Below are 144,179 nucleotides of genomic sequence, written 5' to 3'. Positions count from 1 at the left end.
CCTACTGTGCCACAAAGAACGCGCACATTCCTTCACATGCAAAGAAACACCACGAAGATGCACTGCGCGAAGAGCTGCATCGAAAGACTAGGAAAAAGGGCGCGACGTGCTCGTTACATTGATCTCCACGCTGCGATACCTACTGTGCCACAAGGAACGCGCATATCCCTACACATGCAAAGAAACACCACGAAGGTGCACTGCGCGAAGAGCGGCATCGAAAGACTAGGAAAAAGGGCGGGAGCATGCTCGTTACATTGATCTCCACGCTGCGATACCTACTGTGCCACACGGAACGCGCATATTCCTTCACATGCAAAGAGACACCACGAAGGTGCACTGCGCGAAGAGCGGCATCGAAAGACTAGGAAAAAGGGCGCGACGTGCTCGTTACATTGATCTCCACGCTGCGATACCTACTGTGCCACAAGAACGCGCATATTCCTTCACATGCAAAGAGACACCACGAAGGTGCACTGCGCGAAGAGCGGCATCGAAAGACTAGGAAAAAGGGCGGGAGCATGCTCGTTACATTGATCTCCAAGCAGCGATACCTACTGTGCCACAAAGAACGCGCACATTCCTTCACATGCAAAGAAACACCACGAAGATGCACTGCGCGAAGAGCTGCATCGAAAGACTAGGAAAAAGGGCGGGAGCATGCTCGTTACATTGATCTCCAAGCAGCGATACCTACTGTGCCACAAAGAACGCGCATATCCCTACACATGCAAAGAAACACCACGAAGGTGCACTGCGCGAAGAGCGGCATCGAAAGACTAGGAAAAAGGGCGGGAGCATGCTCGTTACATTGATCTCCAAGCAGCGATACCTACTGTGCCACAAAGAACGCGCACATTCCTTCACATGCAAAGAAACACCACGAAGATGCACTGCGCGAAGAGCTGCATCGAAAGACTAGGAAAAAGGGCGCGACGTGCTCGTTACATTGATCTCCACGCTGCGATACCCACTGTGCCACACGGAACGCGCATATCCCTACACATGCAAAGAAACACCACGAAGATGCACTGCACGAAGAGCGGCATTGAAAGACTAGGAAAAAGGGCGGGAGCATGCTCGTTACATTGATCTCCAAGCAGCGATACCTACTGTGCCACAAGGAACGCGCATATCCCTACACATGCAAAGAAACACCACGAAGGTGCACTGCGCGAAGAGCTGCATCGAAAGACTAGGAAAAAGGGCGCGACGTGCTCGTTACATTGATCTCCACGCTGCGATACCCACTGTGCCACACGGAACGCGCATATCCCTACACATGCAAAGAAACACCACGAAGATGCACTGCACGAAGAGCGGCATCGAAAGACTAGGAAAAAGGGCGGGAGCATGCTCGTTACATTGATCTCCACGCTGCGATACCTACTGTGCCACACGGAACGCGCATATTCCTTCACATGCAAAGAAACACCACGAAGATGCACTGCACGAAGAGCGGCATCGAAAGACTAGGAAAAAGGGCGGGAGCATGCTCGTTACATTGATCTCCACGCTGCGATACCTACTGTGCCACAAGGAACGCGCATATTCCTTCACATGCAAAGAAACACCACGAAGATGCACTGCGCGAAGAGCTGCATCGAAAGACTAGGAAAAAGGGCGCGAGCGTGCTCGTTACATTGATCTCCACGCTGCGATACCTACTGTGCCACACGGAACGCGCATATCCCTACACATGCAAAGAAACACCACGAAGATGCACTGCACGAAGAGCGGCATCGAAAGACTAGGAAAAAGGGCGGGAGCATGCTCGTTACATTGATCTCCACGCTGCGATACCTACTGTGCCACAAGGAACGCGCATATTCCTTCACATGCAAAGAAACACCACGAAGATGCACTGCGCGAAGAGCTGCATCGAAAGACTAGGAAAAAGGGCGCGAGCGTGCTCGTTACATTGATCTCCACGCTGCGATACCTACTGTGCCACAAGGAACGCGCATATCCCTACACATGCAAAGAAACACCACGAAGGGGCACTGCGCGAAGAGCTGCATCGAAAGACTAGGAAAAAGGGCGCGACGTGCTCGTTACATTGATCTCCACGCTGCGATACCCACTGTGCCACACGGAACGCGCATATCCCTACACATGCAAAGAAACACCACGAAGATGCACTGCACGAAGAGCGGCATCGAAAGACTAGGAAAAAGGGCGGGAGCATGCTCGTTACATTGATCTCCAAGCAGCGATACCTACTGTGCCACAAAGAACGCGCACATTCCTTCACATGCAAAGAAACACCACGAAGATGCACTGCGCGAAGAGCTGCATCGAAAGACTAGGAATAAGGGCGCGACGTGCTCGTTACATTGATCTCCACGCTGCGATACCTACTGTGCCACAAGGAACGCGCATATCCCTACACATGCAAAGAAACACCACGAAGGTGCACTGCGCGAAGAGCGGCATCGAAAGACTAGGAAAAAGGGCGGGAGCATGCTCGTTACATTGATCTCCACGCTGCGATACCTACTGTGCCACACGGAACGCGCATATTCCTTCACATGCAAAGAGACACCACGAAGGTGCACTGCGCGAAGAGCGGCATCGAAAGACTAGGAAAAAGGGCGCGAGCGTGCTCGTTACATTGATCTCCACGCTGCGATACCTACTGTGCCACAAGGAACGCGCATATTCCTTCACATGCAAAGAGACACCACGAAGGTGCACTGCGCGAAGAGCGGCATCGAAAGACTAGGAAAAAGGGCGGGAGCATGCTCGTTACATTGATCTCCAAGCAGCGATACCTACTGTGCCACAAAGAACGCGCACATTCCTTCACATGCAAAGAAACACCACGAAGATGCACTGCGCGAAGAGCTGCATCGAAAGACTAGGAAAAAGGGCGGGAGCATGCTCGTTACATTGATCTCCAAGCAGCGATACCTACTGTGCCACAAAGAACGCGCATATCCCTACACATGCAAAGAAACACCACGAAGGTGCACTGCGCGAAGAGCGGCATCGAAAGACTAGGAAAAAGGGCGGGAGCATGCTCGTTACATTGATCTCCAAGCAGCGATACCTACTGTGCCACAAAGAACGCGCACATTCCTTCACATGCAAAGAAACACCACGAAGATGCACTGCGCGAAGAGCTGCATCGAAAGACTAGGAAAAAGGGCGCGAGCGTGCTCGTTACATTGATCTCCACGCTGCGATACCTACTGTGCCACAAGGAACGCGCATATCCCTACACATGCAAAGAAACACCACGAAGGTGCACTGCGCGAAGAGCTGCATCGAAAGACTAGGAAAAAAGGCGCGACGTGCTCGTTACATTGATCTCCACGCTGCGATACCCACTGTGCCACACGGAACGCGCATATCCCTACACATGCAAAGAAACACCACGAAGATGCACTGCACGAAGAGCGGCATCGAAAGACTAGGAAAAAGGGCGGGAGCATGCTCTTTACATTGATCTCCAAGCAGCGATACCTACTGTGCCACAAAGAACGCGCACATTCCTTCACATGCAAAGAAACACCACGAAGATGCACTGCGCGAAGAGCTGCATCGAAAGACTAGGAAAAAGGGCGCGACGTGCTCGTTACATTGATCACCACGCTGCGATACCTACTGTGCCACAAGGAACGCGCATATCCCTACACATGCAAAGAAACACCACGAAGGTGCACTGCGCGAAGAGCGGCATCGAAAGACTAGGAAAAAGGGCGGGAGCATGCTCGTTACATTGATCTCCAAGCAGCGATACCTACTGTGCCACAAAGAACGCGCACATTCCTTCACATGCAAAGAAACACCACGAAGATGCACTGCGCGAAGAGCTGCATCGAAAGACTAGGAAAAAGGGCGCCACGTGCTCGTTACATTGATCTCCACGCTGCGATACCCACTGTGCCACACGGAACGCGCATATCCCTACACATGCAAAGAAACACCACGAAGATGCACTGCACGAAGAGCGGCATCGAAAGACTAGGAAAAAGGGCGGGAGCATGCTCGTTACATTGATCTCCAAGCAGCGATACCTACTGTGCCACAAGGAACGCGCATATCCCTACACATGCAAAGAAACACCACGAAGGTGCACTGCGCGAAGAGCTGCATCGAAAGACTAGGAAAAAGGGCGCGACGTGCTCGTTACATTGATCTCCACGCTGCGATACCCACTGTGCCACACGGAACGCGCATATCCCTACACATGCAAAGAAACACCACGAAGATGCACTGCACGAAGAGCGGCATCGAAAGACTAGGAAAAAGGGCGGGAGCATGCTCGTTACATTGATCTCCACGCTGCGATACCTACTGTGCCACACGGAACGCGCATATTCCTTCACATGCAAAGAAACACCACGAAGATGCACTGCACGAAGAGCGGCATCGAAAGACTAGGAAAAAGGGCGGGAGCATGCTCGTTACATTGATCTCCACGCTGCGATACCTACTGTGCCACAAGGAACGCGCATATTCCTTCACATGCAAAGAAACACCACGAAGATGCACTGCGCGAAGAGCTGCATCGAAAGACTAGGAAAAAGGGCGCGAGCGTGCTCGTTACATTGATCTCCACGCTGCGATACCTACTGTGCCACACGGAACGCGCATATCCCTACACATGCAAAGAAACACCACGAAGATGCACTGCACGAAGAGCGGCATCGAAAGACTAGGAAAAAGGGCGGGAGCATGCTCGTTACATTGATCTCCACGCTGCGATACCTACTGTGCCACAAGGAACGCGCATATTCCTTCACATGCAAAGAAACACCACGAAGATGCACTGCGCGAAGAGCTGCATCGAAAGACTAGGAAAAAGGGCGCGAGCGTGCTCGTTACATTGATCTCCACGCTGCGATACCTACTGTGCCACAAGGAACGCGCATATCCCTACACATGCAAAGAAACACCACGAAGGGGCACTGCGCGAAGAGCTGCATCGAAAGACTAGGAAAAAGGGCGCGACGTGCTCGTTACATTGATCTCCACGCTGCGATACCCACTGTGCCACACGGAGCGCGCATATCCCAACACATGCAAAGAAACACCACGAAGATGCACTGCACGAAGAGCGGCATCGAAAGACTAGGAAAAAGGGCGGGAGCATGCTCGTTACATTGATCTCCACGCTGCGATACCTACTGTGCCACACGGAACGCGCATATTCCTTCACATGCAAAGAGACACCACGAAGGTGCACTGCGCGAAGAGCGGCATCGAAAGACTAGGAAAAAGGGCGCGAGCGTGCTCGTTACATTGATCTCCACGCTGCGATACCTACTGTGCCACAAGGAACGCGCATATTCCTTCACATGCAAAGAGACACCACGAAGGTGCACTGCGCGAAGAGCGGCATCGAAAGACTAGGAAAAGGGACGCGACGTGCTCGTTACATTGATCTCCACGCTGCGATACCCACTGTGCCACACGGAACGCGCACATCCCTACACATGCAAAGAAACACCACGAAGATGCACTGCACGAAGAGCGGCATCGAAAGACTAGGAAAAAGGGCGGGAGCATGCTCGTTACATTGATCTCCAAGCAGCGATACCTACTGTGCCACAAAGAACGCGCACATTCCTTCACATGCAAAGAAACACCACGAAGATGCACTGCGCGAAGAGCTGCATCGAAAGACTAGGAAAAAGGGCGGGAGCATGCTCGTTACATTGATCTCCAAGCAGCGATACCTACTGTGCCACAAAGAACGCGCATATCCCTACACATGCAAAGAAACACCACGAAGGTGCACTGCGCGAAGAGCGGCATCGAAAGACTAGGAAAAAGGGCGCGAGCGTGCTCGTTACATTGATCTCCACGCTGCGATACCCACTGTGCCACACGGAACGCGCATATCCCTACACATGCAAAGAAACACCACGAAGGTGCACTGCGCGAAGAGCGGCATCGAAAGACTAGGAAAAAGGGCGGGAGCATGCTCGTTACATTGATCTCCAAGCAGCGATACCTACTGTGCCACAAAGAACGCGCACATTCCTTCACATGCAAAGAAACACCACGAAGATGCACTGCGCGAAGAGCGGCATCGAAAGACTAGGAAAAAGGGCGCGAGCGTGCTCGTTACATTGATCTCCACGCTGCGATACCTACTGTGCCACAAGGAACGCGCATATCCCTACACATGCAAAGAAACACCACGAAGGTGCACTGCGCGAAGAGCTGCATCGAAAGACTAGGAAAAAGGGCGCGACGTGCTCGTTACATTGATCTCCACGCTGCGATACCCACTGTGCCACACGGAACGCGCATATCCCTACACATGCAAAGAAACACCACGAAGATGCACTGCACGAAGAGCGGCATCGAAAGACTAGGAAAAAGGGCGCGAGCGTGCTCGTTACATTGATCTCCACGCTGCGATACCTACTGTGCCACAAGGAACGCGCATATCCCTACACATGCAAAGAAACACCACGAAGGTGCACTGCGCGAAGAGCTGCATCGAAAGACTAGGAAAAAGGGCGCGAGCGTGCTCGTTAAATTGATCTCCACGCTGCGATACCTACTGTGCCACAAGGAACGCGCATATTCCTTCACATGCAAAGAAACACCACGAAGATGCACTGCGCGAAGAGCTGCATCGAAAGACTAGGAAAAAGGGCGCGAGCGTGCTCGTTACATTGATCTCCACGCTGCGATACCTACTGTGCCACAAGGAACGCGCATATCCCTACACATGCAAAGAAACACCACGAAGGTGCACTGCGCGAAGAGCTGCATCGAAAGACTAGGAAAAAGGGCGCGACGTGCTCGTTACATTGATCTCACGCTGCGATACCCACTGTGCCACACGGAACGCGCATATCCCTACACATGCAAAGAAACACCACGAAGATGCACTGCACGAAGAGCGGCATCGAAAGACTAGGAAAAAGGGCGGGAGCATGCTCGTTACATTGATCTCCAAGCAGCGATACCTACTGTGCCACAAAGAACGCGCACATTCCTTCACATGCAAAGAAACACCACGAAGATGCACTGCGCGAAGAGCTGCATCGAAAGACTAGGAAAAAGGGCGCGACGTGCTCGTTACATTGATCTCCACGCTGCGATACCCACTGTGCCACACGGAACGCGCATATCCCTACACATGCAAAGAAACACCACGAAGATGCACTGCGCGAAGAGCTGCATCGAAAGACTAGGAAAAAGGGCGCGACGTGCTCGTTACATTGATCTCCACGCTGCGATACCTATTGTGCCACACGGAACGCGCATATCCCTACACATGCAAAGAAACACCACGAAGATGCACTGCGCGAAGAGCTGCATCGAAAGACTAGGAAAAAGGGCGTGACGTGCTCGTTACATTGATCTCCAAGCAGCGATACCTACTGTGCCACAAAGAACGCGCATATTCCTTCACATGCAAAGAGACACCACGAAGATGCACTGCGCGAAGAGCTGCATCGAAAGACTAGGAAAAAGGGCGTGACGTGCTCGTTACATTGATCTCCACGCTGCGATACCTATTGTGCCACACGGAACGCGTATCCCTACACATGCAAAGAAACACCACGAAGATGCACTGCGCGAAGAGCGGCATCGAAAGACTAGGAAAAAGGGCGGGAGCATGCTCGTTACATTGATCTCCAAGCAGCGATACCTAGTGTGCCACAAAGAACGCGCATATTCCTTCACATGCAAAGAGACACCACGAAGATGCACTGCGCGAAGAGCGGCATCGAAACACTAGGAAAAAGGGCGGGAGCATGCTCGTTACATTGATCTCCACGCAGCGATACCTACTGTGCCACACGGAACGCGCATATCCCTACACATGTAAAGAGAAACCACTGAGATGCACTGCGCGAAGAGCGGCATCGAAAGACTAGGAAAAAGGGCGGGAGCGTGCTCGTTACATTGATCTCCACGCTGCGATACCCACTGTGCCACACGGAACGCGCATATCCCTACACATGCAAAGAAACACCACAAAGATGCACTGCGCGAAGAGCTGCATCGAAAGACTAGGAAAAAGGGCGTGACGTGCTCGCTACATTGATCTCCACGCTGCGATACCCACTGTGCCACACGGAACGCGCATATCCCTACACATGCAAAGAACCACCATGAAGATGCACTGCGCGAAGGGCTGCATCGAAAGACCAGGAAAAAGGGCGTGACGTGCTCGTTACATTTATCTCCACGCTGCGATACCTATTGTGCCGCAAGGAACGTGCATATTCCTTCACATGCAAAGAGACACCACGAAGATGCACTGCGCGAAGAGCGGCATCGAAAGACTAGGAAAAAGGTCGGGAGCATGCTCGTTACATTGATCTCCACGCAGCGATACCTACACTGTAAACAAAAGTTAGCCGACATTGGGGTTTTTCCGGCTCATGAGCTTTGAAGAATACCTTGCACCAGAAAATTACTCTGGCATGAGGCAGTAAAATGCGTTACATTACATCGTTTTACTACCATCTCTGAGAAACGTAGTAAAAGGATGTCATGAGCCGGCTTTACAACGCACAGAGTTTTAGATCACGTGACCAAAAACCATCTATTGAGAGTTTAAAACCACGTGATCTGGAACCAACCTGAAGATCACGTGATTAAATACTACCACTTTACTCCCCAAGGTAAAGCTCCGCCCAATCCAGTTAAGCCTACGCTCGGCGACAGGCACGGCCGCGGCAGGAATGGCAAAGATCGATGCCGTGGCCATCCACCAGCGGAACGGCAGAACGTTGGAAACTTGGAACGTATGTACTACATACGTCGCGTAAGAGGTCTCTCAAGTGGACGCGGCTTCCTGCCGGCGCGCCGCCCGTTGCACGACCGACGAGCCAATCGACTGCATTGCGTCAGTGCGAACTCATCGAAAAATAATGTTCCGATTCCGCTCTGCACGGTGTTTGATCCGCACCGATGGCACCGGCTGTTGGAATCTCAGCGCGGCCACCAGCTGTTGGAACCTCAGTGCTGACGCCCGTTATTGCAACTGGGTCGCAAGCCCCAAGGGTAGCGTTGGCCTGGCGGCCTGGGGCACACTGGAAGCATCCGAAGGTCCCAGCAAAGCATGAGGCGACTGCTAACAGAACAACTTGTTTCTTCTAGCATCGCAAAGAGCGGGCGGTCAGGTCGACCGAAGTAGAGAGACGGGAGACCACGTTACTCAACAGCAGAAATCGGAGCCTCTCTCCTGGCGTCCGGGGGCAGCTGCTCTTATACTCTTGGCGTCGCGGGCAAGAAGGAAGGTCACGAGATGACACCACGTGACAGCGGCGACGGACGGACTGAGAGACACGTTGGGACAAGGAGGTGACGCATCAGCCGGGCCGGCGCCGGTCCGACCTCCTCGCTTCACACTGGGGGAGCTCCTCTCCCCGGCTGCCGCGCTTTGACAAGCGTGGGCACACACACACACACGCACACACAAAGACACGTGGCACTGAACATGCCGGGACGCGCTCGGCGGGGATGCGTCGCGGCCGCTCCGAACGGGCCAAAATGTCCGCCGCTTTGAACGAAGCCCCGGCGTCCGTTGAATTCGCGCCGGCTACACCGCGCGTCATAGGCGAAACGTTACAACGGCGAACCGGCGTGGCCATGCTCACATTCAGCGACAAAAATCGCCTCAAGAATCGTTCCTGGACCGCTCCTCTCTACGGCAGGTAAATATCTTGCCGTTCGCGAGGGATACCGCCATCGGCCGGCAGCCTACAAACGGCGAGTTGTCGCGTCTGCTGCTCCGGCCGGAAGCAAGCGTGTCGGTCAAAGTTCATTGCCAAGCACAAGCCCACTTTTTCATGCTTCTACGAGCGAGAAAACGACTGTCTCTTGTCTACTTTGAAGCTGTGAACGGAATCGTCACGACCCACTGTAGCACAAGATAAACAAAACGTTTGTTAGTTGTAGTGACAGTCAATGGAAAGCCTCACGCACTAGAAATAGATGCGATCATGTCGAGCGGTCTCACCAATTCAAGGTGAGGGCACATAATCTCGTAAACACGACAGCTAGCGCTGTAGGGAGCGTGTATACGAGCGGTGATCATGAATTTGTGCTCAGTAGGCGTCAAAGAAGCCCGTAGGCCATCCACCACTGCAAGCAAACGGAGCTGCACAGACGGCGCGCTGATGGGCTCGTGTTCGCCAACTAAAGCGGGAGACACACGGTCTGATCCGGCGTCCGACGCGCATGAACGGCAGCCGGAATCGAGGTGTTTTGCCGTGCCGAAGCGCCGGATCGGACGTCCGGCGTGCGACAAACCGGGCAAATTTTCATCGTCCGATGTGTCTGACAACCGCACTCTCCGCACCGTCGTTTGGCCGCAGCTAATGTGACGTTCTCAATTTCATTCTCTATGCGTTCTCTGACGTTCCCTCCACGGAGGCGGCGCTGGCAGGCCGGTTTCTCGCCGTCTTTTTTTCTTTTTCCCCTTGCCTGCTGCACTTTGTTGCCGACACGAAATAGTTACCAGTTCAATAAAGTTATCTCAAACATGTGCTTATTATGCAAAACAGCGCCTAGTACACTAGCACTAAGCTACCGTCGAAATCGGGGGCCTTTCCGCGGACAAACAGCACACACCGATCTCTGCACCGACCGTCCGAGCGAGGCTGCTCGCTTCGCTTGCACGTTTGCCCTTCGCAACGACTGCGTCGAGTAAACCAATTGTATTTGATTACGGGCTACCTAAGTGCACAGCGTTAACTGTTTTGGCAAAAATAAGCCCTCTTCATCGAGATCGGGCTGGATCAAGCGCCGTCGGCCGCAGCGTCCGCCTAGCTTTGCCTGCCGGCCGTATCGCTGGCTGTTACCGGAGCCGTCAGTGGACAACGCGCCGTCTTGAAGTGTTCTGTCACTTGCAGGGGCATAATTTTATTGACAGTGTTCACGTAAAGCGAAGCAGTGTTGTGCAGAGTTTTTATATTGCGTTTCTCGACGTGAACCTGAACTTAAGCGGGGGGGGGGGGGGGGGGGCGCTGGATCTGGGCGGAGCTTACGCGCCGCTCGACCGTTCGGATACACGCACGTTGGATCGGACGCCGAATCGTACCGTGTGTCCCCTGCTTAAAGCTCGCTCATGGTTCGGCGTTAGTCCCTGTATATTCTTTATAAATACGGAAGCCTACCTAGGCACTGTAAACCCAACAATTGGGGCCTAAATGCCTGCCCTCCTCCCAGCTACAGTTTCGTTTGAGCGACAAAGTCTGATTTCGAAGGCCGTGCTTTTGCAAGCTGTATGCGACTGAAGTGGTTGCGAATCTTGAAGGCGACATCCGTTTCGTTATTTTTTTATATATACTACAATACATTTTCTTAAACTTCGTATAAAAAAGTGCATATTTATACAAAGTTAACACTTTTGGACCCAAGAAATTTGTTAAAGTGTCCCTACCGATTCTTGTTAGGAAAAAACACGTAATTTTCTCATTTACGACACATTTTTCTAAAAACCGCAGAGTGGCGCCACTGCAGTATTTGTTTGGTCGACATACCACGTCGGTTGTCGTGAATGCACATTACAGTAGGGCGGTATTTGAGATATTTTAGAAGTGCCTAGACAAAATGTGCTCCTTGTCATGTGCAGTAACCATCGCAAACCCTCCGGACTCGTGTAACGCCGTTAGTTCGCCGTGTGTTTCGTGCGATCTACCAGTGTCGACAGCGAGTGTCTTACTACAGCGCCCGTCCGAGCTGCCTTTGTTCTGCCGAGCTGCCTGCCCGCGCTCCCATGAAAAGTCTGGTACTGGAGCTTCGAATTGTAGTGTATGGAAGGCTGTTGAAGGTTGTGCTTTTGTGGAGCTGGAGTTCATCGGAAGTTCTACAGTGCTTGCGCCAGAAAGACGTCGGTGCCTCGGTACCTTTGAGACGAAGGAGCGTTGGCCAAGTCTTTTTGAAAGGTAAGCAAGTTTGGCCCTTGCGCGCATTCTTGAACTTATGATTTACGTAATGAACGTTGTGTAATTAGCTAGAGCAAAGCGCTTTCTGATCGTAGGTTGGCCGTCTTGCTGTGCACATTTAGCAAGCAGTTTCACGAAGGCTTCCTCTGATGCTACAGTAAGTGTACTTTATTTATTTATTTAGTACATACTGCAGACCCTTTTCAGGGTCCAAGCAGGACAGGCATATATTCTTAAAACTCAAAAGATACAGAACACAATAAAAAGAAATATACATAAAAATAAGGAGACAAATATTGCAAACTATTAAGATGTCATAACATGGTTCCAATCGGATATTGTCCGCGGAAAAAAGGAATATTTAAAACAGTCAGTTTTCGCAAAATACGGTGTCAATGAGTGAATGTGATGATGTCGGGTATAACGTGTGGTTAGAGGGGATATGTACTGTGAAGGATCCAAAGCAAACTTATGGTTAAGTAAAGAATAAAGAAATTCAAGGCGATATTTTCCTCTTCGCGTTTCAAGTGTTTCAATATTGTTAGCCGCCATGAGGTCAGTGGGGGAGTCGGTGATTTTAAATTTGGAATAGATAAACCTAACAGCTTTTCTTTGAACCCTTTCTAATTTATCTATGTTAAGTTTAGTGAATGGGTCCCAAACAACCGAAGCATACTCGAGCTTTGGCCTGATGTAAGTGTTATACGTTAGAAGTTTTATGTGAGAAGGTGAATTTCTTAGTTTATGCCTCAGAAAACACAGCTTTTTAAATGCAGAGGAGCATATGTTATCTATATGTGAGTTCCAGGAAAGACGGCTTGTGATTGTTACACCTAGATATTTGTAGCTATTAACCTGCTTTAGTGTTGATGATCCGAGTGTATACACGTGGTTAATTGGGTTCTTTTTATGTGTTATTTGCATCGAAACTGTTTTTTCAGTGTTAAGAACCATGGAAAACTCGCTGCACCAATCAAGAACATTTCGAAGACACTGGTCAAGTTCGTTTTGATCGTTAGTACACGTAATTTGACGGAAAACGACACAATCATCAGCAAACAAGCGAATATGAGTTCCTGGAGTAACCACATTAACAATATCATTTATATAAATCTGAAAAAGCAAAGGCCCCAAGACGCTTCCTTGGGGCACCCCAGAGGTGACTGGGAGACAACTGGAGCTGCACCCATCGACTGAAACAAATTGCATTCTATTCGTGAGGTAATCTTGAATCCACGATATTAAAATGTCTGGAAGATTAATGTTTTTTAGTTTTTGAATCAGTTTTTCGTGGTGAACTTTATCAAATGCTTTGCTGAAATCCATAAATATGGTGTCTATTTGACCATTCATATCCAGTGTTTTAGCAAAGGTGTGTACTATTGTAACTAATTGTGTTATTGTAGAATAGCCCTTTCTAAACCCATGCTGAAAGTCGCTTAATATGGAGTGTTCTTCAAGAAATTTGTTAATATGTTTAGCAATAATATGTTCGAGCATTTTACAGCATGCGGAAGTTAAAGAAATAGGACGGTAATTTTGTAGTAATGTGCAGTCACCTTTTTTAAAGATGGGAACAACTCGAGCAGTCTTCCATTCAACCGGAAGTTTTGATGACAGCAGAGATTTTTTAAACAACACAAAAAGAAACTTCGCAATTATTTCGGCATAGCGTCGCAAAAATACATTGGGTAAATTATCAGGACCAGAAGAAGCTTTAGGTTTCAGTTCTAAAAGCAAAGCAAATACACCAGGGAGGCTAACAAAGTCAACCTCCGATACAGGAAAATTTGATGCGCTTTGTACAGTTTGTACACCTTCTTCAGAAAATACGCTGTGAAAAAAATAATTAAAATGGCGTGCAATGTCAATCGGATCAGTCAAAGTATCTCCCTCCGCTGTTATTTTTGAGATATGTTTCTTGCTGTCACTCAGGAAGTTCCAAAATTTACTTGGGTCATTTTTAACAAAACTGGGTAATGTTGTGTTAAAGTAGAAGTCTTTTGACTCACGAACCGCACGTTCAAGATTATTTTTGAGCGTTTCAATCTGACTTAACTGGTGGTTTTTTTTCTTAGATCTTTTTAGTTTTCGCTTCAGTTGAATAATCTTCCGCGTCATCCAAGGTGTGCGTTTGTGAACTTTTTTGCGTTTATTCGGAACAAAGGCATTTAGACAATATTGACACATTTCGACGAATCGCTCCCACAGCTTGCAGACATCGTCATTATCATCGAAGCTCGATAAACAAGTTTCCATATGATCAATCACTGCGGCATCATCAGCCCTAGAATAATCCTTGAAACAACGTACGTGACTGGCTTTTTTGTTGTGGTAAGGGGACTTAACTAAATCTATCGATACGCTTACGAGGTGATGGTCTGAAATGCCTGTTTCGACCGATACAGTATGCATAGAATATTGACGGCTAGCAAAAACTAAGTCTAGTATAGAGGAAGATGAACCTTGTACACGAGTAGGTTGATTTACAATTTGAGCTAAATCATGAGTAAGCATGACATCAAACAGAACGTCTGCATCGCTCCCAGACTTAGCACCGCCTTGTAAGCGGTACCAGCACACATCTGGCAGATTGAAGTCACCTATTAACAGTATTTTCTTATTTTGGAAATGAGACAGGTGATGTTGTAGCTTAATAAGATAGTCGGGTGCGGCATCTGGTGGCCTGTAGCAACCATACAGGATGAAAGAATGACCCCAGCAAGAAATTTTTATGCAAAGGCATTCAAGGTCAGGAACATCATATACAAGGTCGCATTCTACAGAGTCTTTTAAGAGAATGGCTACGCCACCACCCCTTGAGGTCCTGTCCTTGCGAACAACTTTATAATGAGGAGGAAATACCAGGTCATCTGCTAAGTCCTCATGTAACCAAGTTTCCGTCAGGACTGATATGTGTGGGTCGAACTCCAGCAGTTTAAGTTCAAGCGAGTCTTTCTTGTTTGCAACGCTGCGTGCGTTAATGTTAACTATTCTCAAGCTTTTTATACTAGATTGGCCCGTGTTACTATGGCAAGACAAGCTATCTGTCTTAGTGAAGAAGGAAGCTGAGGTAAATGAACCACTCACTTTATCGGTGAGCGGTTTCGCAACTGCGTACAACTTCGCGTCACGGGCCGACTTGCGCCGATCCCGTCGTTTTTTTGAACCCTCACTTTATCATTTTTTTCGCAGTCCCAAACGTAAGGAATATTATTGATATATAACTTATCAAACACCAAGGAAACCCTTTCTTTTTTATCTCGGTTCGGCTTCGCGCTATCCCATAGTTTCTTTCTTAGTTCACGAACGTTCTTTGAAAAATCTTCGCCAATTGAATAATCTTTTCCCTTTAGTTTCTTTCCGTTCTTGAGTATCACAGTTTTATGCCTACTGTCTAAAAGCTTTAGGATTACAGGACGTGTTTTGTCAATTGCCGGCTTACCTAACCTATGTATCCGCTCAATAGGGATAGGGTCGAGTCCTAAAATATCATGAAAAATATCTTTGTTTACGGTTTCTTCAAGCGATTCATTTGTTTCCTCTTCAGTTTCTGGGATGCCATATATGATCAGATTTGACCTCCTACAATAATTTTCAAGATGCTCAAGCCTTGCTTCAAGCCTTTCAATCGTTGTACTCATACAACTAACCTGTTCTTGGCAGGACGTTACTCGGCTCTCAAGCCTGGACAGGGCATCTAATTTGTTCTCTATGTTCAGTAATCTGTTCTCTTTCATATCTTTTATGTCGACTGCAATATCATTAAGTTGTTGTAAAATTCGGGTCATGTCAGGGCCTGGGTTCGATTCAATGTCTCCGGCTAACAATAATAATTTCCTCAGACACAATGTGAAAACCTGTAGCAAGCAACAAAGCCGAGGGCACGGCAGCACCAACAGGAATAGGTCACTAGAACGAAAACATTTTCCATACTTTTTGCTCACCTGCACAAGGAAGACAAACGGATTAGTGCTCCTCATTCTGTCGATGCTGCCATGCCCAGTGGTTGCAAAACGAGCATGAATCCCATTTATAGCTTGAGTGCACTGTGATGCCCCCTGCAGTCCAGGTTCCTGGCAATCAGAACGTGTTGCCGAAGAATGATGATACGGATGCCAAGATTCCAATGCTGGTGGGCGTATTTCTTGATCGACGTCTTGATGCGTTGAAAGATGGACATGCGCAGAGAGGTTCAGCACGCTGATGTCCGGACAGCCAACGTTGAAACACCCAAGAAGGCCACACAGCTGCACAAGGAAGACAAACGGATTAGTGCTCCTCATTCTGTCGATGCTGCCATGCCCAGTGGTTGCAAAACGAGCATGAATCCCATTTATAGCTTGAGTGCACTGTGATGCCCCCTGCAGTCCAGGTTCCTGGCAATCAGAACGTGTTGCCGAAGAATGATGATACGGATGCCAAGATTCCAATGCTGGTGGGCGTATTTCTTGATCGACGTCTTGATGCGTTGAAAGATGGACATGCGCAGAGAGGTTCAGCACGCTGATGTCCGGACAGCCAACGTTGAAACACCCAAGAAGGCCACACAGCTGCACAAGGAAGACAAACGGATTAGTGCTCCTCATTCTGTCGATGCTGCCATGCCCAGTGGTTGCAAAACGAGCATGAATCCCATTTATAGCTTGAGTGCACTGTGATGCCCCCTGCAGTCCAGGTTCCTGGCAATCAGAACGTGTTGCCGAAGAATGATGATACGGATGCCAAGATTCCAATGCTGGTGGGCGTATTTCTTGATCGACGTCTTGATGCGTTGAAAGATGGACATGCGCAGAGAGGTTCAGCACGCTGATGTCCGGACAGCCAACGTTGAAACACCCAAGAAGGCCACACAGCTGCACAAGGAAGACAAACGGATTAGTGCTCCTCATTCTGTCGATGCTGCCATGCCCAGACACAGGTTTTACAGCAGACTTGCATTCTGCTGTAAAATATATGCTACCCGCCTTGATTGCTATGCCTGAATGGGCACACAGTTATGAAAACACTGATAGTTGCTGTTCGTTCGGTAGTTTTCTGGCAAGAAGTTATTCGTTATATATGCATTCCCGCAAGTACAGTACATGTGTAATGTATCCGTCGATGTATCATGGGCTTTGCGCGTTGGCACACGATTCCTATGTTTGACGCTTAAGCGGATAGAAGCTTGTATGAAGATTTTTGTATGTATACAGTTTGGTTTGGAGGACCACGTCGCGAGAACCTGTGTATTGTTTATGTTCTTGAGTGTCTTCGCGTATTTGTCTTCTATGTTGCAAACCCGACATAGGCCGATATTACAGTAACGAAGTTTATATTTAATCGAGACATTTCAGACACCGGTCTTGAAGAAAGACATAGACCAACCAATTCTTACGAACGGGATGCCAGCTCTTGCAATCGTAGGTTATACGGCAGTGCGTAATAAAGTAAGGACTACGATTTTATAGCGATACTTACCCCTCGATTCTATACCACTCTTGTCGGCCACCGCAAACGGCCGGCTGTTCCAGTACGTAGCACGGGCCGGGGCGGCGGTCAGACCACTAACGAATAACGAAAAGAAATAGCATCGCTACAAAATCGTGATCTAGCTTTCAGAATGCTTTTCATGTGCTCAATATTTTTGTTTAATCCAATGCGCCACGTTTTACTGCATATATGAGTTTTGTTTTTGATTGTCCTGGTAGCCTGTTGTTGCTGATTTCTTTCCTTCCTGAAACTTCACTTGTTACAAAATATCAGTGTAACCTCCGTAGATATAACAAAGAGCCATTTGTGCAAGCAGGCGCGAATTCATGCAGCTTGCTGTGTGAGGCTCTTTGCAATTTCACATGACACTGGTAAATCACAAATTCCCAGGTTCACAGCGCAATAAATTAAACATTTCTTACTTTTGAAGGCTATGCAGATTCTGGAGGCATCCCTACATCGAGCAGGAACCTGCTGCACTGCTGGAAGCTGGACAGCACGACAATAAAGCACGTGATCTGTGTGCTTTCTCAAAGGTGCGTACAAAACTGGCGCTGCCTTTCGAGTTGTAGGATACATTTGTGTTATATGCAATCATTTTACTGTATTGCCATTTTCAGGATTTCTAGTGGCTGATCGTGAATTTTATGTTTTGGTGGAGTGCCCTCAGTTTAATGAATTTACCTAAAGTAGCCTCCTCTGAGTTAAATATAATTGGGCGCTTGAGTAATTATGCCTTATATACTCCATATAGACTATATTAATCTAGCCAAAATGCCTTTTTAAGAACAATGAATTCAGGTTTCGTGCCTTGAATAATGTGCTCTAGAGTGTCTAGAAAAATGCGTTGTACCACCTAAAGACATGGTTTACGCAAAAAGTGCCTTAAGCAATGCTTTCGCACAAACGTTGTATCATCAAGAGTTTCAGAGAAGCCTGTGCGGTCGGTATGAAACATGACAAAGACAGACATAGACCAACCAAATACAACATTAAAAGCAATACATTTTGGCTTCCATATGGAAGCCTTGTTCACAATAAGGCTAAAAAAAGTGGAAGTGCATATTTAATTAAGTATGTTTTAGCATAAGATGGGCGTGGGCTCCTTGGTTTCAGATAAACGTGTGTCCTATTGATTGCATCTCCAGGGAATCTGGGTACAGGCATGGCTTCCAATTTCTTTCCTGGCCGATTATGCTAGACACTATCCAGTCACTATTGTGTTTAGTCATTGCGGCATGCTCTGCCAAAGCATTTGATGCCACTCTTTTCTCATCCACATCGTTCTGATGTTGGCGTAGCCATTGCTTAAAGTTGCCCATTGCTCTAATGTAGATAGTATTCATATACACATGTTATTTTTCATAGGTCAGAATTCATGTCAGTAAAATTTTTGATACGGTTTGTTACTGGGATGGCTACCTCGTTGGTTTAACATGGCTTGTCACTGGGATTGCTCTCTTGTTTGTTTAGCTTCTTGTCGGGTTCATATGGATTTGATTTTGTGCACAATGAGATGTTACACACACACCTTGCATATACATGAAAAAAAAGTTTACAACAGAGATATATATAGAGATAACATATATGCATGGGCATATATATGTGTCCAATAAAATACTCGAGCCTCATTTCTCCCTAAAGAAAAAGAAGTTATTTCTCCTCGAGGGCATGACTGCTTGCAATAATGAACCTCCAAGAAAAGGTTTTCTCTAATCCGTATTTTTGATATCTAAATGCTTATGTGGCATGTACAAACTGCTTGCATCAATTTCTCATTGGGATGAGTGGTCTAAATTTTAATTTTGAGTAATAATTGCAATAAAAAACTCATTTCACCTGTCTTCTAATGACTTTAAAATTCTATGCTTCTACCTTGCCAAACCTTTTATGAAATTAGTTTGATGAGGCCCAATATACAGGGCTTTCTAAATTGAAGGTATCAGTATCTAATAAAGACTGTGCTAACTAAGAAAATGCTGCTTGTGTATGTGGTTTATTCATTTCTCAGACAAAAGCTTTACACCCAAGTGCAATCAGTAAATCGAAAACAATTGAGTCTTGTTCAATAGTTCTCGAGCACTTGTGCGTCACTATAGTCGGATACAAATTTAGAAAAAAGGAGAGGCCCCGCCCAGGTGAATGAAGCGCGACGTCCGATTGCCTCCGCAACTAAAATAATCCCGCTCAAAAAATCGTGCTTAGGAAACGCACAATTCTCAGTATAAATAAAGACTTTGATGACTGGTTTAGTAGAGCTCTCATGTGCTACAGCACATGCCAGATCGCCGCAGAAAAATAACCCCGTGCCTTCCACAACGCTGCCCGTCGTCTGCTCTTTAGCTTCATTGCAAGTGGCAAAAGTAGAAAGAGCAACTCTGCATGGGATTTGTGCTTGTTTACATGTACACGGCACATTTACTACTCCTGTTCCGAGCTTCAAATGAATCAGTTGCTACTGAACAAGTACTTATATAAAAAAATGCATTTATCGCAACCATTACAAACCAAAGATGCTCAGTGTCAGCGAAAGCACCGTGTTAAAGGTGAGGAGGGAGGTCAAAGCTTTGCATATTTCGGGTGGCAAACTATCGACGCCCTCGCGAAAACGCCCACAAAATGTGGAGAAAAAAAGAAGCAGCATGAAGTAGGACACGTGTGCGCTGAGGTCGTGTGCACGATTTCTTTCACCACGAGATACCGACGATCGAGAAGATCACTGAGTTCTCGAAGCGTATATTGTGTTATGTTTGTGCCCTGGGATTTGCCTGCCGGAAGGCCAGTGCTATGGTTTGTCAACTGTGAAGGCAGCATTGATCCCCGCATGGTGCCTGCCTGCTTCGGACACGACTACGTGCACGGCTCGAGTTTCCTCGCGGCTGCACGGCGTCCACGATGGAAGCAGCCACCGGATCACAGACTGCTATTCGGCCCCTCCCCGTCCCGGCAGCAATGCAACCCCCCCCCCCTCGTTTGTTCGGCGGCGCCCGCACCACAAACGACTCCCGCTGTGTTTGGGACAGTTTCTAAAGGAGGGCTGTGTTTCGACCCGATGCCTTGCAGTTGGTTCCCTTTGTCCTATGCGGGCCATAAAACTTGCCCGGCGCACCATTCTGACCGACCGCCAAATCATCCTGACGCCGCAGTGCGGTTCAAGGAAGCGCCGGCCACCGAGAGCGGCGTTAGGACCCCGGAGGCTGCCCGGACCCTTTCTCTCACGACCTTGTTTCGTCCTTGGGGACTGTCTGGGAGATCTTTGGACTGAGGGGTGTTATTTAAGCAGCTTGCAGCTGCTCTGTTCGTCTCTGTCCTGATAACGACGACAACATGTAAACATTGTATAAAGAATTATTCGCAGAGAAAACTCTCCTCGTCTCTGACTCCGCGTGAAGCGAGGTCCAGACCTCCTGCCAGCCATACATACCTCGGCAAACGCAACAATGGATCTCCCATCACTGAAGCGGTGTACTGCGTGTCAAGCACAGCAGCCAAGCATTCTCCCGTGACCTCTCAAATAAATAAGCGGTTCATTTGATGACATATTCCTTCTAATGGAAGCCCAATTCTGAAAAAGCAACGTCCTGCACAGATCATGCTCAATATAAGCGTTGGCATGGAAACGTGCTGAAATGCCGGAAAATCTGAATGCAAATGCAGTTACAGTGAAAGCTCGTTAATTCGAATTTATGGATAATTCGAACTGTACGATTTGGTCCGGCCAAGCTCCACAGTAGTCTATGTATAAAAAAGTCCGTTAATTCGAACGCGAGAAGGTTCCCTCACGGATAATTCGAACTACGCTCGCCTGGCACACGGCCAGAGAAGCGCGCCTACTGCCTACACACAAGGCTGTATTACCTCCGAAACGTAGAGAACGGCGAGAGAAGGCAAAATCGGCAAAAAATCTAACCGACGCGGGGTCAGCCAGAAGGCAGCAGCGGCTGCCGCCTCTCCGTTCTACGTAACCTCCGAGACTTCTTGCCCATTGCGAATCTCGGAGGCTTTGCAAATCTTGTACAGCTGCTGATGTTGTGCGGAGATGGCACGGCAAGCTCCAAAACACAGCGAATCAAGCACGTCGCAGCTGCGCTTGCAATCAAAAACCAACGAATCAGGGCCTTCGCCACCTTCACATGTTCAGCATCTTTGTCTCGGCAGTCTTCATCGGTTGTGCACCTCTGTTTTCAGCTTAGGAGGTATCGGCCATCGCGATTCATTGTAATGGTGTTAAGCCTCGGCTAACGTTCGTTTCGGTGGACATCGGTGGTGTGGCACAGTCGGACCCAGAGCTTCGACTTGAAGATGGCGTGTGCCCGCGGCACACGGCATCACTTTCTGACACGCCAAATTTCTGACATGCCCTACTGCTTCCAAATCGCAGTGTGCTGTTGCCCTCCTTCACTTTCGTTAGTTCGAACTTTCGTTAATTCGAACTGAAGCGGCTTCCCCTTGAGGTTCGAATTAACGAGCTTTTACTGTATTAACTCTGAATAACTATGTGGGGCCCGAAATGCTCATTCGGGCAGCCACTGTCCAGCTTCACACGAAAAAGCAGTAGTCAACGTGAATGAAATTGGCAGCCACTCTTAGCAGCCTGCACGCCAAAGCACGTTGTGCTTTGCGTGCAGTTGTGCTGCCCCTACTGTTTTTTCCAGCCCGTTAAGATGAATAATGCCAATGTCAGGAGGCCCAAAATACTCAATTGGACAGCCACCTGTGATGAATAACAGTCATCAGGGCACGCTTCAAAGGCACCTTTAGCAGTCTGCACACCAAAGCGCAGTCAACCCGTCGCCACTGTTGGTGAAATGGCAGCAATCAATGCGAGAATGACAGCCGCTGTTGGCAGCTTGCATGCAAACACACATTCATGTAGTGGCATTATTTATTTTGGTTACCTGGCCCAGGCAAGCAGTGCGAATAAGAGAACTATTATCAAACATCATTAGCTTAGTTAGGCCCAATATACCCAGGCGAGTAGCTATGAATAGCAGTATTCAAGGGCACGCTTAAAAGGCACCATTAGCAGTTTGCACGTCAAATCACAGTCATACCGCAGCCATTGTATTTGTTTATCTGACCGGGCAAGTAACACCAATGTAAGCACAATTATTCACCCTGAATAGCTCTGCTGGCATTGTGCTAAAAAATGCTGAGTGAAGTTCAATGTGTTTTATTGAGGCAATTATTTAATTTACAAGCCATCGGCATGTCGATCAACGGCCAGGTTCAGACAATGTCATTTGTGAAGTAATAAATGGTGAAAGTTGCAAAAGCTCTCAGTGCACTGCTTTGCTGGGCTCCATTCACTGAAGAATGTCTTTGCAACGGCGAAAGCGTCAGACAGAAATCACACCCCACTTCACATTGTTATTCGTGCTGAAAATTTTCGCCATCATATGTGATAGGCAGCGAAACCGTTTGTTTACTAAGACTGAATGCATGAAAAATGCAACAGCATAGCAAGGTGTTTCATAATATGCAGCCTTTCATGTGCACTTCTGGCTAGCTACCAGATGCACTGACGCATAAACATGAACAGAGGTAAGAGGCAAAGTTACTGTGCAGCCTACATGACGCTTTTAAGAAAATTTATCTCTCAACCTTTCTGTTTTGATAGGCGATCAAAATTTGTTTTGAGCAAGTTGGTTAATCACATTGCAGCAACAACACAAGAAACAAGGACAGAAAACGCAGCAAGTAGGCAGATTGAGAAGACGAGGTAGACCAGTGAGAAAGGTTTTAATGAGATGGAAGAGGCCAGTCCAGCAGTGTACAGGAGTTATGCTTTGAATGAGATTGGCTAATGAAAATGTGTAAGGACTTTGCTGAAAGAAAACTATCAAAAACAAATGCTAATATAAAATAAAAGGACAAATACGAGTAAGTGCAAACACACATGGAAGCAGGAACGCTGGCAACACAACTTATGCGTGACTGTGCCACAGCACGCATTCTACAGCTTGCGTGCGCGGTGAGCACTGGTGGAAAGAAATCAATCGACAGTGCTATACACAACGCTCGAACACCGCCGTTAGACGCTCGGCAATCTCACTGTTGACAACGATCACTCACGCTAAGTTGACGGCGACAAATCTTTGCATTGGAGGCTTCTTTGTCAAATATTTTCTGTTGAGACGCTCGTAGGTTTGTTTCACGCGCGCACACTTTTCTAATTTCTCCTCAGAATGGTTTTGCTCCCTCACTTTACCCCGTCCGACGAAAAATGCAGCGACACGGTACACGAACTCACCCGCTGCTGACAGCAGGCACCAGACTTTGGCAAACTTTTCTTGTCCTAACTTCACTCAGGAGCGAAATAAAAAAGAAATGAAACAAACAGGCAGGATGTGTGTTTGCAGCAGTCACCGAGGCATCCTGTTTTTAGGCAAAGCGTAGCGCAGCATCAGCGATGCTCGCTGCAATGTTTCTTCGCCGGATCACAGCTTAGAATAAACGCACGCGGCAAGGATGCCGCATTGTAAGCTCACAGTAATATTTCCGGCATGATAGACAATGACAAACAGTTTGGGAATTCACTGTGACAAGGCATTGACATGCACAGCTGACGCAACTTGGCCCAGTTCGAAGCCCGGGTGGCCATCTTCTCCGACGGCAGGCCACCGGCCATCCGGCGCATGACGTCAGTCCAGAGTGCGCACCCATTAGTGGATGCTCGTGTGCATCTGCCTCGGAGGAGTAAACGCCCCTGTTTTTCTAAAGTTGTATCTGACTATAATCAAGCACAGCTTGACCCTTAGCCTAATACTAAATCAGGCTTGAAGCTTTCAATGTGTGCTAATCGCTAGAACAGCACCAGATTTCATTCTGTGCCAAGGGGTGGAACGCATTTGCTTAGAGCTAGGCAGATGAATGTCTTTCTTTCGCATTGAAGTCTACTCTTAGGTGAAAGTACACAGCTCAGCACAATGCATGTATGGTATACGTAATAGTACTTTGTTCTTTAAACCGTATCAACAAGAAGCAGCTACTTCCGTTTTTGCAAACCTTACCTTATTTCCTAACCTTTCCTTGATCAATAGTGTAGAAAATTAATCTGTGCTTGTTCGGTTGTTTCACAGGTAGACATCAACGACGGTGTATATGTTGAAAAGGGCCTGCTGAAGAGGCTGCGCCTGGATGCTAACAACTCGGGCTTTCAGTTCGCGGGGGGCCTCCTTAAGGCTCCTTTTACAAAAGAAGAGGTTGAAGGGAGGCGCTACACATGGATGCGCAGCGATTGTTTGTGACAGCGTCACTGCTGGCAGGCCTGGCCTGCCTTTTCGCTTCGTTCTGGGTCTTCCACGTTATCTACTCGAAAAAGGCCCACAGGATTTTGACATTTATTGAGCACTGCTTTCTGGATTTTTGCTACACAAAGCCGCAGGTGAAAGCATTGGATTTACTCAATTTTTACAAGAACTATTGCTAGGCAAAAAAATTTTCAGATGCATATCCTCAAGAAAGTTTCTGTAAAAATTATTTTGCCTAACAAAAGCACTCGTGGGTTCTGTGGCTGGCAGGTTGCCCAAGCCATGTAGCACAGTACTTGCTTTAAAGGGACACGAAAGAGAAAATTTATTTGAGCTTTATTAAATCATTCTTCTACAACACCGAAAAACAACTCCCACCATAAGAATTGGCTTGATAAGCCAGATAACTTGCAAAAACGAAAACTGGTGTCGCCACCGCGACCTTATAGTTCCTGCACCAGCTCGCTGGGATATGGAATTTGACGGTGTCTGTTCGGGTCTAGCTAATGTTCTACTGGCCAATATTGATGAATTCTGTTGTAAAGGTGTCAAAGAATATACTTAGTTGAAGTATGACTCCACACTGATGTGCGGGCACTGCATAAAACTTGAAAAATGAAAGTTAGATCTTCATTTTCTCATGTATTAATCCGCTTATTGCCACAATGTTCATGAATACAGTTCTGAAAGATTCTTTTATCAGTCTAAAATGATTTACTGTTTCTCTTTAGTATCTCTGTAATGGACCTTCAGCAGCAAAATGTGTGTTAGTATGCCACAGGTATTCTCAGCGGGGGCAAAAGCACCAGCAGCATGCTGAATCATTCTGTACCAAGTGATAACTTGAAGGATGTCCTGTGCCACTAAGGTTAGGCCAACGTGGCTCTGTGTTAATCACCACAAGTGTATTAGGCAAAACCTAATGGCCCCGAAATTGGTAATTCAGGGGGGAGTTGAATTAGCTATATTTATTTCTTTATTTTTTCTTTATCATGGACTTCTCACTATACACTTTGTCACAACGCATTCACTTTAAAGTAACTGTGGAGAATAATGTGGTTTGGTATTCAGACATGCCTTCTGTGTGTAAACAGTGTTAGATGAGCAATACAAAGATACACCATAGATGCTGACTGGCAACATGAAAGGGTTTGAGGGCAGCTACAAATATACATCCTTGTAGTCGTACGTATAGCACTATGTTCAATTTGTCACACAAGCATATGGCATCCATCACAACTGCATGCCTAGAAACAGACGAGGGCAACACACTCAATTCCCTTTTAGTCTATCTAAGAAGCACTACAATTTTTAGGCAACGAAATTGAAATCTGGCTTGTACCCATAAGTACTGCAATACAGTTGTGCAACATGTTCCTCTTGTGTGGGAAAAGGGCTGCATATGTTTTCTTTGAGCACAAGGGGGAGTGGTATCAGTTAGAGCCCCTCCATCCACGCGCCACTGCCGCTTTCTGAAGTAGCGGCAACCTTTGTTGTGCGCCGCCTTTTCCTCTCACACCAAATCCGGTTCCAGCATTTCCGGTTTAAAAGTTTCCGGTGCCTGGAGTTGTGCTGCGGGAATTTCCGCTTTTACTGCCGATGGTCAGACGCCCACGCGGACTTAGCAGAGCTGTGGGAGTCACCATGAGAAGAATGCAAAGGCGACAAGCTGTTATATTCCGCTGAAGTAGTAATTCGCGGTCGCTGTTTTCTAAATGCACGAAAAACGGCAGTAGTCTCCAAGCGCCCAGGCACTACATTCCACTGTACATTGTCTCTCGTGGCACAACTCGTCGCAGGTTGACACGAAACAGCGAACACGATCAGATCGCTGATTACAATAGGCGGTGGTACTTGGATGGAATCGCATTCACAGTTTAAACCGCAGCTGGTGCAATTAAAGCCTCTCCATCGACGCGAAAGTAAACAACGTTAAGAAAAACATAGTGTTACTTCACTCGGAACAGGAAGCTGCAGCTACGCAAGTTCCGCTTGACACCGGAAGCTAAGGGGGTGAGTGGCAGAGGAGCGTGGAGGAAGAGGGTAAGTTGGCGGTACTTAACCTGGTCGGCGGAAACGTGTATGGAGGGGCTTTAGTATCAGTTAATGGCTGTTTTCACATATATGTTTTGTCATGTGTATTAGCAATCACCACTTTCCTTATCTGAGTGAGGTCATTTTTTAGAAAGTTTGAAAGTTTATAGAACATGTTGCTCATGGTTGTTGCAGTTTTCTTCCTAACTATCCATTCATTGCACTGTGCACCCATGTCTTGGGCAACTAGCTGTTTGAAGGTCAGTATGCTATCGATGGGTCTAATGATAATCTCTAGTGCCCTCTCATTTGCTTGTTGCAATACTGAAGAGTTAGATTTTGTATATTGTGTCACTTGTTTATTTTCACTGTACTTTAGTTTCACTACATCTTGAATGTGTTGTGATAGTTTTTCTTTTGCAATGAAAGATATGGTGGACAGTTGCCGACACTAATGTGATAGTATGAATGCTTGCTGTGTTTATCACGATTGTTTCATTTCGTGGGGCACTAATGGTCATTAGCAGCAGATGCTAGCTGCCCTTAAGAGCAATGTTTTTATGTTGCATAGTATTGTTCATGATCCATTGAATGCACTGCACGCACATGTTGTGGACAACTGCCTGTTTGAAGAAATTGTCTGCATATTCAGTGAGTCTAATGTGAACATCTCTACTACTGACTTAGCTTCACTACATCTTGAATGTGTTGTGATAGTTTTTATTTTGCCGTGACAGATGTGGTGGGCAGTTGCCGGCACTAATGTGGTAGTACGAATGCTTGCTGTATTTACCACATGGTTGTTTCATTTCGTCTGAGGCACTAGTGGCCGTTAGCAGCAGATGTCATTTGGCCTTATGTGCAATACAGTGAAAGCTCATTTATTCGAACTTCATTAATTTGAATTTATGGATAATTCGAACTGTACGATTTGGTCCGGCCAAGCTCCACAGAAGTCTATGTATAAAAAAGTCCGTTAATTCGAACACGAGAAGGTTCCCTCACGGATAATTCGAACTACGCTCGCCTGGCACACGGCCAGAGAAACGCGCCTACTGCCTACACACAAGGCTGTATTGCCTCCAAAACGGAGAGAACGGCGAGAGAAGGCGAAATCGGAAAAAAATCTAACCGACGCGGTGTCAACCAGAAGGCAGCGGCGGCCGCCGCCTCTACGTTCTACGTAACATCCGAGACTTCTTGCCCGTTGCAAATCTCGGAGGTTTTGCAAATCTTTTACAGCTGCTAATGTTGTGCGGAGATGGCACGGAAAGCGCCAAAACACAGCGAATCAAGTACGTCACAGCTGCGCTTGCAATCACGAACCAATGAATCAGGGCCTTCGCCACCTTCACATGTTCAGCGTCTGTCTCGGCAGTCTTCATCGGTTGTGCACCTCTGTTTTCAGTTTAGGAGGTATCGGCCGTCGCGATTCATTGTGATGGTGTTAAGCCTCGGCTAACGTTCGTTTCGGTGGACGTCGGTGGTGTGGCACAGTCGGACCCAGAGCTTCGACTTGAAGATGGCGTGTGCCCGCGGCACACGCCATCACTTTCTGACTCGCCAAATTTCTGACATGCCCTACTGCTTCCAAATCGCAGTGTACTGTTGCTCTCCTTCACTTTCGTTAGTTCGAACTTTCGTTAATTCGAACTGAAGCGACTTCCCCTTGCGGTTCGAATTAACGAGCTTTTACTGTATTTTTATGTTGCATAGTTTTGTCCATAATCATCCATTGAATGCACTGCAGACCCATGTTCTGGACAACTGCCTGTTTGAAGGAATGATCTGCATATTCAGTGTGTCTAATGTAAACATCTCTAGTACTGCCTGTGTATTTGTGAGTTAGATTTTGTATTGTGTGTCATTTTGTTTTCACAGTGCTTTAATTTCACTACATTGTGAATGCGTTGATAGTTTTCCTCTTGCAGTGAGAGATATGGTGGGTAGTGGCCGGCACTAATGTAATAGTACGAATGCTTGCTGTATTTACCACATGGTTGTTTCATTTTGTCTGGCGCAGTAATGGCCATTAGCAGCAGATGCCATTTGGCCTTAAGTGCAATATTTTTATGTTGCATAGTTGTGTTCATACTAATCCATTGAATGCACTGCACACCCATGTTCTGGACAACTGCCAGTTTGAAGGAATGACCTGCATATTCAGTGGGTTTAGTGTGAACGTCTCTAGTACTGACTGTATATTTATCAGTTAGATTTTATATTCTATGTTGCTTGTTTTCACTGTACTTTAGTGGGATTGCACATTGAATGTGTTGTGATGTATTTTATTTTCCTATGAGAGATCTAATGGGCAGTTACCAGCCCCCAGTCTGTGTGTTAGTACAAATATTTATTATGCTTATCACAGCATTTTATAAGGCTATAGTTTTGTGATGATTAACTCATGCCTGACTTTTTTATGAGAAACATGTCAGAACTAATAAACAATCACTCATGCTTGGGATCCATGAAATCATCTTTGTAATCTATCAATTGTCTTCGAAATATCAGGCCCAAGAAACTCCAGAACGGGCTTGAAAAATTACTCTCGGAAAGAACCGAGAAAACCTGATGAACAAGGTAAAAAAATACTCCGAGATCAGCTCCAACAAACCACAGAATGGGCTTGAAAAATTACTCTCAGGTAGAGCTACGAAACCTTGATAACGAGGTAAGAAAATACCCCGACATGAGTACCAACAAACTCGAGAATAGGCCTAAAATAACTCCCAGGTATAGCCTAGAAAACTGGATGAATGACGTAAAAAAGTAATCCCACATCACCTCCAACAAACTCCAGAATGAGCTTGAAAAATTACTACCAGATAAAGCTGTGAAAAGATAATGAAAGAGGTAAAAAAATACTCCCACATCAGACCCAAGAAACTCGCGAATGGGCTTGAAAAATAACTCTCAGGAATAGCCGCTAGAACTTCGTGATGGCAGTAAAAATATAGTACCACTATGGTCCCCAAAAACCTACCCAGAGATTAAAAAATTACTCTCGTTTCTACATACAAAAACCTTGGTCAGCATGGTAGTAAATTTTTACCTCGACTGGTACGTAGTAAAAAAAACCAAGAAACGGGAATGCGATACAGGACGAGCGGTTTACTCCCGTTTCGCGTTATTTTTGTTTAGTGTGTACTGTGCCACACGGAACGCGCATATCCCTACACATGCAAAGAAACACCACGAAGATGCACTGCGCGAAGAGCTGCATCGAAAGACTAGGAAAAAGGGCGTGACGTGCTCGTTACATTGATCTCCACGCTGCGATACCTATTGTGCCACAAGGAACGTGCATATTCCTACACATGCAAAGAGACACCACGAAGATGCACTGCGCGAAGAGCGGCATCGAAAGACTAGGAAAAAGGGCGCGAGCGTGCTCGTTAAATTGATCTCCACGCTGCGATACCCACTGTGCCACACGGAACGCGCATATCCCTACACATGCAAAGAAACACCACGAAGATGCACTGCGCGAAGGGCTGCATCGAAAGACCAGGAAAATGGGCGTGACGTGCTCGTTACATTGATCTCCACGCTGCGATACCTATTGTGCCACAAGGAACGTGCATATTCCTTCACATGCAAAGAGACACCACGAAGATGCACTGCGCGAAGAGCGGCATCGAAAGACTAGGAAAAAGGTCGGGAGCATGCTCGTTACATTGATCTCCACGCAGCGATACCTACTGTGCCACACGGAACGCGCATATCCCTACACATGCAAAGAAACACCACGAAGATGCACTGCGCGAAGAGCTGCATCGAAAGACTAGGAAAAAGGGCGTGACGTGCTCGTTACATTGATCTCCACGCTGCGATACCTATTGTGCCACAAGGAACGTGCATATTCCTACACATGCAAAGAGACACCACGAAGATGCACTGCGCGAAGAGCGGCATCGAAAGACTAGGAAAAAGGGCGCGAGCGTGCTCGTTACATTGATCTCCACGCTGCGATACCCACTGTGCTACACGGAACGCGCATATCCCTACACATGCAAAGAAACACCACGAAGATGCACTGCGCGAAGGGCTGCATCGAAAGACCAGGAAAATGGGCGTGACGTGCTCGTTACATTGATCTCCACGCTGCGATACCTATTGTGCCACAAGGAACGTGCATATTCCTTCACATGCAAAGAGACACCACGAAGATGCACTGCGCGAAGAGCGGCATCGAAAGACTAGGAAAAAGGTCGGGAGCATGCTCGTTACATTGATCTCCACGCAGCGATACCTACTGTGCCACACGGAACGCGCATATCCCTACACATGCAAAGAAACACCACGAAGATGCACTGCACGAAGAGCTCCATCGAAAGACTAGGAAAAAGGGCGTGACGTGCTCGTTACATTGATCTCCACGCTGCGATACCTATTGTGCCACAAGGAACGTGCATATTCCTTCACATGCAAAGAGACACCACGAAGATGCACTGCGCGAAGAGCGGCATCGAAACACTAGGAAAAAGGGTGGGAGCATGCTCGTTACATTGATCTCCACGCAGCGATACCTACTGTGCCACACGGAACGCGCATATCCCTATACATGCAAAGAAACGGCACGAAGATGCACTGCGCGAAGAGCTGCATCGAAAGACTAGGAAAAAGGGCGCGGGCGTGCTCGTTACATTGACCTCCACGCTGCGACACTTACTGTGCCACACGGAACGTGCATATCCCTACACATTCAAAGAGACACCACGAAGATGCACTGCGTGAAGAATTGCATTGAAAGACTAGGAAAAAGGGCGCGAGCGTGCTCGTTACATTGACCTCCATGCTGCGACACCTATTGTGCCACAAGGAACGTGCATATTCCTACACATGCAAAGAGACACCACGAAGATGCACTGCGCGAAGAGCGGCATTGAAAGACTGGGAAAAAGGGCGCGGGCGAGCTCGTTACATTGATCGCCACGCTGCCATACCTACTGTGCCACACGGAACGCGCATATTCCTACACATGCAAAGAGACACCACGAAGATGCACTGCGCGAAGAGCTGCATTGAAAGACTGGGAAAAAGGGCGCGGGCGTGCTCGTTACATTGATCTCCAAGCTGCCATTCCTACTGTGCCACACGGAACGCGCACATCCCTACGCATGCAAAGAGACACCGCGAAGATGCACTGCGCGAAGAGCGAAATCGGAAGACTGGGAAAAAGGGCGCGGGCGTGCTCGTTACGTTGATCACCACGCTGCCATACCTACTGTGCCACACGGAACGCACATATCCCTACACATGCAAAGAGACGCCACGAAGATGCACTGCGCGAAGAGCTGCATTGAAAGACTACGAAAAAGGGCGCGAGCGTGCTCGTTACATTGATCTCCAAGCTTCCATACCTACTGTGCCACACGGAACGCGCATATCCCTACACATGCAAAGAGACACCACGAAGACGCACTGCGCGAAGAGCTGCATTGAAAGACTAGAAAAAAGGGCGCGGGCGTGCTCGTTACATTGATCACCACGCTGGCATACCTACTGTGCCACACGGAACGCGCATATCCCTACACATGCAAAGAGACGCCACGAAGATGCACTGCCCGAAGAGCGAAATCCTAATACTGGGAAAAAGGGCGCGGGCGTGCTCGTTACATAGATCACCAAACTGCCATACCTACTGTGCCACACGGAACGCGCATATCCCTACACATGCAAAGAGACACCACGAAGACGCACTGCGCGAAGAGCTGCATTGAAAGACTAGGAAAAAGGGCGCGGGCGTGCTCGTTACATTGATCTCCAAGCTGCCATACCTACTGTGCCACACGGAACGCGCATATCCCTACACATGCAAAGAGACGCCACGAAGATCCACTGCGCGAAGAGCGAAATCGGAAGACTGGGAAAAAGGGCGCGAGCATCCTCGTTACATTGATCTCCACGCTGCCATACCTACTGTGTCACACGGAACGCGCATATCCCTACACATGCTAAGAGACGCCACGAAGATGCACTGCGCGAAGAGCTGCATTGAAAGACTAGGAAAAAGGGCGCGGGCGTGCTCGTTACATTGATCTCCAAACTGCCATACCTACTGTGCCACGCGGAACGCGCATATCCCTACACATGCAAAGAGACACCACGAAGATGCACTGCCCGAAGAGCGAAATCGGAAGACTGGGAAAAAGGGCGCGGGCGTGCTCGTTACATTGATCTCGAAGCTGCCATACCTACTGTGCCACACGGAACGCGCATATCCCTGCGCATGCAAAGAGACGCCACGAAGATCCACTGCGCGAAGAGCTTCATTGAAAGACTAGGAAAAAGGGCGCGGGCGTGCTCGTTACATTGATCTCCAAGCTGCCATACCTACTGTGCCACACGGAACGCGCATATCCCTACACATGCAAAGAGACACCACGAAGACGCACTGCGCGAAGAGCTGCATTGAAAGACTAGGAAAAAGGGCGCGGGCGTGCTCGTTACATTGATCTCCAAGCTGCCATACCTACTGTGCCACACGGAACGCGCATATCCCTACACATGCAAAGAGACACCACGAAGATGCACTGCGCGAAGAGCTGCATTGAAAGACTAGGAAAAAAATTACCGACGATTACGTTACTTCCTAATGCGAAATTTGAGCGCAGCAAATAAGTTGTTTCACCTTTTCGATAGATTGAGGCAAAGAAATCGAGCAACACATGTATCGCGAATGGTAGAGTCTTCTCTGCGACGGCGATGAGCTTCTGCTTCAGCCTCGCTTACTGCTGGTTGCTCACGACGGCGGCGATGAGCCTCCGCTTCGGCGGTGCGAACGGCAGGGTCTTCTCGGCGGCGGCGATGAGCTTCTGCTTCAGCCTCGCTTACTGCTGGTTGCTCTCGACGGCGGCGATGAGCCTCCGCTTCGGCGGTGCGAACTGCAGCGTCTTCTCGGCGGCGGCGATGAGCTTCTGCTTCAACCTCGCTTACTGCTGGTTGCTCTCGACGGCGGCGATGAGCCTCCGCTTCGGCGGCGCGAACGGCAGGGTCTTCTCGGCGGCGGCGCTTAGCCTCTGCTTCGGCGACGCGTACTCCTGGATCATCTCGACGGCGGCGACGGTAAGCTTCTGCTTCGGCGGCACGCACCTCTGGATTCTGACGGCGACGGCGCTGGGCCTCTGCTCTGGCAGCTCGTTTAGCAGCAGCAGCAGCAGCAGCAGCAGCAGCAGCAGCAGCAGCAGCAGCAGCAGCAGACGGAGGACTTCCATCGGTCGTCTCGCTCATGGCTCAGAAAGAACTGGCAGATAATTTCGCAGTGGCGAACGGCAGCGGCAATTTCGGCTCAGGCGGTGCACATATACAGATCCGCCGCCACCGATCTGGCTCTCTGATTGCCACCGCACGGGGCGAACGGCAGCGGCAATTTCGGCTCGGGCGCTGCACATATACAGATCCGCCGCCACCGATCTGGCTCTCTGATTGCCACCGCACAGGGGTTGCATTGGAGGAGGAGCGAAGAAAGGAATTAAGTTCGAGCCGGCGCTTTGACAACCGGAGACTCGCAGGAAGAGGGGGGAGGGGGGCGGCGTGTACACCCAGCGGCAAACGATGGGGGCAGAAGCGCGCGCAGCAAGCGGACAACACGATAAAGGGAGGAGGGAAGAGATAGCAGCGACTGACTGATGCCGCTGACGCCGATAGTGAGTCAACCCCAGCTGCGGAGTTGGTTTCAGGGACAACGCCGCCGATGCCGACACAAACAATATGATACCCTCGCTTCCGCAGCGCTAAGAACCAGGTCTAGCCGTGGGAAGGTGGTCACGTATTCGTCGACGTGCCGGGGCCTACGTGAAATAACCGGCGCGTCGGCAACTGAAGAGCACCCTATCCGCCACACAAGAACAGGGGGGGGGGGGGGCGGGGACCCTTTCCTCCTCTTTCTTCATGGCGGCGACGGTGTTCTATGCAGTCACATTATCTTGACTCTCTAGCGGCGTCAGCGGAATCCAGCGCTATCAGTCGGTCGCTGCTAGCGCTGGGGGGATGAAAGGGGGGCGGAGCTGGTTACGAGGCCGACGACAACGCCGACGACGACGCGAAACCCAGGAACGGACGCCAAAGAGCAGCGCTCTAAAATGGCGCGGGCGTGCTCATTACACTGATCTCCAAGCTGCCATACCTACTGTGCCACACGGAACGCGCATATTCCTACACATGCAAAGAGACTGCACAAAGATGCACAGCAAGCAGAGCGGCATCGAAAGACTAAGAAAAAGGGCGCGAGCGCGCTCGTTACGTTGATCTCCACGCAGCGATACCTACTGTGCCACACGGAACGCACATATTCGTACACGTGCAATGATACACCACGAAGATGCAGGGCGCGCAGAGCTGCATCGAAAGACTAGGAAAAAGGGCGTGAGCGTGCTCGTTACATTGATCTCCACGCTGCGATACCTACTGTGCCACACGGAACGCGGAAATTCGTACACATGCAATGAGACACCACGAAGATGCACAGCGCGCAGAGCGGAATCGAAAGACTAGGAAAAACGGCGCGAGCGTGCTCGTTGAATTGATCGCCACGCTGCGATACCCAGTGTGCCACACGGAACGCGCATATTCCAACACATGCAAAGAGACTGCACAAAGATGCACAGCAAGCAGAGCGGCATCGAAAGACTAAGAAAAAGGGCCCGAGCGCGCTCGTTACGTTGATCTCCACGCAGCGATACCTACTGTGCCACACGGAACGCACATATTCGTACACATGCAATGAGACTCCACGAAGATGCAGGGCGCGCAGAGCTGCATCGAAAGACTAGGAAAAAATTAGAGGACGCTTAAGCTTCGCCTTCAAGAGTGGAACGCGACAGCGTTCCCATCGACCCGCCAAGGGCTGCAAGACCCGCCAAGGGGTGTAGGCTACGGCGTAGCGAATACGCGCCTCGCATCAGACGCGGTGAGCGTCGAGCAACGCAGCGTTCGGCGCGGCAACGAAATTTACGCCTGAGAAAGCGACGCAGCCTGAGCCTTAGAAACAGCTCGTTTCTAAGGCAACAGCGCATTCACTAGAGGCGGTTTTGTACCGCTTTGAAGCATCGAACTCGTGGCTGAGTGGTAGCGTCTCCGTCTCACACTCCGGAGACCCTGGTTCGATTCCCACCCAGCCCATCTTGCAAGTAGTTTTTTATTCATGAAGTGCCTGCTGGTATTTATCCCTCACGGCCAACGCCACCGACGCCGACACCGAGGACACCGGCTTTTCCGCGACACGAGCTCCTTAACGCTATCGCGTTAAAAGGGCGTGAGCGTGCTCGTTACATTGATCTCCACGCTGCGATACCTACTGTGCCACACGGAACGCGGATATTCGTACACATGCAATGAGACACCATGAAGATGCACAGCGCGCAGAGCTGCATCGAAAGACTAGGAAAAACGGCGCGAGCGTGCTCGTTGTATTGATCTCCACGCTGCGATACCTAGTGTGCCACACGGAACGCGCATATTCCAACACATGCAAAGAGGCACCACGAAGATGCACAGCGCGCAGAGTGGCAGCGAAAGAGCAGGAAAACGGCGGCGAGCGCGCTCGTTACATTGATCTCCGCGCTGCCACACCCGCTGTGCCACAGGGAAAGGCCATGTTCCTGCCTATGCAAAATGATGCCACGAAGATCCACAGCAAGAACCGCAACGTCGAAACACTATAGCCGAAAAAACAGGAGCGCGTACGTTACATTGATCTCCACGCTGCGACACCTACTGTGCGACATGGAACGCGCATATTCCTACACAAGCCAAGAGACACCACGGCGATGCACAGCGATCAGAGAGGCAGCGAAAGAGCAGGAAAACGCCCGCGAGCGTGCTCGTTTCATTGAGCTCCACGCTGCGACACCTATTGTGCCACACGGAACGCGCATATTCGTTCACATGCAAACAGACACCACGAAGATGCAAAGCGCGCAGAGCGGCATCGAAAGACTAGGAAAAAGGGTGCGAGCGTGCTCGTTACATTGATCTCCACGCTGCGATACCCACTGTGCCACATGGAACGCGCATATCCCTACACATGCAAAGAGTCACCACGGCGATTCACAGTGATCAGAGAGGCATCGAAAGAGTGGGAAAACGAGCGGGAGCGCGTTCATTACATTGATCTCCACGCTGCTACAGCTGCAGTACCACAGGTAAAGGGCATAATCCTACCTATGCAAAAAGACGCCATGAACATGCAAAGCAAGGAGCGCAACGTCGAAACACTAGCGGAAAGAGCAGGAGTGCGGTCTTTACATTGATCTCGACGGTGCTACACCTGCTGGGCCACATGGAACGCGCATATTCCTACACATGAAAAGACACACGACGGCAATGCACAGCGATCAGAGAGGCATCGAAAGAATAGGAAAAAGTGCATTAGCGTGCTCGTTACATTGATCTCGACGCTGCTGATCTCCTCTAGATGTAGATAACCTACCAGACTATCCATCTGATCAAATGAAGGTTATGTTTCAGCTCGTGAAAGAGGTGCACTCTTGTATGCTGCAAACCTCAAAAGGTAAGGCTGAAATAACTGTGGACATAAAAACCATTAAAAATGGTCAAAAAACATCGAATCATGGTTAGCTGGCATGCACAAGAGGCTGGATGAACTCGAGGAGAGGGACACGAAATTTCACAGCATTTGTCAAGAACTTTCATGCTTAAAGAAATCAATTGATGAGCAGCGCAATCGAAATGATTTCCTGCAGTCTCGATTTGATGAAGCTGAAGATAGATCACGCCGTGATAACTTAATCTTTCGGTGTATATCAGATGCTATGGAGTCCTGGGCAGATACCGAATCTAAGCTATTGGTAGCATTGTTTGAGGTCGTCGACTCGTGCTCTGGTACTTTAATCCAGCGTGCACACCGCCTGGACATTTTTTCACATGATAATTGTCGTCTTGTCATAGCGAGATTCACTGAATCAAAAATGAAAGCAAAGATACTCTCCTTCCGTAATGAATTCAGATCAAAAGGCATCACTATCTGTGAAGATTTCTCGCCTGCAACACGCTTGGCTCGAAAAAAACTGTTTGAATTCGGTAGCACCCACGCTGGCCCTCGCTCTTTTAAACTGCGATACAACAAGATTTGCTTCAATAACAGAAGCTTTATGTATAACGCAATCACCGGTACTGTCGACGAGGTCGTGACACGTAGCGAACATGGTGTGCAGGGGACAGTGACCGGTGACACTGCCAATGGGATTGTCACACGTGGCGAAGCCAGTGGATTACATACCGAGGCTGCATCGCAGCTTGTATCATAGGGAATCGCGAGGGGCAGTGGGAAGTTATCTAATGTGTCAGTCCTTTATACCAACCTCAGAAGCGTTCTTAACAAACACACTAACTTATCTTCAGTCATTGATACATGTACACCTCCCGTTATTGCACGATCAGGATCATGCATGATCATGCGATCATGCGTGAAATCATGCGTGATTACGATCACGCATTATTTAAACTGGTGCTCGCATGTAGCTAACATCATATCATCGGCTAACAAAACCTTGGGATTTCTGAAACGCGAACTCCGCAACGCTCCTCAACAAGTAAAACTACTAGCATATAAAACACTGGTTAGGCCAAAACTCGAATACGCATCACCCATATGGCATCCTCACCAGATTTACCTCAGCAACGCATTAGAATCCATACAGAACCGCGCAGTAAGATACATTCACTCGACATACTCATATGATATCAGCGTATCCCCATTAAAAGTAGAGTCTGGTTTGGACACACTAGCGCACTGTCGCCGTATCGCGGGCTTATCATTATTCCATAAATTCTTCACCAGCTCGCTTCGACAGCCACCCTACATTCTACCACCTTCACGCATATCGCTGCGCACAGGCCACCCACTAAATGTTGCTCGCCCTAGCGCGCGCACTGTCACCTGCTCGTCATGATTTTTTCATCGTACAGCTAAAGACTGGAACGGTCTTGCCCACCACGTCGCTGCCATCACCACCTCATCTGCCTTCGTGGATGAAGTAACGAGTATTCTGTCTTTAAGATAAGATAGTGGGCAACCTCCTGTATTTTTGTACCACCCACCCCTTATGTAATACCCCGCAAGGGGTCCTTAAGGTGATAAAATGAAAATGAAAAATGAAAACAGAAACCTGCCTCCCAATACACGTGTCTGATTTTGAAATCTTTCACGACGCTAATCTTTACTCGATATATCGTTCCGATGGGACGGCGAAACGTGGGGTTGCTGTTCTGCTTGCCATTTCAAAAGATATTCCTTCTACATGCATTCAAATCTGCAGCGAGTTGGAGCTAGTTTTCGCTTTGGTAGTCCTCGATCATCTGAAAACAATCGTTGGTGTATGCTACCGCCCTCCATCCTATTCGTCCACATTTACTAACGAACTTCGTGATGTTTAAACTCGGTTCGCATACGCTATCATACATCACCACTCTTTATACACGGAGACTTTAACTTTCCAGGTATCTTGTGGACTGCTCATCCACCTTATTCATCGCCGCCCTTGTCCCAAGCTAAAGAATTCTTAGATCTATGTACATTGTTTTCGCTAACACAGTTGGTAACGCAACCCACTAGGACTGTAACATATACTCCAAATACTCTAGATTTAATCCTAACCACAAATCCAGAGCTAGCTACAGATCTAACATATCTGCCAGGTATCAGTGATCCTCTTCTGCTCAATTTCGTCATTAATACGCCACGTCCTAAAATGAATAAAATAAAGAAAAACATCCTAGATTTGCCGCTATTAATAATGAACTATCTATATTTATAGATCATTTTCTTTTTAATTTCGATACCCGCTCTGTCGAAAAAAATTGGCTACTGTTCAAAGCGAAGGTACACCAACTATCAGGCAAATATATTCTTAAGCGCGTCGTCACCTCTAACCCTCAAGCACCCTGGTAGGATTCATACATCAGGCGACAACCTAACAAAAAGAAACGTTTGTTCCGTCTTGCCAAACTTTCACCTTCTATTGAGCGATAGTCGACATACAAGACTTCTTCCGACACATACGTAAGAACCCTGAAACTTGCAAAAAACAGTTTCTTGTCTTCTACTTTAGCATCTATATTGAAAACAAATGTTAAAAAATTCTGGCGCATTATACACCCTGCACAGGACCCTTTAATTACATTGCAAGATACCTCCGGCAACATAATCACAAATAACCTTTGTGCTACCATACTGAATAGAACATTCACTGAAAGCTTTTCCTCAAGCATGACAGTTGATCTTCCAATATGCCGCATCACAGATTTTCCATTATGTCACCAATAACTATTGATGCTCCTGGCATTGCTAAATTAATCGAGTCTTTGAAGCACGATTCATCTCCGTGGTGTGATGAAATTAGTTGTAAATTCCTAAAAAGTACCTGCGCTTATAGTTTAATTATACTAACAAAACTGTCCCAGCAGTCGCTCGATTCATCAAGCCTCCCTAACGACTGGAAAATCAGGAAGGTAGTCCCACTTCACAAATCCGATAATAAGCACTTGCCTCAATATTATCGTCGCATTTCACTGACTAGCACATGCTGCAAATTACTAGAACATATAATCTTTAAACACATCGCCACCTTTCTTGATAATAACTGTTTTTTTTTCTTCTGCGCAAAAGGGTTTCCGTCAAACATACTCCTGCGAAACGCAGTTACTCTCATTCACTGATAAATTGCATTGCATTCTTGACCAGCCATCTTGCGCCGATGGCATCTTTTTAGATTTCGCGAAAGCTTTTGACAAAGTATGCCATCAATTGTTGCTTTATAAATTCGGTCATCTTAATCTTGATCCACATGTCTTTAGATGGATTCAATCTTTCCTTCTCAACCACTGGCAGTTTGTTTTCACTAATGGCACAACCTCGCCGCATACTAACGTGCTATCTGGTGTACCACAAGGATCCGTCCTCGGACCCCTTCTATTTTTAATTTATATTATTGACCTTCCGTCTACCCTATCTTCTGCCAGCCACCTTTTTGCTGACGAATGTGTAATTTTCCGTGAAATACGTAACCTGAACGACAATAATACTCTCCAGACCGATCTTAATTTGGTCTATAGCTGGTGTAAAATTTGGAAAATGGAATTAAATACTAACAAATGTAAGTTCATGCATGTTTCTCGCTGCTCTAACAATCCCCCTTCTTCTTATTGTCTTAATGGCATTCCTCGTGATTCCGTCGCATCATATAAACATCTAAGCGTACATATATCACAAAACTTAATATGGAATGCCCATACTGAATACGTTACCAATAACGCTAATCGCATGTTAGGGTATTTACGTCGCAACTTCTCTGATACTCCTTCGTCCTTAAAACTCCTACTTTATAAACCACTAACACGACCTAAACATGAATACGCGTCATCTATATGGGACCCTGGACATGAAAATCTTATATATTCTGTTGAACTTGTACAAAATAACTCTGTTCGCTTCATTTTTTCAAATTACAACCGTACTGCAAGTATCACAGCCATGAAAACTAACCTTTCGCTCCCGTCTTTAAAAACTCGTCGGAAAATCAGTCGCCTCACTGTATTCCACAAGGTATATCATCACGTCACGCTACATGACGATCTTATTTCCCCACCGGAATACATCTACCATCGCACTGATCATCGGCACAAGGTTGGCATCCAAAGTGCCAAACTGAAGCTTGTTTTCAGTCATACCTGCCCCAGACATCTGTAGAATGGAACCGCCTCCCTCCCGATATTGCAGCCATTGAGGATAATCAACGATTCCGTGATGCACTACCAACCTTTGTTTGTTTTGGAGAATGTTGAAATTAGGTTCTAACAAAATTCACTGTATTGTATTTCTTGTCTTTGTAACCAATATTACCTACTCCCCTCTGTAATGCCTTTGGCCCTGAGGGTATAATAAATAAATAAATGAATAAATATTAAATAAATAAATAAATATTCGTAACCATGCAAAGAGGCACCACGAAGATGCACAGCGCGTGCAGCGGCATCGAAAGACTAGGAAAAAGGAATCGAGCGCGCTCGTTTTATTGATCTCCACACTGCGACACCTATTATGCCACATGGAACGCGCATTGTCCTTCACATGCAAATACACACCACGAAGATGCGCAGCGCACAGAGAGTCATCGCAAGACTAGGGAAAAGGGCGCGAGAGCGCTCGTTACATTGATCTCCACGCTGCGACAGCTGCTGTGCCACACGGAACGCGCATATTCGTAACAATGCAAAGAGACACCACGAAGATGCACAGCGCGCACAGCGGCGTCGAAAGACTATGAAAAAGGGCGCGAGCATGCTCGTTATATTGATCTCCACGCTGCGACACCTACTGTGCCACATGGAACGCGCATATTCCCACACATGCAAAGAGACACCACGGCGATGCACAGTGCTCAGAGAGGCATCGAAAGAGTAGGAAAACGGGCGCGAGCGCGCTCGTTACATTGATCTCCTCGCTAATGCACCTGCTGTGCCACTGGAAAAGGGCATATTCCTATACATGTAAAAAGACTCAACGAAAATACAGAGCGATCATTACAGCGGCGTCGAAACACTAACGGAAAGAGGGCGTGCGTGGTTTTTAGATTGATCTCGACGGTGTGACAACCGCAGTGCCCCAGGGTAAGCGCATATTCCTACACATGCAAAGAGACTCAACGAAAATGCACAGCGATTACAGTGGCATCCGAACACTTACGGAAAGAGCGTGAGCGTGCTGTTTAAATTTAATATGACGGTGCGACAGCTGGTGTGCGACAGGGAAACTGCATATTGATACACATACAAAGAGACCTCACTAGCATGCGCAGTGAGCACCGCAGTGTCGAAACACTAACGGAAAGGGCACGGTGCATAAATTGTTCTCGGCAGGGCATCTCAGTAGGCACATATCGGTAGCGCGCTTGGGAAGCTTCTGCAGCCCATTTGGTAAATATTACATGCCTAAAAAGTTCTTTGATTTATTCGCAGTAGATGTATTTTGGTGATCGTGATACGTAACTCAATATAGAACGATTTATAAACGGTTGTGACATTGTTGTTCCATAATCTCACGTGTGCATGCGACCGTGAACTCGGCTAGGCAAACTATATATACAGGCGTTCTGACGACCTCGAACTGCACTTAAAACGAGGAACGGTCACAATAATGGTGGAAGTATTGGCTTCTCTCACCCGAAGGGCGCCGAGGCGCGGAGTATTTCCATCCTGTGCTGCGTCGAAAGGCCAAGTCGTCACGAGCGAACATGCTGCACTGTCTATACACATGCGCATATTGACACGTGTACTTATCTTTATCGGACGACCACGTTTGGCCGCCTAACAAATGTTATCGTGCAGCGCAGGACGCGCCTGCATGTAAAATAAGTTTCTGGAATGTTATCGATGGTTCCGTCCACTGTCTTTCACCGCAACTTGTGTAATCTGATTGCATGTATGCGCGACGCGAATAGTGTAGAACTTTGTGGAAGACACGTGGGTCCCATCGGTTAATCTGGAACATTCGACGGCTGATCTATAAAAGCCGACGCGCTTGACCCGCTGATCAGATTTTCGACGATCGCCGAGCGTGTTCGCCGCTATCGTTGTGCTATAAGTGTAGCCTGTTTTGTGGGCACAGGTTCGCCCAATAAAAGTTAGTTTTGTCGTTCACAGTATTGCTACTGTGTTTATCAACGTCACGACCACGTGACAATGTATACCCCGAAAGCTTTCACTCCCGAACGGATCGCAAGGCTGCGCTAGCGGGTCCTTTGTGACACAGGGCCCATACCGCAACCTTCAATAATAATAACGTCCACGATGCGCTCGCTTTGATCGCACAAGGGGGGCATCTCAGTAGATACATATCGGCAGTGCGCTTCGGAAGCATTGCGAATTCCTTTTAACGTGATCATGGACCTTCTTGAAACAGAACAGCGTGGTATTCACAGGGACAGCAGGGAGAAACGACACGGTCGAGCGCTGACTTGCAACTGACGTTTATTGCTTGGAACGAAGCATATATAACCGCTCCAAACAACAGAAGAAACCAAAAAAAACTATGCATATAATCCAAATCATTCCTTCACGCTGCACTGAACAGGGGAGATACCTGTAATCATATCTGTAAGCTAACAGAGTATGAGTGAAAATAGCTTTCTCGGCGCCAGATAAGGTTGGGAAGATGTGCAAAATGGTTAACAATGAATTCGTTCCAAGAGAGTGCAACATTAAACATGAAAATCAATTCGTCTATTTAAAAGAGGGCGTTGCCTACGCCAATCCGTTGTCATGTAGCAGGCTTTATCTCGGTCAAACCGGGAGATGCCGCAAAGAACGCCTGAAGGAGCGCAACAACAATGTGCATAATTAAGTAAAAGGGCATCTGGGCATCCACTGTAGAGACTGCGACACTAGGGCCTGCCACCCTGACTTCGCTAGAACACAAATTTTAAGTAAACATAGTAACCAACTAACCCGAGAAATCATCAAACCAGCGCACATCGCCTGTTCAAAAGTCTCATGCGTCAGTAGCCCCTCCCTATCCATTACGTCCAAAGAACTAGCAAGTTTAGGGGGGTAAATATGATCATTACAGGTATCTCCCCTGTTCAGTGCAGCGTGTAGAAATGATTGTGAATATATGTATGGTTTTTTTTTTGTTTCTTCTGTTGGTTGGAGTGGTTGTATATGCTTCGTTCCAAGCAATAAATGTCAGTTGCAAGTCAGCGCTCGTCCGTGTCGTTTCTCCCTGCTGTCCCCGTGAATACCGCGCTGTTCGGTTTCAAGTATGTCTTACCAACTCGCCCAAACGTCTCGTTTAGCATGGATCTACATCATGAGCACTTTCGCACTATTGTGAAGAGTACAAGCACTCTGTTGTGAAGGAGTAAAATCTCTCTGTTAGGAGTACAAGCACTCTGTTTGAGGGATTAGAAGCACTCAGTCTGTGGGAGTACTATTACCCTGGGGTTGCGAGTACTAGCAGTCTGCGGAAGAGTACTAGCACTCCCTGGCTTTGGAGTAATAAAACTGTCATGGGGAGTTATTCTACTTTCTTACGAAGGGGGTTGATCAACTCTCGAATAGGGAGGGAAATATGGGACAAGCAGGTACTCCTTTGTTTTTGTCTTTGTTTTTCGAGTGTTCGCACCCATTTACCACGTACCCTGTCTCCGATCCCCACTGACACATGTCCGCGTCAAACTGGTTCTTCGAAGAGCGCCGCATAAGAACACCATGCCCCATAACGGGTTCTGAAAGTGGTCCGACAATTAGTTTCGAACCATGTTGCTTCAGCGCAACAGCCCGACGCGCTCCGCATTGGACATGCGACCATTATTTACGAACGGCTTTACCAAGGTTGCCGGGAAGATGGTTAGAGACATAGATAAGAAGGTTAGCCCCCAAAAAGCGCGTAAAGTGCCCTAATAATTTCAGTAAAACTTCTGTAGTGACGAATCTGTACATGTCCAGTAAAACAGAGTAGCGCAAACCAGGACGACCACAAAATGACAGGAACACACACAGAAGCGCTTCTGCGTGTGTCCCTCTACATTTGTGCTCGTCCAGGTTTGCGCTATTCTCTTTTACTGTACCCTAAGAATGCCAGTCGTAATAATATTTATATACAATCGGCAGGCTCCCAGTATGCCGCACCAGCTAACTGATGCAGTATCCAGAGTGACACTGGGCCCCTTATACTAAAAACACTAGGTTCACTTGCACTGTATAGTGGGCCTTAGTGGCACAGTATTTTTCAGTTGGGTAGGCAACCATATTTGCGGTTTGGTAGGCTTCGCACCATGTGCACTGTCTGGCTGCTGATCACGAGTTCGCGGGATCAAATCGCGGCAACGGTGGCCGCATTTTTATGTAGGCGAAATGGGAAAACATCCGTGTACTTAGATTTAAGTGGGAGTTAAAGAACGCCAGGTTGTCGAAATTTCCGGAGTCCTCCACTACGGCGTGCCTCATAATCAGAAAGTAGTTTTGGCACGTAAAACCCCGTAATGTTTGTTTAATGTGCACTGCCTGGGACATGGCCATAGTGTAATACGGTGGTGATAACACCATCGTCCGAAACACAATTAGTGCACTTTAGCGAACTTTCTTTCTCCAATTTTTGGCACTTCAAAGTGGGGGTGCAGGACTTAAACAGGACGCGGCTTGCTTGAGTAAATACGGTAGCTGCTCTCAAGTATTCCGTATGTTTACAAAATCTCGCTAAGTAAGCGTATGTGGTGTACTATCTCCAGGCGGCAATGACCGACGAATGCGGCAACGACAGCAGTTTCTGTTACATTTAGGGTGGTTCTGTTGAGCGAAGTAAAGAACTTTCACTGCAGTAATGGCGAGGAATCGCAACGGCAGCGCCATTCCAGCAGAAAACAACCTCGTCGCCAGCATCTCAAGTGCTACATGTATACGCAGTAGCATCACCTATCGGTAGCTGTCTAGGTTGTCATTTAGCGAGAGCACCTAGTCTAGGATACTATAAACAGGTGTATTAGTTTCATTGCGAAACAATTACCACTAGTGAATAATTGAGTTCACATAATAACCCGGCAGAAAAAAATTATAACTCATTGTAGGTTTTTATAAGGTGGCGACGGAAAACACGGACAGCTTTGGCAACGAAAATAATTTTATTCAGGTTCCGCCTTCAAGTGCCTACGTTGATGTAATACCTTGGATGCTGCCTGCTGTCTTCATTGATCAATACTCATAGCCACCCCAGGAGTCCCTGACGTTGCAATTTCGACTTCCTCCGTGCTCAGTGGTTGTGCGCTGTTCGAGACATCCAGACGCACCACGGTTGCGTCCATGGTACTCGAGAGGCTCACTACCGTGCTGTCAGAGAATTTCATCGCGAGCATGCCTTCGTCACCAGACACGTCCGTGGCCTCATCCGAGCTAACATGGCTTCTTCCTCCATCGCCACCAGCTGCTACACCAGATGCATTGGCCGGCTCCGATGCCGCCACGGCGGTTTCTGTTTCGAGCATTGAGTATTCGTGGTCATGGATCTCGCTCGTTGTGTTCAGCGTACCGGCTTCCGGAACCAAGCTATGCTCAGGCGCACTGGAACTATTCGAGTTCCCTACAGCCTCGTCCGAGCGCACAGTTCCAATAGCCTTCGATGCGGCGCAAGTTGGGTTCGCCATTTCCATCGGGACTGTACTTCCAGCAGAGGACCCCTTGACTACGTTTCTCACGGGGGCTGTAGCCGCCGGTGTCTTCGCGGTAAGACTCCTCCTTGTCAGGCTTGTCGCAGCCACCGGTATTTTTGCGGAGAGCTGCTTCGTATCCTTCCGTGCCAATATGACAGTGCCAATGATGAGGACTACCATGAACGCAATGACCGCCGCACCCACGAGGAGGAGTAAGATGGGCCTGCAGATTGACGAGTGGTATTGATTAGCCCTTTTATGAGAAAATCTGTTGCTTAGGAAAGCAACTGCTGCTGTCCTGTTACAAGATTCATCTTTATATATGTATGCAGTATAACGCGAAGGTTGTAGGTTAAGTCCCCGATGGCAACAAGTTATGACCTCGTCCACTTTCGTTTCCATTGTCTTCATCATTTTCTATACTTTACTTACATTGCCAGCCAACTACCAACTACCCCTATGCCTCCCTTGAATTGATCGCCGGTTGACTTTACATTGACGCGAGTATATATATATATATATATATATATATATATATATATATATATATATATATATATATATATATATATATATATATATATATAGCGAAGAAAAAGAGTACGACGCACGTTCAATAAGCACAGTATATGTGACTGACATAGGCTGGTCCACCAGCCGAAACGGCAGTCAGTATGCTATGCTTATTGAACGTATGTCGTACTGTTTTTCTTCACTTTACTACAGTGGCCAGCGTGATTTCCTCAGCCATAAATAAACACACACACACACACACACATATATAAATATATATATATATATATATATATATATATATATATATATATATATATATATCATAAGAAGCCACCAAACACTGACACTAAGGACAACATAGGATAGGGTAATTATTTCAGCTTGTTCACTGAAATAAAGCAACGATAAACTAATGGAAGTGAAAGTTTATGAGAAAGCAACTTGCCGCAGGTAGGGAATGATCCCACAACCTTTGCATTACACGTGCGATGTTCTGCCAATTGAGCTACCGCGGCACGGTTTCCCCATCCACTTTCTTGGGTATTTATGTTTCCTAATAGAACCCTGGGAGTGTTAGCCAGCACCGCCCCTCACAGACCTTGGCGGTGGATGCGAAACCTCCCTTCGGCCGTAGGCGTCGTGAGAACGTGATCTTTTTGGGTGAAGGCATCCAGTCAATGAGCCGCACATGCTACCTGAAGGCATCAATGCTGCCCGATTCGAGACCCTCGTTATGTAATAAACTAACGGAGGTTAAGGTCCCAATTTTATTAGTCCTATAAGAAGCCAACAATGCCACCAAGGACACATAGAGGAAATTACTTCTGCTTAATAAATGAAATAAAGAAATGATAAATTAATAGAGATGAAAGCGAAGTCACCACGATTGAACACCATTGTAACTTGGATATTCTTAAATTGCATAAGCTTTCCCTGAATTGCCTGTGGTATAAAATATTTTTCTTATTCATAGTAATAGCATTTGACATGGTTGGCAGGCTTCGCCGATGACGTAAATTGTAGTTCCGGTTAGAATTGCATTTACAAGAACTTGATAAAAAGATGGATTCCGCTAAGCCAAATTTTGCCTTCAGTTCGCCTACTTCGGGCGAACCAAAGTGTACATCATTGCTCCGCTTATCCGGCATTTTCGTTCAGGCGACTTCCGTTTATTTGGAGTCAACTGTAGTTCACGTTAAGTTAAAATCGCGTAATTTTCCCTAGGCTTTCTCGTGGAGCATGCGCGCACAGCATGGTTATAATAGCTGTGTCGTTTCTTCCACGGGAGCAACTGAACGTGGTACATTAATAGCATCCTATACTTTCAGCACCCATCACCTTCCCTTGGTCGCGAATCTTATCAAGGAGGGCAACAGAATCGTGCTTACAGACTGAATCGTAACTACAACAGTCGGCCGAGAGTGCTTTGTTGGCAGCTGCTCGAGCCGCCAGGGTGGCCCAATGAGTGGCTACGGCGTTGCGCTGTCGAGGTCGACGTCGGGGGCTATAATCCCGGTGAACCACAATCCCCCAGAGGCGAAATGCAAGAAAGCTCGAGTATAAAGCAGTATGGCTTGGCAGCACGCTAGGGAACGTCGTCTAAATTATACAAGAGCCTCCCCTAACCCCCCCCTAACCCCCCCTTCCCACCACACACACACACACACACACACACACACACACACACACACACACACACACACACACACACACACACGCACTATATGGCGTGCCTCGTGATCAGGCCATGCTCACAAGAAGTAAAACTCAATGTCAATTTGCAGCTGCTCAAAGCAGGATAGGTTAAGTAGGGTAGTAAAGTAGTTGATCAAAGCTACTGCGCTTGTTTGTTGCATTTATTTGTTGCGGCTACCAGCGGCTAATTTCGTCCACGTTGATTGCTCGTTACATTATTATCTGCATTTCAGGTAAACATGTAAATTAATTTCCACTATGCTTTCTGTAGCGTCATTTCGTGTGTTATCATATGGATGTGGTTAAAATACATGGAGTCTCTCATATTCCCTTGTGTGATTGCGATACTGTCCAATAAAGAATCGCACACTGGCACTACTACTAAACGACATGCGTCATAATCAACAGTGTAAGTGTATTTGTGCCTACTTCAGTGTCTAAAAGGTAAGTAATATTATATTACCGCCGTATTTCACGAACCGAGTATATTATACGCCTGCAAGTACTCATTGCAGCGTCATATTCTCTGACACCCCGCAATACTGTTCCCTTGGATCAGCACTCATACTATTGATAAAACATACCACGAGTTATTCTACGCAGTACTTAACGTGCGCAGCTCACCTCTTTATTTCTCTTAACCTTAACTGGATGTCAATGTTCGGCGTTTGCTGTCTAAAACGTATTGCATGACCTCTTCTTTCCACACAACTCCAATCATTGTCTAATTCAGTTTTGCTGTGCTATTGTCGATTTGCGTTAGCACGGTTATTCTTGTTACCGTGAATGCTTTTTCCTCTTCTTCTGTTACTACGGCAACATTCACGGCTGCTCTGGAGTGCTTCCAGAAGATAAAGACTCAGGCAGCGAATGGACTCGCGCAACTTGCCACGCTTGCTCTTTGTGGCATTCTTGCCCTGTAGCTTAGCAATTGCAGAATGCATCACTTAAATAGTGTTATGCAAAACTATGTCGGTATTGCTTTGTACCTGGTTTCATAATTTCTTCCACTACGAGTTCCGACTTACATTCAGTTATCATCAGATTCACTTTATTCATTTATCTTGAGATCTACTTAGGATGCGTGTCTCCTTAGATTGATTCACAACGCCGTCAAGCCGTCGCGACTTGCTCCTCTGTAAAAATATAATAGGCTATTTGTCCTGCAATGCGGAATATAGGACGATTAGTCATCCTTACCAGTCAGCAAGTGCTTAAACAACAGCAATGTCAGAGCACTTTTGTCCATCACTCGTCCGAAAAAGGGCATGTTATTCCTTAATTGTATTCGGCCTTTATTACTAAAGGAAGGGTAGTTAATCATACTCAGTAGTCTAATATCCAGCACGGAGGTGCTCGACGCGAGCATTTATGGTTCAAACTCCGGATCAGAAAACTTCACCGCAACAAAGCTTTCGCATTGGCGTATTGTACAGGAGCAGTTGCAAAAGTGGTAATGCGTTGCTGGGAAGCACAAATTCTCAGAATTCAAGTCTACACTACTCGAATATTGTGCCCATGTAAGACAGAACAACACACCAAAGGCTCCTATGGCGTCCGCCCTAATAGGTCTAACGGTGGTTTAGCTCGACAGACAGCAACAACAAGTCGCACAAAGCGCCACCGTAATCAAAAACATTGCAGGCCATTTCACTGTCGTGCTTAGCGCATTCGGGAGATATGCTGCGAAAGCATCTGGGGAGAATTTTCGGGTCTTTTTATCAGTGCTCGGTAATTTTGTACTAAACACGAGAGCTACCATTTGATGCCTATCTTGCACTTCTCTACAGGAAGCCGTTCTCTGAACGTTCTTCGTATGTGGTGGAGCGATGCGCGAAGTTAAAAAGAGATTTTATAGTCTCTTCTAGCACAACCGAACACTCAGAGGCATGTTGGTACCGGTGGAGTGCTGTAAGCTGCCTTCAAGAGACTGCGCTACGGCCAAATTGAGATCAGCTTCCAGTCCCTAGGTTTACACCATACTGACCATTGTATAACGACCGCAAAACCATACAGCATACATGGTTATACCTCCAGTTCTCGTGCAGAGTCTTCGTCATAATGCCCCAGAGACTGCTAGCAACGCGAGCGTTGAGGCGGAGGCCAAACATTGGCCACACACAAAAACTCATTCGCCACCCCAAAAATACTGTTGGCCAAAGTACACCTGCTGTTTTTGTGCGTTGAACAAGCTGGCCAGGATGTACAATTGGATTGGTATTATACGCCATCTCCACGAATACTATATTATAAAGAGAGAACGCGTGTCGTCGGTAAGCCTGAAAAAGAGAGAGCTTGCATATCCTAATATTTTTGCTAGGCAATTGTGTATAGAAGCAGTACGAGCTTATCTTTCTTCTGAATCATGAGCTTCACTTTCTACAGAAGGAGTTTACGAGCAAAGAGACAATGGCTCCTAGTTCAGAGCTTCTTTGAGACTGCTTCCTGACCTGTGTAACCTGTCCTAGCACTGATTTTTTAAGGGTCCCTCACTAGGTCTGACTTTTTTGAGCTGGTAAGGGCATAGCATGCAATGCGCGACAACCATCTTGCCTGCGCGACTGGCCGCTCGAGGCCCTTTGCGTGTATTCGCGGGCTACTTTCATGCTCGCAAAAACACTGCTCCCAAAAAACGTATTGAGCAACGGAAAGCTCTATCGGGAGTTTTTCATGTTACTCTACAATTTTCTCATTGACACTTTTCATCTAATTATAATATTTGAGAAGTTCATTGAATTAGGTGGAACGAAAAAGAATAACAGAGAGTTTTAGATTTGGCGGACGCAAGCGTTGGAGCCCGCTAGCGCTTGGGACCACGGTACTGCACACGCGTAGACCGGTCTGCGCATGCGCAATACCGTGGCACCAAGCGCTAGCAGGCCCCAATGCTTCCGTCCCCCACATCTAAAACTCCCTAATAATCCGAGTATCTTCAAGCGGCGGCAAAAAACATTACCTTCGTTCCGTCAGCTACGTCACATTCGCGTATATTTAAACTCTGACTGAAGTTAGCTGGGGTACCCTGTATAACAGAACGCTGCGAGTAGCGTAGCTGGTGCAGAAAATGTGTAGCACGCGGCAAATTGGAAGCACAGGGAAGTGCGGCGTGACGGCTTCGCTAATTGGGAGGTCGCGAGAGGCAGCGCATGGGTGACGCGAGTGCGCGATTCAGTGCAGTCGCCGCATACAGACCTCTGCTCATACAGCGCTTTGCTTCCATACAGACGACTCGAGCTACAACGGCGACATATCGTAGCCATCGTCGCCGCTCAACCCGTCTTGCGCTGCAATACGCTTTTGTTCTCGCGCATTCGTTCGACCAGTGACGAGAGCGGCCCTTCATCGCGGGGACGTAGTGCCACGGGCTTCTGTGGCCACAACACCCAAGGGAGCGCCACATCGAGCCTTACTCGTATCTGCTCGCTATTTCCTCTTGCAGGAGCAGCGATCCCCGACACACATGCTGGTACCGCGGACTGATCTCACCAGCTGACACCGCGGAAGAGCGTAGTGCTCCCCACCTCGCACCGTCATTGCCCCCCTCCGAAGCGCAGATCACGCACCCGGCTGCAGCTGCCGTGGCCGCCATCAACTCAGCGCATGCGCAGGCCGTTCCCCCCCCCCCCTTGTCCGCTGCTTTCCGCCTCATGTATTTACTGTAGCCTCCTCCTCCGTTGTCCTCGTTGGACTGTCTTCGCTTTTGCAGGGGGCGCGAGGTTACTTTTTTCGCCACCCGCCGCACTCCGCGTTCCCTCTTTAATACTTCGCTCCGCTTGTTCGCTTGGTTAGGGCGCAAACATGGTCAATCCGGCCGGCCGTGCTGCCCCCGTCCGCCTGCGTGTGGGTGGCTCTATAGTCGAGACAGACGAGCGGTCCCAACTTTGCAATCCGCACGCCTGCTCGTCTCTCATTGGCTGGTCTGAAGCGGACGGCGTCGGGCGTCATCACGGCAAACATGGTGCTTGCTCGAAGTGAAGCGAGGACGCGAGGCCTAAGCTACAGCCGCGTCAGAAACAGTATATTTTTATCTTTTTTGTGATTTTTACTAGAGTTATCTGGCATCCACGGAAATCGCCATCGAATGAAGCCAGCCGGTGTAGCCTTCCAGGCCTCATCAGTACGTGCAATCGCCGACAGAAACAGACGGAGCTCAGGAACTGTGTGATGTGTTTACGAGAGCGGCCGGAAGAAATATTTGAAGCAGTCGACTTCGTGCTTTTTTTTTTGTGCCATGCTTCACGTGTGCGTCGCACACGGGAAGTCCATCACCTAAACGTGCATGCAAGCAGGACACATGTTCAGAGCGTGGCGAAATAGTGTCCGATCGGTGCATCCAGCGTACGCGATTGGTATCTGTTCTGCGCAAGCGGTTCGTTCCCGCGAAGTGGTGAACGCCAGTCCTTCGCAACTTTCAGAAGTAATGATACGAGCAATAGCGGTAAGTTTTTATTGCCTCGTTATCGGTGCAATTCCGCGTGTGCTTTACTGCGTGTGAGCCGTTTCGCCGGCTGCGATGCGCCGTGGTGACCACGACGTTCGAGCTTTGTTCTTGCTGTTATGAAATGTGTTCGCGAGATACAAATTGTGATACATATGTGCTGTGTGTCGCAGCGTTACTGGGTGTAGAAGTGCTCGTTCTATGCGATGGGCGTGTCCTCACAAGTGAACTGTGCAAAAGTGTTGCCGATCGCGTTTTCATATGTAGTACCCTTATAGATAAGCCCTATGACACCGGCCTTTTCTGCTTCCTGAATGTATCGTTCGTTTCAGAAGTTGTTACTGCTGTTAGGAATGGCCGTACGGGTTGACAACGTGCCAGCTATTTCAGCCCACTGCACGTGTTCCAATCCAACCGGACGGGGCGCACTTCAGAGAACTGCGAATAACCGGCAGCCACGTGGTGCGGGATCAGCTCAGGCATGTGCTATCCAGCGTGCCACCCGGGACGGAGCAGAGTTCTACGAAGCCCCTCTGACGTCGGCTCCGGACATTTACACCTGTGTGTGTGTGTGCGGCACTCAAACCTGTGCAATAAGTATATGTGAGCCTGCCTCCTCCAAAAGGGTGAGTCATCTTCAATGACGTCGAACTATGACGTCGAGCGGAGAGGATATAAGTAGCGATTGTCGGCTGCTAGTGCGTCCTCATCGTAGTGAGCTGGGTGCTCGTTGTCATGCTAGAAATGTACTCGTGAACGGTGCGCTCGTAAGCTGTTTGCTGTATGTTAGTCTTGCGGGCTCCATATGGGAGTCACGCTAGACTGTCGATGTATCTCTTGTCTAAAATGTAAATAATGTAAATAAATCCTGCTCTCATAAGTCCCGATGAAGAGTCAAGCTCCTTCTTACAGCTACGACTGCCAAATCTTACATCTGAATGGCAACAGTGAGATCGGCCTACAGCTCGTAGATCGTCCGACAACTCTAAGAAATGGTGGCAGAGGCGAGATCGTCTGACGAATCTAATAACTGAATGGCAGCAGTGAGATCGGCCTACGGCTCCTAGATCAGCATACGGCTCCTAAATCGGCCTACGACTCAGGAGACAGCATCGGCAGCTGACGGACATTTGGACATGGTGACCCACCGGCATCCTGATCAAGTTGGAGGCAACTTGGGATTGACCACCTCTTGCAACTAACTGGATACGGCGGAGAAGGACTGGTGATATGGTGCTCCTTCAGTGGGTGAGCGTTTGGTTTTGGCTGTAAGATTTACCAGGCTTCAATTTCTCTGCGTGTCTGGATTTGATTCGCTGGGGATCTCATACTTGCATTTTGATTTGCGTGGGTATCGCAACAAGTATTGTGTGACAGCAGAGCCAAAGCTTAAAGTAGCGACCATGGTCCTAATGTGTTCGATGAGGGCTTACCTGTTGTGGTTGTGTGAAGGGCTCGAGGTAGACGTAGAGAAGGACTTGATGGAAGCAGAAATTCGGAAAACTATTTTCGCAAGTTGCAATGATTTGAAATTAATTGAACACTTAGGTAAAGGAATTCTAAGCAAAAGACAGGAACAGCAATCAATTAAGCAGGAACGCCAAGAGCGCGAGCGAAAACGCCAAGAGCGTGAGCAAAAACGGCAAGAGGTTGAAAAAGAAATGGCAGCAGTGAAGAAACAGATACAGGATTTGCAGCAGTTAAACGCACGAGGAGAACAGCGGCTTAAGAAATCTGTAGGCTGGAAGCAGCGAAAGTGGGAAGTAGATAGCAGATTTTGCTCGAAAGCCGAGGAAAGTAGTAGTACCTGTGAGAGTAGCAGCGCGTTCATAGGTGAACTCGAAGTGCTAGCAGCTAAGGAAGCCTTAGTGGCAGCAGAGGCCGCTAAAGGCCAGAGTGAGAGCGACGAGGTGCTGTGCCTACAGAGGACTGTAGAGACAGCTAGGGCAGCTGCGAACAAATTGGCTCAGTTACCGCGCGTGTGCGTCGCATCTCTTGGTAGCAAGGTCGTTAGCGAGGTACAGAATGCTACGGACTTGATAGACGTGAGCACCCATGTCGAGTCAGATCTCCGTGCCGAAGAGAAGTGCCAGCTGGGCGATTCAGTTGAGAGTAGTTCTCGGGATGGCGAGCTCCGTAGCTCACGAGAGAACAACTGCATTGTTCAGGGATCGGTGCGGCTCTCCGCGCGTCTAGGTAGCCAAGAGATTAATGATTTAATTAGGAATCATTCGGACTGTGCGTGTGAGACAGCGCTCGAGACCGACGGGCTGTGTGTCGATACACAGCGTCAGCTGGACAATGCAGTAGAGGGCAGTTCACAAGAGTGCGAGTTGCATAGCTCGAGTAAAGCCTGCTGCATTGAGCCAGAGTCGGTTAAGCTGTCCGCCAGTCGAGGCAAGAATAGAGTCGCTTTAAGTGATAAGTCAGACTGTGCGGTCAAGAGACCGATCCAGGCCGATGAGAAGTGTAACGGCCAGCACGAGGCGCGAGAAGGCGACATGAAGAAGTATTCAAAGAGAAAGCGCCGCAGAAAGAAGCGCCGTAAGGATCGCAAGGCGGTGGCTAAAGCAGCAAAGCCAGAAGGCGACATGAAGGAGACTTTAAAGAGAAAGCGCCATTTAAAGCAAGCAGCCATTTTTGTGTGACATTTGATTGAGCCACAGCAGAGGACAGTGGTCAGTCTCGAAGATGAACTTCGCTCCGTACAAGTAACACGACAACTTCTGGGCGGCCCAAACTAAACAAGCGCATTCCTTCTCTGAAGCGCTGTAGGCTTCCTCTCTTCCATTTAGTTTACGGCTGGCATAGAGGATAGGATGCTCCTCGTTATCGTCGCCGACCTGACTATGTACCACGCCCATAACTCAGTCGCTTGCGTCGTATTGAACTATGAATTCGTTTGTGTAGTTTCGCACACGAAGCACAGGACGAGAAACCAATAGCGTTTTCAAACTTTGTAAAGTGTTCTCTTTGTCCGTATTCCAGTGTATGCTACTTTGTGCTTCCTTTCGGAGGGCGTCCGTTAATTGACTTGCCATTTGCGAGTAATTCGGAATGTACCGTTGATTGTATCCAACAAGTCCCAAAAATGAACGACGATCTGTTTTTGTGCGCGGCTGAGAAAATTCTCCAATCGTAGCTATTTTCAGCTCTGCCGGCCGTCTCATGTCCTGGCCGACAACATGGCCCAGATAAGTAACCTGCGAACACCCAGGCCTACACTTTTCCGCTTTCATCGTTAAGCCGGCTTCCCTCCACCGTGAGAACAGCTGTTTCAGGTGCGATACGTGCTGTTCCCAGCTGCCCGAAAAAATTGCTACATTATCAAGATATGACAAGGCGAACTCCTGCAAGTCTTTTAGGACAATATCCATTAACTTAGAGAGGCTAAATGGCGCGTTGTTCAGTGCGAAGCTGAGTGCGAGAGGGCGAAAACTGCCTACAGGTGAGATTAATGCGGCATAGCGGCTGGCACACACTGAAAGGGGAACTTGCCAATACCCCCGCACGAGATCTATAGTTGAAATTTATTTAGCAGCGCTAACTCTTTCAATTCGTTCCTCAATGTTGGGTATCGGGTACAGCTGATCCGTAGTGATGGCATTTAACTTCCTGTAGTCAACACATGGACGAGGGTTCTTGTTAGGGGTTTCTACCAGTATTAGCGGTGACGTGTAGTCACTCTCAGCGGGCTCAATAACTCCCAACTCTAGCATGCGCTGCATTTCTGCCTCCATAATTTCTCTCTGTCTTGGAGACACCCTGTAAGGCTTTGATCTTACGGGTTCGGTTGATATCAGCTCATTTCATGCATTAATAATTCGGTTCTACCTGGCCGATCGCTGAATCTGTCGATATATTCCCCTAACACCCCTTTTAGCTCATCTAGCTGCTTAGGTCTTAAAGCGTGCAAGCTTACCGAGTGTTCTACTACTTCTTCTAGGCCGATTTCAGAGTTGGAGGTCGCCCTATACTCCTTAAACTTGGTACTAGTGCCACGCTGCTCTAAGATGGTATAGTTAACGACCCCGCTCCGCTCTACATACGGCTTCATCAAATTGCAGTGGTATATCCTCACCTCCTTCCTACGACCGGGCATTTTCAGAGCACAGTTAGTGTCTGAAAGTATGTGCAACACTTTAACGGGCCTGTCCCAGTGAACTTCAAGCTTGTTCATTCTTGAAGGTTTGAGGATCATTACACGGTCTCCGGCGTTAAACGTACGAAGCCTCGCATTCTTGTAATAGAATTTGGCGTTCTTTTGAGCAACTCCCATGTTCTTTCCGACTAGTTCTTGGGTTGCGCTTAGCCGTTCCAGTAGATTTAGCGCGTATTCAACCACTGTATGACTCTCACCTCTTTCCTCCCACATCTCTCTTAACATTCGTAGTGCAGAACGGAGTGTCCTCCCATACACTGCTTCTGCTGGCGAGAACCCTGTCGCTTCATGTGGAACCGTTCGCAGAGCAAACAAAGTTGCCAGCAGACAGTTCTCCCAGTCCTCCTTATGCTCGTAACATAGCACACACAAAACTCGCTTAAGCACAGAATGCCACCTCTCTACACTGTTTGACTGAGGGTGATAGACGGAACTGTGTATTAACTTTACCCCGCGCTTTTGCAAGAATGTGGAAGTCAGTGCGCTCGTGGATACTGACCCTTGATCCGCTTGAATTTCGGCTGGAAACCCAACTCATGCAAACACTGTCAAAAGCGTGTCTACTACTTGGGTGGAGCTGAGCTCTCTCAGAGGGATTGCTTCTGGACACTTTGTAGCTGGACACAGCATAGTAAACAAATACCTGTAACCTGATTTTGGTTTTGGTAGAGGCCCTACCGTTTCTATCACAAGTCGTCTGAAAGGCTCTGTTATTAAGGGCACTACCTTTAGTGGAGCTTTCCATGTCTGTCCTGGTTTTCCCGAGCGCTGGCAGGCGTCGCATTACCTTACAAAGTTTTCTACGGCTTTGAAACAGCCAGGCCAGTAGTATTTCATAAGCAATCTTTCCTTGGATTTTTTATGCCTAGGTGGCCGGACCGCCTATTTCCATGACAGATACTCAAAAGGTTCTCCCTATACTTAGTAGGTACCACTAACTGATCTAGACTCCTACCCTTTCGATCTCTGTAGTGCCGATACAACAATCCTCCTCTCTCATGTATCGTCACGTTGCGTCTAGCAATGCCTTCTTTAGCTGTGTGATGCGATTTGGCTAAGCTGTCATCATTCTTATGCTCCGCTGCCAGTGACTCTACATCCACACTTAAGAGCTGATCAAAGTTCTCTGAGGCCGGTGGTAATAACGACCCTGTGTCGCTTGCGAGTGCATCAGCGGGCTCTTCCTGCACGGGTGAACATTGACCCCCTAGCGATACGATCTCATTGAGCTGGTCAGCTGGCAGGCTTTCCTCAACAGTTTTTTTATCACTCGAGCCTAGCTCGGATTCGGTTATTGGCGTTATCTCCTTTGCTACTTCCGCTGGAGGAGCTTATGCATTTTCCGCCGAAAGCGACGCGAATTTACGAGCCTGGCCTCGCGTCAATGCCTGTACTACGCCATCTCCCAGTTTAAGCCCTTTTTCACGCAGTAACTGATTTGAACGATTCGAAAAAATGTATGGGTACTGCAGTGACAAAAATTTGGAAACTGCAGCCTCGGTCTCTAGTTCCCCGAATGGTTTCACTGATTTTGACTTTGGCCATGGGCAGACGAGATATGCTGTGTTCTTCTACAACCTGTTTGATCCATGCTGCTTCTCGGGTGAAGTCATCTACCGTCACGTAAGACGGATGGACAATGTCCATCGTGGCGGCACTGTCTCTTAACACTCCGCATGGTTGGCCATTAACTTGCAGGTCGTGAAGATATGGGCTCAAAAGTTCCATATTCTCGTATTTTGCCTCTACGTAGAAAAAAACTACACTGGGCTTACCGCAGTTTACAGCTATATGTCCCAGTTTGCGGCATCTATAACAGCGGATTGGTCTAAAAAATTCGAATTTTCTTTTCTGCTCTTTAGGTAGTGTTTCCCCGTTTGATTTCTCCTCGCTCTTTTCTGAGGGCTTTTCCTCCACGTCTACAGGCTCCGGTCGTCTAGTCTGCGAACCCTTTTTGAACGGAAATGGTTTCCGTGGTCCATTTCGACTGTCCCAATTACCGTCCTCGGCGTTCAGTTTTCTACGCGTTGCCTACTCTTCGGCTAATTCCGCCGCCCTTTCCACAGTGTTTACATTTCCTCTGTCTTGCACCCACAGCTTAACAGATTGTGCGATGCTTCTGTAAAGGTGCTCTAGACAAATTGTCAATAATCATGTCTCTGCTCTCGTACGCTTCCGCGCTTTTCAGCCACTCGACTAGGTTGGCCTTTAAGCCGTATGCAAACTACAGATACCCCTCACTATCTTTCTTGCCTGTGCTTCTAAGCCTTTGCCGAAAAGCTGGAACTGAAAGGCAGTAGTTCTTCAAGAGACTAGCCTTAACTTTCGCATAATCATATGCATCCTGTGCACTGAGTCTGGCGATTACTTCTGCTGCCTTACACGGCAACATAGCCAGCAACCGCTGTGGCCATGTGCTCGGACCGAAGTTCATCTTCTCGCAAGTCCTTTCAAAATTGCTTAGGAACAAGCCTATGTCGGTCCCGACCTCCAATGGCTTTAATAGCCTGCCCATGGGGTATAATTCTGCATCACTTGATCGTCCCAGAGCTCCTTCGCTTGAGACAACTCCAAACGTTTGCTTTCAACTTCAAGTTGCATTTTTCTTAACTCACGTTCCTCTCTCTCTCGGTCCCGTTCTTCTCTCTCCTGTTCTCTTTTTTTCAGAAGTTCCAACCCCATTTCAATTTCTTTCTCACTGACCTGTTCGGAAATTACTTGCAGTAATTTCGATTTTAGCATTTCCTTGCGTACATCTAGGCCCAGTTTCTCGCCAACAATGAACAATTCGTCTCGTAGCAGTGTCCTTAACTCCATCTAGCTAAGAAAACACAACCTAGCTAACACTCAACAATCTAGCTTCCGTACTGTTCTAAACAGAACAACCACAAAATCAAGCCTAGAGAGTCAAAGCAAGAACCAAGCACTCGCCGCAGACACAGCACTACGTCGCAATATTCTTCTCACCGCTTTCAGCCTGTTGTCCGGATTGGGACTCAATCCCATCGCTCAATCCAATCCCATCAGTAGACGTTCTCGCGGGCACACTCTCCCGCTCGCGGCCGACCCGGGTAGGCGGTGTCGTGTTGCGCACTAAGCCTCCATCGTCGAGCTCATTCAGTTACAAGGGCGACGAGGCTAGAGCGTAACGGTGGCGTTCTTTGAAAGTTGACGCCACCGTCGTCGCAATTGGCTGGCACCACTTGCACCTCAGCTGGGCCGTTCTTAACAGTGTGTCTGCACGTTGGGGGGGGGGGGGGGGTATTGAAATTGCTGCTCTAGATAGCTGGCTATCAGACGCTCTAACATACAGGCATCCGCCTATTTTTGTTTAGATGCCAAGTTACCATTATATTATTATTATTATTGTTAATATTATTATTATTATTTTTACCATCTTCACTACGACCACATTGATTGTGTTGAAGCCAGTGTGACGCATATAGCAAAATATTTCTGGAGCTTTGTGCGCTCTCACTAAAAAGAGCGCCAAGGATGTACGTCTTCTTAATGAAAATGGTGATGTCTCAAACGCTGCTGATACTTTTGCAGAAAATTTCTGTTTGCTATATGGCGTGAAATATGCTTCAACTAACCTTCCCAGTCTGGCATGGTGTGTTCGCTATCGGACAATTAAAACCTTGTTTTCAAGTGTATAAAGTGCCTTAAACATTTTCTTTCTTGTGGTGCTGATGGTATTTTTCCGCAGAGCTTAACCTACTGAGAAGCTGTCTACACAATTGTGCACAGAAGGGTAATGCATCAATAGTAAAAGCACTGATGAAGCTAATAGTATTTAAAATATGTTTCATACATCTTGAAACGCTTATTATTAGAACTGCGCTGTCAGTGCATCTTTCGCATCAGAAGTTTATGAGAACTTTATACCCATAAAGTATCGGAATTGAAATTCATGCGCTCCGTAGATTCCGTGGACTCAGCGAGATGCCGCGACGAGCCCACTCGCCATGAGAATTCCCTTGAAACTTTGTGCTCGGATGGGGTTCCCAGAGTTATGTGACTTCCGCTGCATAGCTGTGGCCTCAAAATCTAGCCCGAGTTCGCAATGTGCACGCTGAAATGTCTTTTTGAGCGCAAAAATACATTCTAGACGAAATCCAGAATGATTTCCGGCGCTGGGGGTTGTTTTGGTCGGCGGTGCATGGACAGCACGAAAAAGTGTCGGAGAGGAATTGAAGCCCCATAAGCCCCCCCCCCCCCACCCCCGCACTCCCCTCCCCCCTCCTATGGGCGCGCCCCTGATCCAGAGAAGTCATTGGAGCACAACCAACTATGAAGAGCGGAAGAATGGTGTAACATAAAGTCTGAACAAGGCGCTCGCCAGCAAGTTAGTGGTTGACGTCGAACACAACATTTGTGATGCCGTCCTTCCGTACGTAACGTTAGCTTACAACACAGCAGTGCAAGAAGCAACAGAGATAGCGCCATTCAAGATGCTTTACGCAAGAATCTCGACGAGGACGCTTGACGCCAAGCTGCCGCACGTCACCGATGAAGAGATTCGCGAATTCGCCGCATACCCGTAGCACACCGAAGAAGCATGCCTGCGCATAGAGCATCAGCAAAGGACGCACTGCCCACACTACAATATTCGAAGACTCTGCGTGGAATACCAGACCATGCTTGGGTTTTGACCCCGATAGCCCGATGAAAACTAAGCGAGAAAAGTTTGCGACGATTTTTCGGACCGTGTAAGTCATCCGATGCATTGGTGCAGTGGAACATGAGTTCTTGCCAGACGGAATTACGCAATCATAGCGGTAGCGCTCGCGACCCGAAGTAGTCAATGTTGTGCGCCTTAGGCCCTTTTGCAAGCGCTAACCTACTCTCAGGCTTTCTGCATCTGTTTGTTTGTTTGTTGTTTCTCCATACTACATGTGTTCTTTTTTTTTATTGTGATAGCAATTGTATGGACCCTCCAAGCGAATTCTTGCCGTCAGCGTCGCCACGAGCGTCCGGGTGTATATATAATACATGCTATATACCGCGCCATGCCACATGAGACGCGCACCATGCTATCACTAAGGTTGCTTTTAAAAGTTCTTGCATGGTTGTCAAAATTACAGGATCTTTCAGAAGGGCAGCCCACAAAGAAATGTAATAAAGGAAAACACTGACAGCGCGTGTCTTTTATCTGAAATCTTCTCAGACTGAAATATTAAATGTGCGAAACAGTAACACAGCTCAAACCCGAAAATTATATAAATTTAATAATGAGGCTCTGCACTATCTCGGTATCCGCCCTGGAAAGAGGTTTGAATTCTGCCCGATACAGGAAAGCGTGGTAAAGCCGCTAAAAAGGACGTCAGTTTTAATTAATAAGCATAAATAAAATTGCCCAAAGGCAGGATTCAAACAAAGGACCCTCAGCACAACATCCTGTTTTTATTTAGCTTACGTTTGCTTCACCTGATGCTGCCACTACAGCCACGAGTCTTACAGGGGTGTAAGGTGTTACACGGGCACTTGCAACGGCCGTTAACGCAAACGGCAGTTGAACGCCGTAACGGCAGTGGGAACGAAACGGTGGTGGCAGCGCTCACACGGCACTTTCCATGCTCAGTCGGTTCACTTCCGTTTCGACGATTGATCACGTCACTCTTGAACTTTTTACCTCGCCAACTCTAAAAAAAATTTGTTTCTCCAATTATTTTCTGCGCTACATGCTGTACAATGTGTTTGTTTAACTATTTGCAAAAGTTGTTTGCAAAACTAGCGAAGAAGCTCAATTAGCCGATCCAATCCGATCCATGGCGTTGCAATATGGCTGCGTTTTTTGTGGTTTCAATGTGGTGAAGCGTCCCATTTCACGTTTCATCGCTTGTACTAACCGCAGCTTCACTGTGCATATACTTTTTTCTTTCGTACCGCGAGTGGCCGTCTGCGCGATTCAGCAGGTGCAGTGTTGAACGTGGTACGACTTTGCGACGCGCACCCCAGAACAGCCGCGGAATGGCGGTTAGCTGGCGACCTTATGATTGCGACCGTGATTGTCCACCCAATTTGCTTCTCCTGGTTGCGCACTACGAGCAAAGCGCTTTTGCGCCGGCGCGCTCACCTGCAGCGCGGACACGTTGCTGCTGGGGGCTGCCATCTTGTCTACTGCACGACGAAACGCACGGAAGCGGCGGCGCAACGGAGACCGGCGAGCTCCGTTGATTTCAATCGCCGTTGCATTTCCAACGGCGCTCGCGCTGCCGTGTAACTCCGCCTAACGGCCGTTAAGGCCAACTGCCGTTTTCCTTAACGGCCGTTAAAGTGCCCGTGTAACAGGGGTCGGTGTAACAGGGACCAGGAAGTCGAAAGCTTCTATGAAGACGTGGAATCGGCGATGGGTAGAGTGAAAACTAAATACACTATACTAATGGGTGACTTTAATGCCAATGTAGGCAAAAAGCAGGCTGGAGACAAGGCAGTGGCGGAATATGGCATAGGCACTAGGAATATCAGGGGGGAGTTATTGGTAGAGTTTGCGGAACAGAATAATATGAGGATAATGAATACCTTCTTCCGCAAGAGGGATAGCCGAAAGTGGACGTGGAGGAGCCCGAATGGTGAGACTAGAAATGAAATAGACTTCATACTCTGCGCTAACCCTGGCATCATAAAAGATGTGGACGTGCTCGGCAAAGTGCGCTGCAGTGACCACAGGATGGTAAGAACTCGAATTAGCCTAGACATGAGAAGGGAACGGAAGAAACTGGTACATAAGAAGCCGATCAATGAGTTAGCGGTAAGAGGGAAAATAGAGCAATTCCAGATCAAGCTACAGAACAGGTATTCGGCTTTAACTCAGGAAGAGGACCTTAGTGTTGAAGCAATGAACGACAATCTTGTGGACATCATTAATGAGTGTGCAATGGAAGTCGGTGGTAACTCCGTTAGGCAGGATACCAGTAAACTATCGCAGGAGACGAAAGATCTGAACAAGAAACGCCAATGTATGAAAGCCTCTAACCCTACAGCTAGAATAGAACTGGCAGAACTCTCGAAGTTAATCAACAAGCGTAAGACAGCTGACATAAGGAAGTATAATATGGATAGAATTGAACATTCTCTCAGGAATGGAGGAAGCCTAAAAACAGTGAAGAAGAAACTAGGAATTGGCAAGAATCAGATGTATGCGTTAAGAGACAAAGCCGGCAATATCATTACTAATATGGATGAGATAGTACAAGTGGCTGAGGAGTTCTATAGAGATTTGTTCAGTACCAGTGCCACCCACGACGATAATGGAAGAGAAAATAGTCTAGAGGAATTCGAAATCCCACAGGTAACGCAGGAAGAAGTAAAGAAAGCCTTGGGAGATATGCAAAGGGGGAAGGCAGCTGGGGAGGATCAGGTAACAGCAGATTTGTTGAAGGATGGTGGGCAGATTGTTCTAGAGAAACTGGCCACCCTGTATACGCATGCCTCATGACTTGGACCGTACCCGAATCTTGGAAAAATGCTAACATAATCCTAATCCATAAGAAAGGGGACGCCAAAGACTTGAAAAATTATAGACCAATCAGCTTACTGTCCGTTGCCTACAAACTATTTACTAAGGTAATCGCAAATAGAATCAGGAACACCTTAGACTTCTGTCAAGCAAAGGACCAGGCAGGATTCCGTAAAGGCTACTCAACAATAGATCATATTCACACTATCAATCAGGTGATAGAGAAATGTGCGGAATATAACCAACCCTTATATATAGCTTTCATTAATTACGAGAAAGCATTTGATTCTGTCGAAACCTCAGCAGTCATGGAGGCATTACGGAATCAGGGTGTAGACGAGCCATATGTAAAAATGCTGAAAAATATCTATAGCGGCTCCACAGCCACCATAGTCCTCCATAACGAAAGCAACAAAATCCCAATAAAGAAAGGCGTCAGGCAGGGAGATACGATCTCTCCAATGCTATTCACAGCGTGTTTACAGGAGGTATTCAGAGACCTGGATTGGGAAGAAATGGGGATAAAAGTTAATGGAGAATACCTTAGTAACTTGCGATTCGCTGATGATATTGCCTTGCTTAGTAACTCAGGGGACCAACTGCAATGCATGCTCACTGACCTGGAGAGGCAAAGCAGAAGAGTGGGTCTAAAAATTAATCTGCAGAAAACAAAAGTAATGTTTAACAGTCTCGGAAGAGAAAAGCAGTTCACAATAGGCAGCGAGGCACTGGAAGTCGTAAGGGAATACATCTACTTAGGGCAGGTAGTGACTGCGGATCCGGGTCATGAGACAGAAATAATCAGAAGAATAAGAATGGGCTGGGGTGCGTTTGGCAGGCATTCTCAGATCATGAACAGCAGGTTGCCATTATCCCTCAAGAGAAAAGTGTATAATAGCTGTGTCTTACCAGTACTCACCTACGGGGCAGAAACCTGGAGGCTTACGAAAAGGGTTCTACTCAAATTGATGACGACGCAACGAGCTATGGAAAGAAGAATGATAGGTGTAACGTTAAGGGATAAGAAAAGAGCAGATTGGGTGAGGGAACAAACGCGAGTTAATGACATCTTAGTTGAAATCAAGAAAAAGAAATGGGCATGGGCAGGACATGTAATGAGGAGGGAAGATAACCGATGGTCATTAAGGGTTACGGACTGGATTCCAAGGGAAGGGAAGCGTAGCAGGGGACGGCAGAAAGTTAGGTGGGCGGATGAGATTAAGAAGTTTGCAGGGACGGCATGGCCACAATTAGTACATGACCGGGGTTGTTGGAGAAATATGGGAGAGGCCTTTGCCCTGCAGTGGGCGTAACCAGGCTGATGATGATGATGATGTAACAGGGGTATTAGATTTCATGCAATATTTTAACATGCTGCTATCGCAGTCATTGTTTCGCCCTTCTGCGAAGCTGTTATTTTACTCTCGTGCTTGTAGCATCGGTACGGTGCTTTCTAAGAGGCGGGCATTCACACTTGTACCTATCTTTTCTCGGGGACTGCAATTCACCCGCTAACAACTTACAGTTATCGCTCAGTGCAAGACGCGCGTTCATGATATGGAACTTACTCGACTGCAGTCGATCATTCTATCTGTTATGTTCTCGCGGAACCTTGCGTAATCAGATTGTATTTGCGACGCGAATCCTGTGGCAATTTCTGGGAGGCACGCGAGCGCGAGCGATTACCCTGGAACCTTCGACGAGTCATGTATGAAAGCCAATGCGCTGGACCTGTACATGAGGTTTTCGACGATCGCTGACTTACTCGGCGCTATCATTGTGCTTGACTTCTTTTTTTTTGGGGGGGGGGGGAATAGTAAATAAAGAGTTACTTTTAAAGAGGCCAATAAATAAAGAGCCCAATAAGCAGTTACATTCATTATTTACACTTTTCTCTACTGTGTACTTCACCGCCACTTCTACGTGATAGAATACCTCCATAACTTGTAATGAGACTAGAAGGCTTTTGCAAGACATGTCCCGGGGATAAGCCGCTGCAGAAGTTACATTCGAACAGCGGACTGATTGAAAAATGGAGAAGATATTAAACTTCAAAAAACTTGCATGACATTTTACGCAATGCCTCACGACTTCAAGGTAACCAGAAAGTTGGAAGTTATGCCAGCATTGTACTAATCGATAAAAATGGAGACGGTAAGGAACGAAATAATTATGTGTCTGATGATATACTTTCCGTATTGTATTAGTCACCAAGATAATTTTCAACATGATCAGAGAAACACTTCACTTTATTCAACTAGGCGAACTGGTTCGTTTAAGTAATGTATTCTTCAATGGAGGGCCACAGGGGTTATGGGAAGACGCTGAGAGAAGCCTTCGTCCTGATAGCACACATTAACCCATTAAAGACCAGCGTGACCATATGGTCACGGTTGCCTGCACAGTGGATTTCAATTATTTAAGATTAACAAAATGGCACCAAAATGGCCTTTGACGTGCAGTTTGACAGATTAGAGTTCCCTTTATGGATACCAAGTGGCAGCAGCTGTCAGTCGTTTTGTGGGAGCCCCTCGCAAAGGCGGGAATAAGTGTTGCTCTGGGAGTAGCGTTGCAATACATTGCTCCAAGGGGTAAGCATGTTTTTTTTTTCACTACTTCTTTGGGCAAAAGTCAGATATACTTACCTCCGTATTGTTCTTTGAATATGTGATCTTCGATGAGCATTTGTGAAAGATTAATGTTTGATTTATCCGTGAACGAGCGTGTTATCTTACGCGTTGCCATATGGTCACGCTGGGCCTTTAGGCTACCTAACTTTTTATTTTTTCTTAAACTGCATTCTCATCTCTTGCACGGCTGCTTGCGCGTTCTCGCAGTGGTTATTTCTTATTTTATTGTCTGAATAGGTTGATATTGGAAGAAATAGCGAAGATAGTCGGAGAGGAAGATGACGAAGTGTCAGTGATTTATATCGAGCCGCCAGAGCCTCGATATAAATGCGCGGAAAGCCTATCCACTTCGGGAATAATGTATGGTGCCTAAATGCCAAGAACAGATTCCTTGAAAACTTCAAAATGTATAAGGCAAGCAGGGGATCGCGGAACATAAGAAATATATGAAAAGGACTTCGGAAAAGCAGCGGCGCCACTTCTTCAAATGGTGGAAGAACTCGCAGCAGAGACGCACGACTTTCTTTTCTTTTTCTATTTTGATAATTTATTCACAAGCATGCAGCTACTCAGGCATCTCAAGGCACAGGGCTACGAAGGCACGGGCACACTGAAGCAGAACCGTGTTCCCAAAGAGTGCCCTATCGCTCGACCACAGTTCTTCAAGCGCCAACCTAGCGGGCACGATGAGCCCGTGTTGAGCGACAATGGGATTATTGTTGTCCGCTGGATAGACAATTCTGTAGTAACGATCGTAAGCACCATTCACGGCGTAGAGGCAATGTCATCTGCAGACAGCTACCCTCGTGTTGAGAGGAAGTGAATCAAGGTGGGCCATCCAAACACTGCTGCTCAGCACAAGCTTTATAGGAGGTACAGACCAGATGGATGCAAATGTAGGCGCCTATAGGAATGCAATCCGTGGCAAAAAGTTGTGGTGGCTGATTTTCACTTGACTTTGTGATGTATCTATCAGCAACGCTTGGGCCCTAATTCGTAGCACAGGGTTCAACGTCACGCAGGTGGAATTCCGCAAGCAAATTGCACAAAGCTACCTGATGCGATGGGACAATAAGCCTAGATGACCTGGTCAACGCAGAATCCCAAAGACTGGTGATGTCCTGAATGGTACGCGGTATGACCAAGTGGCCCTCTTTGTTGCACCAATACCTAATGGCAAGAGGTGGAGGTGTGCATGAGATAATTGCAACAGGGTGGTACGCACACAATTCACAACGTATGATGTCGGCATGTGTATTCCATGATTTAAGCCATATAACACTAAACAAGCGCTCGACTATTCGCTATGTATGTTTTTTGTGATGTTTTATGGCTTGACATAGATGTTTTTAACTTCGCGTATTTTGCTGTAGCGTAAGGGCCCAGTGGGACCATATGGTCACGGGCTATATTTTGAAAACTAATTAGGCAAGAGTAAACATTTCCTGCACGTGAATTATTAGTATAAAGGTAACGTAATATATTAGATTTATTTTAAGATAGCAAGAAAAAAAAGAAACTGGTCCCTAATGGCTTAAAGAAATTGACTGATGATGATGGTACTACACAATCTGCGGCATCGGCCAACGAGGACGGTTAGAACAAGTAGTGGGGGTCTGTTCCCCCTGTTCCTCTATATAAAACCTTAGCGTCTTAATAAGTAAATATAATATTAGTGCAAAGCAGCGCAACGGAGCATTAGGAAACATACGACAGGAAAGCCAACACAAGAAATTGCTTTCTCATTCAGGTTGCCTTCCCTTTCATGCTGTCTCCACATCGTTCTTTCACACCGCTACTATTTTAGTTGGAGCAAACAAATATATCTGGTAAATACGTAGGTCGGATGGATCAATTCAGAATCATGCACTGCAATTTCGCTAATATATGTGTGCAGTGTCCCTGGCATATCTTTTTTTTTTATATTTGACCTGGGACGAGTCCCATCTATAAAGCGAATTTTTCCAAGATTCGTCAATCCGGACGGTAGCGGAAAGGCAGAATGAGAGAAACTGCCCCATTTATCCTTACGAGCAGGTGAACGAGAAGAAAGGTAACCGGGCGAGCTGATTTTCTTTAGTCATAACCACATGAACTCAAGAAAAGCATGCGGGACATGATTTGTTGTTTTTACACCAAAATATATAAAGACTGAAGCCAGAGGAAATCATAGTGAATGAATATTGTGAAAAATATTTGCCGCCAGTGGGAGCAGAGCCAATGTCCTCTGTACGAGACGCACGATGCTCTAACCTGTAACTGAGCTACAGCGAGGGCTGTGTTATTCATGTCGACAACACAGACTTATCTTCTCCCCAAACAATATTGGTCACCTCTTTTGCTTTAATTTCCTTTCTTTAAAGCTGCGGCCAGTGTACTTTGGGATCACGAATGACATGCGTGTTATAAGCGTGACAGGAAAGTAGCAAGCGCCGAGATTTGCACGGAAATGCGAGAAAGAAAGATCACGATTAATGTTCACGAGCAAGAAACGCCCCGAAATGTTTAATCCTTCATGATAATGAACATACCACCCTAATGAAGATCGGGATTTCTTCGCATCCCCTCTGAGATGTGGTGGCGACGTCACCTAGCCTGTTTCAGCATTAATCAGCGCCACTCATACCCATGCGCGCGGATGTGGCACATCCTTTTTGACCGCAGGCACTACATAATACGTAAACTTTAGCAGCAGGCAGCTGGACAATAAACTTGCGCTTCCTGAAAGCTTCGAAGCTACCGAAGTTGAGACCCTGGCTGTGTAATTACCGAGAAGATAGAGAACCGAGGGAGCTAATTTTTTTTATTCAGTACCATATGAATTCAACGTATAATGAAGTTGAGAAACACACAGCGAAAATTATTTGTGATGTTTAATTAAAAAAAAAGATATAGCACGCCACAAATAAATCAACGGTGGAAGCAAGAACATTTTTATGGCATGGACAGGCTTACTTTTTCGGGTTCCTCTCTTCAGTGACCGGTATAGCGGCGATAATGTCGGATACTAGAGCGGACCCCTGAACCTGAAAAGAGAGGATCGTTATGTTGCGCTAATTGCAGCTACGCAAGGCAAGACACTCAATGAGGCAAACGTCTATTAGAAGGCTTAGTGTTCATTGGGGACTTGGTGGCTGTTGTGAAGTTTGTGTTTGTCAGTGGTCGCTGTGATGTAAGAATGTTCTCTTTGGGTTGCTAAAAGGGCGGATCACCACAAGCATCGCCCAGGCAGCGCAAGAACCACGAATGGTAAATTTGCAGCCAACATATTTGAACGCATTACGTAGATTGGCTATACATGCTCGTCTGTTTAAAAACAATGTCATTCTTATTAAGGAGTAACCCCTTCCCCCCTTTACCGCATCGGGTATCCTAGCCTTTTTCGGTAGCCGATACCGAAGGTTGGGGAGCCTAAAATTGTGAGCCGTGGCCGTAGTTGTGCGCAGTCTAAAAATGTGGGCCAATTGCGTGCGTGTATGTTGTCTGAAAATGTAAGCCAATATTGAAGATAATGCAGTTTTTTTTTTTAATTACGCAGCCTCACTTTTTTCCTACTCCGCTCACGCGAGCCAGTCTATGCTGAACGGAGTGGTTACGAGCTAGTTTCGGTAAAACCAACTCCCACGGTGCGTGGCATCTGCATAGTGTATACTACAGCAAAATATGACAACATACAATGTTAGTTGCCAAAATTGACCTATTTTCCAGCTTTCGCCTCTCGCGTTTGGTAATGCGAAACCATCGTAGGTGCTAACTACGCTGAATGATCTAGTAATATCAGAATGTCATAACGAAACTTTCCGTTCCGTGTTTCGTTGCGAGTGAGCGAAGACGGCTCAGTCTTGTTTCAACACGGAAGACAAAAAAAAACACATAACTGTTAAAGTAGTGGTTATTACCGGATCTGAATAATTACAGGGAAATAAAATAAATGTATTTTGTAAAACGATCGACGGTGCTGCTAAGCTGCACGGAAATAATACCTTCTTCAGAACACGCGTAACTAGTGGTTGAAAATGAGTTAAGCACATTCAATGCTAGAAGCTACATGAAGCGATGCTTTAGTTAGAACGAGACCGGTGAAATTCTTGAGGAAAGTTAGAGGGAGTCCTTTCACCTGCTACTCTTCTGTGCGACAGAAAGGGAAAGATGAGAACAAGAGAGGTAGGGTAGTGATGATTATTACGACAAGACTGTGTACGCGCTCTTGTCCGAATGGGCCAGCCTTGAATCTGACAGATCCTTCACGGTTGCCTCCGTTGGCATGTCCTGCCAGGGGTCCAGGAATGTATATACTTTTTCTGAGCGGCCGGTTGTTAGTTGGCGCCAAAGAAAATGTTTGTGAACAAGGGTCCCGAGTCCATATTCACAAAATATCCTTGCGCTAGCATTCTGCGTAAAAGAAACTTTCACGCACTCCTGATGCTTTACCAATCCTGGACATCGTATCGGCAAAGGTGGTCAGCCAATGGCAAAAAAAAAACTTACAAAGTTAAGTATTATTGCGCAACTTAAAACACACGGACGTAAGAGAAGAACACACGCACCAAGCGCGAACTTTCTATGAAATTTATTGTGCCACTGAATCGGTTTATATATACTGCTTCACATATAGAAACCGATTCAGTCGCCCAATAAATATAGCTCAAAGTTTGCGCTTGGTGTGAGTTTTTCTTCTCTTACGTCCATGTATTTTTGTTGCTTAATAATCCTTGAGTAATGGTTTACCAACTTGCCCGGATTGCTGCTCTCACTTACAAGCTAAACGTTTTGTGAATTCATCCCCAGGACTGTATTTAGCAGGAACACCGACGAGCGGCCAAAATTGAATTTAGGGGCGACCGGCACGGCTCTAACACTTATGAGACTGTCATTTTGTTTTCCAACGGGAAGACTTCTTCTCAGTGTGCAATACAAATCTACAAATTGCTGTTTGAGGTGCAACAGTGGAATGCGAGCCGTCGTCTTCCCCTTCGAATAGCGGTGCACAACCATTCAACACCGAGGCAAAATTATAAGCACTCTACCCGTAGCGCTCGCAAATTTTCACCAGTGGGAGCTTTCAAGGGGGGACGCAGCCACATATGTGAATGTTCATGTGAAATGCCTTTGTTTGCACTATTTTCACTTGCACGCTGCAAGCTCCCCTTTTCTCTCCCATTTCTTCAGAAAACGTCACCACCAAAAAAGCAGGTCATACCGTCTGGTATAACGCTCGCAACAACACGGGATAGTAGGCAATGAGAGCTTCTATTTAAAAGTAAGGTTGCGGAAACGCATTTGAGAAGCCATATGTTATTTCTATTGCACCTACTTCTACGATTAGATGCACCACACAAATAGGAAGCGCTTTTTTTTTTCAGTCATTGTATAGAAGTCTCCTCCTACCAACAATAACAAAAAATATGATGGTGGCAAATTTCAAACGCTTACGAGTGCATTACTAAGTCATACCCTGGATGTGACACATTCAAAACCGTAGGAATAGGGCTGCTACTTCTAGTTCAAGGAAGAGTGAAGTGTATTTACAAATCAGGTAGCATTGTTGGTTAAAGGGCTTGAGCGCAGGAGAGCACGAGGATAGAATAAGGCACATTCGACGCACAGGCGTAATTGTGCCACGAGCGCAGATATCAAATCGGTGAAAAGTCTCAGAAAAAGTGGCTATCCTGCATCGAAAACTGTTTACTTTTGTTTTCAGTTTGACTGCGGAGAGAAAAAAGTCGTAACATTCCGGTTCATATCCGCTTCGAGTAAAAACAAAGTTTTTTTTTCGGTTTGAGGCTTTCAGTTCAGTTTCGATTTGATACCCTGATTGCGACAAACCGAGCACGCTGTCAAATACTGCCGGAATAATTAAAGCAGCAAAACACGCGCACACGCCACGCCCACACATTTCCCTTTTTCATTCATTTATTTATTCGTTTCACATATCCTCAAACGCCAAGGCATTATAGAGGGGAGTGGGGCACATGCGAACAACAATAATGATTACTGCAAGTTTATATAAGGCAAGTGACATGTGCTAGGGAGCTTTTCACTAAGAACTCAAACAACAAGAATTCTGTGACATAAAAATTACATAACCCTAGCGACATCTGAACTGCACAAAAGGAAAATATGGCACGACAGCGATTGCGCAAATCAGCGCATGTGGCCACGTTCACAGTTGGAAAAAAGCAAACAAGATGAGGCGGAAAGTTTTGCTGTGTTCGATTGACACGATATCATCAGTAAGGTTGTTCCAGTCGTTCCTTCTATGTGGAAGAAATGAATATAAAAACCTGCTTGTGCGACAAAAAGAGCCTGTTACTTTAACATCATCATCAGCCTCGTTATGCCCACTGAAGGCCAAAGGCCTCTCCCATATTTCTCCAACTACCTAGGTCATGTACTAATTGTGGCCATGTTGTCCCTGCAAACTTCTTAATCTCATCCACCCACCTAACTTTCTGCCGCCCCCTGGTAGGCTTTCCTTCTCTTGGAATCCAGTCCGTAACCCTTATTGACAATCGGTTATCTTCCCTCCTCATTACATGTCCTGCCCATGCCCATTTCTTTTTCTTGATTTGAACTAAGATGTCATTAACTCGCGCTTGTTCCCTCACCCAATCTGCTCTTTTCTTATCCCTCAACGTTACACCTATCATTCATCTTTCCATAGTTCGTTGCGTCATCCTCAATTTAAGAACCCATTTCGTAAGCCTCCAGGTTTCTGCCCCGTACGTGAGTACTGGTAAGACACAGCTGTTATACACTTTTCTCTTGGGGGATAATGGCAACCTGCTGTTCATGATCTGAGAATGCCTGCCAAACGCACCCCAGTTCTTTCTTATTCTTCTGATTATTTCATTCTCATGGTCCGGATCCGCAGTCACTACCTGTCCTAAGTAGATGTACTCCCTTACGAATTCCAGTGCCTCGCTACCTATCGTAAACTGCTGTTCTTCTCCTAAACTGTTAAACATTACTTTAGTTTTCTGCAGATTAATCATTAGATCCACCCTTCTGCTTTGCCTCTCCAGGTCAGTGAACATGCATTGCAGTTGGTTCCCTGAGTCACTAAGCAAGGCAATATCATCAGTGAATCGCAAGTTACTAAGGTATTCTCCCTTAACTCTTATCCCCAATTCTTCCCAATCCAGGTCTCTGAATACCTCCTGTAAACACGCTGTGAATACCATTGGAGAGATGGTATCTCTTTTGCCTGTTGCCTTTCTTTATTTCGATTTTGTTGTTTCTTTATGGAGGACTACGGTGGCTGTGGAGCCGCTATAGATATCTTTCAGTATTTTCTCATACGGCTCGTCCACGCCGTGATTCCGTAAAGCTTCCATGACTGCTGAGGTTTCGACTAAATCAAACACTTTCTCGTAATCAATGAAAGCTATATATAAGGGTTCGTTATATTCCGCACATTTCTCTATCACCTGATTAGTAGTGTGAATATGGTCTATTGTTGACTAGCCTTTACGGAATCCTGCCTGCTCCTATGTTTGACGGAAGCCTAAGGGGTTCTTGGCTCTATTTGCAATTACCTTAGTGAATACTTTGTAGGCAACGGACAGTAAGCTAATCGGTCTATAATTTTTCGAGTCTTTGGCGTACCCTTTCTTATGAATTAGGATTATGTTAGCGTTCTTCGAAGATTCCGATGCGCTCGAAGTCATGAGGCATTGCGTGTACAGGGTGGCCAGTTTCTCTAGAACGATCTGCCCACCATCATTCAACAAATCTGCTGTTACCTGATCATCCCCAGCTGCCTTCCCCCTTTGCATAGCTCTCAAGGCTTTCTTTACTTCTTCCGGCATTACTTGTGGGATTTGAAATTCCTCTAGACTATTATCTCTTTCATTATGGTCGCGGGTGCCACTTTATGGGTGCCACTTGTGTTACTATATGACGGTGGTCAACCCGAGATGAAAGATAAGTAGGTGCTAGATAGTGCTCACTGTTAAGGATAGGATGATGAAATACTCTCTGCGCAGCGATAAAGATGATAGACACAAGTGGCTTTTCATAAATGTTGTGCTAGAAGTACAATCATAGTTTGAATGAATGAAACGAGTGGAATTATTTTGTACTATTTCAAGCGAATTAACAAGAGTAGCATTGTGTGGTTCACAAATAGCAGCGGCGTATTCCAACTTAGATCGAACTTGTGTTTTATACAATACTGATGAAGGGAACTTGCTAATGTTTCGCCGCAAGTAGCCTAACATACAATTTGCGTTATTGATTGTGGTGTCGATGTGACATCTCCACGATATGTGAGATGATATAGTTACACATAAATAACGGTAGCATTAAACTGTTCAAGCTGGATGTGGTTAAGGATATATGCAGGAATACACACGTCGCGTGATATAACTGTCATCAGCTTGTATTTCTTGGGGTTTAGTTCCACGAGCCACTTTTTACACCAAACGGCGATGCTATTTAGATCAGTCTGCATAATTTCCTGGTCCTTATCATTACGAATCTCAGAATGCAATAAACAGACATCGGCGTAGAGGTGAATTGAAGATGACACACAATCGGGCGAGTCTGTAATCCGGATATATTAGAAAAAGTAATGGACATAAAGCAAAGCCTTGCGGAACTCCTTATGCTACGTTAATTCAGAGTGAATCATGACCGTTGACAGAAACATATCGTCGGCGATTGATTAGGAAGTATTCAAGCCAGGTAAGTACATTACGGTCAAGGTTTAAAGAGGGAAGTTTTCGCGTAGGCAGTACATGAGTAACCTTATCAAAAGCCTTCGAAAAGTCAAGAAAGACGCAATCGATTCTGGAATTCTTGACTAGTATAGAGTGCAAGCGGTGAGTGAAAAGAACTGTGTCTTGCAAGAAAGCGAAAGCCTGAAGCCGTGTGATGCCGTGTGATGACGTAAAGGAAGAATTTGATTTCAAAAGGTTAAAGATATGACTGTACAATACGTCCTACATCAGTTTGCAAGGGATACTTATTAGCGAAATGGGTCAATAAATTAATGGCGTATGTTTGTTGCCTGATTTATGAACAGGAACCACCCTGCGAATCTTCCAGTCAAAAGAAGGATACCATGATCAAGCGACTGCTCTAAGAGCTTAGCCAAAAGGTGGGCAATGTTTAGTCTGTATTAGAAATTTATAGTTACTGTCAGTTCCACAAGACGAAGAAAGGCTTAGCGAGTCGATTAAGTGTACTATTCTAGAGTGCTCGAACATGATAGCAGACATGAAAGGATTATCATGATGTGACATATATTTAACACAATCGACACGAAGAAAGTCGGCGGCTCTTCCTGCCCGCCTCAGGCTTAGCTGATCGACGCGCGCCGTGCACTTGCGCGAGCCGCAGTGTTTTGTGAACGGAAAAACGTTTAAATTGCCACTGGATATAAGTTGCCACCGGAATATAGCAGCAGGTTCCTCATAAAAAACAATGGAGTGCCTCTGGATGAGCCAACTTTTCCGAGTACTCTCCGAATTGTTAAAAAAATATGGGGTTTAACGTACCGAAACCACTTATGAGGCAAGCCGTTGGGGAGGACTCCGAAAATTTCGACCGCCTGGAGTTATTTAACGTGCACCTATATCTAAATTCACCGGTGTTCTCGCATTTCGTCCCCATCCAAATGCGGCCGCGCGGCCTAGATTCCATCCCACGACCTCGTTCTCCGAATGGTTGCTACGACGCTTGTTTCATAAATGTTTCATATGGTACCCTCTGCTGTAACCGAACAGAGTGTACTATATGTTCAGCGGAGTGCAAGCAATGTCGCACCGCAGCTGATCGACCTGCAGTACGGTTCTTGAGATTGTCAAATTCCGCCATATTGCCAAATGTGCCATCTTCTCTGCTCTGATTGGCCCACAGGGTTGCTTCAGCCTGTCTGATTTGCTAAAAGTGTCGTCATTTCGAAATACAGCGGAACCTACAGAATAGTGTAACTATGTAGTGATGATGAAAAAGAGTGCAGCAAAATCGTGAATGACGAAACCAAACATTTATTGGGAAAACCTGTCCCCACAAAAGCAAGTGACACTTGAAACACAACGATAGCGGTGTGCACATTTGGCAATCGCAGAACTCTGATCTGCGGGTCCAGCACGTTGGTTTTGTAGATGAGCCGTCCAGCACGTTGGTTTTCTAGATGAGCCGTCGAAAGTACCAGCATAATCGCTGGTACCCGGGTGCTTTACAGAGAGTACAATGCAATTCATCTGGTGCATGCAATGAGATGACACCAGGTTTGGTGACAACAAACGATGGACAAAACAGCGATAACATGCGAGAAACTTCAGATAGAGGAAGGCCCGTCTTCTGCTGAGCGATAATACTTCAATGCTGATTGGCTAGTAAATAACATTCACCAAATATATATACAAACAATCCTTTTGCGCGTTTCAATAGTATGCTCCAACATTCATCAGGCTCGAGCCTTGCTGGTCGGCAGCATGCCGGTCTGTTGAGGTTCAATGTTAGTTAGTACCTTCGACAAACCAAAACGCAATCGCTCGCCGCGTGCTTGGGCATGCGCTGCAGCAAGAATCCTTTAATTTTGTACGCTATTTTGAGTGCTATATTGGCATCCTTCTCCAGCTGTCAGCATAGCACGCACTTGGCATCAGGCTGACAACAAAGCCACGGCACTCCAATACAGGCGGTAAGCGTGCACTCAAGACAAACTGCGTGCATTGCGGTTGTGGTCTGCTTCTTTGCATCAGTGCCCGCAGCCCCCGACCACAAATGGCTATAAATTGGGGTCTTCAGTTTTCGGGGCTCGCTGGCGTGACTTGTTTTGCTTTGTCGGCCGTTGCTAGGCGCCTGTCTTTGAGGAGAAACCGGCGAGGAACACCTAGCTCTTCTTATGTGTCTTGAATGGACGAGTTCTTGTATAAATGCATCGAAATGGAGAAATTTATTTTCTAGGCAACCACTGCTCTAAAGTTGGTGGACTTTATTGTGCTTAAAAAATAAATAGGTAAAATCAAGTTATTACTTTAGAGGAATCTTTCATTTAGATTGCTAATCTTCTTCAACAAGTGTTGGAAAAAGCAACATTGAATAAACTCCAGTATCGTGTTTACAACCCTGTAAATCAGCAATAGAATAGTATTTCATAACTTTGTAAACCTAAACCTTACTCACTATGAAATCGGACAAGAATAATGTACTTAATTGTTCTCCTAGTTCGTTGGTAAGAATACTGCAAACGTTCTAACAACTTCACGTCAGCTGTGCATTTATATATCAAGTTTGTCGTATTTAAATTTTCTAACAGATGTAGCTTGCAGAACTCCGATGTCTATTTTTGATGCAGAGTAAGCAACTTGTAAACCTCGTTCGTCAACATTTTCAGACGTCACTTTTGGTAAGTTAAGTAAAGAAACTCAGAGTCGTAAATAAATATCGTTAAAGAGCAAGCTGAAATAATTTTTGTTCTCAAATGTAACAAATTTCACTGAAATCGGTCCAGCAGTTGTCCAACAAAAGCATTCCCTAATTATGCCTGTATCTGAGAAGGGAAAGTGGATTTTCCGTGAGCTAAAGCATGATCTTTGAGGCTAATCCTCATTTCGCGGTCGAACTAGCGATTAACGCTTCTCCAAAGCATGCTTCAGTGCAGAACGCCGTCGCCGATCCAATCGCACCAAGATCACGTCCCGCCTATCAGAAAAATGCTAGCCAATCAGAACGACAGGTTACGAGAAGCAAAGGAACAGGAGTTGACGCTGCTCTCGCTAGTAAATAACCGAGCAGCTTTCTTAAAGAAAGGTGCCGGCATAGCCGGTCGTGTGGTTGCCTGCAAACACGTTTGCTGGAATTTCGTGAATTTATTCCTTGCACGAAGTGAAGTCAGCAGACCTTTATCTGAGCAAGAAAGTCTACTGTGTTCTTATAGTTTATATCCAACAGAATTTGTATAACTCAATCGTGCGTGTGCGTTTGAAGTGCCGGTAGGTTCCGAATAGGCATTTTTAGTTGAATTCTGTTTTCTCAGTACTCCTGCGTAGAGAAAACTAACGTGACCAGTCAACCCCTTAGAAAGTTGATTTGGCTGCGAGTCAGAAGGCAGTTTATCTCGCTTTATATATATGTAGCGATACTGCGTGTTTGTCAGCGCGTCCGATTTCGTGCACTCCGTACACTGGCGCTCACCTTGTTTCCTTCCGCCCTTTGTTGTTTGCGCCAAAGCAATCACATTTATGGTCTACTCAGCCGTACAGTAGACGCTACTGCAGCCAAGATTTTTTTTGTGTGGAAGCTCGTCATCAAATCAAATCAAATCAAATCAATTTATATTCATCTCAAGGATGAGGGCAGGCTCGGGATAAAAGTGACATCAGTCACTTGAGGGGAATCCGAGCCTCCCTGATACATGGAATGCATTGAGGACTGACGAACAAAATTCGTTCATAGCAAGAAGGGGTTAATATTTACAAGTCATAATACACATAGATTCACCATGAATTGAAAATATACATATACAGATTCCTTTACGGTTAAATTATACAGTATAATACATGAAGACAAATTCCAATATACACTGAAAGTATAGTTAGTGATAAACAATATTGCGTTGATTTCATGATAAAAGTGCTTCCCTAATAACACGTATGCCACATTCTTCAATTATTATCTTTTTTATTTAATTTCTTTAATAAAACAGGAACAGTGAAGCGAAGCATTTTTGTCGACCAAAGTGTGTTCTGCACAATGGAATGATCCAGTGTTGCTGGTGACGAGTAGGGTATGGGATAGTGTATCGTTCAAGTTGAAAAATATACAAAAAAGCTCGATTGCTATTGAGCACGGATATTTTATATATTATCGCTAGGTATTACTCGTAAAGCTGATGAATTGGGATAATCTTAAACCGCCTAAATAATTCACCCGTATGTGCATAGTAGTCAACATTAGCAATGTGCCTAATCGCTTTTTTCTGTAGTTTGTATAGTCTATTAATGTTCGTTGCTGTTGTACTTCCCCATACCAAGAAACAATAACTGACATGCGGTAAAAACAAGCTGTTATAAAGTGTTATCTTAACGGAAAGTGGAAGCAAGGAACGCAGTCGTGCAAGTATACCTACACATTTGGAAATATTAGTTATTAGCTTATTAATTTGTGGTTCCCATGACATTATACAATTAAAAACACTGCTAAAGTTTTAACCGTCTCTACGATTTCAATCGTCGCGCTACCTAAGCGTAAGGCATTGCGTGGAGAAGTAAGCTGCATCCGCGAGTGAAAAATAACAGCTTTTGTTTTTGATGCGTTAATGACTCATTAATTTTGCTCACTCCATGCATATAGGTTCTCTAATGTAGTGTTGATAAGTGTAGTCAATGCACCCATATTGTTACCGGTGAAGAAAATGCTAGTGTCATCGGCATAGATTATATATCTAAATTTATCATTAATTTTTACAACGTCGTTTGTATAAGTTAAAAAGCAGCGGCCCTAAAATGCTTCCTTGTGGTACCCCAGTGATTATCGGCTGAAGAGAAGAGCAGTAATTGTTCATTTTTACACACTGCGATCGGCACTTAAGGTATGATTTCAAGAGTGAAAGTGGGATGCCACGAATACCATACATTTCTAGTTTTTCAATTAAAGTGTAGTGACAGAGACGATCAAAGGCCCTGGAAAAATCTATTAAGATTCCAATGCAGAGTTTCCTATCTTCAAAAGATTTTAGAATTATTTCTTTTTGGGCTAGCAAAGCAGTCTCAGTCGACCTGCCCTTCATGAAACCGTATTGCGATTTTGTTATTATGTGAAATTTGGTGCAAAAGTTTATAACTCTTCTAAAAATAATTTTTTGAAAGCCTTTTGAAAATATCGGTAATATGGAGATGGGTCGGTAGTTCCCAAGGTCATTTTTGTCTCCTTTTTTATGTAGCATAGTGACAACATACGTTTGCATTTGTTTTGGAAAACAGCTTGTCGATAAAGACAGGTTATAAATGTGAAGTGAGCACACAAGCTATAATATGGATTACATGCTTGATCGGAGATATCTGAAAACCGTCTATACCACGTGCGCTGGTGTTCTTTAGCGTAGAGAACGTTAAGACTATTTCCTAATCGTCGGTTGGTGCGAAGAAGATGCTGTTCGTTTCTGTAGCCTGTGCACGAGTTACCGTTGGCTGTAATTGTTGCGTTGGCTGTACAACGTTTATGAGAAAGTTGTTAAATTTTCCAGCAAGCCCTAGATCTTTAACAATGCGGCAATCCATTTCTATTTCTGTAATTCCTGGGCAAATAGGGGTCCTGTGCAGTAACGTATTAAGCTTCCTCCAGATGTTTGCACTCCCACTGCAGAAGTCTGGATCGAATTGTTGACTTAAATAATTTCTTTTTTCTTTCCTAATAAACGCATTTACTTTATTTCGGAATTCTTTAAATGTTTTAAGGTCTGGTATGTCTCTAGTTCTTAAAAACCTACTAAAGAGTTTCGTTTTCCTTTTGATCATATTTAAACATTCATAATTTATCCATGGTTTTCGATTTTTACGGCATTCTTTTACAACCTTTTCTTTGAAATGCTTCAAATAAATTTGTTTAAGGAAAGCTATGAATGTCTCGTAGGCTGAATCTGCAATTAATGAAAGGTAGACTGTACTCCAATCTGTTTGGGAAAGACTTGTGCTAAAAGCAGCCGAGGTAAGAGGCATGATGTCTTGAACTGTTCTAGTCGGTAACTCCGTCGGCTCTTTGGTAGTACTGTCTGTAAAAAGATAAAGTGCTAGGTGGTCGCTTATATCGCAGTACAATACACCTGACTCCACGTTATCTTTGTTTATGTTGGTAATAAAAACATCAATTAATGTTGCTGAATTTGGTGTGATACGTGTGGGGGTCTCTGTTATTATCTCGTAACCATTTGACACAACCATAGCCACAAACTCAGTTACGACGGGACAAAACTTTAGCACACTGATGTTGATGTCGCCACCAGGAATTAGTCTTAAATTGTTGTCGTTTACGTAATTGAATAATTGTTCAAGAACACTGGTGAAATTATTTACAGATGAATCAGGTGGTCTGTATATGACAGAGTAAACGTAATTACGTGACGTTAGAGTTAAGCATTCAATGTCGGAAATAATAAAAGAAAATTCTGATACTATTCGAGAGTCTGTGTCGTTCTTTACTAAAACAGAAAGTCCACCCCCTTTTTCATTCGTATGGTTGAGGAAGCAAGTGTTATAACTATCGTGCCTGTAAACCTGGTCTTCTAGATTATATCAAGTTTCCGTAATCATTATGATGTCAAAAGTAAAAGAAAAGGTGTTAAGAAAAGCAGGTAGTTCATCTTCCTTGTGTCGTGCTGAACGAATGTTTAGATGAAAGCAGCACAGTTTGTCGCGAAAGCGACTCGCTACAAGATTATTAACGTCACGAGATGATATCGCCATGGCGAAAGAAAAGATGCGCCACAACAGCGCACAGCGATTCTAAGCAATCTTTTCAATGTCACATGCTTCACGAATGTGCAGAACACGCGAGTTTTCATCTTTCCGTGCAAGAATACGCCCATCATTCGTCCACACAAACTTCCAGTTTGCGGTTTTCTTTTTAGCTATTGCCATGCCAAGAAGTTGCCTTAAAACTGGGCATAAGTGTTCATTGATGAACACAGGCTTGTTAGAGGAGTGGCCAAGATCCTTTGTCGAAATGCGCGTTTTCTTTCCTTTTTGAAGCGCCGAATCGCGTTTGGAGCGGCTCTAGAATTGGACTACTATGTTCGGGTTTGAAGTGGAAATTTTGGGACGTACACGGCGACACTTTTCAACATCATCTTTCGAGATCGGAACATTTAACAGGGTGCCAATCTTATGAAGGGTATTAGGAAGGTCCTCATCAGCAAGTTTAGGTATTCCCTTAATTTCAAGGTTACATTTGCGAGAACATTGTTCTGAGGCAGTGATCCTCTGATCCTGTTGAGACATTTGTTTCCTCAAAGCTTCGCACTCAGCTAGCTTTTCATTGATGCTCCTTAGAGACTTGTCCCTCTCAAGATCAACGTTTCCTCCCTTTAATTTTTCGACTTCCTCATTCAAAAAGCTCACACTGTTTTTAGGTCTCTTATTTCCTTCCGTAGTTCTCTCTCAATTGCAGATTTCTTTTCTCATCTCTTCTCGAAACGTTGCTAATTCGCGCATATTCACAACACCAAATTATCACTTTGGCAGCAGAGAGGCAGCAATTGAATTATACTTGTGTAGTAACAAAATGATTGCTAACCTGCAATAACCGAAAACAGGCGTGTGAGGAACGAACGTTCGCTGCCCTCGTTGCTGCCAAGTGAGGTTCAGGGCTCCAATGCAGCAGGTTTTATAGGAAGGCTCCCCTGGTGGTGCCTTGCGTCGGTAGTGTCCCTGCTTCGTCAGGCAGTGTTCGTGCCTCGGCACGTGTCGATGCGTCGATTTGCCTGTCGATACGTGTGGTGCAGTCAGCAATCGCAGCGGTACGGTCAGTAGACCACGTGTAGGTGCGGCGATTTTTGCCAGCACGCCGTCAACTGCAATAACCGAAAACAAGCATGTGAGAAACGAACTTTCGCTGCCCTCAGTGCTGCCAAGTGAGCTTCAGGGCTCCAATGCAGCAGGGTTTATAGGAAGGTTCCTCTTGTGGTGCTTTGCATCGCTAGTGTCCCTGCTTCGTCAGGCAGTGTTCGTGCCTCGGCACGTGTCGATGCGTCGATTTGCCTCTCGATACGTGTGGTGCAGTCAGCAATCGTGGCGGTACAGTCAGTAGACCACGTGTAGGTGCGTCAATTTTCGCCAGCGCGCCGTCTTCTGCAATAACCGCAAACAGGCGTGTGAGGAACGAACGTTTAATGCCCTCCCTGCTGCCAAGTGTGGTTCAGGGCTCCAATGCAGCAGGTTTTATAGGAAGGCTCCCCTGGTGGTGCCTTGCGTCGGTAGTGTCCCGGCTTCGTCAGGCAGTGTTCGTGCCTCGGCACGCGTCGATGCGTCGATTTGCCTGTCGATACGTGTGGTGCAGTCAGCAACCGTGGCGGTACAGTCAGTAGACCACGTGTAGGTGCGGCGATTTTTGCCAGCACGCCGTCAACTGCAATAACCGAAAACAGGCATGTGAGGAACGAACTTTCGCTGCCCTCGAAGCTGCTGCCAAGTGAGCTTCAGGGCTCCAATGCAGCAGGTTTTATAGGAAGGTTTCCCTGGCGGTGCCTTGCGTCGGTAGTGTCCCTGCTTCGTCAGGCAGTGTTCGTGCCTCGGCACGTGTCGATGCGTCGATTTGCCTCTCGATACGTGTGGTGCAGTCAGCAATCGTGGCGGTACAGTCAGTAGACCACGTGTTGGTGCGTCGATTTTTGCCAGGGCGCCGTCAAATGCAATAACCGCAAACAGGCGTGTGAGGAACGAACGTTTAATGCCCTTCCTCCTGCCAAGTGTGGTTCAGGGCTCCAATGCAGCAGGTTTTATAGGAACGCTCCCCTGGTGGTGCCTTGCGTCGGTAGTGTCCCTGCTTCGTCAGGCAGTGTTCTTGCCTCGGCACGTGTCGATGCGTCGATTCGCCTCTAGATACGTGGGGTGCAGTCAGCAATCGTGGCGGTACAGTCAGTAGACCACGTGTTGGTGCGTCGATTTTTGCCAGGGCGCCGTCAAATGCAATAACCGAAAACAGGCGTGTGAGGAACGAACTTTCGCTGCCCTCGGTGCTGCCAAGTGAGGTTCAGGGCTCCAATGCAGCAGGTTTTATAGGAAGGTTCCCCTGGTGGTGCTTTGCATCGGTAGCGTCCCTGCTTCTTCAGGCAGTGTTCGTGCCTCGGCACGTGTCGATGCGTCGATTTGCCTCTAGATACGTGTGGTGCAGACAGCAATCGTGGCGGTACAGTCAGTAGACCACGTGTTGGTGCGTCAGTTTTTGCCAGCCCGCCGTCAACTGCAATAGCCGAAAACAGGAGTGTGAGGAACGAACTTCCGCTGCCCTCGCTGCTGCCAAGTGAGGTTCAGGGCTCCAATGCAGCAGGTTTTATAGGAAGGTTCCCCTGGTGGTGCTTTGCATCAGTAGTGTCCCTGCTTCGTCAGGCAGTGTTCGTGCCTCGGCACGTGTCGATGCGTCGATTTGCCTCTAGATACGTGTGGTGCAGACAGCAATCGTGGTGGTACAGTCAATAGACCACGTGTTGGTGCGTCAGTTTTTGCCAGCCCGCCGTCAACTGCAATAGCCGAAAACAGGAGTGTGAGGAACGAACTTCCGCTGCCCTCGCTGCTGCCAAGTGAGGTTCAGGGCTCCAATGCAGCAGGTTTTATAGGAAGGTTCCCTTGTGGCGCTTTGCATCGGTAGTGTCCCTGCTTCGTCAGGCAGTGTTCGTGCATCGGCACATGTCGATGCGTCGATTTGCCTTTAGATACGTGTGGTGCAGTCAGCAATCGTGGCGGTACAGTCAGTAGACCACGTGTTGGTGCGTCGATTTTTGCCAGCGCGCCGTCAACTCCAATAACCGAAAACAGGCGTGTGAGGAACGAACTTTCGCTGCCCTCGCTGCTGCCAAGTGAGGTTCAGGGCTCCAATGCAGCAGGTTTTATAGGAAGGTTCCCTTGTGGCGCTTTGCATCGGTAGTGTCCCTGCTTCGCGAGGCAGTGTTCGTGCCTCGGCACGTCTCGATGCGTCGGGTTGCCTCTCGATACGTGTGGTGCAGTCAGCAATCGTGAGGGTACAGTCAGTAGACCACGTGTTGGTGCGTCGATTTTGCCAGCGCGCCGTCAACTGCAATAACCGAAAACAGGCGTGTGAGGAACGAAATTTCGCTGCCCTCGCTGCTGCCAAGTGAGGTTCAGGGCTCCAATGCAGCAGGGTTTATAGGGAGGTTCCTCTTGTGGTGCTTTGCATCGCTAGTGTCCCTGCTTCGTCAGGCAGTGTTCGTGCCTCGGCACGTCTCGATGCGTCGGGTTGCCTCTCGATACGTGTGGTGCAGTCAGCAATCGTGAGGGTACAGTCAGTAGACAACGTGTTGGTGCGTCGATTTTCGCCAGCGCGCCGTCAACTCCAATAACCGAAAACAGGCGTGTGAGGAACGAACTTTCGCTGCCCTCGCTGCTGCCAAGTGAGGTTCAGGGCTCCAATGCAGCAGGTTTTATAGGAAGGTTCCCCTGGTGGTGTTTGCATCAGTAGTGTCCCTGCATCGCCAGGCAGTGTTCGTGCCTCGGCACGTGTCGATGCGTCGATTTGCCTCTAGATACGTGTGGTGCAGTCAGCAATCGTGGCGGTACAGTCAGTAGACCACGTGTTGTTGCGTCGATTTTTGCCAGCGCGCCGTCAACTGCAATAACCGAAAACAGGCGTGTGAGGAACGAACTTTCGCTGCCCTCGCTGCTGCCAAGTCATGGTGCTTGACAATGCAACAGAGTGCGTTCGGTTGTCCTGTATGGAGCTTTTTGTCCACGCGCACTGTTACAATATCCGCGAGTTGAGAACAAAGTGAGCAGGCGAGCTTCGGTGTGCCCGCAGCGCAACTCATTGGTGGGCGGCAACGAGGCATTCATTCCCGCAAAACGTGGACTCCGCCGTCTCTTGTCGGCCCGGATGTGCGTGGAAGTAAGGGTGTACCCTCCGCTGCCTTGTACCACGATGGCACGAGGTTGGCATCGCTCTTTCGGGGAACATTTCCGTTGTGTGACGCTTTCCTAATCGCTCGCGTTTTTTTTTTCCATCAAGTGTGCCTGTAAGTATTATTCTAACTGTCCTTGTTAACTTTGCTAACGCCACGTGTTGCTTCTCTACAAATTCAGAAAATATCAGCAACGTGTTCAGCACCAGCGGCTGCATTTCTCTAATTCCAAGTTCGTCGTTGTGCTGCCATCGATATAATCATAATTAGCACATAAAGGACACATCTTCCAAAAACAATCTTCCAAAAAAGTCGCGCTCCGCCTTTTGAATAGCCATGAACCAACTCGACCAAATCAAAGTTTTACTAACAGCCAACACCGGGTGCTTAACGTTGTATAAGGCTACGGAAAGAGGAAAACAGTTTTTGACAAATGTGAATGCAGCAGAGCTGTCGTTTTAGCACATTATTTTTTACTACACATAAAGTCATCGTAAGAAGTGTCCAGGTGTTTTTTTTTAGCTTTCTGCAGCATTATTCTTGGAATAACAAAGAGCTTGCGGGTACTATCATCGTGATTTTTATTTCTATTTAAACGGTCTGCGCTGCACCGGAGTTGAACTGAAAAGAACCCGTATGATAGAAAAGCTGCAGCCGCATATGTGTCAGCGGAGAACAGCAATCAAGACCAACTCCAAATTTGCATAATTGCAGAGATAGTTACTTATCACTATTTATTTACACTTTCCTTGTTAGACTAAAATAGGGCAATTGGATCATAACCAGCCGGAGTTAAACTATGCGTATGTGATATGTTTTTGTTCATGCCACTTGGCGATGGTATCTTTTTCGTCCAGCATGCAGACGAAATTGTGCCATAAATTCAGTATACGCAAGCTATAAGCAATTTATGATGGCAAACTGTGACAACATGCGTGTGATCTGTGAACTGAAACAAAGTCTATATAGTTAGTTGAGGCTGAGGGCATTAATGCGATGGCAGAGAGCGAGTTTTGAAGCTACAGCGCGGAACGCCACTGACTCGTCCACGGGGTCAACACTGGCTTGCCTATTACACGACTGAAGTTGCTCTAAGTTAGCCGGCAAAGGGATGGACCAATACTATCTTGTACTGCAGTTTATGGCAACGTCGGGCGGTCTTCCTGCCGGTATCTGCCCATATGAAGCCGCGTTTGGCCCAGTGTTGATATGCTCTAATTATGTCTGTCTTGTGTTGCATGTATTCGTAAAGCAATTTGCTAGAGCGATGGCTGTAAACGAGAAGAATGAAGCAATTTTTTTTAATGGAGATCACAACCTGGCTTTGCGTTACTATACTGTGCCTGTACTAGCAGTTTTCGTTTCGCATTCTCTGTCTATTAGCTCTATTCGGCAGAAATAGAAGTGAACCTTTTTCGCTTTTTCTTTTTCGACGTGTATTGCTGCGCCTCCTCGCCAGGATATTCAAGAAACTGCAATAGTTGGCCCAGCATGTAGCAGTGCTTCCGCGAATACGTTCGTGAACGAAATCACAATATGCACAAGCAAGTGAACGAAAGGAACGTGCGAGGCAGCCAGTATACACAGTGACGGTGCTCACAGTGGCACGATTGGACGAGGATGCTGGCGGGCGGCTGGAGGACGTCGCCGGCGAACCCGCAGGCTTGTACACCGTCACCGAGGGTGGCGCTGTGGCCGACTCCGGCTGCGCGTCCTTGCTCTTGCCGCCAACCTCGGGCTGGGACATGGCGACTCGTCACGCGCCGTCCACCCGGTAACTGTGCCAGGGTTTCATGGGTGGAGCAACGTTTAAAAATCAGCGCCAACATGCTGCGGCACAATTTCATGGGCGTAGCACGACTGAAAAACACCGAAATGAAAGTAAATCGACGCAATTTTACTCTCGTGAAGTAAGCAGGAATAATACCACAGATACAGTGCGCTTGAACAGTGAAGAAAAATTGTTTATTGCCTCTAAAAACTCAACCAGCCGTGGTAAAGAACGTTTGTCAACCAGTGACACGTTGCCGTGAACAATCGTCCACGGAAAGAAATTGCACTTGAAGGGTCCAAGAGTGTGCCTAAGCGTGTGCAGGCCAGCGGAAGATTGGCAATGCAGCTTATGCTTGGTGACTGACTGCGGTCTAACGTCGGCCAATGGTGACTACTCTGTGCCCACTACTGTGGGCAGCTTAGCCAACGTTGTGCTTTGCGTTACCGGACAAGGTATTTAATCGGTCGAAGTGGTCTCCAAGATTAGCCCTAGGAGAGTTAAGCAGGGCCGATCTAGGCGGCGGACCTACGTCCTTCTAACCGCAGGCGTGCCGTTGTACTTCAGCAGGTGACTGGCAAATAAACCCTCGTAGATCACCAAAAGGCATCGACACTGACGGGCTCTCGCCTTGCAATGAAGGGAAAGAGCAAGCGCATATTTTAGTCATCGTCATCAGCATATTTTTACGTTTATTGCGTGAGAAATGCCTCTCCCAGCGATATCCAATAACACCTGTCTTGCGCTAGTTGATTACACTTTCGCCTGCGAATTTCCTCTGCAAACGGGAATCAGCTAAGGCAAGTAAGAAGTAATTGCATAACACCTCTCCAAGCGCTATCGAATTAGGCTTTTTGAATTCGAACTTGTCAAGTTCCGCCATGCCCATCAGGGGGCACGGCGGAAGCACCGAGACGATGCGTCTGAAGAATCCCTTCGTGTTTATTGTGCAGGCCGTCCTTTTCACTTCTTCACCTGCACCGGCCGAGGAACTGAACACCGACAATCTACCTAATGCTACTACAACTGCGCATCAAGTTACCGGGTTTGACACGTCGTTTCACTGTGCCGACGATTGTCTATGGAGCCTGCGTGGTTGGAGAGCTACGCCAGACGTTCACGTGATACCAACGTCATCGGCGTCTCCTACATGTGTGTACTTAAGAGACTGCACTGCACGGCTCACTACCAGTGGGGGCGGCGGAAGCACCGAGACGATGGGTTTCAAGGATCCTTTAATGTTTATTGTGCAGGCCCTCCCTTTCACTTCTTCACCTCTACCGGCCGAGGAACTGAACACCGACAATCTACCTAATGCTACTACAACTGCGCATCAAGTTACCGGGTTTGACACATCGTTTCACTGTGCCGACGATTGTCTATGGAGCCTGCGTGGTTGGAGAGCTACGCCAGACGTTCACGTGATACCAACGTCATCTGCGTCTCCTACATGTGTCTACTTAAGAGACTGCACTGCACGGCTCACTACCAGTGGGGACGGCGGAAGCACCGAGACGATGCGTTTCAAGGATCCCTTATTGTTTATTGTGCAGGCCGTCCCTTTCACTTCTTCACCTCTACCGGCCGAGGAACTGAACACCGACAATCTACCTAATGCGACTACAACTGCGCATCAAGTTACCGGGTTTGACACATCGTTTCACTGTGCCGACGATTGTCTATGGAGCCTGCGTGGTTGGAGAGCTACGCCAGACGTTCACGTGATACCAACGTCATCTGCGTCTCCTACATGTGTGTACTTAAAAGACTGCACTGCACGGATCACGACCAGTGGGGACGGCGGAAGCACCGAGACGATGCGTCTCAAGAATCCCTTCTTGCTTATTGTGCAGGCTGTCCTTTTCAATTCTTGACCTCTACCGGCCGAGGAACTGAACACAGACAATCTACCTAATGCTACTACGACTGCGCATCAAGTTGCCGGGTTTGACACATCGTTTCACGGTGCCGACGATTGTCTATGGACCCTGTGCGGTTGGAGCGCTACGCCAGACGTTCACGTGATACCAACGTCATCTACGTCTCCTACATGTGTGTACTTAAGGGACTGCACTGCACGGATCACGACCAGTGGGCATGGCGGAAGCACCGAGACGATGCGTCTCAAGAATCCCGTCTTGTTTATTGTGCAGGCCGTCTCTTTCACTTCTTCACCTGTACCAGCCGAGGAACTGAACACCGACAATCTACCTAATGCTACTACACTGCGCATCGAGTTGCCGGGTTTGACACATCGTTTCACGGTCCCGACGATTGTCTATGGACCCTGTGCGGTTAGAGAGCTACGCCAGACGTTCACGTGATACCAACGTCATCTACGTCTCCTACATAAGTGTACTTAAGAGACTGCACTGCACGGATCACGACCAGTGGGGACGGCGGAAGCACCGAGACGATGCGTCTCAAGAATCCCTTCTTGCTTATTGTGCAGGCCGTCCTTTTCAATTCTTCACCTCTACCGGCCGAGGAACTGAACACAGACAATCTACCTAACGCTACTACGACTGCGCATCAAGTTGCCGGGTTGGACACATCGTTTCATCTTGCCGATGATTGTCTAGGGAGCCTGTGCGGTTGGAGAGCTACGCCAGACGTTCACGTGATACCAACGTCATCTACGTCTCCTACATGTGTGTACTTAAGGGACTGCACTGCACGGATCACGACCAGTGGGCATGGCGGAAGCACCGAGACGATGCGTCTCAAGAATCCCGTCTTGTTTATTGTGCAGGCCGTCTCTTTCACTTCTTCACCTGTACCAGCCGAGGAACTGAACACCGACAATCTACCTAATGCTACTACACTGCGCATCAAGTTGCTGGGTTTGACACATCGTTTCACGGTGCCGACGATTGTCTATGGAGCCTGTGCGGTTAGAGAGCTACGCCAGACGTTCACGTGATACCAACGTCATCTACGTCTCCTACACGTGTGTACTTAAGAGACTGCACTGCACGGATCACGACCAGTGGGGACGGCGGAAGCACCGAGACGATGCGTCTCAAGAATCCCTTCTTGCTTATTGTGCAGGCCGTCCTATTCAATTCTTCACCTCTACCGGCCGAGGAACTGAACACAGACAATCTACCTAATGCTACTACGACTGCGCATCAAGTTGCCGGGTTTGACACATCGTTTCACGGTGCCGACGATTGTCTATGGAGCCTGTGTGGTTAGAGAGCTACGCGAGACGTTCACGTGATACCAACGTCATCTACGTCTCCTACATGTGTGTACTTGAGGGACTGCACTGCAGGGATCACGACCAGTGGGCATGGCGGAAGCACCGAGACGATGCGTCTCAAGAATCCCGTCTTGTTTATTGTGCAGGCTGTCTCTTTCACTTCTTCACCTGTACCAGCCGAGGAACTGAACACCGACAATCTACCTAATGCTACTACACTGCGCTTCCAGTTGCTGGGTTTGACACATCGTTTCATGGTGCCGACGATTGTCTATGGAGCCTGCGCGGCTGGAGAGCTACGCCAGACGTTCACGTGATACTAACGTCATCTACGTCTCCTACATGTGTGTACTTAAGAGACTGCACTGCACGGCTCACTACCAGTGGGGACGGCGGAAGCACCGAGACGATGCGTCTCAAGAATCCCTTCTTGCTTATTGTGCAGGCCGTCCTTTTCAATTCTTCACCTCTACCGGCCGAGGAACTGAACACAGACAATCTACCTAATGCTACTACGACTGCGCATCAAGTTGCCGGGTTGGACACATCGTTTCACCTTGCCGATGATTGTCTAGGGAGCCTGTGCGGTTGGAGAGCTACGCCAGACGTTCACGTGATACCAACGTCATCTACGTCTCCTACATGTGTGTACTTAAGGGACTGCACTGCACGGATCACGGCCAGTGGGCATGGCGGAAGCACCGAGACGATGCGTCTCAAGAATCCCGTCTTGTTTATTGTGCAGGCTGTCTCTTTCACTTCTTCACCTGTACCGGCCGAGGAAGTGAACACCGACAATCTACCTAATGCTACTACACTGCGCTTCCACTTGCTGGGTTTGACACATCGTTTCACGGTGCCGACGATTGTCTATGGAGCCTGTGCAGTTGGAGAGCTACGTCAGACGTTCACGTGATACCAACGTCATCTACGTCTCCTACATGTGTGTACTTAAAGGACTGCACTGCACGGATCACGACCAGTGGGCATGGCGGAAGCACCGAGACGATGCGTCTCAAGAATCCCGTCTTGTTTATTGTGCAGGCTGTCTCTTTCACTTCTTCACCTGTACCGGCCGAGGAAGTGAACACCGACAATCTACCTAATGCTACTACACTGCGCTTCCAGTTGCTGGGTTTGACACATCGTTTCACGGTGCCGACGATTGTCTATGGAGCCTGTGCAGTTGGAGAGCTACGTCAGACGTTCACGTGATACCAACGTCATCTACGTCTCCTACATGTGTGTACTTAAAGGACTGCACTGCACGGATCACGACCAGTGGGCATGGCGGAAGCACCGAGACGATGCGTCTCAAGAATCCCGTCTTGTTTATTGTGCAGGCTGTCTCTTTCACTTCTTCACCTGTACCGGCCGAGGAAGTGAACACCGACAATCTACCTAATGCTACTACACTGCGCTTCCACTTGCTGGGTTTGACACATCGTTTCACGGTGCCGACGATTGTCTATGGAGCCTGTGCAGTTGGAGAGCTACGTCAGACGTTCACGTGATACCAACGTCATCTACGTCTCCTACATGTGTGTACTTAAAGGACTGCACTGCACGGATCACGACCAGTGGGCATGGCGGAAGCACCGAGACGATGCGTCTCAAGAATCCCGTCTTGTTTATTGTGCAGGCTGTCTCTTTCACTTCTTCACCTGTACCGGCCGAGGAAGTGAACACCGACAACCTACCTAATGCTACTACACTGCGCTTCCAGTTGCTGGGTTTGACACATCGTTTCACCTTGCCGACGATTGTCTATGGAGCCTGCGTGGTTGGAGAGCTACGCCAGACGTTCACGTGATACCAACGTCATCTACGTCTCCTACATGTGTGTACTTAAGGGACTGCACTGCCCGGATCACGACCAGTGGGCACGGCGGAAGCGCCGATACGATGCGTCTCAAGAATCCCGTCTTGTTTATTGTGCAGGCTGTCTCTTTCACTTCTTCACCTGTACCGGCCGAGGAAGTGAACACCGACAATCTACCTAATGCTACTACGACTGCGCATCAAGTTGCCGGGTTTACACATCGTTTCACGGTGCCGACGATTGTCTATGGAGCCTGTGCAGTTGGAGAGCTACGTCAGACGTTCACGTGATACCAACGTCATCTACGTCTCCTACATGTGTGTACTTAAAGGACTGCACTGCACGGATCACGACCTGTGGGCACGGTGGAAGCACCGAGACGATGCGTCTCAAGAATCCCTTCTTTATTGTGTAGGGGATGCAAGACCATTTGGTTCATTCTTACCGAAGCAACAACGTATGCCTCTTGCTTCTGCCGTGCCCACGGTCCATTCTTGATCTTACATTGATGATGTATCACTTTTTTCTTAATTTGTTACCGTGTTGTGGAGACATTGAGTCTAATCCTGGTCCTTCTACTGAAGACATTCTTAAAATCATACGCGACGACATACGAGACCTCAAGCAAACGACGAACAGTAAACTTAAAGAGTCTACCGACAAACTGTACGCCATTGACAGGAAATTGGATAACACAGCTTCAACCGTTACCAAATACACGAGTAAAACTGATGCCTTGCAAGAACCAGTTCACGGCTTACTTTTGAAGATTGACGACCTACAAGCAAGGCAAAACTAGTTGGTTATACTTCCCTGGTGCGTCCTCTACTTGAATATGGGGATGTCGTTTGGGGCCCGCACACTAAGACTGATACAGTTAGGCTGGAAAATGTACAAAAAAAGGGCCCTCAGCTTTATTTTTAATGCCTATCTGATCTCCGTTCAAGGTATGGTCTTCCAACACTGGAGGAACGCCGTAAGCTACACCGTCTGAAGATGCTTTACACGATAGTCAACGGCCAAACAAAAATGAATTTTGACAAATACTTGCAGTTTAACACGTGTAGAAGTACCCGCGGAAAGCACGAACTTACCCTTATTGTACCCCAGGCTAGAACTATCGCTTATCAATTTTCATTTTCTCCTAGAACGATAAGAGAATGGAGCAGGCTTCCACAAGAGGTAACGAACAAGCGTATTGCCAACCCTTCCTTATCGGCTATTTCTCAGCTGTTAGCAAGGCACGCAATTCCTTTCGTACCGAATTTTTATTCAACTCGTGTCATTAGTTTTAGAGCTATTGTTCTGCGCAGTAGCGTACAAGTATGATCTCTGTTGCACTGTGTGTGAGCTTGCTGAGTTCGAATTTTATTTTGACATTTTCATTGCTTGTACTCTATCCCTTTTTATTTTCCATGTACCACTCCTGCTTTGGCTGCCAAAACGCAGCTGGCAGTATTTTGAAATAAGTAACTAAACTAATTAAATAAACAATTGCCGATTTCATCGCCCACGTAATAATCAGCAGACCACGACTGCGCTTCCCTTCCTTTGGCACCCATTTTGTAACTCTAAGGGTGAACCAGTTATCTGTCCTACGTATTACATGGCTTCTTGTCCTACGCATTGTACAGCTGTCCCTTTTACCGCCGCACTTGCGATACTTGTAATTTAGCAGTTGCGAATACGCGCTCGTGATCTACAGGAGTTCAAAAGAAAAGCCGTGAAAAGTAATATAAGTGCAAATGTAGAGGCAATATATGGGTCCAAACTATGACCTGTTTTTACTTGATGAAAATTTCTATTGTTATCTTTGCTACTGTTGTCGCTACGATATTTTTTCCCTGATAATGTGCGTGATACTGTAAACTTTCTCATCGTATTTTTCTCTTCCTTTTGCGCGACAATTTCTTTTCTCTTCGATACACAGGCCGTAATACTACTCGTGTTTAACATAACAACGACGTGCGCGATGCGCTCGCTCTGAAAGCAAAAGCGGGCATCCCAGCAATCGGCAGCGCGTTTCGGAAGTTGTTGCAGCCAATTTCGTGAATGCTACATGCTGTTGCGACGCCGTTTCTCCCACCTCGGACCGACGTCACTGTTGGGTAGCGTGGCGTTGTAGGTTGGCTGCAAGCGTCCGGTAGAGTATGGCGACCAGGCAACGACCAGACGACTTGTAGGGCGGAACTGGCACTGTTTCTTCAAATGTCGGTGAAGGATAAGAAGAGAATGAATGATTTGAAAAGTAATTGCGGAGCCCTTAAATAGGTCCACTAAAATTGTAGGCACTATCTTCACGTGACGTCACGTGACCGAGTCCCCCTCGGTGCTCTTCGGCTGCTCCCACTTTCCTCGGCGATGCATCCCTGTTGTTGCTTTGCGGCTGCTCCTTCTCTGCTGGGCGAGATTGCACGTGCCCGTTCTTGCTTTGCGGCTGCTTCCACTTTCCTCGGCGACGTTGGTCCGCGCAAAAGGGTCTCCCGTAGAGTCGGGCAGTTCGCGGAAGGGGTTTTCCCGCACAACAAGGAAAACATACAACAGGGGCACAACAGGGGCCTGTATGCACTGCGGGGCGTCCGCCAGAACGGCGATCACTCGAGAGAACCATAACAAATTAGGGATCCATCCTCCGTTTCGATGAGGCATGGTGGTTGAGCATCCTTTTTGCTCGGGGTCTTACACGCTAACCGTAAGAACGCCTGAAAACTTCTCTGATTTGTCCGCTGTAGATGTGCTTTGCTGATCGCGATGCGTAACTCGATATAGAACGATTTCTAAACGGCTCTGGCCTCGTAGTTCCGCAATCACTTGGTTCCGAAATCACGTAGTTGCACAATTCGGCCAGGCAAAAACTATACAGCCGACTCTGAATCGCGTTAAAAATAATAATATCTTGCACGATGCGGTCGCTTCGAGTCAGTTTTAGTCAACTTCATATATCCCAAACGCTTGAAAATATGTTTGAATTATCCGAGAAATAGGGGCTTTGCTGATCGCAACAGGTGACATGACATAGTATTCCTCAATGGTTCTAACATCGTGGTTTCGGTGTCACCCGCACGCATGCGGCAACGAACGCGGCTAGATATACGATACATTGTCGGCGAACTTGAACAATATTTAACGTAGTGTGGAAAAAACAGAAAAACAAAAAACTTTCAGTGCTTACCTGCAATTTCCTAGTCGCGTATTGACGAGGATACACCGAACAGCTCACGATCCCGGCTGCCTGTCTCACGCAACGGAGAAGTCATTCCTTACGAAGTGGAACTCATACTGAATCCGCCTTATCTCGAAATAAATCGGGACTGTGCTTCCTTAAGTGGGTTCTGTCGAGCGTTTGAGAAAATGATGGCTATGCGGTGCGCGCTCGCCAGCTCCCCGCCCCGCATACGACAGCAAGACTTGTTCACAGCAGCGTATGCTACTCGCGGACTATGTTATTTCACCAATCCCTAGGGCTAGTTCAAGGCCCCTTTAATTGCGCGCCGCGAGGCATATCTACAAAAAATGGCAATGGGCGTCACGTGAATTAACGCCCTGTTTGAGGCAGGTACTGCAGCAATGAGTTCGCGCACTTGACTGTTTGGACCGGAATAAGTCATACGAGACATTCGGCTTTAGTTTGGATTCCAAAAGCATCTTCTGCCTAATGTCCTCACTGCCGCGGGACAGCCACATAAGTTGACGTACGATAATGACAAATCGCTTTACCTAATAAAAATATTCAGTATAATTCTTTTATTTTTTTTACCTTGCGACATAAATTGCAATTGCGAAATTGAAGACAATATATAGTTTGTGTTTGCTTGAAAGAATGCCCAATACTGGCACCACTTCCGAGGCACTCGTCCCGAAAATATGGCCAAAATTGCATTCGCGTTTCTGTTTAGATCGCCCTGAATTGATTGTCGTACGCTTATGGCAAAATTTTAAGCTGAAAGAACACCAAGGTACTTTGTAGCCTATTTATGGCCGGGGTGTTTCAATGGAGCTGCTAGTCTTGTGAATTCGCTAGTGAGTTTCAATTTTGTAATTACAGTAGATGCTCTCAGCAAATATTGATAAATGTTATTGGTAATTATTTTTAAAAGGTAATTTCTGATACCGGTTACTGGCGTTTCTTCAAGAATTCCACCTGATAATGTGCCGCACAGCTAGCTGATGGGGCGGATTTCAAAAATACAGAGATCAGTTCGAACAAAGAAGGTAAAACGCCATCATAATTTTTGTCATGACACATTATCGTGCGGAGTAGCGCCTTATGCTGCAGGTACACCTATCCTTACGGTAAATCCGAACTGTTGCAAAGCATAAGATTACAGAACGAACGTGCAGGTGATATAGCAGCGTACACAACTTTGTTAACCGGAACATCTAAACCAATGCAGAAAATCACACTAATCCCACTCATTGTGGGTATCGTTGTATACGCGAACATTTTATGGGTTAGCCATGCAGAATGGCGAACTAGGACGAGACGCACTGCAGACTGGAGCGATCAACGCCTTCCTCAGCCACCACGGCGTACCTCGCAGAGAAAGCGGAATTCGGAGCGAAAACCTTTGGATTGCCACGTTGTACGACGTGCTGTTAGGCCGCTCATCTCTCGAACATGCAGAATGAGCGGTGTAGGGCTGCATGATTGTTTTGTATATACCTTCGCAGTGCCGCGAGTTGCCCATGTGTTTTGTGAGTAGGGAGGCGTCCACTCCCCAGCGCGTCGGGCAGCAACCGTTTATGTTTTTTGAGGGGCCGGACGGCCCGCGTGGTGTCGGGTGACGAGCCGCGGCGCGCGCCGGGGGGGGGGGGGGGGGGGGTGCGGTGCGGATGCGGAAAACGGATTCGGAGAACACGGTCTTACGCGCACTGCGTTGGCAATCCGCCGACGGTCATAATAGGTCCACGCAGACAAGCCTCGAGTGGGACGGCTGTACGCGTTGTTGTGGCGCCTGCTCCCGAGTCCCCTGCTGGTTAGAGACGCCGCCGACGTTTAGAGGGGCCTGGCAATGTTTACCACGTGTTGCGCGTATGGAGCGGGGCTTCACTCCCCTGCGTGTCCGGTCGGCAACCACGTGCATCTTGTTTTGAGCGCTGAGAAGAGCCCGTGAGGTGTCGAGTCACAACTTGTAGTGCGCGCCGTAGATAGAGGCGCGGTGCGCATGCGGAGATCGCGTTTGGAGAACGTCGTCTTAGGAACACCGAGCCTGGATGCCGCCAACTGTCACTATTTTTTCACGCGGAAAAACCTTGAGGGGGGACTGTGCTACGCGGTGTTGTGGCACCAGCGCCCAGGCCCCCTACTGGCTAGAAACGCCGCTGAGGTTCGAGAAGGGCTCAATAAATCGTGCGTGCCTGGCGTGTTTGCTGAGGCCTTCACTGACCACGTGGAAATAGGAGGGGAAGGCGAAGTTGTGGGAAGAAGGAAAATAGGGTTGTTTTCCAATGCATTTACTTTTGAGAGTAAGGACAACCCTTTGGGTTGTGGCTTAAGCAGACTTTGAATTCTCATTGGCAACTGCTTCTGTATGAAGGGCTAACGGTCCTGCCGCCATTTTTCTTTGGCTCTTTCACCTATAACAATCGAGACGAGGTGGTTGTTCCTCAGTCTAGGATGTAATCACTAAACCTGATAGACCAGTAAGCACCGTACGATGCAATGCTAGTCTGGGCCGTAACGACTTAGTGGTAGAACAGTGAGACTCGGTTGGTCGTATGTAGTGACAGTTGTCCTAGGCTCTAACTTAAGAGAAAGTAGAAGAGTAAGGCGCTGTTAACTTGTGTGTTTTGCATCAGTGTTCTTTAGCCAACTTTGCATTTGACTGTGTAAACATTTTTGTTGCAATATATCTTAAGTTTTGTTGCCTCCAACATGCCTCCTGCTTCATCAACACTGATAATCACCTTGAAGAGACTTTGGTCGACTTCAAGGAGAAAAGAACAAAATCTAATGTGCCTAGCGTAAACGCTCTATAGCGCCACACTAAGATAAGAGAGGCGTAGCGAATTACAGCGACGACCGGGTCCCATAATCTATTCCTCATCGCAGACAGAAGGTGCGCGACCTCACGTTTAAAGCGAAGATTTCTTGCTGAATTCTGAGGCGCATTTTCGTGAGTATCTGCCCTCTAACGCTGAACGCGTTTAATTTAACGAAGAATGAGTTTATCAGTTTACCGTTTCAAGCATAGAGCTTCATACAATAAATACTACATGGAACCGTGGCCCTCGTGTTTAAGGGAGCTGCAATGAGCATGATGGTTAGTGCATGGATTTGCCTCAACTTCTTACTTCGAGCTTCAAACACCAGTGTGTCATTGCAAACTCATCGTTTTCAGAATCAGAATCAGAATCAGAATCAAGAAGTCTTTATTGAGTAACACAAACAAAATGTATACACAGATATTTGGACCGATAGCCAATGAGGCTAGTAAGCGGTCCAATACAAAATAACATATAGGACAGCAATCACAAACACATTGAAGAAAAACTAACTTTGTAGCCTTGCTTCCATTCCCAAAAAATGTTTCTTGCATGTCAGTTTGAAATTCCGAGCTTGCTTTACTTCAATTGGCAACGAGTTCCAAATTTTCGCTCCTGTAAATTCTATTCGTCTTTCTCCGCACGCATTATGGCAAATAGGTAGGTTAAAATTGCCATTGCTCGCTTGTCTAGTGTTGCGGACGGGAATACTGAATGCACCAAGAGGTAAGGGGTAGTTGGTATTTATAATGTTATTAACCATAAGAGCTATTTTGTAATCGCGTAAGGTTGTGAATGACATGATTTGCATTGCGTCAAAAATGTTATTGTTAGAACTATTCGAAGAAGGTAATCCCATGGTTTTCAAGGCACGTTTTTGTAGTCTTAGCAATGGTGTTAAATACGTTTTGTATGTGATTCCCCATGATTCACTGCAATAACTGAGATGACTGTGACATAATGAAAAATACAGTGATCTAAGAATAGCAGGTGGAAAGTGCCGCCGTGCCTTAGACAAGGTAAAACAACCGTACGCAACCTTTTTACACACACTGTGCACCTGTTCCTTCCAAGACAAGTGGCAGTCGAACATGACCCCTAAATATTTAAAAGAAGACACACTATCAATAACATTGTTGTCAACACATATAGAAAAATCACTTAATTCAATACACTTTTGTTTTGAACGAAAAATAACATATTTAGTTTTTTCAGTGTTTAAAGTTAGATGATTATTACGAAACCAGGTCGAGATACGTTGGAGTTCATTGTTAATAGGATTTTCTATTGATTCAAGTGAGTTGCCAGTAAAGATAAGTGCAGTGTCATCCGCATACATCAAAATTTGAGAACACTGTATTGCATTGGGGAGGTCATTAATAAAGAGCGAAAATAAAAGCGGTCCCAGAACTGACCCCTGGGGTACACCACACGTAACAGTTTGGTATGCAGACTTGAACTGTTTGAGGACAACTTGCTGCTGTCGTGAAGAAAGATAACTTTTAAAGAATTCAAGGGCCCCGCTACGCACACCATATGCTTCCAGTTTCATTAAAAGAATGGAGTGTGAGACTGTGTCGAAAGCTTTTTTGATGTCTATAAATACGCTTACAGCAACATTATGGTTATGAAGAGTCCAGCCTCATAATAATTAAATAAATATGACAACAATATACGACGGCAGAATTCAAACACTTCTAGCCCACAAATCTGATATTGAAACCATTCAGCCACGTAGTCGTTCTTTTGTTCTTCATTGTCTGATACGCAAGTTCGCCCATTATCAACACCTTAGTTAAAGAACAAGTACGTGAAAGGCAAATGTAACATCTCCTACCCAGCATAACTGCAATCACATCAACATTGTCTTACTTTTGTCAAGGGTTCTAGAGAGAGAGAGAGAGAAATGTATTTACAGAAAGGCAGAGAGGTGGGCCTGAGCTATAGCTTGCTCTGGCCTGCTACTCTACACTCGCGAAAAGGCACGGGGACGGAAAGGCTGATGAATGATGATGGTATAAGAAAGAGATGCGTATATACAAATTAACAGAGTTGTGGAATCTCTAAAGTCGTGCGTCCAGCCCAGTGACTTGGAGAAAAGCTGTAGCGGCTCTTGTTACCAGGGCTGCGCTGTTTGCATTAGGCCAAGGACCTAAAAGAAACCGGTCTGATAGCAGTCTCTCATCAATCTTTGCAGTGGAAGAGACAAGTTGCTGTCGTTCTTGCGTGTACGTGGGACACACGCAAAATATTTGTTCAAGTGTTTCTGGCACCTCACAGCATTCAGTTTCCGCTAGTATCACAGGCATCTATCATATGTCTATAACGGTTGGTGAATGCGACATCAAGACGAATCCGGTGCACCATGCTCGTGTGGCTTCTTTTGAGCTTGTGAGGCATACGAAATTTCATTTCTTGGTCCCATTTGTGTAATCGCTTGTGTCGTCGATCTGGTTGGGTCCAGTTTTCCAACGTAGAGTTCCGGTTTAAGCGACAAAGCAGGGCGTTTGTGTCTGTTCGTGAGAACGGAATGCGTACTTCACAAGCATTATCTAAAGCAGTTTTCGCTTCAGCGTCTGCGTGTTCATTCCCGATCAGGCCACAGTGTGAGCATATCCACTGAAAGGTGACATTGTGGCCATTTCTAGTTGCGTGGTCGAGACGTTCTGTAATTTCTATAGCCTTGGAATAATACGGGCCCCATCTGAGGACACAGTCAATCGTTTGAAGAGCTGGCTTGCATTCGCGGAATATCGTCCATGCGTGAGGAGGCTCCTCGGAGAGAAATAGAAGTGCCTCCTGGATAGCAACAAGTTCTGCGGCAGTCGATGTTGAGCTGTGGTCTAGTTTAAACCGCCAAGCAATGATAATATGTGGAATGACGAAAGCTGCAGTGGAGGCATATGGTGTGACAGAGCCATCGGTATACACGTGTACAGTATCTCCGTACTCTGCAGAAATGCTTAACAGGGTGGTTTCCTGAGGCCAATAGATGGAACGGATGACTTTTTAGTAACTCCAGGGATCTCCAATGGAACGACAGATTTAGACAGAACCCAACCGGTATTCTAGGAGTACAGGCGGGAGAAAATCTTGACCTGAAAACACTCTGATGGCGCGATATAGCCCTTGAAAAGCTGGAACCTGGGTGGGTGGCAGGGAGCGATGGCAGAGGATGGTGCCTGTGTCGGGTCAACACGCGAAGGTACATTTGAAGAGGCTCGCAGAGCAAGTATACCCCAACAGGACAAGCACGAGCTTCCGCTATTGTTCCATTGGTTGACGTGCATCGTGGGAGGCCCAAACATGTGCGCAATGCTTGAGCTTGAATGCTCTCCAGCACGCGCACACAGCTATGTACCATGCTTGAGAGCGCCGGCATGCTGTACCGTATATACCCTACGAATAGTGCTTGGTACAATTCGACTAATGGCGACTCCGAGGGGCCCGATCTTGTTCGTGCAACGACGCGAAGGATGTGAACAAAACTCTTCAGCTTTGACTTCAGTGAGGCGACGTGTCTTCACCAAGATTATCCCCAGTCTATGACTAAGCCAAGGAATCTGTGTTGTGTAACCGTAGGTATCGCTACTCCGTTAATCATTATCAGATATCTGGTCATTTGTTTTCACGTGAATGTAATCACGGAACATTTTTCTGTTAAGAGTTGGAGGCCTTGACGCCGCAGGTACTTAGCTGTGATTGTCACCACGTTGAAGCCTAGCACGCATTTGGGGACGGGTGGCTCCAGATGCCCATATGTATATGTCGGCCGCATATGTGCGAATTTTCAGCGTGCTAGGAAGTTCGAATGCAAGGTCAATCAATGCAACATTGAAAAAAGTTGGACTGAGAACTCCCCCTTGTGGAGATCCGATGTATATGGTACTGTCCGGTATCGCCATCTCTTGTAGACGTATACACCGTGCGGCCACTGAGGTAGCTAACAATCCATGCATATAGCCCGCCACCGACGTCTAAATCTTCCAGTGCATCAAGAATTCAATAAAGGAGTACGTTGAAATATGCACCATTAATATCCAGAAAAACAGCTTTAACTAACCGACGGCGACTTCTTTCCTGTTCAACAGTGCAGACCAAGTCGATAACACCATCAATGGAAGAACGGCCTCTTCTAAATCCGTGCATAAAATCATGAAAGCAATTATTTCTCTCTAGAAACCCTTCCAGTCTTGACAAGACCATCCTTTCCATTACTTTGCCGGCGCAACTGGCTAAGGCGATTGGTCTGTAGGAGGAAAGCCCGTTAGGGCACTTTCCCGGTTTAAGCAGCGCTACAACGCGACTGCATTTCCAACAATCTGGAACATTTCCTGTCTTCATCGTCATATTATAAAAAGTTAGAAGAAGACGTCGTGATTCGGTGCCAAGATGGCAGAGTGCAGCGTACGTGATTCCGTCTGGTTCTGGTGCCAATGAGCGTCGAGAAACAGAAATCGCAGCACCAAGCTTTTGCATCGTAAACGGTACTTCGATTCGCTCATCAGGTGACGGAGGCGCGATGGTGGTAAGGGATGAAGTCACTGCATTAGATGCGTCCACAGTGAGTTTACAGTAGTCCTCTGCTACCTCCAATTCGGTCTGGCGTTGACGTAGAGCCAACGCACGGAATGGGTGTCTTTGTTGTGCAGTTGCCTGGAGACTTCGTATGACCCGCCATATCTTAGAGCTGTCTCGAATCAGGGATCTACAGAATGCTCTCCAACGCTGTCTGTCAAGCTTTTCCAGATGTCGAAGAACATGTCGTTGGGCTCGGCGACTTTTCGAAAGATCTGACGGTGGCTTTGTTCTTCTGTATCGCCGTTCCGCGCGGCGACTGATTGCACAAAGGGCCTCATATTGTATCTCGACCGATGATCTGTGCCTCGGTATGCTGACTTCTCTGGTTTTGTCCCGCAGGGCAGAGGCAATGATGCCCGCTATTTTGGATGGAGATTTCATACTCTGACAGGCGGTGTCGACAGAGATCTTAAATAAGATCCAGTCTGTTTGACGAATGAAACGTGAGGCTGAATGGCGAAACCAACTAAAGTGAACGTAAATGGGGAGGTGGTCACTACCATGAGTCTTTAGATAAGTCGACCAGTATGCTGAAGACAGAAGGCTGCTTGATACGAACGTTAGGTCAAAAAATCTGTTTTAGTACCTGAGACGAATAAGTGCAGGAGACCCGACACTGAGCGCATTAAGTCACTACACATGAAGTCGGCCAAATATTTGTCCCGAGAATTCATAGAAGTGCTACCCCACAGGGGATGGTGCGCGTTAAAGTCACCGATCACAATATGAGAACCGTGCGATGCTTGCAGCAGAGACATCGGGTGCGAGCAATCGGTCCTCGCTCTTGTGTGGATGTATCCTCCAATCACTGTAACCGTGCGACATCTCTGTTTTATGGTAAAGCACACGTAATCATTCGTAGTATGCGATGGGACGTCAAGTCTGAAATACACCAGATCATGACGTATACAAACTAATACTTTGCTCGAGGTTTGGTCGTTACGAGACCACATCTAGACATGTCCAGAAATAAAAAAAATTTAATTATGGGGTTTGAGGTGCCAAAACCACTTTCTGATTATGAGGCAAGCCGTAGTGGAGGACTCCGGAAATTTTGACCACCTGGGGTTCTTTAACGTGCACCTAAATCTAAGTACACGGGTGTTTTCGCATTTCGCCCCCATCAAAATACGGAAAGATGTATCCATATTAGGTTCACAGATAGCAATTACTGGAAATTGGTACTTAAATACCCGCTGTCGGAAATCCGACAAACGACCACGTAGACCTCGAGCATTCCACTGCATAACAAGCGATTGACGCATCCGTTCTTCAAACATCATCGCCATACTTGCTTAGTGGAGAACCACTAACAATGGTTACAACACTTCAAGTAGCTGCACGGCAGCCTTGGCAGCCGGGGTATTTAGTCCGGAAAGAATCCTGCGCATGGAGCCCATCAAATTTTTCAATATACTCGTGACGTCAATGTAATCCATCTTTGCATTTTCTTCAGTGCGTGTAGGAGCGGTGCATAAGGGCCTACACGCACGCCTTGATGGTAACGAGGGCCACTGAGTCTACGATGTGTTTGGGGACGTTGATGAGTAGCCTTGTACTTACGCAGCATACAAAGGCTTTGAGGCACGTGCTTCTTCATTCCTGAGACCAGGAGGGGGTGGATGCTGCACTTGAGCTGTCGTTGCTCCTATGCGAGGAGGGCTGCTGTCCCGTTGATGTCAGTGTCGTGAACGGCATCTGCGGTGGCGGATAGCCCTTACCGCTTCCCTGTGCGTGGAATAATCTCTACCCATCTTCTTCAGAATACCAATTCCCTTCCTGATCTTTGGGCACTCTTCTGACGTTGCGTCGTGAGCACCAGAACAATTTGGACACTTCGCAGCAACGTTGCAATTGCTGTCTCCGTGAGGTCCAGCACATCGTTTGCATGTTACTGCAGCCTTGCAAACTGCACTGACATGCCCAAGTTTCATACACTTGTGACATTGTAAAAGCCTCGGCACGTACGGACGTACCGGATGCCTCACATATCCAACCTTGACGTGTGTTGGCAAAGTTTCCGACTGGAACACTAATTTCACATATCGGGATCGTCCAAAACGGTGAAAGCTCAGCACAGGAACCGACGATGATAGTAGTTTCGCCAGAGCAGTTTCTGTAATATCATGTCCACGTCGTAGATGACGCCTGTCGTCGCTTCCTTGCCGTATGTGGGGAATGCGCGAACAGGGATGCTGCCCAACTGAGTGACGTTTTACAGTGTCTCCAGTACTGTCGGCGTATTGACTTCCAGCGAGAGGATGTTCTTTCGAGCCTTTATACGTATTTCTTCTACTTTACCATGGGCACTTCGTTCAAAATATTCCGACAGGCTCTGCCTGTCCAGCGAGTTGAGGCAGTCTGTTGTCGTTGTTGGTACGTATGCAATAGTGTACGACTGCTTGCCACTTGCCTTTTTCGTCGCCTGGCGACTGGTCGGTGATGCTCTTCGTATCTTTCTCTTCAGACGTCGGCTTGGCACCACGGTAGAATCGCTGTCGGAGCCCATATCATCAGTAGAGAAGCCATCAGATGACTAAATCGGGACTATTCTGGGGTCCAAGCGGTTACTCACGTCACCGGCATAACGAACTGGCCATTCAGGACTCAATTGCTGGGCGGGGTTTGGATCCCCCATTGCAGAGGACGACGTCCCCCAGTTTTCTTGTCACTGATTGCAGATATCACAGAAAATAAAGTAGAAAATGCAGAGACCTCGAAGCTGAAGCTGCTTACTACGATCCCTTCTTCCGATAACCATTCCGAAGGGCATTCGCACGCTTTTTTTGCACCTCCAGATAGGCATTTACACTCATTCGGTAGTACAATCGCACAGGTCGTACGTCAGGGTCACAGTAATACCCAGCCATTCGGGAGCACCAGAGGCTGTCAAAGCCCACAAGCATTACTAGATCGAAAGTAATCCCATCGGTATTTTACCTCACTAAATGCCTGATGCCGTAGGCATCTAACGAGAGTTCTTTAACGTCCTTTCCAAAATAAACATCCCAAAAATACACTCCTTCTCGAAAATTCAGAAAAACGCGATCTATTATCCTGGGTTGTTCACTGATTAAACAATGTGTTCCCCATGGTGCCAAAAAAAAGATACCTTTTCTTTCAAACCTGTCATTACTGAAAGCCTTCCTGTATGAACGTTGAAGTAAAAAAGTTTTTACCCCAAGTGAAATTCGCATACTGTTTACCCTTCTTATGACATTCTGGGCATGTCTATACTTCAGCAAAGAGATCTACATGAAGGCACAGGAAATTGAGCAGAGGAGTTCAGTGCTGTTCGTCCTCAATTTTTTAGCCAAGACGTTCTTACGCTGAGAAACTGGTGCAACCCAAGTGGTAGCGCATTTAAGATGAAGCTTTAGCTCGGGCCCAACTCCGATGCCGTCTATTCAAATACATGTAAAAGGCAGAAACGCTTTCCTGAGATAACCACTGGGATGATTTTAATGATATTTGTTGCATTTGAGAGAGAACGTTTAGTTGTAGTTACTGCTGCAAGCTGACTTTTGATTTAGGACATGGATATTTTACAAGTCTTCAAGAATTGGAAAGCCTGAAAAAAATAATGGCATGAAATTTACAAATTTGCTTCTCTGCACGAAGAAGAAATCGCAGTTATGCAAACTGCATTCGTTGGAGCATCGAAAGTGGAGAAATGTGACGTATCAAATAATATCGTGCGTGAATAATTCCGTTGTTTACAAGAGATTTTTGCAAAAGTCCTACTTGTATATTACCGGTGTATTTAAAAACGAAATACAATACATCAATTTTGTCCGCTTCGGATATACTATTAGAATGCAAGTTTCAGAATTGTGATATGTTATTTATTGCCGAGTTGTAGTTTTGTATACCTGATAGATTCACTTTCTATATATCCGCGATCTTCCAGAATATTTAGTAAAAAAATATCATTGCTCACTCTTTCATAGAACCGGCAGAACACGAAAGTGAAACGTGTCTTTCGAGAAGCTGTTGCATGTTCAGAGAATATCAAGAATCGCAACTAGCCATCGGCAGCACGCTAGCACTGTCCTCGACAATGGCGACACAAGGGAAAGTTGTCCAACGACTCGCGACCGGAAAACATCCCCCGGAGACAGTGTACATTGCAGGCGGCGGAGCGCTGCGCAAATACGCCATAAACCACAGGCGTTCGCAAGCCGTACAAACGAAACCGTACGGGTTGTTAGTAAATCCCTTCTTGAACTCGCAATCCGACGCCGCGAAAGGCGCAGGATTTGGGGGTCAGCGAGCGTGTTTCTTGGTGCGCGGCGTCCTGTTCGCGAGCGACGTCCTGCCGCCGTGTCGCATCGGCAAACGTACGAGCATTTTAGTATCGCTCCGTGATTTCTCGGGCAGCCAGCTGCGACGTGCTCGGCTTCGTGAATGCGAGTGGTAGAGTTCGCAGCGCGCGCCGCGAACGCGTTCGTGCTGGCGTGTCCTTCGCCGGACCAAAGCGAGATGCGCCCATGGTGCATCAGTTTTCTTAGTTGGTGTGGTCGCAAGCGAAGGCGTAGGTGGCGTGTAAGCCCTGCTGTTGCATGTGGAAACTACACTACGTAGGCGACGAGGCGTCACAGGCTAATCCGATGCTATAGGCAAACCCCGTGCGGAAACTGAGTCGTCACCTCCCCACAATCCAGCGTTAGAGCCTCCGCTGCGCTGAGACTGCCGAAGCGCTCACTGTCGGCGCTCCTTAGCACCGTGATGCAATACTTCGCTTCCCCAATCCTAGATGACGGCACCATCTGTCAGAAATTTGTGTCTTACGCGTTCGCCGCTGACGTCACATCTGTTACAGGAAGTCGATCGTGGATCCCGGCATTAAACACTTTCGTGTTAAAATTCACCGCCTAAATAAACAATTATCTACCAACAGTCACTAGAATTTCAGTCATCAAATTTGGAGCAGTCGTTGCCTAGAGAAAACGACTTCTTTCCCGTGCTTTTAGAGACAAACCTCCGAAGGTAAACCTTCCTCTTAAAGCCTATTCGATGCAGATGAAATGCAAAAAATTCAGAGACCTTCCACTATGTCAAGATGCAAGACCAGCGAAGCTTTATTGCTCGATAGCTATATTAAGTTATATATTGTGGTAGCGCTAAATTGGTTGAATAAAAGCACGAACACATGACTCCATTGCTTGCTTCCTTTTTATTTTTCTTTATTTTAATTTCTATTTTGGTAAAAAATGAGGTATCGATCGTGTCCGTGCGTAGACACAAATCATCATCAGGATTGGCTCGAGAGTCGTCGTCTTTTCCACTGCTGGCGACTCTCGATGTTACCACGCGAACGCGCTCGTGCCACAGCTCCCTCCACAACTTTCGCCAGTCACTGCACCGTCACACTCTGGATACGGAGTGCGAGATAGCATTGCGCTCGGTTCGATAGTCGGCGAGGCGCAATCGGTTATAGCACTGTCGCCGTTACAGTCACGGACTGCCCGCCTTCGGCACAGTGTTCGCAGGCGCCGCTGTGTCTTCCCTCTGGAAAGTTGGCGTGACTTCAGAAGAATCGTGTCTCAGTTGAAATTGTGTTTTGCGCTACCAGCGTGTACTTTCGGGCGCCACCGCAAACATTATTGAGGTACCTGATTGTTTTCTAGCTCGCTTTTGTCGTCTTCTCATTGGCCGATCTACATAGAAACCTATGGATGGTTCCGTCGTCGAGACTTGTAAAGATAACGAACATGCCACTAACGCACAGCTCATCGCTATTGGCGAATCGATATCTTTCAAGACAAATTTAAAAGAAAGAAAACTCACCTTCCGGCCCCAGTACTGAAGTAACTGGGAAACTTTAGTTTCTCGAGAGGTGCAAGCAAAAAATAAAACCAAACGAAATCTTTTAATGAGTAGTGGATGAGTTTCACAGCGAAGTCCGGCTGTCACGTCTTCCACTTCTGTGGTACTAGCAAGATGCGCCAACCGTAAACAACAGCAGGCGAGCACGGAACTCGCTGTATGTGACTTTCCGTGCGCAATAGATTGGAAGGTACGGGCCTGCAAATTGGCCGGCTAAGTTACCTGACCTCTCTCCACTCGATTTCTTTCTTTGGAGTTGTGTGAACGATCGTGCTTACATGATCGACATGGACCTGAGATTAGTTCAAGGCAACGAGAACGGATGTATGCCGTACAATTCTCTACGCGTTGGTCACTTCCCGGTCTGTTAATTTCGCTTTTATTTTTTGACACGAAGCTCTTTTTGCAGCACGCATGCGCAAGCAGTGCATACGCAAGCACTGCATCCGGCTGCCCGGTGCCACCACTAGAGCCAGTTCACTGCCGACTTTTATTTGATGAGGCAAGTCATCTACCTTCATGCCAGTCTTCAACTTGAGGAGCACTAAACGTGCTTTGGACCCCTCTCCACTCACACCTTGCACTCGCCAGCCTTCAAGGGTAATTTCGGTGACCTTGCCGAAAGCCGCCGACGCCGTCCGCACGTCCTTGTCATCCACACCTTATAGAAGCCAGTGTAAGCTAATGCTAACTAGATGGTCTTGTGGGCCTCTGTGGTTAGGCGCCGACCCCTTTCGACTTGTAACTTTTTAAAGTCAACCATCCGCTTTGTCGCTTTCACGCTGTTTAAAGTCACCGCCCACCCATGGTTGATCTGAAAAGCTACTAAGGCTAACAATTAGCATGCGTGCCAGCTTGATAAATTTTGTCCCAAAAATCTTCGATCCTAAAGGACCTCACACGTAGGTCTCCGCGCAAGAGCATGGTGTTCCTAACAACACGTTCTGCAGATAGCTGTGACAGAATGACCTGTTAGTCGCCATCCTCACTAGCGTTCATCCTGTTTCCTCGACAGTCAAGGGCTGCTGACGCCGCTCCAAGGGAGCCAATGATTTATTTGTCCGGCACGCGTGGCAGTCGACCGAAGGAATGATTGACATTCGATTTGGTTTTGAATCACTCATTGACTGTCCAACTAGAGTAGCCTCTCGTGGAAGCAGTACGCTCATTGATCATGTGTTATCTAACATATCACCATGGCCTTGCTACGTGGTTATTGATACTGACATAACCGATAGTTTTCCAGTTGTTCTTACACTTAACAATGAAATACATGAGAGCGATAATAGCTACTTTACTTCCGTATTTAGTGCAGATACCATTATTGAAGCCATCAGTGAAAGTTGAAGCCAATCAGTGAAACTGATTGGTCGCCAATTAATTCTATGTCTGATCCCAAAGCCGCACTAAACAAATTCTGCTCTTTATTTTTATTGGCCGTTTCAACTAACACACGCACTGTAATATGTGGGAAAAAGTATAAATATCCGCGCAACCCATGGATGACGGATGGTCTTCTAGAAAGCTTAAGAAAGAAGGAAAACATGTACAAGAAAACTAAACGGCAGCCCTTTAATAGTGGACTAGCTATAGACGCTATAGTAGGTACTGTAAATTACTGAACGTTTTACTTCAACAGGCGCAAAAGAGATACTAGGAAAATAAATTTGATCAGAATAAAAATATTCCCAAAAAGCGATGGCAGTTATTGAACTTTTTCTTAACAAGTCATCTGTTGATGCCTCTATAACAAAATAAATTGCGATGGTCTCACTCTGAGCCCAACGAAATTGCTAATGTTTTTCCGACTACTTTTCGTCCGTTTACACTACTAACAACCTTTTTAGCCGTACGACACAATCATTCTTCTTGTAAACCAGCTACACCATATGAAGTGTGCTCCACAAATTCTAACCTTAAATATACAGGGCTAGGCTTAGACAATATTTGTGTCAGGCATTTAAAACTGATTGCGCATTTAGTTTGCGGCACGCTCTGTAATATTATCAGCCTTATGTTTAAAGAAGGTGCATTCCCTTCATTTTTAGAAAATGCCAGGATTATTCCTGTTTTTAAAAAAGGCTACAAACACACAGTTAATAATGACCGACCAATTGCGATTCCTTCCTGCCTTAGTAAACTCATTGAGAAATTATTTGTTAAACGTCCTAATAACTGCTTAACAAAGTTTAAATTGCTAAAGAAAAATCAATTTGGTTTCCGCCCTGGAAGTTCAACGAATCTAGCTGTTCTATCTCTGACTCCATAAAAAAATGTATTGATTCAGGAAACTTAGATCTGTATTTCTAGACTTCCGTAAAGCTTATGACACGGTTAACCATCAAGTCCTGTTTAATAAACTGGACTCTTATGGTATAATCGGTCCTGCGCTAACATTCTTAAAAAAAATTACTTACTTGACCGCTCATGCGCAGTACATGCAGCAAATACTTTCTCAGTAACAATATGTGTTAACCAAGGTGTACCACAGGGATCAGTTCTGGGACCTTTGCTTTTCCTTCTCTATATTAATGATCTTCCGGATTCTCTTAACTCCACCAACTACGTTCATTGCATTTTATACTCAGATGACACAACCATATCTTCATCGAAGGCGACTAATGTCTACTGCTAGACCGTGAAATTTGCGTCGCAAGAGGGATCGCTCAACTGCATGGAGGGGAAACTGAAGTGTTGCTGACAAACTTCAGCCATGAGTTCAAGCACATCAACAAGGGCACGACGATCGCGTACATCGAGGAAATTCTGGAAACCAGTAATGCGTTTGTCCTCTCGGATTCCACCACATCTACGCCGACGACCATGGTTCCCGAACCAGAATACGACATTAATCCAAGTCTCCCCGTGATTAAGCAACAGCAGCTCAGAAGTCTGCTCCGACTATACAAAGGCTGCTTTTCGACGTCATCGAGGATTCGACAAACACCAGTCGCCAAGCATCGCATAAACACCGAGGAGTGCGCTCGACCACTCCGCCAGAGCCCTTATCGAATTTCCCCGTGAGAACGTGAAGCTATAAGAGAACAAGTCGACGAAATGCTGCGCGACGACATCATCCAGCCGTCAAAAAGCCCGTGGGCCTTACCTGTAGTCCTGGTGAAGAAAAAGGACGGAACCCTACGCTTCTGCGTCGATTATCGTCGACTGAACAAGATCACGAAGAAGGATGTGTACCGCTTTCCACGGATAGAGGACGCATTGGATCGGCTCTGCAACGCTAAATACTTCTCGTCAATGAACCTCAAGTCTCGTTACTGGCAAATAAAACTCGACGCGAGAGATCGCGAAAAGACCACCTTCATCATGCCACACGGCCTCTACGAGTTCAAGGTCATGCCATTCGGAGTGTGATCGGCGCCTGCAACGTTTCAGCGCGTCATGGACACAATGTTAACAGGATTGAAGTGGCAGATGTGTCTATTTACTTGGATGACGTCGTTGTCTTCGCCGGGAATTTCAACGATCACCTTAGGAGGCTTGCAACAGTACTCGAGGCCATGAAGTCATCAGGGCTCACTCTGAAGCCAGAAAAGTGCTGCTTCACCTACGATGAGCTTCTGTTCCTAGGTCACGTCATCAGCAAGTCTGGAGTCCGCCCCAACGCACAGAAGACAGCTGCCATCGCAAAGTTCCCGCAGCCCACCGACAAGAAGGCCGTGCGTAGATTTCTTGGCATGTGTGCCTACTGCAGGCGATTTGTCAAGGACTTTTCACGCATCGCTGAGCCGCGGACACAGCTAACTAAATGTGACGTCGAGTTCAAGTGGGAAACGCCGCAGGCCGACGCATTTCAAGAGCTCAAACGACGCATGCAGTCGCCGCCCGTACTTGCGCACTTCGACGAGCACCCCGATACCGAAATACACACTGACGCCAGTAGCCTAGGCCTCGGTGCCATCCTATTCCAGAGAAAAGATGGGCATGAACACGTGATAGCTTACGCTAGCCGGTCATTGTCAAAAGCGGAAGGCAATTATTCTACAACGGAAAAGGAATGCCTCGCCATCGTTTGGGCTACAGCGAAATTTCGCCCTTACCTCTATGCCAGGCCATTCAATGTGGTCAGCGACATTCACGCGTTGTCTTGGCTAGCTAACTTAAAGGACCCTTCAGGAAGGCTGGCATGGTGGAGGAGCCTCAGACTACAAGAATACGACATCACTGTCACCTATAAGTCCGGACGAAAACATTCAGATGCCGATTGCCTATCACGCGCCCCCATTGACCCGGCGCCGCAAGATGACGAGGATGACGACGCCTCCCTTGGGATAAAAAGCGCGGAAGACTTCGCCGATCAACAACGAGGGGACCCGGAGCTAAAAGCCCTAGTCGAGTATTTGGAAGGGCACACCGACGTTGTCCCTAGGGAATTTAGGCATGGATTTTCTTCGTTCACGCTCCAAACAACCTACTCGTGAAGAAAAACTTCTCACCAGTCCGCGCCAAATACCTTCTTGTTGTTCCGTCCGCGCTGCGCCCAGAAGTACTGCACGCCTTACACGACGATCCAACCGCTGGGCACCTCGGATTCTCCAGGACGCTGTCGAGAATACAGCAAAAGTTACGTCAAGACATGCCGAGACTGTCAACGACGCAAGACACCACGGACAAGGCCAGCAGGGTTACTACAGCCGATCGAACCTCCTCGTCAACCATTCGAGCAGATTGGGATGGATTTGTTGGGGCCGTTTCCGACATCAACATCCGGGAATAAGTGGATGGTCGTGGCGACGGACTATCTCACCCGCTTCGCTGAAACTAAAGTTCTACCAAAAGGCAGCGCAGCCGAAGTGGCGAAATTTTTCGTGGAGAACATCCTGCTGCAGCGTGGTGCCCCAGAAGTCCTCATCGCCGACAGAGGAACGGCTTTTACAGCAGAGCTCACCCAAGCCATTCTGCAATATAGCGAGACAAGCCACAGGAGGACAACTGCCTACCATCCGCAAACGAATGGTCTCACGGTGCGCCTGAACAAGACCCTCGCCGACATGCTGTACGTCGACGTTGAGCACAAGACGTGGGACGCGGTCCTGCCGTATGTAACCTTCGCTTACAACACGGCGGTGCAAGAAACAACACAGATCACGCCATTTAAGCTGCTTTACGGCAGGAACCCGACGACGACGCTTCGCGCCAAGCTGCCGCACGTAACTGACGAAGAGAATGTTGACGTCGCCAGCTATCTCCAGCGCGCTGAAGAAGCCCGACAGCTCGCCCGCCTGCGGATCAAGAAGCAGCAGAGGACCGACAGCCGACGCTACAACCTCCGACGACGCTTCGTCGAGTACCAGCCCGGCGACCGCGTTTGGGTATGGACCCCGATTCGCCGACGAGGACACAGTGAGAAGCTACTGCGACGCTATTGCGGACCCTACAAGGTCATCCGACGTATTGGCGCTCTGGGCTACGAAGCCGTGCCATACGGCATTTCGCATTCACACCGGCGCCGCGCACGATCTGAAGTGGTCCACGTGGTGCGCCTTAAACCCTTTCACGGACGCTGACGAACTTCCTTATTTTTGTTGTTTTCTTTGCTATGAGTGCTTTTGTTTAATACTTTCGTTTGTTTGCAGCATCGGGTCGATGCTTTTTTAAGAGAGGGGTAATGACACGTGTACTTTGCTTTATCGGGCGACCACGTTTTGCTGTCTAACAAATGTTATCGCACAGCGCGGGACGCGGCTGCATGTATCCCAAGTTTCTGGAAAGTTATCGATGCTTCTATTTGCTGTCGTCGCCGAACTTTATGCTATCTGATTTCATTGTCTGACGCGGATGGTTAAAAAAATTACGGGGTTTTACGTGCCAAAACCACTTTCTGATTATGAGGCACGCCATAGTGGAGGACTCCGGAAACTTTGACCACCAGGGGTTCTTTAACGTGCACCTACATCTAAGTACACGCGTGTTTTCGCATTTCGCCCCCATCGGAATGTGGCCGCCGTGGCCGGGATTCTATCCCGCGACCTCGTGCTCAGCACCCCAGCACCATAGCCACTGAGCAACCACGGCGGGTGACGCGAATGGTGTAGTACTTTGTGGAAGGCACGCGGGTCCCAACAATTAGTCTGGAACATTCGATGACTTGTATAAAAGCCGACGCGCTTGACCTGATGATGATATTTTCGACGATCGCCAACCGTGTTCCGTGCTATCGTTGGGCCTGTCTTGTGGGCACAGGTTCGCCCAATAAAAGTTTTGTCGTTCACAGTATTGCTACTGCGTTCGTCTACGTCACCAACACGTGACATTCTAAATATAAATAAATAAATAAATAAATAATATATATATATATATATATATATATATATATATATATATATATATATATATATATATATATATATATATATGTCCTAGGAAAGCTACGATCTTCAAATTATCACCAAAGGTTCGCTGCCGAGCGCAGCAGATGCTAATGATGCCTGAAAAACCAGAGTAGAAAAGGCATGGCGTAACTTCTAATGCAGCTTCGACTGACTATTTTGAATGCAGCTTCGATGCCGAGCACTGCTGCTCATCTTAATCGGAGGTTTTTCCTGTATGAGGAAGCGATTCAGAATAGAGCCGCTATCTCTAACTCCGAGCCACCTGCACGCTGTGATTTCATTCTTAGGGGCTTAGTGCTGGCGATTTGTAAGTGCGGACATAAGTGAAACTTTAATTGTTGAACAAGCAATCCAACACCGCCAGTCAGCCTTTGTCTAGTCTCGCCAGCTCGGGTCATTGAGCCATTGCACTGCTTTTTTATTTCAATACTGATGAAGCTACTTTTGCATGCTCGACTGAAAAAAAGAGCACGAAATTCATTCTGAGCGGATGCACTGTACCAAGCATATGCTGAAAAGACTGCTATCAAAAATAAAACATTTTCGCTCACCGGTGTAATTGATGTTATGTGCAGGCCAGCGGGCGGCGTGGTGTCTTCTTCGTCATTCCTCCCTAAGGTCCACGAGCAGCTCGGCTGCGGTGAAAAATCCAGACCAGTTTTGGTGAAAATGAAACTTGCTGAAATACTTTCTAATGACGCATGAACCAACAAAACTACTTAAGGAAGAATGGGCTGGATGCTCGCATATAAAAATAACGGAGAGAGGAGGAGGGAAATGTTCACTAAAAAAAAGCATATGATTGTCGGACACAGTGGAATTATTTTCATTACCTACTGTTTCCCGAGCGTCTATTTTCTTTTTGTAGAGGCTGAACAAGACTTTACAATCGTCTGGACCACATAGCCCAAGATGTTTTACCCAAGTTTGCAACCCAGCAATAGGTCTCTCCCGATAACAAAAAGATATCTCAAAGGCTATGCTTTTGCGGAATGCACGAGAAGCAGTTCATGTAGCGGAAACGCGTCATAGATGCCATTGGTTTGGCACCAGACAGACAGACAGACAGACAGACAGACAGACAGACAGACAGACAGACAGACAGACAGACAGACAGACAGACAGACAGACAGACAGACAGACAGACAGACAGACAGACAGACAGACAGACAGACAGACAGACAGACAGACAGACAGACAGACAGACAGACAGACAGACAGACAGACAGACAGACAGACAGACAGACAGACAGACAGACAGACAGACAGACAGACAGACAGACAGACAGACAGACAGACAGACAGACAGACAGACAGACAGACAGACAGACAGACAGACAGACAGACAGACAGACAGACAGACAGACAGACAGACAGACAGACAGACAGACAGACAGACAGACAGACAGACAGACAGACAGACAGACAGACAGACAGACAGACAGACAGACAGACAGACAGACAGACAGACAGACAGACAGACAGACAGACAGACAGACAGACAGACAGACAGACAGACAGACAGACAGACAGACAGACAGACAGACAGACAGACAGACAGACAGACAGACAGACAGACAGACAGACAGACAGACAGACAGACAGACAGACAGACAGACAGACAGACAGACAGACAGACAGACAGACAGACAGACAGACAGACAGACAGACAGACAGACAGACAGACAGACAGACAGACAGACAGACAGACAGACAGACAGACAGACGGACGGACGGACGGACGGACGGACGGACGGACGGACGGACGGACGGACGGACGGACGGACGGACAGACAGACAGACAGACAGACAGACAGACAGACAGACAGACAAGCAGACAGACAGACAGACAGACAGACAGACAGACAGACAGACAGACAGAGAACTTTATTTGATCCTGAGGAGTTTCCGCGGGGGCCCCTATTGCGGACCCGCGGAAGCCGCTGGCCGCGTGCAAGTCGGGGCAGGTATACCGGGAAGTTCCGCCCTTTCTTGGGTCCTCTACATGTTTGTTTTTTTGAAGGGGATTACCAGAAGAAGAGGACAATGTTTGCAGCTTAAGCTGCAGTTTAAACGCGGCTAACAAACAATATTAACTAATTAACTTTTGAATCGGTGACGCAGGGCACGTTGTAATTGCGAAATTAAGAGGAAGCTTTAGCTCGAGGCCAACTCCGATGCGGCCTATTCAAATACATATAAAACGCAAAATCGTTTCTCTGAGATAACCCCTGGACCGATTTCGATGAAACTTGTGGCATTTGATAGAGAGCTAAATTTTAGTTACTGTTGGAAGCGTAATTTTGATTTATGGACTGCATTTTGTTACAAGCATTATCAAAAATCCGAAAGCTTGAAAAGAATAGGAGCATGAAGTTTACAACTAATTTGCTCTGAATCAATAAGGGACATCGCGGTTTTGTAAGAAGCATGCATTAGACCATTCAAAGAGCACAGATTTGATATGTCATTTTATATCTTACGTGGATTTGTTACGTTGTGCACAAGGGTGCAGCAAAACCTGTATTTTCATATTACTAAATTTTTCAAGATTCATGTGTAACATATCAGTTTTGTCCGCTTTAGATATACTTTTAGATGCAATGCACAGAATTGTGGCATTATTTTTCACTGCATCGTTACATGGTTCTAAAGTTCATAGCTTTGTTTTCTAAAAATGTTCGATTTTTGCCCATTTTAAATGAAAAAAATGACGAAATAAATCAGAAATTTCAAACCAACAGTGAGTAGATGTTGGGTTTTTTTTTTTTGAAATGCAGCAAACCTCGCAAATTTGGTGCAGTGGTTTCCGAGAAAGACGAATCCTCCTTTTACATGTATTTAGATAGGAACACCCGAGCTAAAGCTTCCCCTTTACCGTCAAGCACTGGTGAACTCGTGCCTGGTTAGCAGAAGTCTAGCGTCCTTTCTATATCTCAATAGGGAACAAGAACAAGAACATCCGCCTGCAAAGTTCGCCAATAAAGGCATTACTATGACATGTAAGCTCGTCATCAGCTGCTTGAGTCACGTTTTCGGGAGGTTGCCAGTCAGAACGCTAACGCATCTTATAGTATCATGAGAAGCCAACAAAAACAAGGACGCCAGGGAGCACAACGGGGAAATTACTTTTGCTTGCTAATGGAATTGAAGAAATGACAAATTAATAGTTGATTAATGGTTAATAATGAAAGTGGATGAAAAAACAACTTGGCACAGATGAGGAACGAACCCACGTCTTCGAACTACCCGTGCGATGCCCTAATCAGAGGACGTGGGATTGCTCCCCACCTGCGGCAATTTCTTTTTTCATCCACTTTCATAACCATTAATTTGTCATTATTTTAATTCAGTTAGTAAGTACAAGTAAATTCTCCTATGTTGTCCTTGGCGTCTTTCTTTGTTGGCTTCTCAAGTTAAAATTAATAAAAAAAGGGTCCCTCTGTTGTAGCACCAACGATACATTCCGGAGCGTGGCCGCAGAGTGATCTGTACAAGCAATCAACCAGAAAATTCGCGCCTGCGCGGAAGGCTTTCGACGCCCCTCAAGCAACCCGATAAAAGAATCCAGCGACAGCCACGGACACATCAGAGCGGTGCTGGCAGCAGTCTGTGCGACTGCTAACCGTATTGTTGCACCTATGCAGGTGGGCACACACGCATTTGTGTGAGAGTTCATTTCCTTGCATTTTACGGTTGCTGCACTGCTCTGGTACCGCTTGTTGTCTGTGACGCGTTTCTGGAAACCTTGTTAAAATGGGGGACGACGAGGCTACGCAACTTGAAAATTTTGCCATAACACTCGCAGACGAGGCTCCCAAAGCATTAAAGAAGTTACTAAGTTTCTGATAGAAATCACTTCTAAATTTATGCAGGCCATGACTGAAATTAAGGTTACCGTAAACAAGTTGAACTCATCTAGCGACGCCGTACAGAGTGAAATAGCAGTAGTGAAGGAATCAAAGGGTTTCATGAACACTGCCTTTGAGGGCCTCAGAACGGAAGTTAAATCGATGAGGCTCGAACTCGCAGAAGTAGAGAAGAACTATCTGGAAATTCAGCAAGAAAACAAGAAGCTGGCGAACGAAGTGAGGGAACTAAAAACACAATTGGTTGAACTGAAGCAATACAGCAGAAGGAATAACATCGAATTGAAAGGTATCCCTGAATCTGATAACGAGAACCTCGGTAGTATGGTGACACAGATAACTTCTTACCTACAAGTTTAGCTTCCTCTTGAGGAAATTGACACTGCACACCTTGTTCCAACCAAGTCGAAGGAACCTCCAATGTAATTGTGATAGTTAAGTCAAGGTTCCCACGTGACAGAATCTTGCAAGCTGCGAAAAAGAACAGGCTAAATACTTCTGTGCTTGGCTTCCCAGAGAACGATCCCGTTTTTGTCAACGAACATTTGTCTCCAGAAAAAAATGTTTTGCTCGGCAAAGCTATTGGAATAAAACGTGACAGAGGCTGGAAGTTCGCATGGGTGTCTGAAGGCAAAATCTTGATGAGAAAAACGGAAAACTCGAGAGTAATGCACATAACCTGTGAAGATGACCTGGGAAAGGTTGTTTGATTGCCAATGCTCTTGTGTTTTAGTACTTGTATACTCTTACAATGTATTTGGCCATAGATGAACATAACCTGTTAAGCAGTGACAAAAACAGATCAATATTTTACTCTAATATCCGCAGTGTGAGGAAGAACCTCAACCTTCTAGTGGCTTGCTTCGCAAGATATTCCCAATCTTTTGATATTGTAGCACTTACAGAAACCTTGCTGCAAAAAGATGAGAAAGTTATGCTTCCTCGCAATGTTATGCTATCTCATCCGAGAGAGAAAAAAACCGTGGTGGTGGTGTTGCCTTTTTTCTAAAAAATGGTCTACCTTTCTCGTTTTTGGTGCCAGTCACCCTCAGTCATACAGACATAGAAACACTGTTCATAAAACTGCCCCATTCATTCACTGTTGGACTTTTTTACCGCCCACCAAGCTCGCGCCTTTCCTCCTTTCTTAATAAACTCGAAGGAATTTTCGAAACGCTTACTACACACTCAGAACGCATCATTATGGTTGGCGATTTTAACATTGATACAAGTGCTGAATGCCACAGAGGCTACGTGAATCTGTTAACATCGTACCATTTCCGAAATATGATTAATACACCCATGCGTGTAACTAACTCGTCTTCATCTATTATTGATCATGCAATAACAAACATACTGACGGAGATACGCACTGGGGTTTAGAGCGAACCCATTTCCCATCACCTGCTACATTTTGTTGCTGCTGACACTGATATATAACGATTTGCGAAAGATCAAGAAGTATGTATCTAAAATAGATTATGCCCTCTACTGCGTGAAAATCTATTGGCCTTTGACCCCAGTGTAATATACCATGATGACGTCGATACAGAGTTCAGTAACCGAATAGACACGCTTTCGCAAATGGTTACTACCTGTAGCAGAAATATTAGTGTTCGCTCTTACGAAGCCCAACTATGCCCTTGGATGACTGAGCCCATCCTCGCCGTTCTAAAACAGAAGGATTCATGGTACCGTAAGTAGAAGCAACACAAGTATAATGTGTATTATTTTAACCAATTTAAGAACCTGCGCAATAGATCCGTGTCGATGATGAGGGCACCAAAAAAAGCATATTACACGCGTCTCGTTGAACAGGCTTCCGGCAATTCACATAAGGTGTGGAAAAAAATAAATGAAGTTGCTGGCAAAGCCAGTTTCCGCCGTGTTCTCCCAGAAAAAATAGATCGCAATACTACAGAAAGATTTAATTCCTTTTTCACCAATATCGGCCCGTCATTGGCTGCACAACTTCCTGAATCACAACAAAATTCTGCATCCAATACAGTTCTCAATACTTTTGTAATCTTTGAAATCGAACCCGATGAAATTGCATCCATTATTCTCAGTTTACCAAGCAATAGATCTGTCGGACTGGATGGAAGTTACCCACACATACTTAAGGAAAACACTGATATCTTGGTACCCATCTTATGCAAACTTTTTTTTAGTACCCCTCTGCACTAACGATAGCAAAAGTTGTCCCGGTATACAAAGATGGAGACCGATCCAGCCCGTCAAGCTACAGACCCATTTCTGTCCTAAGCGTTATTAATAATATTTACGAAAAGATTCTATGCAATTATATTTGCAAATTCTTAGAAAAATATAACTTACTCTGTCAACAGCAACATGGATCTCCAGTCCTAAGTATGACGCAATTATTTAAAACAGCATTATATGAAAACAAACTGGCAGTCATTGTATTTGTTGATTTAATGAAAGCGTTTGATACCGTGTATCGCGCTATTATGCTCGACAAATAAACCACTATGGATCACGCGGTGAAATCTACAGCTTACTTTCCAGTTACGTCAAAAACCGTCAACAAGCTGTAGTTGTCAATAACATCATATCATCACTTCAATATTTACAGACTGGGGTTCCTCAAGGATCCGCTTTAGGGCCCATGTTATTTTAGTTATACTTGAATGATTTGCCGAAAGTACTAAGTTGCACTGATATTTTAATGTATGTACTGCGATGATAGTAACAGCTTTCAACCATGAAGATCTAGAAGCAAAGACAAACGCTGAATTGAAAAACATTACACGCTGGTTTTTCACCAACAAGCTAACGATTATTTCAAGCAAAACCAAATATATGGTATTTAGCTCACGAGCAAATATTATTCATCATCATCATCAGCCTGGTTACGCCCACTGCAGGGCGAAGGCCTCTCCCATACTTCTTCAACTACCCCGGTCATGTAGTAATTGTGGCCATGTTGTCCCTGCAAACGCCTTAATCTCATCCGCCCACCTAACTTTCTGCCGCCCTCTGCTACGCTTCGCTTCTCTTGAAATCCATTCCGTCACTCTTAATGACCATCGGTTATCTTCCCTCCTCATTACGTGTCCTGCCCATGCTCATTTCTTTTTCTTGATTTCAACTAAGATATCATTAACTCGCGTTTGTTCCCTCACCCAATCTGCCCTTTTCTTATCCCTTAACGTTACACCTATCATTCTTCTTTCCATAGCTCGTTGCGTCGTCCTCAATTTAAGTAGAACCCTTTTCGTAAGCCTCCAGCTTTCTGCCCCGTACGTGAGTACTGGTAAGACACAGCTGTTATAATCTTTTCTCTTGAGGTATAATGGCAATCTGCTGTTCATGATCTGAGAATGCCTGCCAAACGCACCCCAGCCCATTCTTATTCTTCTGATTATTTCAGTCTCATGATCCGGATCCGCACTCACTACCTGTCCTAAGTAGATGTATTCCCTTACCACCTCCAGTGCCTCACTACCTATCGTAAACTGCTGTTCTCTTCCGAGACTGTTAAACATTACTTTAGTTTTCTGCAGATTAATTTTTAGACCCACCCTTCGGGTTTGCCTCTCCAGGTCAGTGAGCATGCATTGCAGTGGGTCCCCTGAGTTACTAAGCAAGGCAATATCATCAGCAAATCGCAAGTTACTAAGGTATTCTCCATTAACTCTTATCCCCAATTCTTTCCCATCCAGGCCTCTGAATACCTCCTGTAAACAAACTGTGAATAGCATTGGAGAGATCGCATCTCCGTGCCTGACGCCTTTCTTTATTGGGATTTTGTTGCTTTCTTCATGGAAGGCTACGGTGGCTGTAGAGCCGCTATAGGTATCTTTCAGTATTTTTACATACGGCTCGTCTACACCCTGATTCCGCAATGCCTCCATGACCGTTGAGGTTTCGAGTCAATCAAACGTTTTCTCGTAATCGGTGAAAGCTATATATAAAGGTTGGTTATATTCCGCACATTTTTCTATCACCTGATTAATAGTCTGAATATAGACTATTGTTGAGCAGCCTTTACGGAATCCTGCCTGGTCCTTTGGTTGACGGAAGTCTAAGGTGTTCCTGATTCTATTTGCAATTGCCTTAGTAAATACTTTGTAGGCAACGGACAGTAAGCTGATCGGCCTATAATTTTTCAAGTTTTTGGCGTCCCCTTTCGTATGGATTAGGATTATGTCAGCGTTATTCCAAGATTCCGGTACGCTCGAATTCATGAGGCATTGCGTATACAGGGTGGCCAGTTTCTCTAGAACAATCTGCCCACCATCCTTCAACAAATCTGCTGTTACCTGATCCTCAACAGCTGCCTTTCCCCTTAGCATAGCTTCCAAGGCTTTCATTACTTCTTCCGGCATTACCTGTGGAATTTAGAATTCCTCTAGACTATTCTCTCTTCCATTATCGTCGTTGGTGCCCCTGGTACTCTATAAATCTCTAGAGAACTCCTCAGCCACTTGAACTATCTCATCCATATTAGTAATGATATTGCCGGCTTTGTCTCTTAACGCATACATCTGATTCTTGCCAATTCCTAGTTTCGTCTTCACTGCTTTTAGGTTTCGTCCATTCCCGAGAGCATGTTCAATTCTATCCATATTATACTTGCTTATGTCAGCTGTCTTACGCTTGTTGATTAACTTCGAAAGTTCTGCCAGTTCTATTCTAGCTGTAGGGTTAGAGGCTTTCATACATTGGCGTTTCTTGATCAGATCTTTCGTCTCCTGCGATAGCTTACTGGTATCCTGTCTAACGCAGTTACCACCGACTTCTATTGCACGCTCCTTAATGATGCCCACAAGATTGTCGTTCATTGCTTCAGCGCTAAGGTCTTCTTCCTGAGTTAAAGCGGAATACCTGTTCTGAAGCTTGATTTGGAATTCCTCTATTTTCCCTCTAACCACTAACTCATTTATCGGTTTCTTATGTACTAGTTTCTTCCGTTCTCTCCTCAGGTCTAGGCTTATTCGAGTTGTTACCATCCTATGGTCACTGCAGCGCACCTTGCCGAGCACATCCGCATCTTGTATGATGCCAGGGTTAGCGCAGAGTATGAAGTCTATTTCATTTCTAGTCGCGTCGTTCGGGCTCCTCCACGTCCACTTTCGGCTATCTCGCTTGCGGAAGACGGTATTCATCATCCGCATATTATTCTGTTCTGCAAACTCTACTAATAACTCTCCTCTGCTATTCCTAGAGCCTATGCCATATTCCCCCACTGACTTGTCTCCAGCCTGCTTCTTGCCTACCCTGGCATTGAAGTCGCCCATCAGAATAGTTTATTTTGTTTTGATTTTACCCATCGCCGATTCCACGTCTTCATAAAAGCTTTCGACTTCCTGGTCATCATGACTGCATGTAGGGGCATAGACTTGTATAACCTTCATTTTGTACCTCTTATTGAGCTTCAAAACAAGGCCTGCCACCCTCTCGCTAATGCTATAAAATTTCTGTATGTTACCCGCTGTATTCTTATTAATCAGGAATCCGACTCCTAGTTCTCGTCTCTCCGCTAAGCCCCGGTAGCACAAGACGTGCCCGCTTTTTAGCACTGTATATGCTTCTTTTGGCCTCCTAACTTCACTGAGCCCTATTATATCCCATTTACTGCCCTCTAATTCCTCCAATAGCACTGCTAGACTCGCCTCACTAGATAACGTTCTAGCGTCAAACGTTGCCAGGCGCATATTCCAATGGCGGCCTGTCCGGAGTCTGCAGCGGTGGCGTAGAGGTAGAACACCCGCCTCGCGTCCAAGAGGTCCGTGGTTCGAATCGCGGTGCCACGCAATTTTCCACCGGATCTAAAATAAAGAAAGAAAATCCGCGTGTTGATAAAATTGCATAAACAGGCCAGGAGTGTTGCCTGATCCCAGTGACCAGAACAGGTAGCGCACTCCCTCACCAGAGCAGGATTGGCCACCCTGGTGCAGTACTTGGCCACAACCTCCTATATGAACAAATATCATTGACAGCTTCCAAATGAATATTCTCATTAACGACCGCTCACTCGAACACACTCATTTAAGTATCTTGGTGTCATTCTAGATGAACATCTTCACTGGAAAAATCAGATTAGCGTCGTTTGTTCGAAGTTGGCTGCTCGTTGTTGTGCCTCATTACAGGCCCGTGATTGTTTTACCACACATACGCTGTGTACCCTTTATGTTGCCCTTATTAACAGTCATTTAACATACTGTGTACAAGCATGGGGTTTGACATACAACAGTTACCTTGATCCTATCCGGCGATTACAAAAATGAGCTATCCGAATTATAACACAAAGCAAGTATACTGAACAAAATAAACCAATTTTCCAGCTAATAAATATCCTTCCTTTTTACCTATTGCTGTCTTTAAAAATAGCGGTGTGTGTAAACAACATAGCAAAATATAATCAACCTTTCAATGCTTCGCTGTTTCGCTCTCCCTCTCGACTCACACATAGTAACTTTAATCTGCCACCGAATAATAACATCTACAGTGAAAGATTGGTGCAGTTTTCAGGAGCCAAGGCTTGGAATGCTTTACCCCAGAAATAAAACAGCCCACGAAACAAATGATAGGTGATAGGTGAAGAAGAATGATAGGTGTAAGGTTAAGGGATAAGAAAAGAGCAGATTGGGTCAGGGAACAAACGCGAGTTAATGAGATCTTAGTTGAAGTCAAGAAAAAGAAATGGGCATGGGCAGGACATGTAATGAGGAGGGAAGATAACCGATGGTCATTAAGGGTTACGGAATGGATTCCAAGGGAAGGGAAGCGTAGCAGGGGGCGGCAGAAAGTTAGGTGGGCGGATGAGATTAAGAAGTTTGCAGGGACGGCGTGGCCACAATTAGTACATGACCGGGGTTGTTGGAGAAATATGGGAGAGGCCTTTGCCCTGCAGTGGGCGTAACCAGGCTTATGATGATGACGAAACAAATGAAGTATTAAGAACATACTTTTTGAGTCTTATTTGATCTATGTGACAGTCGTTCACGGTTTGTGTTTGTATTACCGTGTTGTTCATTACAGATGTTTATTCATTCTGCTGTAAAATGCATATTATTTTATTTTCTCGCATAATAAGCTGTACTTTGGTCTTTCGCCGGGATTTTGGGCTTTCCGTTTTACACAAGTGCTGTGTCATTGCCATCGTGTGTTCTTGTTTCTGAACCCCACACTAGCCCCTGACTATGGGTTCAGTCAGTGTATCGATAATTTGTTTGGCAAGAGTAGCAATAAAATGAAAATGCAAAAAAAACTTTCTTCTCGTTCGATAGATCTCATAACACACTTTAGGGCTGATTATTTCGATAGTGGTGCATTTTTATGATTTTTGCTAAGCAAGCAAGACCTCATTGTTTATCGGCTTCAATTTCGCATTTGCGACATGTGCCCTAAGAAAATAGTCACAATTTCTATTAAAGTATGGTATTATTGGTACTTACATGCAAGGCGGAATGGTACTTACAAGTCCCAGCTACTAAAAAAGGGGTTAGTACCACCACTAATGCGTCGAATGTCGAAATAGCGCCAAATACACTAAGCACGCTTTCCTAACATATCGCAGCAATCTTCTTGAGGATGCTCTGCTGGTATTTTAAACAACCTCTAGAGAATAAGCCAATCTGATGGAAGATTCCTCGTAGCTGGTTGATTCATGACCTGAGGCACGAAACCAAAGCAGTATAATGTATGGTGTCAAAGTCAGAAGTGTAGACTTTAGAATTATTCAGGCTGAGGCTACCTGACGTCGATTTCTGACGTTAACGCGATTAACGTTCAACAATGTAGTGACATACCTGCATTTCTAAAGTCACGCTTATCTAAAACGTGTAGTGATCATTACAGAACTTGTGTTGCTTCGGCTATATAAGCTACCATACTCCGGTATCGTCATAGATCGCAATGGCACTCGCTTGCCAAGTTCGCTAATGAGCATGATGGCATGGCGACTGTATGGCGCTGAAGTACTTACAACAATGCAGTGACTTCGATAGAATGGCACAGGCGGTATGACGACGGCGGCATAATCACAATGAGATGACGACCATTGTACCACTAGGAGAGCGTGACAACAAGAGCACACCGCGACGGTGACGAGTGCGTGGTGACGGTGGTGTGGCTACGATGGCATGACAACTGCATGACGAAGCTAGAATAATGATGATGGTACAACCGCGATGAAAGACGACGTTGGTAGCACAGCCAATGCATGATAATGACTGTCTGACAAACACACCATGACGGCGATACCATGACAGTCGTATAAAGAAAAACCTATGAAGACGAGTGCATGATTACTATAGCCTGACGATTACTAAATTACGAATACGATGGTATGAAGAAAGTCACGTGACGAAACTAGAAGGATAACGATCAAACGACAAATGCAGGAAGACTGCATGACGACGATGGACGTGACCACGAGGGCATCAAGACGGCGGTGTGACAACAAAGGCATGACTGTATGATAATGACGGTGTGACCACGACGGATCATCACAGAGGTATGAAAACAAATGGGTGACGACTGAATGACTACGATGGACGCGATCACAATAGCATCGCTACGGTGGTGTGACAAGGGCATGACTGTATGATGAAGATGGTGTGTCCACGACGGCATCAAGCTGGCGGTGTGACAACAAATGCATGACACATGTATGACGACGATGAACGTGATTACGCCAGGCATCACCGCGGCGGTGGGACAACAAATGCATAACGACTGCATAAAGACGATGGTGTGACAACGACGGCATCAAGATGGTCGTGTAGCGACAATTGCATGACGACGGTATGACTACGAAGGTGTAACGACGATGGTGTGACCAACTTTACTAGACTAGGTTCAGTTTTCAAACTCCCGTGACTGCGTGGACCCACTACCGATCCTCGCATCTCGTGGCGCTGCTGTCGCACTTTGCTCGGTTAGCACGGCGCGGACAGGGCGACGAAGCACTGTCCGTTGCTTACGTGTTTTGGCGCGTTGTATATATGCGTGTTTTGCTGCAGTCTCGGTGCATTTTTGCGACACTCTTATGCTTTTTAAATGCCGCGTGCTTTTTGAAGAGTTTACGGGCCGTATCATCCAATTTTATTTAGTGACGCGAATGCATATATATGCTCCGTTCCTGCAGCGATAACTTACTTTGAATGTGCAAGTCTGCTCGCAAGGGAGCAGAGCTCACGTAGGTTTCAACATTGCACTTGTGAATGCGGTGCTCTGATGAAAGAAATAGTGCTAGTGTGACGAAGTGTGACGAAGTGTGTGTGCTAGTGTGCTAGTGTGTGCTAGTGTGTGTGCTAGTGTGCAATGCGCCCGCCACCTTCGAACGCATGATGGACGGCATCCTACGCGGCCTGAAGTGGCATACTTGCCTATGCTACCTCGACGACGTTGTCGTCTTTTCTCCTGATTTTCCTACCCATCTTCGGCGTTTACATCAAGTTTTGACCTGTCTCCGGAATGCTGGTCTCCAGCTTAACTTAAAAAAGTGCCGATTCGCAGCTCGAAAACTGACCATATTAGGCCACGTTGTCTCCAAAGAAGGCATTCTTCCTGATCCTGCTAAACTTCGCGCCGTATCCGAATTTCCAAAGCCCACTAACTTGAAAGCACTACGCAGCTTCATTGGCCTATGCTCTTATTTTCGACGTTTCGTTCGCAATTTCGCTACTGTGATCGCACCACTAAACCAACTTCTCCAAGGCGACAATGAACTCTCTGCTTGGTCGGAAGCCTCTGATGATGCCTTTACGACTCTTCGTCACCTACTCACGTCTCCGCCAATCTTGCGCCATTTTGATCCCAGCGCACCTACAGAACTTCACACTGACGCCAGTGGTGTCGGCCTTGGTGCCGTGCTCGCACAGCGCAAGAACACTAATGCCGAATACGTCGTCGCTTATGCCAGTCGTGCCCTCATGAAACCTGAGGCCAATTACTCAGTAACAGAAAAAGAGTGCCTGGCTATCGTATGGGCTCTTCAAAAATTTCGCCCGTATCTCTACGGTCGACGCTTTGACGTTGTGACGGATCATCACGCTCTTTGCTGGTTGTCCAACCTAAAAGACCCGTCGGGCCGCCTCGCTCGGTGGGCCCTCCGAATCCAGGAATATGATATCCGTGTCGTCTATCGCTCTGGACGCAAACACGGCGACGCTGATGCGCTCTCGCGCTCCCCTGTTACTTCAGACAGTAGCACTTCTACCGACAGACATGACATCTCACCACTTGACATCCTCGACATGGCATCGGAGCAACAACAAGACCCATGGATCGTCATGATGTTCGACTTTTTGTCAAATCCTCCGGCAACTTCGGCACCTCGAGCGCTACGCCGACAGGCGCAGCATTTCAGAATCCGGGACGGACTTTTATACCGCCGCAACTACCACAATGACGGCCGCAAATGGCTTTTAGTAGTGCCTCGCCACCTACGACAAGAGTTATGCTCCGCTTTTCATTCTGACCCGCAGTGTGGTCACGGCGGAGTGTCAAAAACTTACACACGGCTTCGCCTACGGTATTATTGGCGAGGGATGTACACCTTCGTCCACAAATATGTGCGCTCCTGCATTGCCTGTCAGCGACCCAAATGTGTCCCGCATCTCTCCACCGCTCCTCTCCAACCACTTCCCTGCCCAGCTCAGCCATTTGACCGTGTCGGCATTGATATATATGGGCCTCTTCCATCTACTGGCGCTGGCAACCGATGGATTGTTGTCGCCGTAGATCATTTGACACGGTATGCTGAAACCGCCGCCTTGCCTGCCGCATCAGCAAAAGACATCGCCTCGTTCATACTACACAACTTCGTTCTCCGCCATGGCGCACCACGTGAACTGTTGAGCGATCGGGGCCGCGTATTCCTCTCAGATGTCCTGCAGTCACTCTTGTCTGAATGCCAAATTATTCACCGCACAACTACCGCTTATCATCCACAGACCAATGGCTTAACAGAACGATTCAACAGAACTCTTGGTGACATGCTATCAATGTATGTTGCATCTGACCACTCCAACTGGGACCTTGTACTTCCGTTCGTCACTTACGCATATAACACTGCCTCTCAAGCCACTACTGGACTCTCACCATTTTTTCTGCTTTACGGACGCCATCCCTCCAGCACCATTGATGCGGTTCTCCCGTACCAGCCGGACCCTGCTGAATGCTCACCTGTTGCTACGGTTGCTCAGCACGCCGAGAAATGCCGCCAACTGGCCCGTTCGCTGACGTCTGCTCAACAGTGCCGCCAAAAAGAACGCCATGACCTCAATCCTCCCCCCCACCCCTTCCCCGTCGACTCACTCGTGTGGCTTTGGGTCCCGCCTGTTGCTGCTCCTGGCCTTTCGTCCAAGCTCCTCCCGAAGTACCACGGGCCCTACCGCGTGGTTGCACAAACATCACCAGTGAACTACGTGGTCGAACCCGTATCGCCATCTTCCGATCTGCGTCGTCGGGGGCGAGAGACTGTGCACATTGACCGGCTGAAGCCGTATTACGATCCGCCCACCTCTTCCTAGGTCGCCAGGATGGCTCCTCTTCAATTCCGGGGGTGATTGTGACGAAGAAGATCGGCAGGCTGAAAAGCCCCGTTGCCATCGCGTGGCACGTACCCAGTTTGTTCGCTGGTTGCGCCCTACCTGCTGGAGCTGAGTTTGTCGCTGCTGCTCTACGAGCCGAATAAACCCCCTTTACACTAGCTTCATTTTTTTTTATCCCGAAATGAAGTGAGTGTGTATATACCGTGTGTCCCAGCTAACTTCCGCCAGAGTTTTAAAATATGCGTATGCCGCGTAGCTGGGCGCAACCAAGGTAATGTTTGCCGTAGCTTTGAGATATTCAAATTATTATAAACCGCCCAGTTAGGTAACGCGTAGTTAATTCATTATTAATTAAAAATTATCCAATAATTGTTAGTGTACTTCTTCATTCACTAATTAAGAAATTAGTTCATCTATTTATGTAATTCGCTGCCACCACCAAAGGTCCAGGGCTTAACTCTATTTTAATTAACTGTGCCCTAATTAACATCGCCTAATTCACTGTGCTTTGACTGGCCTCGTTAACTGCCTCGATTGGTTCGCTTGGGCTCCCGTGACTTTCTTGGACCATTGTGTGGTCGCGCTAACATCGCCTCATGCGCTCGCATTCATATTTAATTAGTACTAAGCAGCAACAGCTGATTACAACTACTAATCAGCTACTTACAGCTACTCATCAGCAACAGCTGATTAATATAGAGCGCAGTGGACGGCTGGGGCTGCTGCGGCCCTGGACTAAAGACTCCACAGCGCACTCTGGGGCAGCGCAGCAGCATTTTCACAGCTACGTAAAGTTTTTTAATCAATCTCCTAAACGCGAGACTATACAAACATTTAAAGACGCATTGGTGAAAACACTTGCGTTGTGCGTAAGTTGCGAAGTCTGAGGACTCAAGCCCCTTCACCAACGCAGAGCTGTGCCCTGGTAGAGCTACTTGCGGTGCTCCCGCCCTCTGGCGGCAAACCAAGACAAGGGGCCACCCGCGATGCACGGCGCCTACGAAGAGTTTGACAACTGAACCTAGTCTAGTAACGTTGGGTGTGACCACATTGGCATCACGATGGTGGTGTGGAAACAAATGCATGACTGTATGATGGCGATGGTGTGACCAAGACGGCATCATCCCAGCGGTGTGAGAGCAAATGCATGACGACTGTATGATAACGATGGACGCTATCACGATGGCATCACGACAGCGGTGTGACAACAAATGCATGACGCCTGTACAAAGACGATTGTGTGAGCAGGACGGCATCACAACTACGGTTTACCAACAAATGCATGCCGACAGTATGACTACGATAGTGCAACGACGACGGTGTGACCATGCTGGCATCACTATGGCGGTGTGACAACAAATGCATGAGTGTATGATGATGACGCTGTGACCACGGCGGCATCATCATGGCAGTTTGACAACAAAGGCACGACGACTGCATGACGACGATGGACGTGATCACGCCGGCATCACGACGGCGGTGTGAAAACAAGTGTATGAGTGTAGGATGAGAATGGTGGGACCACGACGTCATCATCATGGCGGTATGACAACAAATCCATAACAATTGTATGACGACGATAAACGTGACCATGACGGAATCACGACGGCGGTGTGATAACGAATGCATGACTATGATTACGATGGTGTGACCACGGCCACTCCTATTCGAAGGGAAATAAAGCTGATTGATCATAACGGCGGTATGATAACAAATGCATGACGACTGTATGACGACGATGGACGCGATCACGCCGGCATCACGACGTCGGTGTGACAAAAAGTGCATGACGACTGCATAAAGACGATGGTGCGACAACGACGGCCTTACGATGCCGGTGTAACAATAAATGCATGACGGCGGTATGACTACGCTGGTGTAACGACGATGGTGTGACCACGACGGCATCACGACGGTGTCGTGAAAACAAATGCATGACTGTGTGATGACGATGGTGTGACCACGACAGTATCATCACGGCGGTATGACAACAAATGCTTGACGACTGTGTGAGGGCGATGGCCATGATCACGACAACATCACGACGATGATGTGACGACAAATGCATGACGACTGAATAAAGACGATGGCGTGACTACGTTGCCATCACGATGGCGATGTGACAACAAATGGCTGACTGTATGATGGCGATGGTGCGACCACTACGGCATCATCACGGCGGCCTGACAACCACTGCATGATGAATGTATGACCAGGACGGAAGTGATCACGACGGCATCACTACGGCGGTGTGACAACAAATGCATGACTCTATGATGACGATAGCGTGACCATGACTGCATCATCACGCAGTATGAGAACAAATGCATGACGAATGTATGACGACGATAGACGTGGTAACGACGGCGGTGTGACAAGAAATGCATGATTGATTGATGACGCTGGTGTGACCACAACGGCATCATCACGGAAGTAAGACAACATATGCATGACGACTGTTTGAGGACGATGGATGTAATCACGACGGCATTACGACGACGGTGTGACAACAAATGCATGACTCTATGATGACGATAGCGTGACCATGACGGCATCATCACGCAGTATGAGAACAAATGCATGACGACTGTATGACGACGATAGACGTGATAACGACGGCGGTGTGACAAGAAATGCATGATTGATTGATGACGCTGGTGTGACCACAACGGCATCATCACGGAAGTAAGACAACATATGCATGACGACTGTTTGAGGACGATAGATGTAATCACGACGGCATTACGACAACGGTGTGACAACAAATGCAAGACTCTATGATGACGATAGCGTGACCATGACGGCATCATCACGCAGTATGAGAACAAATGCATGACGACTGTATGACGACGATAGACGTGATAACGACGGCGGTGTGACAAGAAATGCATGATTGATTGATGACGCTGGTGTGACCACAACGGCATCATCACGGAAGTAAGACAACATATGCATGACGACTGTTTGAGGACGATGGATGTAATCACGACGGCATTACGACGACGGTGTGACAACAAATGCATGACTCTATGATGACGATAGCGTGACCATGACGGCATCATCACGCAGTATGAGAACAAATGCATGACGACTGTATGACGACGATAGACGTGATAACGACGGCGGTGTGACAAGAAATGCATGATTGATTGATGACGCTGGTGTGACCACAACGGCATCATCACGGAAGTAAGACAACATATGCATGACGACTGTTTGAGGACGATGGATGTAATCACGACGGCATTACGACGACGGTGTGACAACAAATGCATGACTCTATGATGACGATAGCGTGACCATGACGGCATCATCACGCAGTATGAGAACAAATGCATGACGACTGTATGACGACGATAGACGTGATAACGACGCCGGTGTGACAAGAAATGCATGATTGATTGATGACGCTGGTGTGACCACAACGGCATCATCACGGAAGTAAGACAACATATGCATGACGACTGTTTGAGGACGATGGATGTAATCACGACGGCATTACGACGACGGTGTGACAACAAATGCATGACTCTATGATGACGATAGCGTGACCATGACGGCATCATCACGCAGTATGAGAACAAATGCATGACGACTGTATGACGACGATAGACGTGATAACGACGGCGGTGTGACAAGAAATGCATGATTGATTGATGACGCTGGTGTGACCACAACGGCATCATCACGGAAGTAAGACAACATATGCATGACGACTGTTTGAGGACGATGGATGTAATCACGACGGCATTACGACGACGGTGTGACAACAAATGCATGACTCTATGGTGACGATAGCGTGACCATGACGGCATCATCACGCAGTATGAGAACAAATGCATGACGACTGTATGACGACGATAGACGTGATAACGACGGCGGTGTGACAACAAATGCATGATTGATTGATGACGCTGGTGTGACCACAACGGCATCATCACGGAAGTAAGACAACATATGCATGACGACTGTTTGAGGACGATGGATGTAATCACGACGGCATTACGACGACGGTGTGACAACAAATGCATGACTCTATGATGACGATAGCGTGACCATGACGGCATCATCACGCAGTATGAGAACAAATGCATGACGACTGTATGACGACGATAGACGTGATAACGACGGCGGTGTGACAAGAAATGCATGATTGATTGATGACGCTGGTGTGACCACAACGGCATCATCACGGAAGTAAGACAACATATGCATGACGACTGTTTGAGGACGATGGATGTAATCACGACGGCATTACGACGACGGTGTGACAACAAATGCATGACTGTATGATACCGACGCTGTAACCATTTCTTCATTTATTATCATACTCTCAGGGCGCTATGGGCATTACAGAGGGGGTGGGTACATGGTTTACAAACAAAAGCATTCGAGCCTGTAAGGACAAGGCCAAGATAAACAGACAGTAAGAGCAGCAAAATAAAAAAAACGACCAGCAATATTCGAGCCATTTTAAAAAATGATCTCTCGCAGCGGTCTTGAATGATAACGCATCGACTAACGTGGCGATGGAAGAGGGAAGGCGGTTCCACTCAGAACAGGTTTTCGGCATTAAAGAATGCCGGAACATGTCAGTGCGACAAAGAGGAACAGTTACCTTATTGCTGTGATCGATACGGGGGGAATAAGTACACTGGCTGGGAAATGAGTTGCTGATTCAATCAACGGGGATGGAACACTGTGAAATAATCAAAGGCGCGAGATGTTGCGCCGAGTTTGAAGGTTAGGAAGGGGAAGTGACGATTTCATCTGCGAGACACTAGCGGTGCGTAAATAGTTTGACATAATAAAACGAGCTGATTGATTCTGAAGGAATTCAATGCATTTATTTATTTATTTATTTCACATACTGTCAATCCCTCATTGGATTATAACAGCAAGGACAAGTACATATGGTAGTATTTACGATCAAAGAATAGAAATACATTACATAATCATAACTGTGTTATTGCAAAGGTTTTGGTTTCGTTAAACAAAAGAATTAAGTAGTTCATCACGAAGGCAATATTTGGGTACAATATACTATAGCAAAGTAGAATCTGAGAAAACAAGAAACCAAACAAGAAAAAGAAAAAAGAACACCTGAAAACACATTTGATATAAAATACCTAATGAACATGACAAACAGGATGCACTCATGCGCATGACGCATCATACAAAAAGAACACTCATAGATTAAAGTGTTAGGCTATGAAGATCGGTAACAAACGTGAGTATGTAAGTCAAAGCTGTAAGGCAAGGAGATGTTCTTCCAATGAATTAGCAAATGTATCTAATGAGGGGCTGTTACTAATGGATTCACTCAGTTTATTTCAATCTCTTATCGCTAAAGGAAAGAATGAATTCTTAAAGCAATCGGTATGTAAAGAATGTTCATTGAGTGTTTGTGTGTTCTTATACCGCATTGGCCGTGTTTCATTTCTGGAGATGTATCTAGAGGTATAAATATTAAGCTTGTTGTGTAAGAGCTGGTACATAAGTTTAGAACGGGCTAGTACAGCTCGGTTTTGTACTAGTAAATAATAATAATAATATTTGGGGTTTTACGTGCCAAAACCACTTCCTGATTATGAGGCACGCCGTAGTGGAGGTCTCCGGAAATTTTGACCACCTGGGGTTTTTTAACGTGCACCTAAATCTAAGCACACGGGTGTTTTCGCATTTCGCCCCCATCGAAATGCGGCCGCCGTGGCCGGGATTCGATCCCGCGACCTCGTGCTCAGCAGCCCAACACCATAGCCACTGAGCAACCACGGCGGGTGGTTTTGTACTGTTAGGTTTCCGGCTTTGTTAAGTAGTTCGTGAGCGAGTCTGTTAATTTATGTTTATTGTATATATACGGTAGAGCTTTCCCTTGTACACCTTCTAGTCTTTTGATTAGTTGTTTAGTGTATGGGAACCAGATACCATTTGTGTACTCAAGGACTGACCTGACGAAAGTTTTGTATGCCAGAAGTTTTGTATCGGGTTGTGCTAGTCGGAGGTGTCTTCCAAGAAAAAAAGGCGTTTCATTGCAGTTGCTGCAACGGTATTTATATGGGTGTTTCATCTGAAGTCATGTGTTAACGTTAATCTGGGGTACTTGTGTTCATGCACTCGTATTAGTGGCACGTCGTTAACGGTATACATAAAGATCGAGTTACTTTTTTTTCTGGTGATTGAAAGAACAGCAGATTTCTTAGTATTGATGGTCATTTGCCAGTAAGCACACCAGTTAGACACAGATTTCAAGTCGTTTAATGTTATGTGGTCATCATCTGAGTTAATATTTCGATAAAGAATGCAGTCGTCTGCAAATAGCCTAATGTTTCCTGTGATTTTTGTGGGTGGGTCATTAATAAAAATTTGAAATAAAAGGTGAGCCAGAACGCTTCCTAGGGGGACTCTCGATGTTACCCGGGCTGTCTGGGAATTCTGTCCGTTCACTTCCACAAACTGGGTACGATTAGTAAGATACTCGCAAATCCAGTCAATTATGGGGCCTGTACCTAATGCAATCTCAAGTTTCCTTACGAGTTTTTTGTGTGATGCCCGATCAAATGCCTTCGAGAAATCGAGTGGGATGAGGTCTGTTTGTCTTTGTTGGTCGATATTAAATGATATGTAGTGGGCTAGTTCCAGTAGTTGAGTGATTGTAGAAAGCCCTCTGAGAAAGCCATGTTGATATGGTGATATGATACTCTCCTTTTCTAAGAAAACGGTCATATGTTTTAGTATGATGTGTTCTAGAAGCTTGCACACGGTACTCGTAAGTAAAATTGGCCGAAAGTTGGACGGGTCGTCTTTGCAGCCTGACTTATGTATTGTGACAACTTTTGCAGACTTCCAATCCTGTGGAGGAACAGATTATGATAATCCTTTGTTAAATATTTTTTTATTTATTTATCCATACTGTCAGCACAAGCCAAGACAGGAGTTGCGGTTACATTGCTGTCATCAAACTAGACCTAGTAGATGTGTAAGCAGTTCAATACAAAGCAATCAGGCTAGGAAGGCACCGCATAAAAACAAATATGAAGCAACAAACAACACGAGTTACAATGACTAAGTTATATGACTATATGGGTCAACAAAAAAGTAACGCGCCCAAACAACTGCAACCGACAAACAGCTAACAATAAAACGTATTCTCAACCGTTTACAAATAATTGGCAACAGCCTTTACAAAAGATGGTAAATCAGTACTTTCTACTATATCATGTGGCAAGTTGTTCCAATCGTCTATGCTTCGAACCAGGAAGGAATTTTTGAAGGATTCTGTTCTATATTTAAGTGGTTTAATATGTTTTGGATGCTTTGTTCTGGGGTTAGCAGGTCTCTCAAATGTGATCTGTTTTTCTAAGTCTACTTTATAGTCACCGCTTAAAACGTGAAAAAAGAATGTAAGCCTGTTTAGCTGCATTTTTTGCTTGGCCGTCACTAGGCCAGCTCTATTTCTAAGTTCGGTGACGGACTGGGTTCTAGAGTATGTGTTAAAAATAAACCTCAAGGCCCTGTTTTGTACGCGCTCACATTTTAGTGCGTTCTGTTGAGTGTACGGCTCCCAAACATGGCTTGCATAAGTCAGTACAGGAAGTATAGTCATTTTGTAGGCCATTGTTTTCACCTCTGGTGTGGCATCGTGAAGTTTTCGTCGTAATGACCAAAGTGTGCACATGGCCTTCTTCCAGATGTTGTCGACATGTACCGACCAGTTCAAATCATGTGCGAGATGAATTCCTAGGTATTTATATTCCTTAACCTTAGCTAATTCGGCTCCGTTAATGCTGTAGGGGAATATTAAATGATCTTTTTTTACGCGTCAAACGCATACAAACAGTTTTTGATGTATTCAATTCCATTTGCCATTCATCACACCAGAGACTGACTTTTTTGTAAATGGTTACTAAGGTCCTGTTCATCATTAGGAGTGCATATTTTGCATATATAATGGTGTCATCTGCGTAATGCTTGATGGATATTTGAGGTGAAAAACCTGCTCCCATATCACTAATATAAATGGAAAAAAGTAAAGGGCCTATAACAGATCCTTGCGGCACACCCGATCGAACTGGTTTATTGGTACTGCTAACAGAATTTAATGAAACAAATTGTTCCCTTTGTGACAAATATGCCTCAATCCATTTGAATATCTTGGTGTTACCTAAGAAATAAGACAGCTTCATAAGCAACTTTCTATGGGATATTCTGTCGAATGCATTGCGGAAATCGATACAGATCGTATCTATTTGACCCCTTCCATCAATACAATGACCGATTTCATGCTTAACTTCAGTGAGGATAGTGACTGTGGAGTACCCTCGGCGAAAGCCATGCTGGTTTTTGCCCAAAACGTCGTTCTCATCCACAAATTTAGTTAGGTGGGTAGTAAGGATGTGCTCTAGCGTTTTGCAACATGTACTTGTCAAAGAGATTGGCCGGTAATTAGTGAAGTCATGTTTGGAACCCTGTTTGTGAATCGGTACTACCGTAGCCCACCTCCAGTCTCCCGGAACGTCGTCAGATTCTAGAGATTTAGTATAGATATCCGAAAGGAAACATGAGCACAACTCGGCGTACCTCTTTATAAAGCGATGGGGATTTGATCAGGGCCAGGACATTTTTTCTCATCTAGTTTAAGGAGGAGGGTAAAAATGCCGTCTTGTCTAATAGTTGGCTCAGATATACAGTGCCTAATAGAATGTACTGTTAGGGGTGTAGAACCATCATCCCATGTGAAGACCGATTCAAAATATTCATTGAAGAGGCAAGGCATTTCAGAACTGTTCGTGATAGTCTTGTTTTCACTTGTCAGAAATTGAGTGCCGGATTTGGGCCCTGAAATGTACCTCCAAAATTTTCCCGGCGACGATTTAATAAAATTGGTAAGTGTTTTATTCATGTAACAATGTTTCGCTTTAATAATTTCCATTTTAAGTTCATGTGAAGCGGAATGAATACAATGACGTGTTCTTGTAAAGAATTTTCTAGACCTCATTCGTTTCAGGAGGCGGTTTTATGAATTATTCCCCGTGTAATCCATGGGTTTTTTCTGTTAACTTTTTTGGGGCGCTTGGGAACAAATAGTGCTACTGATTTTAATACCACACTTTTAAACTTCTCCCAAGCATCATTTACTGACGTAGTATTTAGCGAAATAAAATGGCTGAAATCATCATCACTTTCCTCTAAATGGTCCAATAGTGCAACATCATCTTTAGAGAAATCGGAGACTAGCGAAGCTTTATTCTTTTCTGCTCGGGTATATGTGGTAGAGACATACGTGATCACCATTTTGTGTTCAGAAATCCCTTCTAAGACGTCACACCAGTACTTGGATTGTGTTACAGATCTGCTTAGGAACACCAAATCAAGTAGTGATTCTCCCGATTCGTGGGTTCGTGTGGGCATAGTTACTATTTGTGTTAAGTCAAGGGAAAAAGTCAGATTCAGAAGAACACGAGACACGGCCTGATTATTTTGACCTTCCTGATAATATGCCCAGTCAGTATTTTGCAAATTAAAATCTCCGGCCATTATAATCTTACAGGTGCTGTTGCCAAACTTTTCAAGTAAGAAATCATTCAGCAATAGCATGTATTCATCGGAGGTGCCAAGGGGGCGATATACTGCAACAATTACAAAATACAGACCACCGATCTCTTTGGTACCCCCAATACACTCCAGTTCTGGAGGGGATGAAATTTCAACGAAGACCGTTGAAGTTTTATAAACAATAGCAACACCGCCGCCTCTGGATCCTCTGTCTTTGCGACAAGCCGTATAGTTCGGAGGAAGGAAATCAGCACTTTCGATTGATTTATTTAACCAAGTCTCAGTTACAATTACGATATACGGTTCATCTTCCAAGAGGACAGCTTCCAAAAGTGAAGATTTGTTGCATATGCTCCGAGCATTGACGTTTAAAACTACTAGTCTATCAGGGACACTCGTGACTGCTGTCAGAGCTGCTTCGCCTCTGGTAGCGCTTTTCTCTGCCGCCTATGTTGCTAATTTTTTCACGACGACGCGGCTCCCGACATGGCCTACGTGTGGAAGTATCATCATCCCAGTAATACGCCTTGCCGTCCACGTAAAGCATGTCATAAACTAGGCGCACTCGCTTACCACTCGATTTCTCATTTTTAGCGCTTTCCCATAGGCACTTTCTCCTGTGCACCACGCTCTTTGAGAAGTCATCACTTATCGAAACATTCATGCCTTTCAACTTGGGACAGTTGCTCATAATTTCCTGTTTTTCCTTGAAATCGTACAGCCGGAAAATAACAGGTCGTGCTTTTGACTGCTTTTTTCCAAGACGGCGCATGCGCTAAATGCTCCGCGGAGAAGTACCAATCACAGAAAACATTTTGTCCTGCATCAGTTTCGATAAATCTGCCTGTGTTTCATTGTCTTGCTCAGGCAAACCAAAGATGATAAGGTTATTGCGGCGCTGGCGATTTTCCATATCGTCAACTTATCTAGATAGCACTGCGACTGTTTCATTCAGACGAGACATCGTCCGCTGTGCGTCATCAAGTTTAGAAAAAGAAGACTCAAGTTTAGTTAAGCGGTCTTCAATAAGTTTCATGGCGGCACCATTTTCTTTCACTTCTTTTTGAACTGCTCTCTGATCACGTTTAATGTCACTTAATGTCTTGCTCTGGTCTTTCAATGTTTGCATAATCTGTTCAAGTTTTTCATCTGTAGTCAAACCAGGGCCCGGATTCAACTCGACATCACCGCTTGTGATAAGCTTGCGACATACAGACGAACAATCACATACAAGTAGCGCTAGAGTGCGGGGGCACGGCACGACTATCAGAGACAAATGATTACTTCTAAGTGAGGAAGTGTCGTGTCTCACCTGCAGACAAGCAAATACGAACACGTTGGAAGTCATGCTTGCATGCGTGCCGTGCCCGCAGCTGAGTCCGGGGGTGTCCAGGGGCTTGTTTAAGCAGGGATCGGTCCGTGACTTGGTCGTCGATGATTGGTGGATGCTTCCGATACACGTGTCGCCGTCGCACGTGCCCAGTAGTTGCGTCTGCAGTAGATCCAGATGATTTGGTTGACGCTCCGGCTTGCAGTGTGTGGCGATTGCACTTGCATTCGTGGCGGCGACGAGAAAAGGGACCTGCAGACAAGCAAATACGAACACGTTGGAAGCCATGCTTGCATGCGTGCCGTGCTTCGTCATTCTGCGTATCGTTTCAAGAAAGCGTTGGGTATTTTATCCGGGCCTGGCCATTTTTTTGTGTCCAGGTTTAGGAGTAGGCTCAGTACTCCGGCCTCCGTGACGATGAGGGCGCTTAGTGTGCTGCTAACGCTGAGGTGAATTTGGGGCAGTTTCCCATCGTCAGAGGTGAAGATAGAAGAAAAATAGTTATTTAGTGAATTAGCGCTTTGTTTGCTAGTTTCGGTCGACACTTGGGGATTGCTTGATGCCTTAAGTTTATAGAAGTTCCAGAATTTGCTCGGTGAACTTCTTAGGAATCCATGAACTGTGTTTGTGTAAACGTTTGACTTCGCTGTGTTTATTTTAGGTTTCATGTCTTGGATAGCTAGAGTAAGATTACTTCGACAAAAAGGTTTAAGGGCTATTGTCATTGATTTTTTTCAGACCCTTGACTTTACGTTTGGCATGAACGATGTCACGTGAGATCCAGGGATTTTGCTTCCTCGTTTTTTTAACATTAGAACGTGCATACAATGAAACATATCATACAATACAAATACAATACAATATTGTCGCGTAGTGGTGACGTTGAAGAACACAGTAGCACCACTGTGAACGACAAAACTAAATTTTATTGGGCGAACCTGTGCCCACAAAACAGGCTACACTTATAGCACAACGATAGCGGCGAACACAGTCGGCGATAGTCGAAAATATGATCAGCGGGTCAAGCGCGTCGGATTTTATAGAGCAGTCGTCGAATGTTCCAGACTAATCG

The 144,179-nt window shown here is 46.6% G+C and overlaps 1 protein-coding gene across 2 annotated transcripts; it reads right to left on the bottom strand.

Moving 5' to 3' along the window:
- Positions 1 to 46,256: 46,256 nt before the first annotated feature.
- Positions 46,257 to 143,408, bottom strand: LOC139047121 (uncharacterized). 2 transcript variants are annotated; one of them, XM_070521093.1, is made up of 5 exons: positions 143,090 to 143,408; positions 117,377 to 117,460; positions 88,883 to 89,060; positions 70,659 to 70,729; positions 46,257 to 47,023 (listed from the first exon to the last, which is right to left on the bottom strand). In XM_070521093.1, exons 3-5 carry the CDS (start codon positions 89,027 to 89,029, stop codon positions 46,339 to 46,341), a joined length of 903 nt encoding a protein of 300 aa, XP_070377194.1. In that variant the 5' UTR covers positions 89,030 to 89,060; positions 117,377 to 117,460; positions 143,090 to 143,408; the 3' UTR covers positions 46,257 to 46,338. The 2 variants fall into 2 exon arrangements, with proteins under 2 accessions (XP_070377194.1, XP_070377193.1); XM_070521092.1 differs by lacking the exon at positions 88,883 to 89,060.
- Between the last annotated feature and the right edge of the window lie 771 nt (positions 143,409 to 144,179).

Source organism: Dermacentor albipictus, chromosome 6 (genome assembly GCF_038994185.2).
Source record: "Dermacentor albipictus isolate Rhodes 1998 colony chromosome 6, USDA_Dalb.pri_finalv2, whole genome shotgun sequence".
Lineage (NCBI taxonomy): Eukaryota > Metazoa > Arthropoda > Arachnida > Ixodida > Ixodidae > Dermacentor > Dermacentor albipictus.
Note: the sequence above shows the minus strand (reverse complement) of the source record. Positions and strands in the feature narration are given on the sequence as shown.

Excerpts from the sequence above, each read along its gene's own strand:
- LOC139047121 (XM_070521092.1), bottom strand. The coding sequence starts at position 143,395 with ATGGCTTCCAACGTGTTCGTATTTGCTTGTCTGCAGGTCCCTTTTCTC. Across the intron at positions 117,461-143,089 it reads TCGTATTTGCTTGTCTGCAG|CCGAGCTGCTCGTGGACCTT; the intron begins GTGAGACACGAC and ends TTTTCACCGCAG. Across the intron at positions 70,730-117,376 it reads ACATAACATCAATTACACCG|GTTCAGGGGTCCGCTCTAGT; the intron begins GTGAGCGAAAAT and ends CTCTCTTTTCAG.